Here is a 128,604-nt window from a genome sequence, read left to right as displayed (position 1 = left end):
ACAGTCTGGAGAGGCAGACCGGGTGCTGGAAGGTCTGCCTGGAGAACTCTGACTCTGAGGACCCTGCTCTTCACTTGCACGGTTCCCGCCTGACTGTCGAGTGGCATCTCTGGGGTGAAGAGGTCAGGGGCTGTGAAGTGGATTCCACAGAGAGAGGACTTGCCCGCCCTGTGGGGTCACAGGGCTTGTCCCGACGAGACCATGGGTGCCCTGCAGGTAAGCACGCCCTGCGGCCGCTGTGTGCCCCCCATGTGACCTCATGCTTGAGGGGGGTGTTCCCGGCTGGGGGCCCAGCTGGCTTGGTATCAGCCGCCCAGCTGCAGATGCCCATCATTATTCCTGGCGTGTCCCTGCCACCCAGCCTTCCCCTGCCTTTCTGTAACATGCCTAGCCAAGGAGCCTTGCTCTGGGGAAGGTTCTGAGGTTCCTGCCTCAGACATGGCCATCGGTCATGGGCAACCCCAAGGTGAAAGCGGGCGGTGCTCCTCACCCCGTGACTTCTCTCCGGAGTCCCTCAGGTGGACTTTCCACCCCACAGTTGGCCCAAGTCCTCCCACCCCTGGACATTGCCCCCCCTGCTGTAGCCTGAAGGACACGTGCCCACCGCTCTCCCTGGGCCTCTGCCCATCACCACCACCCCCCACGGGCCCCCCAGAAGCATGAGGTGCCTGGGCTCTGAGTCAGGTCAGAGTTGGCATGGCGAGGGACCAATGGGACCCCATGCTCACAAGACCCCATGATTCCAACAGAGAGGGTACCAGGGACAGAGGAGCATGAACTGGGGTGAGGTGCCATGGTGTGCCCTGAGTGGAGAGGTGCAGGGGTTAATAGTCAGCCACCTGTTGCTCTAACCCATGAGAAAAACCCCATGGGCAAAGAATAAAATACAGCAATACAGCATAACCCAAATAAAAGTACATGGGGTTGATGAGTTGGGGTCGTCATGCCCTGCTAAGCTAAGGAAAAATATATTGTGTACCTTGAAACGCTGGGTCAGCGCACGTTCACAGCGCTGCTTGTGCACACACCAAGATGTTTTCCCGAGGCATATGTGGGTCTATGACCTCCAGCTAGGTGATACCCCTTGTACAAGAAAATAACAGAGATAGTTTAAGGTAATCAATAAAATGGGAGACATGACTGGGGACACAGGAGACTGACTTCATTGGAGCACAACAGATACTGTTTGCTGAGACACTAAATAAACGTGATGTGGCTCCGAGGAACAGGGCGCTTTATCCGAGGTCTTGAGTCCCCCAGTCCCGTCTTTAAAACTTGAATTCTGTCTCTAGGTTTTTTCCCAAACTGTGTGTCGACCACTTTCCATCCCTACCTGCTGGACTTTGGTACCAGAGGAGTGTCCAAGCCCCATCCGTGTCAGCGGGGCAGTACCCTCACTGGGCCTCTCTGTCCTGTCTGGCATTGAGGCTGTGCTGAGCCCTGGCCACCCCACTTGGCTCTCTGGGCCTTTGTCCTGGTGGGCAGAGGACTGATGCTGCCTGCCTGCCCCTGGCGCCACAACCCAGCAGCGGGATTGTTTGGTTGGGGACCCTGGCCCATGACCACAGGGGTGACCCTCCAGTGATGCTGGTCTGTGCTGGGGGCTGTGAGCTCTCGGTCCAAGGAGCATGTTGGTTGTCCCCTGTCCTCTGGTGAGGGAGAAGAGGGAGGTGATGTGGCCTCCACACAGGGAGTCAGCAGCAGCTGTCCAGCGAGCTCCTTTGGCCTGTGCCCTGCATTCTGGCTGCCATCGTGGGATCTTCCGGGGGCAACCCGGTCCTAGACCAGCTCGCTGCCAAGGCCACAGGTTGCAGCACAACTTTTAAGCTGTGGGAGGCAACGGGGAAGCAGAATTCTGAGAGCAAAAAGCTCCTGGACAGAGGGTGGTTTTGTGAGCCCAGCTTCCCACCTCCAGCCTCCTCCCATGGGAGTCCCAGACACAGCGACACAGCAGGTTATTTCAAAAAAAGTCTTTTAATTGTTCAAAATAGCACAAAACGACATCGCACTATGGTAATATTGAGTCACGAGGGTTACTCTACAATAATGAATGGGCGTACTGTTTCCAGAAACAGAGATCAGAGGGCGCTCAGGAATTGGGCTGGGGGGAAGACAATGGGATCAGGCGGTGGGCTCCAAGGTGACTAAACGTGACGTTTTCCACAGCGAAATATACTATAATACAACAGAGGCCCCAGAGGGTGGGGGCTGGGGGCAGGGGTCTGCAGAGGCTGGGGTCTTCCCAGCCCCAGCTGCATCTCCAGGGCAGAAGAAGGGGCTTTGAAGACATCGGCTGTTCGGTTCAAATCCTTCGGTGCGACTTGCTTGCAAGTCTCACTCCTTGCTAAAAACCTTGGACACGGGGCACAGCTGGCACTGGACTAGCCACTCCCAGCAGAGCCCAGAGCCCAACTTCGTAGCATCGATGGTACCGCACGACTTCTCATCCCAGGCAGCCTCAGAGGCTGGGTTCCTGTCCATCGCACGCCATCCCTGCCCAGAGAAGGGTGGCCGCGGGAAGTGGCGGCTGTGTGTTGGATGGTCTAAGCGCTCATGCCAGGGAGGGAGCCTGGGGGTAGGCCACGGACCCAGGACTGGGTAGTGGGTTGTGCCCACACCTTTGCACCATCATCCTCAGGAAGTCTGACTCTGGGCTCTAGAGGACTCTCAAGCTCAAGCCTCTTAAGTGTTGCAGCCACGGCCTGTGAGGGGGGCAAGATTTGACCGCTCACCGTCCATCATCCCAGAGGCCTGGGGACAGGCAGAGGGGCATAGGGCAGGGGCCAGAAAGAAAATCGCACTGGGCAGCAGACACCAGGCCCACAGGGAAAATGCCATACTCCTTCTGCCCTGGCCGCCCCTCACTTTTTCGTCCAGAAAGATCCCTGCCAAGGCTTCGCCAAGGAGAAAAGGTATAAAAAAAAAAACAGAAAAAGATACACATTCTGTACACAACTAACAACAACAAAAAAAGGGACGAAACCCCACACGCTAAGACTAAAATTACAATAAAACTATTAACGTCATCCATTTCAACTTAAAAAAATACAACAAATGCAGCAGTTGGTGATGTGGCCCCTAACCCCAACCCCAGAGAGGCCGAAGCCGGGCTCGGTGGGAGGGCTCCTTGAAGCCCCAGGTTGGCGTCGGGAGGTTTTCACAGAACACTGCTCAGGCCACCACAGGGCTCCTTCTCCACCCCTTGCTTTTTCTTCTCTGAACGGGTAAGAGGAGGGGGAGGGAGGACGGGATGGGAGGACGAAGGCCTCTGAGAAAACATGTCAGCTTCCTATGGGACTGCCAGGCAGGGCAGGGTTGGATAAGCCAAAAGGGCAGGCGGGCGTCACGTGGCAAGAAATGCTAAGGTCACAAAAGAAAATAGAACCAGATAGATACCTGGTTCGGGGGGGGGGGCGCCTCCCAAGCCTCTGAGACTAGAGGTGGGAAAGGGGGCCAGGGGTGCTTCTACAAGCCCCCGCCCCCAACTCCTTGGGCCTTGGCTGATCCCTGGAGCCAAGGGCAACAGCGAGAGGTGTGCAGACTTTGGAGGAGGCAGGCTTTCTGTCCTCCGGTGCATTTCAGTCTCTCCCTCGAAGCTCCCTTGGAGGAAGGGGGGGCACCCGCTCCCTCGCTCGCTCTTTAGCATCTGCCTTCCGCTACCCCCCACCACCCCCCCGCAGCCATGGTAAAATGTGCTTTCTCAAGATTCTTGTAAAAACAGAGAGAGGAGGGGGAGAGGAGGGCAGCTGCTGGCTCGTGAGGGCGGAGTGTGCGCCGGGCGGGTGGGGTGGGCGGCGGTCCTGAAGCAGAGGGGAGGCTGGAGAAGAAGCCAGGCGCCGGGCAGCTGCCTCTCACTGACCGTCAGCCTTCGATTTCTTTGGCGCGGATTTCCTTGGAAGATGAGAGGCAAAGGCAAAAAAAGACAGGGTCAGCGTGGGTCTGCGTGGTGAAGTGAGCGGGACTCGGCCGGGGCTCCGGCTGCCCCCCAGGCTGGGCGGCCCCCCGCGTTTCAAGAGAAGCAGGGCCGGGCTGTCCCCACTGCTCCTTGCTCTCAGGGTCCGCCTACTCCCGGCCCCAGAAGGCTCTTGGAAAGGCACCCTCTGCTTACATTTCTGGAGACGACATGGGCCGCTTGCTGGCCGGCTTGGCGCCAGAGCTGTCTTTACTGGTTTCTGAAAGCAGAGAGAGGAGAGTGGGCGGAAAGCCCTGACGCTGCCCAGCACGGCGCGGCTGGGCAGCTAGTGTGCCACCTCCTCCCGTGGGCGTGTGCCCCAGGGTCCCGGCCATGCACATGCCACCCCCCAGGGCCATTCTGGATGCAGCTTAAAGGGTTCTGCTGTTGTCCCCCCAACTGACAGAGCAGCTCGAAACCTGGGTGCCCACCCCCTGCCTCCAGCTGCAGGTCCTGTTGGCCGTTCCCGTGCCACCCCCCTCCAACAGCCCCCCAAGAAGCTTTCTCCGTGGCACCAGGCAAGGTGAGGCATCTACCCACCCCAGAGGGTCAAGCTCACCAGGCCAGCAGCTGGCAAGAGCTCTCCCTCCCGACTGAGCCCCACACACACCCACCTTGCAACCACCTGACTTGGGTGGCTGGGCCATAGCCCTTCTCGTTGCGGGCGGCGATGCGGAAGATGATGGCGGGCTTGGTGGTGTAGTCGATGTGGGCGTTGGAGAGGCTGGAGGACTGCACGAGGCAGGAGGGGCTGGGCCCGCAGTACACCCTCATGAAGGCCAGCTGCGCCGGGGTCGAGCTCTTGGTCTCACCGCTGGCCTGCGCGCTCTGAATGGCCAGGTACACCGAGTACTCGATGATCTTGCCGGAGGTCACAGAGGGCGGCTCCCAGGTGAGGTGAGCACCGTCTGGACTCTGGAACAGAGAAAGCAGAGACTGAGGGGGCCGTCTTCGGCCTCTGTGACTTATTCCTCCCCTGCCCCTCGGAGAACAGAGGACCTAGACCGAGCTGAAGCTTCCAGAACTGGCAGCTTCTTCTTCACCCCCTTCCTAACACAACAAACCTATTTCACAACAGAGCTCAAGGAGCTACAAAGAGATGGCTTCGTCTGCCCCCACCTGGAAGACAGCCTGACACAACGGCAAAATGAACCAGGACGCCAAACACTTTCCTGGACCTATCCTATCACCTAACAAATGGCTTGTCATTTAGCCTCTTGGTGCCTCAGTCTCCCCGTCAGAAAAATGGAGAAAACCACAGGCCCAGACCTCGTCAGGGAGTTTAGGCATTAGAGGATTAGGTGAATGAGCACGTTAGTTACGGCTCATGCTGTGTCAGAGAGGGAGAGGACCAGAAGCTTCAGTCCAGACCCACTGAACTCTGCCTACATCTCAGGGGCCCCTCCCAAATCACCCCCACCCAGCCCAGCAAAGAAGAAAGTCCCACGAGCACGGACTTAGCTGAGGACAGAGGCTGATCTCACAAGACTCACTTTGCTGATTTTAATGGCACACGGGGCCCCCGGGAAGCCAGGCAGACACGTTTTAAAGGCTGAGATCTCACTGAAGGGCCCCCGGCCACAGGCATTGATCCCAGCGACGCGGAACTTATAGGCGGTGCCTGGCTGCAGCTCCTGCTTCTTTAGCTGGTTGTAGTCGGGCACGGTGCCCGAATCATCCTACAGGGAGAGATCAGGCGAACAGGAGAGATGAGAGTGACATGAATCCCACCGAGAGGGCTGCAGGAGTCAGTGGAGCACTTTTCCACCAGGAGATGGTGGGGTAGGCAAAGGGCAGCCATGGAAGCCCCATCATGACCAGGGGGGCCAGGGCGAGGGGGGCCAGGGCTGAGCTTTACCACTGCTTCAAAGGCTGCAAGGGGGATAGGGGGAGGAAGAGTCAGCTCTGAGACGGAGAGAGCATCCCTTGAGAGATTCACTAGTCCCTGCCCACCTGAGGGTGTTAGCTCCCAGGGATACGTACATCAGTTGGGACAGCGTCTTCGGGTGGCAGGAAATAGTGTGTCACCATCACATTGGTACCCTTAATGACCCCCACGTCAAACCACTGGTTCTCTTTCTTTACAGGGGCTTTGCTAGGTGGCGGTGGCAGGTCTGGCTTCTGGCAGGCAGAGAGGGAGAAGTGATCAGGACACCCTCCGAGTCTGGATCCATGAGCCCGCTCCCAACACCCCATCAGTCCAGACTCACCACACCCAGGGACTCAATGCCATTGGCCACTTCTGTCAGGGTGGCCGCGGCCTGCAGCTTCGCGGGGCTGGCCACGACGACCGGCTGGGGGGCCACGAATGTGTTGGATGGGGCCAGGCCTGGGAAGGAAAACAAGGTGTCAGCAAGAAAGTCTCCGGAGACCAGGCTTCTGCATAGGAGCCCCTCCCTCGGGCTACACGACAGGGCCTGTCTCTACCCTGAAGGACCTGGGAGCCCACTCACAAGACTTTCTTCCCGAGCCAACTGACTTCCCCAGGGGAGCAAGGCTGCAGGTCAACCCGTCCGTGGCCAGGGCCCCACGTACTCTCGGTAGCCGTGGGGGGCAGTAGGCCCACTGTGCTGGGCACGGCCCCAGCCAGCTCATTGAGGCAGTTGCTCTCAATGGTCGGGTCATTGAGGCTGTCGGCGGGAGCCAGCGCTTCCGTGGGCAGGTGGTGCTGCTGCTGCTGGGCCTGCGCCTCCTGGAGCTGCTGCTGCTGGACCAGGGCGGCCAGCTCCTGCTGTGTCAGCACGATGGGGATGGTGGTTGCCTGGCCTTCCTGGCCCTCAGCCGACAGGTGGCTCAGCTCTGCCTGCGTCACCGCTGCGGCTGCCTCTGAAGTATCCATGGGCTCCCCGGTGCCTGATTCAGGGGCAGATGACGACTCAGGAGGGACACCAGCCCCAGCTTCCCGCCACTGCCCTCTCAAAGTGATGGGCAGGATCCGTGGATGCCAGCCCTCAGAGCCTGTCCTCAAGACCTCTCCCCTACCCTCCCCCTGACGAGATCTGCCTCCTGCCTGCACACCAAAGTCAGCCCCCATCCCGGTTAGGCCATACTGTGCCATCCTGGTGGCAAACAAGCTCCCTTTGCTCAGGCCGCCTGGAGGTGCCCGAAGCGCGGTTCGTTACCCCTGAGCGGCCTGTCCCTCCCTCAGGGCTACCCCCCGGCCTCAAGCGAGGACAGCCTGCTGAGCCAGCTGGCCTATGCACGGCACCTACCCATGACAGCCTGCTGTGCGGCCTGGAGCACGGCCTGGATGGCCAGGGCCTGGGCCTCCTCCGTTGCTGCAGCCTGCGCGGCCGCTTCAGCAGCAGCAGTCACTGCTAGTTCCTCTGGGGTGAGCCCTGTCACCATGAGGGTGGTGGTGCCCGCCTGGGCCTCGGCCATCAGCTCTTGGGGAAGGGACAACTGGTCTACTTCAGACTGGGTGGGCGGCGGTGGCTGGACCACCACGGTGGCCACCACAGCCGAGCTGGCAGGCTCCTGGCCTGAAGACGGGTCCCCTGTACTGCTCAGATCCACGGCGGCCTGGAGCTCAGGGCTCTGGGAGGCTGACAGGACCTCGGCGGAGTCCCCCACTAGGGGTGCGGAGGCAGGCTGTAGGAGCTGCCGTGGTGGAAGCTGCTGGCGTGGCCCTGGCGAGGCCTGGAGCTCCTCTGGGGGCTGCAGGATGTCAACAGCAGAGAAGGGCATGTCAGAAGTTTCTGTGTTGGCTATGGTCACTGTAATCGTGGCTGGGATGGGGACTTCGGTGGTCAGAGCCCCTGGGGCAGTCTCAGTCACAGATGAGATCTTCTAGAAAGGGAGAGAAGCCCCCGTCAGAGGGGAGGAGAGGAAGACCGAAACGAGGCAGACCTTCATCTTTCCCTGTGGACCAGGATCTGCATTCTCAATGGGTTGCCACAACCCTGCCTGACAGACACGGACAGTAGGTCACCGAGTAGCAGGGGGCATGGCAAGAGAAGGTGAGACCTTTGACCCGCCAGCCCATTTTAACCCATTCCCAGAGAGACCCCTTGGTCTCATGAAAGGGGCCCACCAACTCCTGCTGTGCCACTCTATAGCCAAGTGATGAACAACAGGAACCAGCCACAGCAATAAAATCACCCACAAGACACCCACCAAGGACTGGGGCTTCCTGTGCCCTGCCCTATCAGGCGAGAAACTGCCCTTTTATGGTCTGGAAAAGGAGCCAGGAGCTGCGCGTGCCTGGAGCAACAGCGCCACCTGGTGTCCAGTTCAGGAACAACATGGGCCCAGGCGTGCCAGGTTGCAGGGATCCTCCTGGACTCTTACCGGCACCGAAGGGCCTGGGACTGGCGTGGACTGCGTCACGGTGGTCACAGCCCGCGTCAGCGCGGAGGACACTGTCGTCGTGATGGGACTGGAACTGGCGATATTCACACTGTCGCCCTGCGTGCTTTCTGCCTCTCCCTGGCTGCCGGCAGGCGGTGGGGGTTCTGGTGGGGCAAGCAGAGAGCAGGGTGACAGGCCCTCCTCCAGCAGGGCTACCACCCAGCTCTGCCGCCAGGGAACACGCTTGCCTGGAAGACCTGACCATACTGGGCAACCGGGCTCCACAGAATAACTGTGGGCCTCTCGGTGAGCCCTGGGCCCGGGAGCCCACAGGGACCCAGCTGGTTGCGTCCACCTACCTTGGTTGGAACTCATGTTGGAGGTGACAGTGGTGGCTGTGTGCGTGGTGCCTGTCTCGTGCGTCTCACAGGGTGGGTTGGAGCACACTCTTTGCGTCGGGAAAGGAGTGAGCAACGAAGCGCCAGCCTGGGGGGCAACTGCGGGCGGCACTGCCACCTCCAGGCTAGACTCCAGGGTCCTGTGGGAGGGCACGGCATCCGGGAGCAGGGAGCCCAAGCTGACAGACATGGTCGTGCCGGTGGAAGCGGTCTGGTGCGTCTCACAGGGCCGGCTGGCAGGAGGCTGCTGCCCACCCTCTGGCTGGCCTGCAGCCCCTCCAGATGTGGCCGTGGTGGGCGTGTGGGTGGTGCCCGTCTCGTGGGTCTCGCATGGGGGGTTGGAGCAGACCTGGGTCACGGTGGCCGAGGGGCACAGCAGTGCCTCGAGGGCCGCAGCAGTCACAGAGGCGCTGGCTGAGCTCTCGTACACGAGTGTGGGGGCCCCCAGCAGCTCATGGGGCTCCCCAGCACCCATGGCAGAGCAGGCCACAGTGGCCGTGTTGGTCGTGTGCGTGTGATACACCTCCAGCTGGCGCCCCACGGACACCAGCGGGCCCAGGCCGGCAAGGGACCTTTCCTCGCCACCGGGCCTGACTTGGGCACTCAGGGGCCCCAGCTGTAAGAGAGTGGCACCGCGGCCAGCGGCCTCAAGGGCCACGCTTGGTCTGAGGAGCGGGCCAGCCGAGCACGGGGCCCCGGTGGCCATCACAGTCATGGTGGTGCTGGTCGCGCTGGTCTGACGGGTTTGGCATGCGGGCTTGACAGAAACCTGGGCTCCCTCTGACGCCCCGGCAGCCACGCTGACCCGGACCATGGTGGGAATGGTGGTGGCCGCGCAGGCGAGCCGGATGTCTCGCCGCGGCCCGCCTCCAATGCCAGACATGGCAGTGGTGGCTGTGCTGGTGGTGCCGGTCTCGTGGGTCTCACACGGCGGGTTGGAGCAGACACGAACGACACTGCCATTCGGCTGGCCCACCGTGGAGGTCACAAGAGCAGCAGTGGCCTCCTGTCTGTCGCAGACGAACTGCACTTGGGTGGGCTGGGGGTGCCCCCCCAGATTAGCGACAACGGTGGTGGTGGCTGTGTTGGTGGTGCCCGTCTCGTGGGTCTCACATGGCGGGTTGGAGCACACCAGGGTCACGGTGCCGGGCTGCACATCACCCTGGCCCGAATCAGCGATGGTGACTGTGGCCGTGGGCTGTTCTGTCGTAGGAGAGGCCAGAATGGACACTGGGAGGTCGTGCACAGGCTGGGCCTCCACCCCGCTGGGGGCCGTGATCAGAGTCACCTGGGTAGGCTGGGAGACAGGCTGGGGAGAGGGCACACGGGGAGTTAGTGCTGCTGCCCATCCTCCTGTGTCTGCCCCTGCCACCGACCTGCAGAACCCCCGGGACCAGCGACTTGGCACCTAAAGCAAAAACCCTGGCAAGTCTAGGACCTGCTCACCCTCACTCCAAGACACTGACTGGCTCAGGGACCAGGGAAAAGGAACCGGGAAGTGGTGGAGGAGCAGGGCCTAGGCTGGGGCAAGCCCTTGGTCGGGCAGGGGTCGGTGGGGAAACCTGGCTGACCCCATGCTGTGCCAAGGCCAACTTCACCAGGAATTCAGCTCAAGATGCAAGAACAACCTAGTCCTCAAACGCTAAACATGGCTGAAACATATCGTCTCAACCCAACAGACTACCAGGCAGTGACTAAGAATCACGATTATGCACTTAAAGGGTAACCATCCTACAGGTGCCACGTGCGGGAGGGAAACCAAGGGCCTGGCGGCACACTGCAGCTCCGACTGCCCTACCTGCATGGTGATGGTGGGCGTGGTGAGCCCAGCGGCCGCTGTCAGCGTCGTCTGCGCCGCCGACACGGTGATGGCAGTGGGGTTGATCACCTGGCTTGAGAGGGTGGCGATGGTGCCCAACGTGGTGATGGGCGTGGCCAGCGAGGCGCTGGTGCTATGGCCCCCGGCTCCGGCCAGGCTGGTGGAGACGGTGCCTGTCACCGTGCCTAGAGTAGTGACGCCTGGAGGCGGGGAAAGGAGGGGGTGCGGGCGGGTATGGGAGGTGGTCAGCGGCTGGTGCGGCTGTTCTCCCTAGGTGAGTGGGGCCAGGGCACACCCCAACCCTGCCCCTCGCGGCTCTGCACCCCGAGGCCTCCATACCTGTGGTGCCCTTGACGACCAGTGTGGTGACGGCCGGCTTGACAGCAGAGACGGTAACGGGGGTGACCAGGCGGACACCCCCCATAGGCACAGTGCGGAGGATGGTGCCTGGCTGGCCAGGTGCGCCCTTCAGCACCACCTGGAAAACCGGAGAAAAGGGCGCCCACGTCACCTGGGGGCTGGCCAGAGCAGACCCTGTGCTGCCCCTCCCAGGGCCCGCGTGGCCTGCTGCGGTCCCAGGCTGGACCCTCGGGGAGGACAGGGCCAGGCACACCTCACCTGGGTCACTCCTTGTTGCCCATGGCCCGTAGCAATTTTGGGAACAGCCGTGATGATTTTGGCAGGGGCTCCAGTTCCAGAAGTCATCACCTTGGTGGTGATAATAGTGATGGGCGACTTGATGCCAGCACTGCTAGTCACGCCTAGAGGAGAGGGGTCATCCTGGCTTCAGGAAGGGCCAGGCAACAGTGCTGGCCTCCCACCCGGGCCCACTTCTCTCAGGCCCTCTTTTCAAACAGTTACGCCTGTTGCCCCTCAATTAGAACGAAAAAGTACGAACTGCAGCCGTACCCTCACTACCTCCTGACAAATCGTAAACAAGGGGCAAGGGCAGAGCAGATGGGAAAATCTTACACAAGAGGTAAAGACAGGGCGGAGCAGAGAGAAAAATCTTAAACAAGAGGCAAAGAGAGGGCAGTGCAGAGCGGAATGGAAACCCTCAACGGAAAAGACGTTGCAGACTGGCTACCCCCTCACCTGCTTTCTCCCCAGCACAACGGGGAAGGCCCCTACCCGTGGCGCCCGCCTGTGTGATGATGGCCGACATGGGGATGGTCTTAATGATAGTGGTGGTGCCGGGTTTGGTGGTGCTGGGGGACACACTGCTGATGCCCAAGATGGTAGGCTTAGTCCCTGCCCCGCTGGCCTGCGTGGTTGTGATGATGGTAGTGGGCTTGCCATCTGCAGACGTCACCAGCTTCAGGATGGTCCCGGCTGGCAGGGGTCCTTTGGTCTGGAAGGGGAAAATGCACGGGGGGGAGGAAGGCTGAGATGAATGGGCATCACTGCCGGGATGCAAAGTGTGGCTTTGCTGTCGTTGTTGAATTTTAATTGAAGTCTCCGAGAGCGTCAGTCAGTGATACACACACGTATGTGTCATTTTTTTAGAAGAACTGAAAGTTTAACGTTGAGTCTAGTCTGGCCAGGATTCACTGCTAGCCCAAGCAGCTTGGACTGAAGACTGCAAGTGACTGAATCAAGCAACAGGACCTTCTGAGCCACTCAAGCTCGTGGGATCTTGTCTAGGCAGGGTCCCAGTCTAGGGTTCACAAGCTCACCTGGATGATCTGAGTCACCGGGCCTGTAGATGCCTGGCCTGTGACTGCCGAAGTCTGAACTGGTTTGGTCTGGACCACTGACATCACTTTGCCCAGATTGGAAATCTAAAAACGAAACGACAGTGCACCAAAAAAAAGTGATCCAGAGACCGGTCAAGGGCACAGCCTGGGCTGGGCGCTCCCGGTGCGGCCACTCACCAGAGCACTGCCTCCCGGGACTGAGATGGGGCTCTTCACCAGGGTGATGGTCTTGGTGACCCCACCCACCACTGTGGTCACCACCTGTGCTTGCTGGGCCACTGTCACGGTCCCGGACTTGTGTACAGTGATGATGGGACGGGTAGATGTGTTGGCGGCAGAAGAGACAGAGGTCCCCACCTGGGCAGCTGCAGTCTTCAGCATGCGAGTGGCTGGGTTGCTCACCTGGAGATGGCAGAGAAGAGTGGTGGGTGGGGCAGAAAGCACCCCAGACTCAACCTAGAACTGGGCAGGGGTGGGTGGGTGGAGAGCTGCCCCCTGCGCATTTGTGTATGTCCACCAAGCTCAGTTTCATTCACCTCTCCTTTAGCGCAACAAAGGAGGTCACTGGGCCACAGGTCTGGCCACAAGGCTGCCACACCCCCATGGCTGCCAGCTTATTCCCCAGCCCCCACCAAGCACCAACCACGGACCTCCATCCTCTATGGTTGGTCCAAAGGCCAGAAGCAGTGACCACTGTCTCATGATGATGCCCAGAAGCCCCCGGCCCCAAGGCTGTGGGCTCAGAACCAGCCCCGAGGGACGCTCACCATGACTGGCGAGGAGGCCACCTTCACAGTGGCTGGCAGCGTGGTGGTGCCCGGCGTCACAGCCACAGTTTTGACGATGGTGGTGCCAGCCGGGACACTCAGGACCGTGGGTGCCGAGGAAGGAGGGATCTTCTGTGTGGCAGCAGCCGCGGCTGCCAACGCAGCCATGCCACTCATCTGCGGGCTGCTGCCAATGACCTGCAAGGGACACAAGGAGTGTGAGCCCACAGGCAGCAGCAGGCCCAAGGCGGCCCCAATCCCTGCTTCCTGGAGCAGCACCTCTTGACTTTGAGGATGGCGAGGCGCTGCTCTACTGACCCCAGACCTGGACACCCACCACCGACCAGGCCCGTGTCAAACCCCAGCTGGCCAGCTTCTCCCCTCAGAAAATACACATTTAAAATGTCCTTGAGATCAGATGGCAAGGAGACCATTCTGAGGCGTCAGCTTACTAATCCTGAAGTTAGTGATGAAAGATCGCCTCATCAGCACTTTCCAGGCCCTGGATGAAAGGCGCTAGCACAGGGTGGGAGTCAAACCCCGCCAGTGCGCCACTACCAGGAATGTCTAACCGCGCCTTGCCCTGGCTCCTTACCGTCCCCTGGGCACTCTGTGTAGGCACAACCATCCGCATGCCTGCGGGAAGGGAGGTCACGGTCACTGGGGCTTTCCCAGCCTGGCTGGCAGGTCGCATGGTGACCAATGGGGTTCCCGTGGTAGCCTGAGGACCGGTCACTTTCAGCACAGCCGGGACACCTGTTCAGAGAGGGTGCTGAAATGAGCAACTTCCGGGACCTGCTTGGGCTTCAGCTCCCGCCCTTCCAGCACTGCTCGGGGATAGTCTCTGCAGGTCAGGACCGGGCCCCGGCAGCAGCTCAGCCTCCGGTCTGCACTAACGGCCTCCAGGTGTGCAGTCTAGCAGCCCCCGCTCAGGCATGCCACCTCCGGGTGAGCCAGTTCCTGCCCTCGAGCGCCCGGCTCACCTTGAGTCCTAGCTGCGGCGGGCACGGAGATTGAGCTGCCAGGCACCGTCGGCAAGACCTGGATGGTGGTGGTGGTCGGGGGCGCGGCAGCAGCCTGGGGCAGGAGCGTGATGCCTACTTGGGTCAGCGGCTGCACGGCAGGTGCGGCTGCTGCTGGGGCAGGGCTCTTGGGAGGGTTGGCAGGCACAGACGGGACTGGATTGGGTGTGGGGGAGGTGGCAGTGGCAGCCGTGGCAGGAATGTCATATTTCTGGAGCTGCAGAAGGTAACTGTCGGCTGTCGCCACGGCCCCCCAGCTCACCTCCAGGGAGTTAGTGTTGGCTCGCACCAGCTGTACCCGGGCTGGAGGTGGCGGCTTTTCTGTAAGAGAGCATCACTGGTGAGGAGGGAGAGGCAGACACTTCGGGGGCGGGTGTGGCAGCTCTCCTCCAGTTAGCCTTACCCGTTTCCAGGTACCAGAGGTCCTTGCAGCAGACCTGGTTGTTCCAGGCCTTTCGGTAGCCGTCACGCCCACTCCAAATGTAAAGGCGGGTATTGATGGCTACTGCGCAGTGGCCGGCACGGGCCCGGGGAATATTGTCTTCCAGCGTATCCATCAGGATGGTCTCCCAAGCCATGGTATCTGGGGAGGACAGGATGTGAAGGTCAGCAGGGGACAGAGGAACCAACAACCCTCAGGGGCTCTTTGGCCTTTTGCTGTCAGGGATGGGGAATTAAAACCAGGAAGTCATCCAAGATTACTAAAGCAAGATGAAGACAAAAACAAAAAAAACACGATTCCGTATGGCAAAAAGACCGTACAAAATTAGAAACCACGAACTACAAACTGGAAAAACTACATGAAGGACACAGTCAAAGGCTCCCCTTCTTGCACATGGAGCAACACAAAAGCCTCTAGAAAGAGATGGGCAAAGAGGAACGCAAGTTACGGAAAAAGTGACAGAAGATCTCAGAAAAGAAAAATACATACCCTCACTCAAGATAAAAGAAAGGCAAACTGAACCCAGAAGGTGCCTGGCAGCTTGATGTTCCTTTTGCTGCAGCCAGGGTTGAGGGTGAGCAGGGGACGGGACCTGGGGCTGGCCCATGGGAAGTCAAGCACCTATTGGGCTTGGTGAAGAGTGTACGCTTTGCCGGCCCGGTGAGCACTGCTAGGGACATCTGCATGTCCGGTAACATCCCCCTGCCAGCAAGGCTACCTCTAGGTTGTCCCCCTTCGGAAACACCTGCACGTGGCGAGAATGGTGCGAGGATACTCACGGAGCAGCGTCGGTGCAAGTTTTGACACCACGAGCGCAATTCAAAAGAATGAGCCACTCGCCCTGCGGGGATGGGATGGTCTCCAGGACAGAGGAAACACAAGGGCCAGGCACTGTGCTGCGTAGAGCAGGCCACCGTCCTGTGTGCTCCGTTTTTAAGGAACCTATAGGCAATGCTCGCATCTATAGCGCGGTCCCTGCAGGGTGGGTGAGAAACCACCAACAGGAGACGAGAGGGAGGCACTGCGTGGTTACGCCGGTGAGGAAGAGCCTATTCAAAACATGCCAAAGAGCGTCCCTCAGGGCGCTTGGACCACTGGCTACGCCTCACAGAGTTCTAGAGGCACGGCCTAGAAGCAGCTCGGCCCCCTGCGCCCCCAACACAGCCCGCAGGCCGAGGTGGGCCGGCCTCCCGCAGCCCTCTGCAGGCCGCGCTGAGCCCGAGGAGGCCATACCCAGGTTGAGACAAGCCAGGGTGTTGGTACACTTCCACTCCTTCTCGTGTGTGGCCACTTTGACGTCATCCATGACGAGAGGCACCCAGCCACCAAACACGTACATTCTGGGACGAGGGAGGGAAGAGTAGGAGACGATTGTGGACGAGGTGCCAAGCTCGAGGCCACCTCTTCCATCCAGAACGTCCTGAACACACTGGGTCCTCTAGTTCTCCCCGGGACGCACAAAGCTCTGAACACGGCCCTCTCTGCCTTGGTGGCTCAGCCCTCACAAGAACTGTGTCACCTCTAGCGCATGGAGCTTCGGTACAGCTCACCCAAAGCTCCACTCTGCCCCCATCATCCTTATGTTCACTGTGGGACCTTGGCACTGACAAAGACACTCAGCTGCTGCTGCAGAGGATCTAGAACAATCTGTGTCCCTCTACCCTCTTTTTTTTTTTTTGGTCCCCCAGGGTCATAAGGGGAAGACAGGGCTGCTGAATGCCAGCCCAGCCAAAGAGAGGTCTCCTCAGGCCTCAGGGATTGCTGGAACGAAACTGTCAGCCCATGGGGGTTGGAGACGGGGGCTACAAGGAGAAAAAAGCCACGGCTGGCTACTCACTTGTTTCCTATGGTCGTGGCCGAGTGGAGACTTCGAGGAAGAGGTGCCACCCCGCTGAGGCTGGGCTTATTCCACGTCAAAGTCTCTGTGCGGAGCAGTGAGAAAAGAAGGTTACTCACACCGGGTCAGACACGTGCCCTCTGACCCAGAGGCTGTGTCCCAGATGTGGGGAAGGCTCTGGAAAGCAGGTGTCAACACAGCACAAGAACTGCACGCCTGGCCTCCCAACAGGCTCGAGAGCCCCCCTGATCACCAGGCTCTGGCACTTCCCAAGCAGTCTTTCCCGAGCACCTGCTATGAACCAGGGCTGGGGCTGGGGTAGGACCTGTCGCCACACCCTTCAGACTCACCATAGCACCTCCCACTCCCGTCAGCTCTGCCATCTACAGACCCAGGGCTACTAGGATTCTGTGCCCAATAAGCTCTCTTTAGAACACTGATGCAACGCTACAGGACCACCTAACCCTCTGTAGTTGTGCAGTCAGCCACCTTCTCCCCTCCGCCTTCTTCAGGTCAAAAGCCTGAACTCCTGATTAATTGTCTGTTGACCTGCCCAAATAGCCCCCAGGGTTCTCACTGCGTCTGGGCAGCCCCTCTGACTGGGATAGACCAGGGTGCCCTGCTCCCGGCACACCGTGACCACTGACGAGTTGACAGGGACTCGTGCTACCTCACCCACACAACGTCATTCTAGAAAGGCCATTCCCTCGCCCCTCACTCTACTGCAAGCTAGCAGCTCGACTCAGCCAACAGAGCCTTGCTCTTTCTTAAACACTGCAAGCTCAGGGCAAAGAGGACAGCCCCAGATAGGTCCTATCCTGACCCAGTCACAAGAAGGGTGCTAGGTGGGACACCCCCTCTGCAAGAGCCCCACCACAACACCCCACGCCAGCTGCCCAGCTGTATTCCTAGACCACAGGAGCAGCCACACCCATATCATACCAATATCCAGGGTCCAGAGGTCCCCCAGCCTGCAGCCACTCATCCCTCCATAGATCACCAGCTTGGACTTCTTGTTGTCTTTCTCAGTGTAGACCACTGCAGTGTGAGACTCTCGGGGTGGGGGCAGGACACCGTAAGTGATGGGAATGTCCCAGGCTACCACTCCAGAGCCTGGCCTCAGTTCCAGGATGTATAAATCATTCAGGTACCTGGAAAAAAAGGTCAGGTTAGGGCAGGCTGCCCGCTTTGACAGGGGAATGGCAGACTCCTGGGGAGACAAAGCGGGACTAAGGCTACACGGACTCCAAATCCTTCTACCTCTGTCCTCACCCCTAAGGATGGGTGAGAGTGGAAGGGGAGCAGCAGGATGGGGTGTGCTCAGCTGCCCTGCATGAAGCTGGACATGACATAAGGACCTCTGAGGTGAAAAGGGAGCACCAGCTCAGAACTACCTGCAGACTCTAGAAAGACCCTTGGAAAATACCCATCACGAAGCCTGCAGGCACCGAGAAGGACCAGCTCTAAACTGGGTCTGAGGAGCAGGAACCAGCACAAGGCAAGGTTGGAAGAACCAACCCTCCTCCCACGAGGCCTCCTGGGGGTTAGACACCTAAGCGCTGGAAAACTCTTTAAAGGGCGTCTAGGGCCACCCTCCTGTTTCACAAACGAAAGGGACCCGGTACAGCAAAATTGACTGCCGTGTGGGTGAGCACCCCGGCCTTCATGGGATTCCACACGAACAGGACAAAGCCTCACCTCGGAATGTTGTTCTTGGGGTCCTCACTATCATTGGCCAGACCCCCAAACAGGTAACATTTGTTGCCCACAAGGGAGAAGCTGTGCCCGAGCCGAGGACACGGAGGAGGCCCATTTTTGGGCGTCTTTGCTTTCAGTCTCTTCCATTCCCACCGACTTGCCTGCAAAATCAAGGCTCAGTGATTAACTCAAGGGTGAGCTGGGTCGTTTGTCAAATACGGAGGGTCTGCTGGGGGTGGAGGGGGCACTTGACTGGGGTAAAAAGGTCCTGGTGGCGCAGGGCCTGCCCCTGCTCTGACAAGCAAGACGCTACCTGGAGCTCGTAGAGGTCGTTGCTGTACTTCCCGTATTCCACCATCCCTCCGAACACAAGTAGCCGTGTCCCATCACACACGAAGCCATAGGCTGCACACCCAGGAGGGATGTCCCCTCTCACAGCCGGGATGAACCACTGGTTGGTCGCTGGGGGACAAAAGTTAGCAGAAGTCAGAACACCCTGGGAGCCACCAGAACCAAAACCACCACCCCTCTGCCTCCCTAAATCCACCAGCCTTCAAAATACAGTCCAAGAAAGGACAGGCTAAGACAGCGCCTCTTTTCCCAAGGATGTGGGACTTCTTCCTTTGAGCATCCAACTGCCTACCCTCTAAGCCATATTCCAAACCCTTTGGCCTCAGAGACCACCCCAGTCACCCTGATTCTCATCACGGTCATCTTAATAGGCAGGAAGTCACTGACAAGAGAATCGGTCAGCTTCTGGGGATGGGGCCACCTCCCGCCACTCTATGGGGACTTGGAAAGAAACATCTAATACCCAAGCTACCCTCCTGGAGACCCACAGCTGGCTGTACTTCTCAGTGGCTGAAAGAGCGAACAGTGCAGGCCACGGGCGGCAACCCGATTGCAGGCCGAGGAGAGCCGCGGACACACTCGAGCCCTGCCGCGGCTTCCCAGGTGACGGTCCACAGCCCCCTCCCCCAGAATTCAGGCAGAGGCGGTGGTGGGCGGCCTTCCAGCCCTGGAAGCTGCCTCCAATCTACCGCCTTGAGCCAGGGTGGAGCTCCCCAACTGCCCCTGCTCCGCTTGGCACCCCCGTCCCTCCCAGGCAACCAGTCCCTTGCTGGCTGTGCCAGGGCTTCCTGGCAAAGTCACGGGGAAAACGCTGCCCTCTTTGGAGGGACTCCTCCTGTCCTATGTTATTTGAAGGGCCATCCCCTGAAACACACATTGCATTCTCACCAGACCCCTCAAACCAGCAGCCAGCTGCAAACCTGACTCCACGCCCCTCCATCAGTTTTGGTCAAACATGGGCGAGCAAATCAGGACTGAGGAGATGGTGGGCAGGGCAGGGACCTGAGCGCCAATAGAGCCCCTCCCAGGGCGTGACAGGGGCCGGTCCCTACCACCCTTTCCACGCTGGGTAACCGGACTCCCACAGCGTCACCCTCAAGGGGGGAGAGGCCTGCCCCCGCACCCCAAAGCACATTGCACCTCCAGGCATAAAGACACTTTGGCCACTTCCCAGGTGGACACATCCTTGGAACGGGCTGCGGATCCCACCCGCAGTTCAGGGGAGTCACTGGGCCTCAGGGATGCCCCACACTCCCCTCCGTCTCCCCTGCCTGCTCTGTGCACCCTGGCCCCAGAGTCCGGAGGTCCGCCTTATCCTTCCTTGAGGCGCAAAAACAAACTGAGAAGAGCAGCAGCTTTCCAGGCTTCAGCCCTCAGTCCTATACAAACTGGGGGGAGATGGCTCATGCAGCGCCCGAAGAAGCTACATCCAAGTTCCCAGGATAAATGCCAACACAGACCTCTGAACCTCCCTCCGTGGACACAGGAAAGAAAAGAGTGAAGTCGCTCAGTTGCGTCAGACTCTTTGCGACCCCATGGACTGTAGCCTACCAGGCTCCTCTGTCCATGGGATTTTCCAGGCTAGGGTACTAGAGTAGGTTGCCATTTCCTTCTCCGGGGGAATCTTCCCAACCCAGGGATCAAACCCGGGTCTCCCTCATGGCAGACAGATGCTTGACCATCTGAGCCACCAAACTTTTTAAAACTGGACACAGGAACAAAGGGCGAAAAGGGAAATAACTGACCAGAGGTCACACGAGACGAGAACCCTGTGTCCGAGTAAAAGGGACTGCCAGGTGCCTCGAGGGCCAGGGGGAGGCTACATGGGAAAGGGACGGGCCCACAGGTGTCGGGTCACCTGTCACCCGATTCAGGGACTGGTTGAGAGGGACCGGTGACGTCCCAAGAGCTCATTCTGCAGCACCCAGGAGGGGCTGACCTCGTTCTAGAACACTCCAGGCAGGAGCAGGCTGTCAGGCAGCATGGGTTCCGGGCTGAAGCCTGGTTCTGCCCTGAGATGGCAGCTGTCCCCTAATCCTATCACCCCTCACTCATCTAGGGGGGTGGGGGAATGCATGACCCCTGCGGGTCCCTCCTCCCCCCTCAGTTCTGGCTTGTCGCTGCTCTCGGCTGGGAGGGGGGCTAGGAAGAGACGCCTGTACCCTGGAGGAGGTGGCCCAGCGCCCCCCACCCCGCTTCCTGCATGGTGGAGGCAGTGGCAGGTACTAGGAGGCATAGAGTGGGGGAGATGATTCTCAGAAGAGGTGATGCAGGAGTCAGGGCCTTGAAGACTGAACAAGACTTCCCAATAAGTGAAACCGGTGGGGCCGGGCAGGAAGTGCCTGTGAGAACGCGAAAGGCCTGGAACAGAGGGTGAACAGGTTGGAGATAAGCTCAACTTAGTAACCAATTAGCTCCAGGAAAAGCACGCCCGGGAGGTGTCCCCAAAGCGGGGGCCTGCGCCTGATAACCAAACCGAAGGCCGAGACAGCCAACAGGGTGACCCTGGACCCAGCACATCCTGCCTAAGACCCCAGGGTCTGCGTGTGCGAAAACAAGGAAGTTTCACCAGCCACTTTCCAAGGTGCCTTCCAGTGTCATCAGCTGGGCACGATGGAGAACCACTGAGGCAGACCTGCCTCGACCACTGCTTTGCCCAGCAGCCACAGCCTCCCCACACCAGGGCGCACCCCGCCGTGTCAGGGCCAGGGCCCCTGGGTGATCCACTTTGGTGTTGCCAGAAACTTCCCTGAGGTCGAGGACAGGTCTCCCAAAGGCCAGGGAAGTGTTCCACAGCCACCGGGGAGGAAGGACACACATTTCCTCATGCACCCCCTTCCAGTTCAGTGCACACCTGCCACCCCCAGCCCTGTCACCCTCAATCTCTGAGCTGCCTGAGATGGCAAAGCAGGCACGTGCCCCCTAGGGTCTTTTGTCTTAGCAACGGGGAACTCTCTCTGAACAATGAGTCTCTCTGAGCATTCCTCTTACACAAGGAAAAGCTAGAGAATATGCTCTGACCTCATTTAAGACACAAGATAAGCAGGAGGCCGGCTGTCAAGGTGGCACTAAAGATGCCCTAAGAAGGATGCTGGGCATCTGTGCCCTGGTTGGTAGGAGAGAGGCCACACCAAGCCCAGCTCTCTGAGAACAGCAGAAGTTCGAGGCTCCGTCAAACAGGAAAGATTAACACGCGGTGAGGATCAGGGAGCTGCGTCCACGAGTGGCAAGCAGTCGCTGAAGAAGTTCTTGGGGCACTTTCTGAACTGGTACCCTGGACGAATCCAGGGCTGCAGCCCTTTGAAAGGCTGGCTCCCACTACTACACAATGTACCCTTCCAGAGGGGGAACGAGCGAATGCCGAAATGGTCAACTCAGTTTAAATACACGCATGTCGACACGGAGGCCCCAGGAAGCAGTGGCCTTTGGAGCTGATGGTAATTAGGACCCTGGCCTACTTTCTAAAATTGGCGTTCCCTGCCAAGGAACCTGCTCCAGGCCTTACAAGAAGGAAGGTGGTCCAAGGGCTTGAGGAGGTTCTACTGAGTGCGCCAGCCTCTCTAAAAACAGCCCTGCCCCTCGGCCTTCCCTTACTGGGCTAATCGCTGCCGCCGCAGCTGTCCAAGCTGGCACAGAGCTCCAGCAGCCAGCCCAGCCTCCCCGGAGGCAACAGGTGCTCCGACCCAGAATGTGAAGGGTCACCGGCAACCCACCAGCCTTGGAAAGTCAACTTTGTAGGGTCAACCACTTACAAGACGCGAGCACACTGAACTCTGTGCCTCGGGGGAGGCGCGGGCGGGGAGCACTCAACTGAGAGAAAGCTCGGCTCCAACCCTCAGCGCAGAGCCCTCAGCCCACCGACTAACAGCCTCGCTCAGAGTAACCTTGGAGCTGGGGGTGGCGGCAGCGGGCGGGGGACACGGGGTGCCCAGACCCGAGGACACCGGCCTGCCAGAACCCTGGGACAGGACGGCTCAGGGGCCGTGTTTGGCAGATGAGCTGGCGTGGGGAGAAAGGGTTCGAAGCCAGCCCCTGACCGCGACTGACCCCAAAGCGACCTGGAGCTGCAGAGGAGAGCTTCCTAAAAGCACACTATGAGCTGGGAGGGGGTTTGCAGCAGCCCCACCTCCACCTCTCAGGCTCTGGAACAGAACGCAACACGCCCATGGCCCACTGCCCCCAGTGAGAACGCTCAGTACCTCTCCCCAGGCCAGCCTCCATTCAACAGGCAGCTGGGGCCCACGAAGGCACCAGGTGTACCAACTGGCCACCATGGGGGAGGGGGCCGCAGGAGGATGGGGCCAAGCTCTAGAGACAGAGCAGGGGCACCAGACAACAGGCCCAGAGCGAGTCAGCCTGGCGGCAACACCCGGAAGCAAGGGCGCACCGCGGTCTTCCACTCTGACTGCACCTCACTCCTCCCAATGAACCCAGCCTCGGGTTTAGGGGCGGCCTGGGAATGGGCAGGGTAACCTCCTCAGTCTACTGCGGGATGACGGAAACTAACCCCTCTCTGTTCCAGCCAAAGGCCCCAGATCCAGACTACGGGCTATGGGAAGGGGAACACTGCAGGAGTCGACACCGCAAGTGGGGAACGGCAGCGTCGTCGGATTTGGAGGGCCCCAGGACGACAGTTCCCCAGCGTGGCACACCGCCCGCCCACCCCGTCCCCGGGTCAGGATTGAGGCCGCTCAACTCTGCCCCTTTTCTCGAGACGGCCACCTCATCTGTCATCGAAAAGTTGTCACTGCTCCCCAAAGCGCACCAGAGATGAGGAAGAGCCTAGCAGGCATGGTGGTGGGGAAAGGGGTGGGACTCTGCGCCAAAGAGACGCATCCGCCCGCCTAGTTGGCGGGGGTAACGGTGTCTTGTCTGAAGTCACCACCGCGGGCGCCGCCCCCGCTCCCTCACCAGCCGGCCTAGAGGGTTCCTCTCCAATACTGAAAGGCACCCTCTTCGAAGGCAGGAGAAGCAGGGGTGTCAGGACGGGGATAAGGGCAAGGCAAAACAGACAAGCCATGCAGAGCAAAGGGTCTCGGAGGGGAGTCCCGTGCGGCTAGGAGAAGGAACGGGAGGAGGGGGGAAGAGGGCAGCCGGGGAAGGGAAGAGAGGAAGGAGGAAGAGAAAGGGAGGAGAGGAGGAGGAGGGAGGCGAGGGAAGGAGGGAGAGGGAGGAGATGGAGGAAGGGAAAGATCCGAGAACCCAGCGGGCTTTGCACTCACCCGTGTTGTACACGTGCAGCTCGTCCACTATCCCCTCGTTGCCGCCGCCAAACACCACGATGAGCTCCTTGATGGCCACGGCGCGGTGGCCGTGGCGGGGCCGGGGCACTGGACCCGACCAGCCCACCACTCGCTTCCAGCGGGGCTGCAAGAGCACCGCTGGCGAGTTGGCGGGTGACACGGCCGAAGCCATAGTTCCGGGAAAGGGCGCGGTGGAGAAAAGTCGTCAAGTGGGAAGGGAGCCCCCCAATTCCACTCACACACACCCCTTTTCGTCTAAGGTGGCTCTCACTGAGAAACTGTTCCTCACACAGCGGTGGACGGCTCCATGGAGGCCGCCATCTTAACTATTTTCTCCTTCCCTTCTCCTCTTCCCCTTCTTCTCGCTTACCGCGTCTCGTCAAGAGCCTCTTGAAACTGTCAAGCGCCTGGACCCGAGAAGCTGTAGGCCGTCGAGTCCCGCCGCCCTGACTACTTGCCTGGGAGCTCCCAGTTACAGGCTCGAGCGGGAGGCCCTGGGAGCCGCCATCTTGAGCCGCCTCTCTCTCCTCCCTTCCTCAGTCGTAGCCCTCCCCTGCCGGAAATGGCGGAGCCCCGGCCCGGTTCCCACACCCCCCGAGTCCCCTGCACTGGCCGGCTTCCGGGGCGGGTGGAAAGGAGCCACAAGCACAGCGGTTGTCTCAGCCCCGCCGGCGCTCAGACCACAATTGTGGGAGCCGCCATCTTGAGACCGTCCCGCTTCCCCGCCCAGCGCTTAGTGTAGAGGCCGCTCCCTTAACAGCCTCGACACTCGTAAGGAATAGAGGTGCGCCAGAGGCCGGTGAAAGGAGCTTGAGTTCTTGAGGGCTGCTCAGAGACTCGCCCCTTATGGCTCGTGAAGTCTCGAGCGTCTACCCTTAGTCCGCCTCTGCTGCTCAAGCTGCGCCTGCCGCCCTGGGAGCCGCCATCTTGAGACTAGCTCCCCCTTCCCCCCTATTCTCTTCCTCCCGGGTCAGTTCTTCCACTGCAAACCAAACGCAAGGCAGCGTCCGATCCTCGATTTCCTCTTTATGACTCCTTTCCACAGGAGCCGCTTCAAAAAGGCAGAGTTAGGCCCCGAAGTGGCAACTGTACGGCAGGAGGAGCGGTAACGGCAGGGCGCTCATGCCTCCTCCCTGGGAGCCGCCATCTTGTGTGAAGAAGTAACAACTAAACATGGCGGCAGCGGTGGTCGGGCGAGGGGCGGAGTCAGATGACGTCACTGTTTCCACCCCCCCCCACCCCGCCCTCGCAGGCTTCGCCTCCCGGCCGAGGCCCGTTAAAGGAATTCCGCTCTGCTTCGCGGCAAGGGACCGGGGCCGCTGCAAGCTCGGCCTGAGGTTAGGGTGCGCTCGGGTCAGGCGCAGGCGTGCCCAGCTCTGTTGCTGCCGAAGCGCGCCTCCACGCCTCCGTCCTGGGAGCCGCCATCTTGCCACTTCCCCTCGCCCGGCCGTCCGCGGGCGTCAATAGCGACTTTCAGCACAAAACAAAGATGGCGGCTGCGGCATCTGGGGAATGCCCGGATGAGAATGCCTCAGACGCGGTTGGCCCCGCCCCCTTGGGAACTGCCCCCCGGGTCGCCTAAGGGACACTCGCCAGAGGAATCGTTTTAACGAGCAGTGGGGACAGGGCAAAGGTTGCAGAGAGTGGCTGACGGGAGACACTAAAACCAGGCTTCGGATCGGGGAGCGGACATTTTCCCTCTCCGCACATCCAGCTGCCTCCGGGGAAGCAGCCCGAAGGCCGCCACGGGGGGAGTCGGGGGCGGGGCGAGCGTGGGCGATAACGCGGCCTGGCGCGCGACGCCGAGGGCGGAGCCCTCCCAGACTCCCAGGCCTCACGCCCCGCCCCCAAGTGGGGGCGCCGCCGATACCCCGCCGGCGCCCCAAGGAAACTAGCCGGGCTGCCGCGCGCCGGGCCGTCCCCCGCCCCTTTGCCCGCCGAGCGGGCGGCCAGGCTGGCGATGTTTGAGGCGGGCGCGAGAGAGGTCCGCGTCGCCCCGCGTCACCTCGCGTCACCCCGCCCCGCCTTCTTCCCAGAGCCCTGGGCCCCGCCCCCTGCGCAGGCGCACAACCGCCTTTCGGGTCCGCCCTTTTTCGAGATTTGAATTTCCCCCAGCAAAGCAAGAGAGGCAAAATACCCGGATGGTGATCGCTGGCCTTTTCGCGCCAATACTGTAAGTTCTCACAACAATTTTGAGAGGTGGGTACATCATCCTGATGTTCCAAATGTTGCAGGAGCCCGTCTGGTCGCCGCCCAAAGCTCACTCCCAGACGGCGCAGGCTGTAATGCGCTGCGTCCGGGATCTTGGAATGACAACAGATGGTTTTTCCAGTTTCTCTCATTTTTATTTGATCTTTACATTCATCAGCCTCTAGCCAAAATTTGGTCTTTCCCGCAACTAAAGTGTAGGTAACAAAGCACAGAGCGTTAACCTGGTGATTGTTTCACCAAGGGCAATGACATCATTTGAGATCATATAGCTTTTCTTTTAGATATTCTGAAAGTTAGCTAAACTGCAAATTATTACAGAATAACTCATTTGAAATTACTGTAGTTATTCAGCCTGCCCATAGATCCTGTAATTTAACATGTTAATAAAGAAGCACAATTATTACTATATCATACATTATCAAAAATATTTTAATAACTATCTTTAAACATATTAAGTTTGTGTTGTAATTCTCTGTTTTAGTTTATGGATTTGAAAGCATTTGTTTGAGGAGAGACCAAAGAGTCCTGTGACACAGTCAAGGGACAAAAACTCTCAACTGTGTTTCTGTGCCACCAACTGCCCTAAGTGACCTTGGCCATTCACGCCACCTCTCTGGCCAAGTCCTTCCCCTCTCAAATAAGGAAACTGAGCTGCGGATTCCCAGCAGCCTTGCCCACATGCAGGGATTCTGTTCTCAGAGTTCAAGAATTGCTATGGTAGCTCCTTGGGCATCCAGGTGGCTCAGATTGAGCTCTCCTGCTGGTGTCCCGTGGTACAGCCTTCAGACTGGCATCCCCTTACCTGCAGAAAGAGAACAGCCGTGGTCAGGGTAGTCACGGGCACAACAAGCAGTTGTTAAAAGGCATACAGGTTAAAGAAGCCACCACTGTGATAGGCAACAGTGGCTCTTGCTTAAATGCATACAGACTGAGAAAGCAGAAGAGTTTAAGGAACACATCTTAACCTCTTAGCCCAGGGATTGTCAGGTTTTGCAGGACTCCCCCCCCTCCCCCTCAGCGAGCCCAGAACCAGAGCAGGGGAAAGAGTGATGCTTGTGAGCCCTCGAACCTTCATGTGCCAAACAGGAGAAACTGGGAAGAACTTTGAGAGTCACGTCACAAGGGTCACAGCAGCTTAGGACTTAGGCCATAAGAGACCTGCCCTGGCCTTCCTAGTGGACTTGGGAAGTTGGTTTGCTAAATTGTTGCTTTCAGCTTGCGCAAGGGCTCAAGCAACCTCTGCCCAGCGGCCAGAGGAGTCCCTTTCTATGCCCTTCCTGGACCTCCTCCTCTAGCAAGTGGACAGTGTCGGACTGCCTGTCCTCAGCTTTCCTGCCTGCTTGGCTGGTAGACAGGAGGGTCAGGCTAGCGCTGGCAGCCTGGGGCCCCGGAAGCCCGGCTCTTCACACCAGGGAGTCAGACCCTGGGTGGGGTCAGGGAAGGACCTGGAGACACCACGTGAGGCCTCAACTGGTGTCCCCGCCGGACTCGGGTGCTGAGTGGGGAAGTGTTGGTGCTGGAGAGGAAGTGATAGCTGAGTTGAGGGCTTCATCAGGCCAGGCAGAGGAGGGCAGGAAGACAGACTATGCCTGGGAACTCATAGGACTGCATGAGCATGGCACTTTGGTATCTGGCCAAAAGGCTGGGGCGTGATCACGTGTGAGTGGAGAGCCAGCCACTGAAGGGTGTTAAACAGGGGCGGTCCTCAAGGGGGCTGCTGAGGGCTGCTGTGTGCAGACCACGTGAGTGGTGGCGAGCCTGGAAGTGGGAACCCTGGGGGAGGGACAGCCCCACGACTTAAAGACTCTTCCTTCACCAGAGGCTGCAATGGGGAGGTGCACGACAGCATGGACTAAGATGAGGGTCAGGACAAGGGTTTCAGTTCTTTCGTGGAAATGCTGTTCCCCTTAACAACAGGCCCCCCGGAGGCGGGAGGGGAGTGAGAGGGTCACCATGAGGCCCAGCCGGCCACTTCCTGGATCTTACAGGTGGACCCCAGGGCCAGTCAGAGCAGTGAAATGGCAAACAGGATGAGAACAGAGGAGAGGTCCTAACTTTGTGCTTGAACCGAAATTAGCAGGTCTTTGCTAAGCATGGGAGGGAAGGCCCAGGATCAGACCGGGCCCTGCCTTTTCAGGGCCTAAACTGCAGTAGGGGACAAGGGGCCTCAAAAATAAACGGTGGTCTGCATACCTAAGAACTCATGTAGGTCACACAACAACTCTGCTAGGATGTACATCCCCATTCTACAGGTATGCAAACTGAGGCCCAGAAGGGTTAAGGCCCAAGATCACAGGGTTAGTAGGTGGGGGAGCTGGGGTTTGACCACAGACAGTTCTCATCCCCACACCCGTGTGCTTGCCTGCCAGCTTGGCTTTGAGTCATCTGCAGGGCACCGAACCTCTTCTATTGTTAATATTAATACATTTCTTGGCAACGAGGCCCACGCCACAGCTGGCCCCAGAACAGCTGACAATCCATGAAAAGTCCACATTGTTTTTAAATTATCTGTCTGCTTCCGTGACTTCAGGAAATGGAAGGTTTTTGTGTGAGCCAAGGACAGAAGGTGATTTTGGAAGGTGTGGCACTTCAGGGGAGGGCGGGGGAGGGGTGACCCAGGTTGGCAGGCCTGTGGGGATGGTTCCCTCTGCTACCTGGCCTCACACCCACGAAGCAGCCGAGCCCTTCCTTCCTCTCTGTCCCCCCAACCCACCCCACCATTCCCTTGCCTTGGATTCCAGAATCTGAACCAGAGCTAACGTCTCTAATTTAACTGGGAATTTAGTTCAAAGGGCTTTGGGACTGGCTTGGAAAACTCCACATTTGTAGTACCACGGAGGTGAGAAAGCATATCCTGAGCTTTCACAACATACCTAGGAAAGATTTAAGTCTCTAAATGCAGTGGCTCTAGGGGAACGGAGACAAGGAGCAGGGTTTTTTATAATACACAGATGAAAGAAGAAGAGCATAGATGTCAGGAGATAGGGTCACAATGAAAACTTTGGTAGAGCCTGAGGCTGAGAATCGGGAAGATGGAGGCGCTTTTTGTGATGGTTTTCTTTCTACCCACACTCTTTTTGTAACCACAAAGGAAGAAGGCAGAAGGGGCCTCCACTGGTGCCAACCAATCAGCAGAACCGCTGCCTTCGTCGGGGCCGCTACCTCCACTGGGGCAGGGTCGCAGCATCTGCGTCGGAAATCACGGGGACTTCTTCCTGCTGGCTCAGCTGGGAGGCTGAGGAGTGTTTTGCAAAAAGAAAAAAAAAAAGAAACCGTTTATCTGTATTCTGAAATAACAGCCGAGGCGGCTGCCCTGTGAAGCTCTCCATCCTGGGGCCACACCTAGGGTTCCAGATGAAGCCTGAGTCGGGGCAGGCCCTCTTCCACGTGGCCCTGGCCAGCTGCCTCTGTGTGGCCACCGTCCACACTGGTATTTTTGAACATGTCTCTGTCCAAGTGGGCTATGAGCACTACGCAGAAGCCCCGGTTACCAGCCTCCCTGCCTTCCTGGCCATGCCCTTCAACTCCCTCGTTAACATGGCCTACGTGTTCCTGGGGGTGTACTGGCTGTGGAGCCAGGCCCGTGCCCCGGGAGGCTCCACAGAGAGGCGGAGGGCTCGCTATCTGAAGGACGTCTTCGCAGGCATGGCCCTGGTCTATGGCCCAGTCCAATGGCTGCGCATAGGGATGCAGACACGGCCTACTGCCGTGCTGGACCAGTGGCTCACCTTACCCATCTTCGCGTGGCCGGTGGCCTGGTGCCTCTGCCTGGACAGGGGCTGGAAGCCCTGGCTCTTCCTGGCTGTCGAGGGGCTCTCCCTTTGCAGTTACAGCCTGGCCCTGCTGCACCCCTGTGGGTTTGAGTTGGCACTGGGCCTGCACATTGCAGCTGCCGTGGGCCAGGCCCTGCGCACCCAGGGGCGCCACGGCAACACTTCCTCGGGAACATACTTGGGTCTGGGCATGCTCTCCTGCCTGGGCTTTGTGGTCCTCAAGCTATGTGACCATAAGCTCGCGCAGTGGAGTCTCTTCCAGCAGCTCACGGGCCACTTCTGGTCCAAAGTCTGTGATGTGCTTCAGTTCCACTTTGCGTTCCTGTTCCTGACTAGCTTACACACCTGCCGAAGGTGCCCGCCTGCGGAGAAGATGCGTTCAAGTGTGGGAAGAAGGGGCTCATGACCGCCAACCCTCTCCCCAGCGTCTACATGCACTGACCGATGCCGTTCTGTCATCAGTGCTCAGTGTCCTTGGTGTGATGACATAGGGTGATGACAGGAAGACTGTCCCTGCCTTCGAAGTTACAGGCTTCAGTATTGTGAATATGAGCATTCAATTTTATGAAATGTTATGCTTTCTGCAACTTACTTTCAAAGGCTTAGAGCAGATATCTAGGGGCCAGGGATGTGGGGGTCCTTGCACTAGTCTTGTAATTTTTCTGTGGTTTGAAACTTTCAAAATAAAATGTTGGGGGGAAGTGACCCCCAAGAAACCCATCACACTCACAGTTGGCCAGAGAATGGTTGTCTGCTTTGGGATGTTGGCTCCAAGCATGGGCGGGTGACTCGGGGGAAGGACAAGCTTCTGACCAGTGTGCCAGGTAAGGCACTGGGGTTACCAGTGAGTGTCCCCAGAGGTAGCTGGCTTCAGGGAGATGGAGTCATATTAAACACACACCTAGCAGACTGATGGGGAAATCCAAAGGCCAGAGCACTAGTTCACCGTGACATCTGTGACTGCCAGGCTGACATCAGGTCACATGGAAGCCACATCCCTTCAGATCCTCTGTGGAGTGAGGCTGGGTGCGTCTAGATGAAGAAACACCCACAAGAAACAGAAAAGTTGAGTTCTCAACAGAATGCTGTTTGGTGGCTCTTCCCTCAGAGCCAGGGGATGGCTTAGATGTCCTTAGCAGCTAGGGTTACTGAAGTGTCAAGTGTCTGTCACCCACGGATAAACCCGGGGCCTTTAGGAAGCATGATTCCCCTGATGGCATCTCAGGTTCCCGCGCCCTGGAGTTGGCATCTTTCAACCCTGAAGCACGCTTTTCGTGCAGATGATGATGTCTGAACCAGTGGGACCACCCAGGGGTGGGCGACCCTGACAGATGCTGAGGACTCTGCTTTGGGGTTGCCCTGTGGAGACCAACTCTCTCTGCTCTCTCTCCTGCTTGTTAATGTGTTCCTTAGACACCGGTTTCATTCCCCTGTCACCTGAAAGGCATCTGGTCTTTAAAGACACCGGTGAGGGTCTTTAAAGGAGGGTGGAGAGGAGAGGATGCCCTCTCCCTGCCAAATGGCTCCTTGGGATGGGCAGCCCATGTGCATCTGTTCAGTGTCTCCTGAGTGTCCCTAGAGCCTCAAGGGTTGGCCAGTGGACCGTTGCCATGACTACCAATGTGCTTTTGAAACCAGGTACCTGGTGCTGGATGTTCTGTCCCAGCTGGCACATCCCCAGTGGGTGGTGGGTCTCAACCAAGGCGTTACCTGAAGGATCCAGCCGAGAACCGTCATCTCTGCCCCTCTCCCCAGGAATGGGGCCTGAGGCGGGGCCTGCTGGGCAGTATTTGTCTCAAGAAGCAACTTTGTTCCGCAACGATTATCTCGAAGTCTCTGTATGTCCTAGAAGAACACAATGGCCAGGACATCTCCTTGAAGAGGCCAGAGGGGAACATGTGATTTCTCGGATGGCTTGGTTAGAGATGGAGGTGGGAGGGTGGAGGGCCGGGGGAGGACCAGGGTCTGATTGGGGCGGGGGGATGGGGGGCTCTGACTCCCCTCTGCTCTGCTATCTCTCTTGGAGTTGCTATTTCCTTCCTTGACAGTGTGAGTCCCTTGAGAATGGGGCTTTGCATAGCCTCATTCATTCCATACCTTTGAACTGCAAGTACCCATAACATATTTAGTTGGTTTTTATTTTTATTCTTTTTTTTTTTTTTTACCAATTCCCATTTAATAAATAACCCTGAGAGCCTTCTGGGTGTCGTTCCACTCCCGTGTCAAGCTGGGTCCCCACAGGAAACAGGTGGCACACTGAGACCAGGAGAACTACACACACCACTGTGTGTGGGTGGAGAGAGAGTGGGGAACTGCGGGGTCTTTTCCACTCTGGGACCTGGGGAGACCCTGGGCGGGGTGGACTCCGCCCAAAGGAGAGAATCGTGTGGAAGGGACACTTCGGGGGGCCGAAACCCCCAGAAGCCCAGAGCTACTGCCTCCTGGCAGGCCTCCCACCTAACATGGGCCGATGAAACACAGGATGACAAGTGATATCTCGGGACCACTCTGTCCCCAGTGTCGCACAGCACGTGCTTATACTAACAAAATGCTCATTGCTCAGCTCAGATCCAGGTTTAACAGGGTGTCCTGACTTCATTTGCCAAATCAGATGACCCCGCATTGAGCCAATCCAACCAAAGCCAGAGGCCTGGAACCTTCCTTCTCTGGCCCGTGTATTTGATCAGTGTTTCTCAAAGGGTGGCCAGCATCAGCCACGCAGCTTCCTGTATCCCCTCCAGCTCTGGTGAGTCCTGCCTTTCAGGGCTGGTCCCAGCCCAACCCCAGCCCTGTCTGAGATGCCGGAGGACGACAGAGAATCCAGTGGTTGGCAGATGGGCCCGCTCCCCACATTTGGCCTAACGGTTTAGAGGTTCCCTAGCTGGGTGGGATCTCAGAAAGCATCTGTGCCAACCCCCTCGTTTCGCAGAAACTGAAACTCTTAGATGTTCTACTGGGCTGCAAATTTCATCACTGAGCATCAGAAAGGCAGGTGGCCGGCCTCTGGGCCCAAAGTCTCATCCACGGGGCGGTCTCACCTCTCCCAGGAGGCAGTGACCATGGCGTGGCCACCTGGCCCCTTCCTGCCCCCGCCAAAAGTAGCGGTAATGGTTTTGCTCCGATCACGCAAGTATCCAGGCTCACGGCAGGGAAGACGAGCCACCCGAGAGCTCAGTCAGGGTTGTGGTGGCCCCAACATTGGACTCACCACCCCTCCCCCCGCACCTGTCTTTCCCAGTTGGTGCTGGGCATGGCTGGAGCCGCATCTACGCAGGCTGCCCTCACCCGACCTCCTGCATTTGTGCCCTGGAGCTTGCCTTCCTCTGAGTCAGCCTCAGGGGGCAACTCAGAGGACACCCAGGTTGCCTTTCCCACTGATACTTGTATTTCCCACGAAACACTATGTTTTTGACGGTGGTCAGAGAGGCCTCCTGGGGTCCCCAGCCACAGGCAAGGTGTCACGGGCTTTTTCATTTTGTGCCAATCTGATGGTGGCGAGGCAAGATCTTGCTGTGACTTTAACTTGTGCCCCTCTACACACACACACACATACACTTGTGCACAACTCGTGCTTGTGCTTTCTATTGAAAGTTAACTCGTGCCCCTCTACACACACACACACACACACACACACACACACTTGTGCACAACTCGTGCTTGTGCTTTCTATTGAAAGTTAGGGTTTGTTCTTCTGTAAGTTGTTTATATCCTTTCCTCAGTTTGGACTTTTTCTTTCTTCCAAAAGTTTGCAGAAGCTTGTTTTATATTAGCCATTCACCTGTCATATGGATGATACACGTTTTCTTATTCTCATTTGTCTTTTGCTTTTGTGGGCAAAAGCAAAAAGATTTCCTTTAAGATTAAAGGAAAGTGGTTGCAGGTTTTCCCTAGTCATGGATTTCTATATGTCTGTCTTTTTCCTTGTAGCTTTTGGGGTTCTTGTGCACATATCAGCTACCTTTGTCAAATCTTAACATCTCCAATAGCTACTTCAGGTATTTTGCCTTATAAACATGTATTCTAAAAGTATTCAGAATAAAAATTAAAATAGTTGAAATGTACATTCAGAAACCAAACTGTGCAGCTGTCATCACTGTTCACAGGAAGTTCACTGAACTGAACTTGACCAGAGCCATTCACAGTCACAATACATGGCCAAGAGGAAATGCCCAAACCCCGTGAAACGCATTTCATCAAAGGCTGGAGGACAAAGGAGGTTTTGTCTCTCAGCACTTAAAATTGGCCGCATCCCACAGGTAAGCATTTCCCTCTCGCCTGTAAAGGAGGCTCCATGAGGAGAAATCTTTGGGTAAATAGAAACGAGGCAATTCCTGTTCCCAAGCAAGCCCCCAGACAGCCACATAACTAGCCCCTTATCAGCAGGGCTTAGGTTCCTTGTGTTTGCAGGTCCATGTGCCCCTCGAGCCGTAGCTGCCTCTCTTCTAAGTGACCTGAACGATGGGGCCCGGGGTCCTTCTAACCATTTTCATGCATTTCTAGTATTTTCTTCCATTTCCTGCTTTTCACTTGGATCCTTGCCCTCCACTGCATTTCAGAACCGCTGACTTCTGGTTTTCCAGAAGGAAAACCTCTTCTTTCTTGGCCCTGCCCGCCTTCCACTTGGGACATCTTCCATGGGGTTTGTGCTGCCACTATCTCGGCCATCCCGTGCAGCCTCACAGATCACATCGGGGTTCTGAGCCTACCCTCCCACCCCAGAGGCAGCCACCTTTCGGAGTTCAGTGTAACCCACTCCCTGGCACAATCTGAGACCTTTCCTGGGGGCGGAGGGAGACGAGCAGCCATGCCCACCGCCCACTGTCGCATGCTCTAAACTTCTCTAGATGCACCACGTGGTCCAGAGCCATCTCCCACCGGCTGTAGGACCCGATCTGTGGACGTTTGCCCCCAGGGCTCATGGGTACCCAGCTGGGGAGTTCCTCCTTTGGTGCTGCTCTCTGGGACTCCCTGCCTACTTGTGAGCACGTCGCTAGAGGATCTGCCCGCGTGCAGCGCGCCTGCGCTCCAGCCACAGTGGTTGCTGAAATGACTGCCTGCCAGAGTCTCTGTGCGCCAAGCATCACCAGCACATGGTGCTGGGAGAAGAGTTGCTGTCTGCTACCCAGATGGCAGCCAACTAGAACTGCACTGCCTTCTCGCTTGCCTTTCCTGGCTTAAAATTGAAGTTGCCTGGTAAAATCAAACATACAATTACCATAGGATCCCGGAATCCACTTGAAGGGGATCTCCCCACTAGAAGGAAAAGCGGGGCCTTGAAGCGATACTTGTCCCACTGTGTTCACAGCAGCCTTATTCACAATAACTAAAACATTTAAAACAACCCAAGTGTCCGCCGATGCATGCCTGGATGAACAGAACATGGTCCAGCCCATAATGGAGTGTGATTCAGCCTTCAAAAGACAGCTGCTGCAACACCACTGGACCGACAAGCGTGATGGTCAGTGAGAGAAGCCAGACACAAGGACAGACACAGTATGACTCCACTTGTATGAGGCGCCTAGAGTCGTCAGACCCTAGACAGAGAGAGGAGGATGGGGAGGGGGCACGGGCTGGGGAGGGGGAGTTAGAGTCTAATGGGGACAGAGTTTCCATTGGGGAAGAAGGGCAGTTCTGGGGATGGACGCACACCCACATGAACATACTTAGTGCTTCCAACCTGGACACTTAAAAATGGTCAAGATGCTACATTTGATGTTTGTTGTTGTTTAGTTGCTAAGTCGTGTCTGAGTCTTTGTGACCCCATGGACTGTAGCTCACCAGACTCCTCTGTCCATAGGATTTCCCAGGCCAGAATACCGGAGTGGGTTGCCATTGCCTTTCTCCAGGGGAATCTTCCAAACCCAGGGATCGATCCTGGGTCTCCTGTATTGGCAGGTGGATTCCTTACTGCTGAGCCACCAGGGAAGCCCAAATTTGATGTTATCAGTACTTAATTACAGTTTCAAAATCGACATTGATGTCTGCAGTTCAGGAGCTGGGACACCTTGCATACATTTTGTCAGCCTTCTGTGCCTCAGTTTCACCTTTCATATGAGCACTGGACAAGGTCACATAAAAGCAGGTCATAGGCTTCCCAGCTAGTCCAATTGTTCAGAATCCGCCTGGCAATTCAGGGAACACGGGTTTCACCCCTGGTCAGGGAAGATCCCACATGCCACGGAGCAACTAAGCCTGTGAGCTGAAACTTCTGGAGCCCGCACACTCTAGAGCTTATACCCCACAAGAGAAGCTACAGCACCGCAATCAGAGAAAGCCCATGCAGCAACAAAGACCCGGTGCAGCCAAAAATAATAAATAAATCTTAAAAACCAACAAACCCAGCAGATCAGGAAAGTGTGTGCACAGAACCAGGTGGTGTCCTGGCCACCCTTCCCCCCGGGGCTGCATCTCAGCCGCATTGTAGATGAGGAAACACCGATCATTCCAGGGAGGATGAAGGCCTTACTGTCAAGGACAGTAAGTTTAGAGGAGGTGAATGACCTTCAGGTCCAAGGAGGTAGGAAGTGGCCAAGGTGAGGCTTTCCCTGCTCTCGGCTGCTACGTTGGTCTTTGTAACTGGAGCCCTTGCTACCATGGCTTGTGAGCCAAATTTTGTTTGGGAAATACATTGAAAAATTCAGATCTGAATGACATACCACATAATTCATGTTCTTTCGTGTTACATTTGATAACTTTTTTTTGGCCATGTGGCTTGTGGGATCCTAGTTTTGTGACCAGGGATCGAACCTGAGACCGTCCCCCCACCACGCTGCATTGGAAGTGTGGAGTCTTAACCCCAGATCACCAGAGAATGCCCCAATTCACACTGTTAATGTGTATGTTTCAGTGTTTTTAGTACATCCTCAGGGCTATGCTGGGACAGGGGCTGATTTTCTGTTGAACTGTTGGAGGACTGGACATGGCGCACCATTCCTACCACAGTGCACAAGGTTTTCGATTTCTCAACATCCTCACCACCACTTGTTACTGATTTTTTTTAATGATTTTTTTACCGTAAGCCTCCTAGTGGGCGTGATACGGGGTCTCATTGTGGTATGAATATACATGCTTAATTTCAAAGCCCTCTAATCAGCCCTCTACTGTGTCATGGGGCACCTCAGCTTCTCCGGAGAGCACCCTGACCTTGCCAGGCAGCCAACTGAAATGTTTATCATTTGCAACTCTTTGTCCTTGCCATTCAGATGGGCTTTCTTTCCAGATTGTTCTTCATAGTATACAACCCAAACAGGTGGGGGAGCTGAGAGTGTGACATCCACAATGAGCTGAGCCAGCCCCATGGCGCGGGGGGTGGTTGCTTCTGTGGTGGCCGACACAACGAACAACAGATGTCAACTCCGAGAGGACTGCAGATAGTGGGACTGTCAGAGATTACAGACATTGTCACACCGCATCCAAACCACAACTTCCAGGCATATGCTGTTTACTAGACACTCACCTAAAACATATGTCTGTGGAAAGATCACATCTGAGAGGAGAAAAACAAGATCTACTTGGCACCTAAGAACCAAGAGGGAGCTGGTGTAGTTATATTAATATCAGACAAACCTACAACATTTTAGGAATAATGTTAAAATAGTTTCAAAATATATAAAGCACAAATGGACAAAACTCCATGGAGAAATAGACACATCTAGCACCTTAGAGGGAGGTTTCCATGGGCTTTTCTTGAAGGTATTTAGGTCATGCAGACTAGTTCTGTGAAGATTCAGAAAACATAAATGAACCTGTGGTTAGGGGCATCTTCCCTGTGTCTGCAGGTGGCTCTGAAGATCATGGTAGTGTTGTCACCATAAAGCAAGAAGCAGGCAAGCTGCAAGATGTGGCGTCAGACACACACAATTGCCACACACTGCAAAGTTGAAAAAAATCATCATGAAAATTTAAAAAATACTTAGAACTACAGGGAATTCCCTGGCGTTCAGTGGTTAGGACTCTGTGCTTCCACTGCCAGGGCCTGGGTTTGATCCCTGGTCCAGGAACTAAGATTTCCCAAGATGCCTGGTGCAGCCAAAAAAAAAAAAAGACTTAGAACTACAGTAATAGAAGGAAATAATAAAACTGGTGTCTGACAGTGAAAGTGGTATTTAAAATTTACAACTTTATGAGCTTACATATCTGCATTATTTTTATTGAGCCAAAACATACTAAGTGTAACCACTGGAACTTTCCATACACACAGCAGAGGCACCATCAAACTCAGCCCCAAAGCACTCTCTCCAGATTCCTTTTGCAGTTCTAGACGTTGGTATGAAAGGAAGCTCACAGTGATATCCATACCCGTATGGGCCCATCCATTCCTTTTTAGCACTGAGCAGCAGTCTGTGTGGAGAAGGCAATGGCAAGGCACTCCAGTACTCTTGCCTAGAAAATCCCATGGATGGAGGAGCCTGGTAGGCTGCAGTCTATGGGATCGCTATGAGTCGGACATGACTGAGCAACTTCACTTTCACTTTTCACTTTCACACATTGGAGAAGGAAATGGCAACCCACTCCAGTGTTCTTCCCTAGAGAATCCCAGGGACAGGGGAGCCTGGTAGGCTGCAGTCTATGGGGTCGCATAGAGTTGGACACGACTGAAGTGACTTAGTAGCAGCAGCAGCAGTCTGTGATATGGAGGTCCCGCAGCTCTGTTGATGGGCATTTATTTAGTTTGTTTCCAGCTGGGGGATCATAGGAGAATAGCTGCCGTGGACATGCAGGTACAAGTCTTTGGATGGACGTGTGCATTCCTTGCTTTTTGCTACACACCTAGAAGGGGAATGGGCTTCCCTGGTAGCTCAGTTGGTAAAGAATCATCCTGCAATGCAGGAGAATCCGGTTCGGTTCCTGGGTCGGGAAGATCAACTGGAGAAGGGATAGGCTACCCACTCCAGTATTTGGGGGCTTCCCCTGTGGCTCAGCTGGTAAAGAATCCACCTGCAATGTGGGAGACCTGGGTTCGATCCCTAGGCTGGGAAGATTCCCTGGAGAAGGGAACGGTTACCCACTCAAGTATTCTGGCCCAGAGAATTCCATGGACTGTGTAGTCCATGGGGTGGCAAAGACGACTGAGTGACTTGCACTGCACTTAGAAGGGGAATGGCTGGCTGAGGGGGGATGGGTAGGTGAAGTTCAAGTTCGTAAGAAAAGTGGCCGGCCAAGGTTGTGCCGCGGTTGGCTCCACTCCCTTGCCGACACTTGGTATGACCAGTCTTTTTAGTGTTAGTCATCCTGGTGTGTGTGTACATAGCCATGTCCTTGCGGTCTTCTCAGGCGTTTCCCGGCGACCGACGAGGCTCAGCGGGAGGCGGGGGCGGGGCTGTGCAAGGAAGGGGGAGGGGGAGGGCGGAGGCGAGGGGGGCGGGGCCCGCAGGGAGGAGCGCTGGCCAGCTGGCCCCAACCGCAGGACCCCGCCTGGCGGCGCGGGGTGTCTTCCGCTTCTGGGCGGTGGCCTCGCCCATCTTCTCTGCCTACTTGGCTGCGGACACCTCCGACACTGACCCCAGAAGAAAGAGAGCAAAAGGGGAGAGTTGTCAAATGCATCCTTTCTGGCTTTTCAGAAACGGGTCGTGCCACTGTATTCCAGAAAGTAAAGACAAGCTTCCAAGTGCGTCTAATGAAACCGAAAGAACCTTTTTGAGAGTGGCACACAGGCCGACTCCCCGTGGTTCTCCCTCCGGACTCCATTCCAAGAGTCCAGACCGGGCGGGGTGCTCCGTGGATACTTCTGGCCTGACTGATGGTCTGACCCGGTTTCCAGACTTAACAAAGAATCCCTACCCACCCCCAGAAAACAAACACACCACAAAGAAAACTGCAGATTCTTTGCACCGAAATATTGGTGCACGGTTCAAAAATTAAAAATTAGCTAAGACAACCCAAAAGCAGATTAAGAAATGAATATACCATAAACTGGGGCTTCCCTGGTGGCTCAGCGGTGAGGAATCTGCCTGCCAATGCAGGACATGTGGGTTCGATCCCTGGGTCGGGAAGATTCCCTGGAGAAGGAAATGGCCACCCACTCCAGTATTCTTGCCTGGAGAATCCCATGGACAGAGGAGCCTGGCGGGCTACAGTCCATGGGGTTGCAAAGAGCCGGAGACGACTCAGCAACTACATAAGTACACAATGCCATAACCAAGTGGAGTTCATTCCAAGAGTGCAGAGGTGATTCAACTACAAATGATGTTACTATAATTAGGAATATTAATATATCCAAGGAGGAAAACATGACATCAGTAGATCTCAAAAGGGTATTTGAAACAATTCCACCCAAAAGAATTGAAAGTGTTGAGGATAATGTTTGCACTCTCTGACATAAATCACTGCAGGATCCTCCAAGACCCACCTCCCAGAATATTGGAAATAAATGCAAAAATAAACAGATGGGACCTAATTAAAATCAAAAGCTTCTGCACAGCAAAGGAAACTATAAGCAAGGTGAAAAGACAGCCTTCAGAATGGGAGAAAATAATAGCAAATGAAGCAACTGATAAAGGATTAATCTCCAAAATATACAAGCAGCTCCTGCAGCTCAATTCCAGAAAAATAAATGGCCCAATCAAAAAATGGGTCAAAGAACTAAACAGACATTTCTCCAAAGAAGACATAAAGATGGCTAACAAAGACATGAAAAAATGCTCAACATCCCTCATAATCAGAGAAATTCAAATCAAAACCACAATGAGATACCATTTCACACCAGTCAGAATGGCTGCTATTCAAAAGTCTACATGCAGTAAATGCTGGAGAGGGTGTGGAGAGAAGGGAACCCTCTTACACTGTTGGTGGGAATGCAAACTAGTACAGCCACTATGGAGAACAGTGTGGAGATTCCTCAAAAAACTGGAAATAGAACTGCCATATGATCCAGCAATCACACTCCTGGGCATACACACCAGGGAAACCAGAATTGAAAGAGACACATGTACTCCAATGTTCATTGCAGCACTGTTTATAATAGCCAGGACATGGAAGCAACCTAGATGTCCATCTGCAGACGAATGGATAAGAAAGCTTTGGTACATATACACAATGGAGTATTACTCAGCCATTAAAAAGAATGCATTTGAACCAGTTCTAATGAGGTGGATGAAACTAGAGCCTATTATACAGAGTGAAGTAAGCCAGAAAGAAAAACACCAATACAATATACTAACGCATATATATGGAATTTAGAAAGATGCAAATGATAACCCTGTATGCTGCTGCTGCTGCTGCTAAGTCGCTTCAGTCGTGTCCGACTCTGTGCGACCCCACAGACGGAAGCCCACCAGGCTCCCCCGTCCCTGGGATTCTCCAGGCAAGAACAGTACAAGACAGCAAAAGAGACACAAATGTATAGAACAGTCTTGGGACTCTGTGGGAGAGGGTGAGGGTGGGATGGTTTGGGAGAATGGCATTGAAACATGTATATTATCGTATGTGAAACCAATTGCCAGTTCAGGGTCGATGCATGTTACAGGATGCTCGGGGCTGGTATGCAGGGATGACCCAGAGGGAGGATAAGGGGAGGAGGGAGGTGGGAGGGGGGTTCGGGAGGGGGAACTCATGTACACCCGGGGCGGATTCATGTCAATGTATGACAAAACCAACCAATATAATATTGTAAAATAATTAGCCTCCAATAAAAACAAAAATTAAAAAAAAAAAGAATTGAAAGCGGGGATTGGGACAGGTACTTATACACCAGTGTTCACAGATGAGTGGACAGTGTGGTAGAGACACACAGTGGAGTGTCCTTCAGCCTTAAAAAGGAAAGAAATTCTGATACATATTTCGACATGGACAAACCTTGGAAACATTATGCTGAGTGAAATAACCCAAGACACAACTGGACAGTATGATTCTATGGTATGGGGTCCCTAGAGCAGCCCAGCTCACAGACACAGAAAGTAGGATACTGGGTGCTAGGGCCTGGGCAATGGGAGGGGGAATTAGTATTTAAGGGGCACAGAGTTTCAGTTGGAGAGATGGAGAGAGCTCTGGGATGGATGGTGGTGATGGCTGTATACGAGTGTGAATGATCTGAACTTAAATACCACTGACCCAGACAGTTCGAAGTGATCAAAATGGTAATTGTTAAAAAAAAAATAATCAGTTTGCTTAATAACACAGGAATTGGAATAGATGGCATTCCAGTTCACTATCCACCCCAGAACGGAGGCTTAAATTAATGCCAAAGGTCCATTTGGCTGGTGGGTCCAAATCATGGGCAGGGCTCATCTCTGTTCCATGTGGTGTCAGCTGGGGCCAGCCCACTGAGGGCTGAGAATCTATTGCCAAGATGGCACGTGAGCAAGTGGGTGCTGGATAGTCCCTCTGCACATGTGCTCCTCTGGGTCACCTCCCTCACAGTGTGGGGCCTGTGAGGGTGAGCCTCTCAAGAGTTGGACTTCCTCTTGGATGTTACTAGGTTCTTCTGCCAGACTCCATCTAGTCAAGGCAGTCATAAAGGCTCACCCAGGGCCAAGGGGACTCTACCTTCTGATGGGGGAGTGGAAATGTTCTGGAAGAGCAAATGGTGTGGGGGATATCACTCCAGCTATTGTTAGAAAGTGAAATCTGTGATAGATGCTAGCTTCAAACGCTGATATATGATATATATGCATGTGTACCAAGTCACTTCCGTCGTGTCTGACTCTGTGCGACTCTATGGACTGTACAGCCATCCAGGCTCCATGGGATTCTCCAGGCAAGAACACTGGAGTGGGTTGCCATGCCCTCCTCACGATATATATATCTCAAGCCAAACGGCTAGATGAGTTACTGTCTGGATGCTTCACTCTGGGGAATAATTTTGAGGATTAATCTGGGTTGTTTTGTTGTTGTTTAAGTCGTGTCCGGCTCTTTGCGACCCCATGGACTGCAGCATGCCAGGCTCCTCTGTCCTCCACCTCCATCCAGGAATCCATCCACTTTGCGTTTGCCTTCTTTCTCACCTCTCAGCCCTGCTGACCCCACAGCTCTTGCTGCTGGGGGTCCCTCAGTAGGACATACTTTAGGGTAGAAGTCAGCGAGAAAGCCCACCTGACACCCACCATCTCGTCACTTTCAGTCCGAGGGGGAGGTGGCTTCCCCCACACTGCAGCAGCTTTTGACCTGCTCAGGTGAGAACCACAACCGCAGTCACCCAGCCTCTTAGCTCCCAGTGCGTCTGCTATGCCAGGAAATTCTTGTCTAAGACGTAGAAGTTGTAAATAACTTTATTGTTGATTTCAGGAGCTTCCTCAAAATCCATTTATCCAAACATGACCTTCTTTACCCAGCCCTCATCAGGATGACGGCCTCCAACTGAGCATCACAGCCCTGGCTTTGCAGAGGGCCCTTTGTTCTTATAGTTACCTTCAAAGCCCTGGCTCAGCAAGGTTCACCAATCCTGAGTCAGGTTGGCTCCATTCCCATCAGATCCCATCATTAAAAGTCCAGCCTTACAGCAGACTCAAAAAAATCTAATTAAAAACATCTCACCCCTGACCTGTCCCTTCCAAGATGTCTCTAAGGCTCTGACAAGGTCGTGGTCTCTCTTAGTGCAGGCTGAAGTGATTTTGGCCTGGCTTGACCAACAATCATCTTGGTGACCTCACAGGGGAGTGAGTGGGCCTAGGGGTCTTAACTTGTGAAATCTGACACCAGCATCCTTTCCTAGTCCCATGTGACATCACACTGGGAACAAACAGACCATCCTGTCCCCAGGGCAAACAGTTCTGGGACTGGGCATCCTTTCCCACTGTGTTGTCAAACTGGGAACAGAGCAGAGTATACGAGCTTCTGGCTCCAGGACAAACTTGGTCCAGGAAGGGAACACTGTAACCCAATCCTAGGTGAAGACCCACCCCTAGGCTGTATCCACCAATCAATTCACAGTGACCATGTCATACCCTTGGCTTGCCCGCAGATTCCCACCTGGATATCACTGCGCACTTCCCTGGCTTCGAGTCTTTTTTCTAGGTTCCTCGGTCGAGGTGGTGTCTTTCCTCATCGCCTTTGCACTGAGTCCAGTAAACTCAGCTTTGCCGGATCAAAAGGTTTTGCCTGTGGTCTTTGAGGAGTCTGCCGTCAACAGCTGCAATTGGGAAAAGGTGGGAGGGGGCCCCCATGGTCACCCCGAGTGGCTGCACACGGGTTAGGTTCTCCAGTTAATTAGGCGAAGAGGCAGAATTGTGTTCAAAGTCAGATGGTGGCACCAGGTGGGGGGAGATGTGGCCCCAGCCCGCAGCAGGCCTCAGCCAGGCAGGGTCCCCCAAGTCTCATTCCTTCTTACACTCCCTTGGCTCACCCCACTGTGGGAATGCCTCTGTGAAAGGTAAGAACAGTTTGCTGAATACAAACTTTGCATATCATTCTATATCATGTGTGGTTCTTGTTGGATTTGGTTTTTCTACTTTTTGAGAATATTTTGACATATACCCGGGAATGGAATTGCTGGGTCTTATGGTAGTTCTATTTTTACTTTTTAAAGGAACCTCCATACTGTTCTCTATAGTGGCTGCACCAACTTATCCATTCCTCCAATGGTGTATGAGGGTTCCCTTTACTCCATGTCTTTGCCAACATTTGTTATTTATTTGTAGTCTTTTTGATGTTTGCCGTTCTGACAGGTGAAGATTTGTACAGTTTTGCATGGCAAGTACCAGAACAAAGTTAAAAATGCGTCTCAAATGAGGATAGAATACTTGGAACACAGATCATCCGATATGGAAAGAACTCTCTATTCCCGATATGAAAAAGCTGTAACTAGGTCGCTCACATGGAAAGAAACTCAAAAGGGCCCATGAAGAACATCCAGCGCCACTCAAACCAAAAGAAATGCGCATAAAAACAAGCTATGCTTTTTTGCCAGTGAATTGACAAAGGTGAAACTTTGGCTAATACCTGATGTCTTGGAGGCCATGTGGGCTACGTCTACGAAAATGAGCTAGCGATCCAGGTCCTGAGGGTCTCGCCTAAAAAATACCATCGCCTCAGTGTGTAAAAATACATGAGCAAGGAAGCAGGATTGTTTGTAGTGGCAAAAACACAAAGAGAAGAACTGGAAACAACCTAAGTGACTCCCCAACAGAGGACCAGATACATCACTTGACAGCGTATCCAGACAGTGACTGCTCCACAGTTCCGCAGAGGAGCAAAAGGAGGGGTCCACCTGCGAGCAGCCTTTGGGCACCCGGCTGGACGTGGGGTGGGCTGGGGGAGTGCTGTTTTGAGTAGTGGCTGGTGGACCATGGAGGTTGGCGTGGTTGCTCTCTGCTCTTGGGGAGGAGATGATTCAGGAAAGGGAATTCAGAAGGGCTTTGTCTTCCTTCATATACTATACTCCTAGGCTGTTTGGGGTTCTCCATGAGAAGCAGGTATTTTTAAAAGGCAAGGTTTGTTTCTTTGGAAAAAAAAATGGACTCTAAAAATGTTCTGGCTAGGAAAAAAACTGACCACATAGTGGCCAGGAATGGGACTACTGATCCCAGGTTGGCTTTGCTCCCAGCCTGCTCACTGGTTGCCATAGCAACAGGCTAAGAGAGGGGGAGCCAGTTATCTCGGGGAGCCATTAAGGCAGTGACTCAGCAGAAAACCTAGCCCAGGAGGGAGGTCTCCATTCACTGTTTGTGCCTGCTGACTTTCATTCTCTTCTAGAAAAACAACAGTGAGGGAGGATTTCTGATGTTACATTTGCAATCTGGTGAGAGGATTAAAAAAATGAAGGTTTTAGGATGCATCGACACTCTCTTCTAAATTGTCACTAGCAGAGTGATGTCTCTTCTGTCCCTAGAAGACCATGGGTCCCCTGCCCTCTGCCAGCCGTTCCTTTGGCTCTACTGAATCTGCAACTTCTACTTGTGGTCTGGCATCCCAGAGCCTCCTGCTGATGGCATAAATCAAGCTTTCTTTTGCAACTGGTGGCTCCTAGAGCACAAGCAATCCAAAAGCACCACCCAGCATTAGCTGGGAAGCTTAGTGTGGTTCATCCTTTCAACAGAGAGAAAAGTGAAGGGACATAGCTTTGCTTGGATTTGGTTCTGGTTTGCTGGCGCACAGATCTGTCTTGACCAACGTTATAGTTTAATGTCTGAGTTTTATGAAGAGACCTAAGTGGCAGGAAAGGAGGCAGAGGGGAGAGATATACAGTGTGGAAGAAGATAAGATATGTTGGCTAGCTGGTATTGGGAGTATGAGTGAGGGAATGGGAGGTGTCAAGAATAACTTGTAGTGACTTTTCATTCTGGTCACAATTGATAAGAGTATATCAGAACTAACTCTCCCTGGAAACACCTTGAGAAGTTGGTCAAAATGTATATTTTTCAAGAACAATTTGTAGTCACTGGAGAACAAAGCCTACTCGAGTGGCTACAGAGGAAAGAGGACAGAAGCAATATTTGAAGAGATAGTGGCCAGGAACTTTCCAGAAGTGACAAAAAGACATCAGATCCTAGGTTCAAGGAGGTTACAAACATTGAGCCACATAGATACAAAGAAAATCACAGCTAGGCACCAGGCGCCTCACACAGTCAAACTGTTGAAAACGCAAGACAGAGAACTATTTGAAGCAGCTAGAATGAAATGAAACACTGCCAGCAGAAGCATAATAATAAGACTGGTAGTGGGCTTTTCAACAGAAATAATGAAAGGTGATAGGATGATACCTGAAACAGTGCCGGAAGGGAAAAGTTGCCAACCTGGAGTTCTATACCCAGAAAAATTGCCTTTAAAGATGAAAGCGAAATAAATACATTTCACGCAAAGGTTGGGGAAACTCAATGCCAGCCTACTTATCCTATAAGAAATATTGCAGGTAGTTCTTCAGGCTGAAGGGACATGACCCTGCACATGAAAAGGTGTTTGACACCATTAGCCATTAAGGAAGTAGAAACCTGCAAACTACAATAAGCTGGCCCTTCACACCTACTAGAATGGTGCTTGTCAAAAGGACAGACAATAACTTGGGGCCCTCACACATTGCTGGTGGGGCTGTAAAATGGTGCAGCCCTTGTGGAAATAGACAGAACCTCAAAATGTTCTATATAAGTTACCATCAGTTCAGTTCAGTTCAGTCGCTCAGTCGTGTCCAACTCTTTGCGACCCCATGAATCACAGCACGCCAGGCCTCCCTGTCCATCACCAACTCCCGGAGTTCACTCAAACTCATGTCCATCGAGTTGGTGATGCCATCCATCCATCTCATTCTCTGTCGTAACCGTCTCCTCCCACCCCCAATGCCTCCCAGCATCAGAGTCTTTTCCAGTGAGTCAACTCGTCGCATGAGGTGGCCAAAGTATTGGAGTTTCAGTTTTAGTATCAGTCCTTCCAATGAACACCCAGGATTGATCTCCTTTAGAACGGACTGGTTGGATCTCCTTGCAGTCCAAGGGACTCTCAAGAGTCTTCTCCAACACCACAGTTCAAAAGCATCAATTCTTCGGCAATCAGCTTTCTTCACAGTCCAATTCTCACATCCATACATGACCACGGGAAAAACTATAGCCTTGACTAGATGGACCTTGGTTGGCAAAGTAATGTCTCTGCTTTTTAATATGCTATCTAGGTTGGTCATAACTTTCCTTCCAAGGAGTAAGCGTCTTTTAATTTCAGGGCTGCAATCAGCATCTGCAGTGATTTTGGAGCCCCCCAAAATAAAAGTCTGACACTGCTTCCACTGTTTCCCCATCTATTTCCCATGAAGTGATGGGACCAGATGCCATGATCTTCGTTTTCTGAATGTTGAGCTTCAAGCCAACCTTTTCACTCTCCTCTTTCACTTTCATCAAGAGGTTTTTTAATTCCTCTTCACTTTCTGCCATAAGGGTGGTGTCATCTGCATATCTGAGGTTATTGATATTTCTCCCAGCAATCTTGATTCCAGCTTGTGCTTCCTCCATCCCAGCGTTCCTCATGATGTACTCTGCATATAAATTAAATAAGCAGGGTGACAATATACAACCTTGACGTACTCCTTTTCCTATTTGGAACCAGTCTGTTGTTCCATGTCCAGTTCTAACTGTTGCTTCCTGACCTGCATACAGGTTTCTCAAGAGGCAGGTCAGGTGGTCTGGTATTCCCATCTCTTTCAGAATGTTCCACAGTTTATTGTGATCCACACAGTCAAAAGCTTTGGCATAGTCAATGAAGCAGAAATAGTTTTTCTGGAACTCTCTTGCTTTCTCCATGCCACCTAGCAATTCCACTCCCAGAGAAATGAAACACAGCCACAGGAAAACATACACAAATGTTCATGGTGGCACTATTCATAGGCACCCCAAAGTGGAAACAACCCACATTTCCATCTATGGAAGAATGGATTAACAAAGTGTGTTCTCTCCGTACGATGGCATATTATCCAGCCATCAACAGGAATGGAGTTCTGACACAGGCTGCAATGTGACTGAACCTGAAAGTCATGCTACTCAGGGAAAGAAGTCAGATACAACAGATCATGTGGAATGTCCAGAATAGCTAAAACCATAGAGAGAGCAAATAAGTTAATAATTGCCTTGGGTTGGGGCTTCCCAGGTGGCGCTAGTGGTAAAGAATCTGCCTGGCAATGCAGGAGACTCTGGTGTGATCCCTGGGTTGGGAAGATCCCCTGGAGGAGGACGTGGCCACACACTCCAGTATTCTTGCTTGGAAAATCCCATGGACAGAGGAACCTGGCGGGCTACAGTCCATGGGACCGTAGTCGGACATGACTGAGTAACTAAGCATGGCCTTGGGCTGGAAGGGGGACAGGGAAACACAGGCAGTGACTGCTGGTGGGCATGGCATTTCCTTTTGCAGCTTGGAACAAGTGAACACTATGGTATGTGAGTTATAGCCAAGAAAGGGTGTCACAGACCCCAGCATAGTCACCCCAGCCCTCTTGATAAATGCGTGAAGGAGCCCCACATTTCCCGTGTGCAGAGGTCCATCCAGAGAATATTTGCTATTTAAAGTGTTATTCAAAAAACACTGACGTCTAGGTCATGGGCCCCATAGAGGGGATTGGGTGATGTTTGCAGGAGTCAAGAGCAGAAAACAGCGGAGGATCATTCATACTCGTTAATGGCTCTGGTGGTGATGTTATCCTCTCATTATTTTCTTGACCCTATTTTCAGCCAAGAGATGAAGTCATTTGAGAAGTAAAGCAAGGAAGGGAAGGAGGGATCCAGGGTGGAAGACCAGAGCAGCAGGAAGGCGTGCAGAGCATTAGAAAGGGAATCTGTGTGGTCAGTGCAGCATAAGTGAAACCATGCAGACACTATGAAGCCAGGAGTGCTTGGGGTGGGGGTACATGCAGGGCTGCAGACCTGATCCGCAGGGTAACCCAAGAAGGATGACACTAGTGACATTGAAAGAACGTGAGAAAGGAAAAAGGAAGGAACACAGAGCAGATGGGACAATATGGGCATCTCAGGAGGGAGAATGGGGTGTCACTGGTTAGTGGGCACAGGGTTTATGTTGGTAATGATGAGAAAATTGGGGGGTTTCAATGGTGGTGATGGTTACACAACACTGTGAATGTATCCAGGGCCACTGAATCGGATACAAATGGCTCACATGATATATATTATGTCATTTATATTAACCACAATAAACACACACACCACCATATGGGCAATTACATTAAAATGTCAGTGGATAAACAATGATTGCGAGGCTGGATTAAATGGAAAAATAAAAACCAACAACATGTTGCTTAAAAGAATCACATTGTATTTTGAAAAAAAAAAAACAGCTATCTTGAGATAGAATTGACATAAAATCAACTGCACACAAAAAGCCTAGGACTCTAAAAGTTCTATCTATGAAACCGTCACCTCCAAAAGTTTCCCCTCCCTCTTGGTGACTCCCCTCCCTTGCACCTCCATCCCCACCCATCCCTACACCAGTCACCCACCAGCTTTTTGTCAGGAGAGATAAGTTTGCATTTCCTAGAATTGTGTGTTTTTTTCGGTCTGGGTCCTTTCACTCAGTGTAGTTACTCTGAGTCCAATAGTTCATTCCTTTCTATTGCTGAGTTTTCCTCTGTTGTATGAACATACAGTTCACTCAGTCACCTGATGGCTGTTTGGATTGTTTCCACTGTCTGGCTGTTGTGATTGGAGCAGCTGTGAACACTCACGTACAAGTCTTGGTGTGGATGGATGAAGTTGCTCCTCTCAGATGCTAGCCAGGGAAGAGTGTATCGTCATATAAGTGGATGATGACATTTTAAGACACTGCCAAACCATTTTCCAAAGTGGCTGACCCATTTGACATTCCCAGAAGCAGTGGAGGATAGCTCCAACTGCTCTACGATTTATGTGGAAATGCAAAGAGCCTAGAAAAACTGGAAGATCAATCTGGAAGAAAAACCAAATGATCTAGAACAACAAACCTGAAGGCTCAACGCTCACAGAAAGAGAGACCTGCTCCAAGGCAGCAGTAATGAAGCTGATATGGTGCTGGTAGACAGAAGGCAGAAACCCTGGTGTAATGGAACAGAGAACAGAGCTGGCCAGCAGGTTGATGACAAAGTCCCTACTGTGATCCACTGGGGAAGGACGGTCTTTTTACTTATTGGTGGAGGCTTCCCTAATAGCTCATAGTAAACAATCTGCCTGCCAAGCAGGTGACGCAGGAGACGAGGGTCTGATTCCTGGGTCAGGAAAATCCTCTGGAGAAGGAAATCCCATGGACAGAGGAGCCTGGTGGGTGACAGTCCATGGGGTCGCAAAGAATCAGATGTGACTGAGTGACTGAACATACGTGGGAGAGACAGGATGACCACGTGGGGACAAAAAGGACAGCTTGATGTCAACCTGCCACCAGAAACAAAAATCAACTTGAGGTATCACAGGAACCAAAAACAATGAAGTGCCTAGAAGTCCAAGGAGAGTATCTTTATGACCCTGGAGGAAGCCAAAATCTCTTAAGCAGAGCACAGACCAACAGAAAAGATCTCTTAACCCAAATGGAAACGATCACTATGTTGGGCTTCACTAAAATTAAGAACTGTTCATCAAAATATGTCATTCAGAGCATGAAAAGATAAAGCCCAGAGTGGCAGAAGATGCTATGGGACACTTGTCATCCAAGACAAATCCTCTGAATGGACACAGAAGCCCTGCATATCAACAAGGGCCTCATCAGGCAGTGTGCCTTTCCCAGGAGCAGACCTGCAGATGGCCAACAAGCAGATGAACGGACGCTGACCATGAGTCATCAGGGAAATGCAAACCAAAACCACAGTGAGATAGCCCTTCACAACCCTGTTGGAATGACTACAGTGAAAACACACGAACACCAAGTATCCGTGAGGATGTGGAGCAGCTGGAATGCTCATGAACTGCTTGGGGAGGGGGGTAAACTGGTACAGCCACACTGGAAAACATCTGGCAGGACTCGCTACAGCTGACCACACGCATCCCATGTGTATATGTACCTAGGCTGCTCTGGTTCTGTGTCACCCAAGCTGAACTGAAATTTCTGAATTTCCCAGAATTCCCCTCCACATGTGATCTCAGGTCAAGGTTGGCCTCAGGAGAAATTTGGGTGCCATCTGGCAGATGAGGAGGGGGTAGGAAGGCTGGTGGAGGGCAGAGTGCCTTTGTGGTCTGGAATTGAGAACTGTGGGAAGCGTGGCTGGGGTTGCTGCGCATCTGACCTTGTGCACTGGATTGTCCGCGGGCCGCTTGCACCATGGGGATACGGTGAGACAAATGCAGGCTTCACTGGGGTTTGCTTTCCCACAAATGGTTGTCTCTCCTTTCCAGAAGCCAGGCCTGCTGACCTGAGGTCCAAGAGAGGCCGAACCCTATCCGTAACCAATAGTGGTTCTGCCCCTAGGCTGAAAGCCTAGTGCATAGAACATCCAAGAGAAATGCAGGCATCCATCACCAAGACACGCACAGAAATGTTCACCGCACCTTTATTTATACCAGCCCCTGACTGAAAACAACCCAGACATCCGTGAAGGGGAGAAGGGGTGAAATGTGGTCTGCATGTGCAATGAAATGAAGAGCATGCAGGCACGAAGGCCTGTCTGCTGCTACCGCTCGCTGCATCTCTGAACAACGTGCTAAGTGAAAGCTGGACACAACAGGGCCCGTCTGCTGCTGCTGCTGCTGCGTCACTTCAGTCGTGTCCGACTCTGTGTGACCCCATAGACAGAAGCCCACCAGGCTCCCCCGTCCCTGGGATTCTCCCGGCAAGAACACTGGAGTGGGTTGCCATTTCCTTCTCCAATGTGTGAAAGTGAAAAGTGAAAGTGAAGTCGCTCCGTCGTGTCCGACCCTTAGCGACCCCAAGGACGGCAGCCTACCAGGCTCCTCCATCCATGGGATTTTCTAGGCAAGAGTACGCAGTTCCATTTCTGGGAAGTTCAAGAACACAGCAGACCCTTCTGTGTTTGAAGCCAGCAAAGTGGTCCTCTTTGTGTAAGGAAATGCCCTTGTGCTGGTTTTCAACATGTCCATGAATCCACTGACACTCCTCGCACCAAAAGCTGGACTGTAATCATTTCCCCTTTGAGGATGCAGTGGAAACCAGACCGAAACTAGTGATATGGCCTCCAGCAGGCCATCTTGAGGGGCTCGCTCTTAGAAGCAAGCCCCGATGCTGGGAATAAGCCACATGGCCACGAAGAAGCAGTATGCACAGGTAGGTGTCCCGGCCCTGGCAGGGTACTTGGCAAACCCCCAGTGTCGACCACGAGACATGTGCAGGAGCCTGAGTGGTCCCAGCAACCAGCCTTCTGGCTACTCCAGCTGACGCCAAGTTGTACCCATCAGAGGCCTGCCCACGTTGCAGGTTTGAAAAATAAATGTCATTGTTTTAGCCCGTTTTGAGGTGGTTATTTGGAACAGTAGATAACTGGTACTGACTTAGATCTCAGTGGTGGCTGTCACCTGGCTGTATACAGCCAAACAACATCAGTGGGTTGGGAATCCAATGTTCTATTTTGTCATTTAGGTTTATGGCACCTGCAAGACATCAAAGACGACATGTCTGGTAGGCATCTGGGTGAAAAGGAGTGAGTAGAGGTAGTGAAGGGGTGGCATAGAGGACACAGCAGGCAATGTCGCAGAGGTGGCACCCAGAGGCCCAGAGGATGAAGTCAGAAGGGGGTCATGAGATTCAGTAACATGGTTAGTGGTGTCTTGGACATCACTTTGGTGGAGTGGTCAGGTCAAAGCCAGATTAGAAGGGTTTGAAGAGGAAATGGGAAAAAAGTAAGAAAAGAGACAATTATTTTGAGACCTTTGTCCATAAAGAGGAATAGAAAATTGCGGTTATGATTTGGAGAGAGGTGCTGGGTCAAAAGAATGGTTCAAGCTACTAACCAACCTACTGTATAGCATGGGGAATTCTACTTGATACTTTGTGGTGACTGACCTATAATAGAAAAGAATCTAAAAAAGAACAGATATAGCTATAGTGTTTAAGTGAAAAGGATAGATATATTTATAGTGTATAAGTGAAACACTGTTGTACACCTGAAACTACATTGTTAACCTACTGCATTTCAAGAAAAATTAAGATCAAATCACATGAGACTGGAAAAAAACAGAAAGAATGGAAACTACTAGAACATATTTGATGAAAGTAGATCCAGGAGTGAGGAACAAATGGATCCCACAGGAGAAAGATGAGATCATCTTAGGACTTAAGAATTCCTCAGAAAAGAGGGGTATGTTGTGATTCCGGCCAGAATAGCCCTCTCATTGTGAACAACTAGAAAACTAGACAAAATATCTGAAACAACTAGATATTGGACAAGTGGCAGTGTCAGACTGTGATCAGAAGGAAAACAAATGTCCTGACCGCTACGAGCAGCCTGGCATTTCTGCCTGGAGGTATTTTCCATGATATGATGCAGCTCCCAAGTAGAACCAGTGGTCTCAGTTATTAGAGCTAACGAGCCAACAGGAGAGAAATAATACAATCCAAGAAACATGTGATTAATCAAAATAGACAGAAAATAAAAAGCAGTTGATAGACTGAAACCTAACCATCACATGTAAATGAACTAAACAGATCAATTAAAAAGGTAGAGACTATGAAACTGGTTAAAAAAGATAAACCAAAACAAAAAGTAACACTGAATCATATGCATCTATGCTGCTGCTGCTGCTGCTAAGTCACGTCAGTCGTGTCCGACTCTGTGTGACCCCATAGACGGAAGCCCACCAGGCTCGCCCATCCCTGGGATTCTCCAGGCAAGAACACTGGAGTGGGTTGCCATTTCCTTCTCCAATGTGTGAAAGTGAAGTCGCTCAGTCGTGTCCGACCCTTAGCGACCCCACGGACTGCAGCCTACCAGGCTCCTCCGTCCATGGGATTTTCCAGGCAAGAGTACTGGAGTGGCTTGCCATTGCCTTCTCTGATATGCATCTATAAGTGCACTTTAAAGACACAGACCTGGAAAAAAGGCTATCAGTTCAGTTCAGTTCAGTCGCTCAGTCGTGTCCGACTCTTTGCGACCCCATGAATCACAGCACGCCAGGCCTCCCTGTCCATCACCAACTCCCGGAGTTCACTCAAACTAATGTCCATCAAGTCGGTGATGCCATACAGCCATCTCATTCTATGTCGTCCCCTTCTCCTGCCTTCAATCTTTCCCAGCATCAGGGTCTTTTCCAATGAGTCAACTCTTCGCAAGAGGTGGCCAAAGTATTGGAGTTTCAGCTTTAGCATCAGTCCTTCCAATGAACACCCAGATTTGATCTCCTTTAGGACGGACTGGCTGGATCTCCTTGCAGTCCAAGGGACTCTCAAGAGTCTTGTCCAACACCACAGTTCAAAAGCATCAATTCTTCAGCGCTCAATTTTCTTCACAGTCCAACTCTCACATCCACACATGACCACTGGAAAAACCATAGCCTTGGCTAGACAGACCTTTGTTGGCAAGACAGACCTTTGTTGGCAAAGTAATGTCTCTGCTTTTTAATATGGTTCACCAGGGAACAAATTAAGCACAAGGAAGTTGGGAGTAGCCACTTTTATCCACACCAGACAAAGCAGACATCAAAAGAAAGAACATTACCAGAGATAAAGAGGGGCATTTCATGATACTGAAAGAGCCAATTTATAAAGAACACAATCCTAAACGTGTATGTACCCAATGAGAATGTCAAAATACATGCAGCAAAAGCTCAAAGAACTGAAAGGAGAAAGATGGAGTTACAGTTGGAGACTGCAATCCAGAGACTTGAACACTATCAACCATCTTGACGACACTTATAGAATACTCCACCCAACTGCTGAATATACACTCTTTCCAAATACACATGGAACATTAACCAAGCTAAACCATATGTTACATCATGAAGCAAGTCTCAATTATTTTCAAAGGAATGCAACTATACAGAGTAAATTCTCTGACCACAACAGAATTAAAAAACACATAACATACAGGTATCTGTAAAATCCTCAAATATTTGAAAACTAAATACACCTCTAAGTAAGACATTAAAGAAAATAATCACAAAGAAAAGTAGAAAACATTATGAATTGAATGACAATGAAAATAACATATCTAAATCAGCAGGATGCAGCGAACAGTGTTCTCAAAGGAAATTCATAGCCTTAAATGCTTATATTAGAAAAAGAAACTTTTAAAATCACTGATTTAGGATTATACTTTAAGAAGCTGGAAAAAAGATGAGCAAATTAAACCCCAAATAAGATTTATTACTCCAAAACAAGTAAAAGAAGGGACATGATAGTGGAACTTAATAAAAGAGAGAAAATGGACAATAGAGAAAAATCAGTGAAACCAAACTTGCTTCTTTGAAATTATCAATAAAATTGATAAGCCTCTGTTTAGGCTGATCAAAAAAAAAAAAAGGAAAAACATGGGACTTCCCTGGTGGCCCAGTGGTTGGGAGTCCACCTGCCATAGCAGGACATGACTTCAATCCACGGTCCAGAAAGATCCCTCTTGCCGCAGAGCAACTAAGCCCATGAGCCATAACTACTGAAGCCTCTGTGCACCCCAACAAATAGTAGCTTCCACTCGCCACAACTAGAGAAAGCCTGTGTGCAGCAGTGAAGACCCAGCACAGCCAAAAATAAAATAAATTCAGAAAAAGGAAACAAATTACCAGTATTGGGGATGAAAGAAGGGCTATTGCTATATATCCTACAGACATCAAAGGGTAAGGGGGCATTATTAAGTTTATGTCAACTTAGATGAAACAGGTAAATTCCTTGAAAGACACCAATTGCTAAAACTGACACATGAACAAAATCTGAAGGGCCTGATATCTAATTAAAGAAATTGGATTTATAATGAAAAACCTTCCCTCAAAGAAAACTCAAAAAAAAAAAAAAGAAAAGAAAAAAAGACTCCAGATGCAGAGGACTTCACTGGTGATTCCATCAAACATTTACAGGAGTAACACTTAAGCATATATGAGCCCTTTAACAACCTAGGAGAAGGAAATACTTTCCAACTTACTTTATGAAAGTCTGCTGCTGCTGCTGCTGCTGCTTAAGTCACTTCAGTTGTGTCCGACTCTGTGTGACCCCATAGATGGAAGTCCACCAGGCTCCCCTGTCCCTGGGATTCTCCAGGCAAGAACACTGGAGTGGGTTGCCATTTCCTTCTCCAATGTGTGAAAGTGAAAAGTGAAAGTGAAGTCGTTCAGTCGTGTCAGACCCTTAGCGACCCCACGGACTGCAGCCTACCAGGCTCCTCCGTCCATGGGATTTTCTAGGCAAGAGTACTGGAGTGGCTTGCCATTGCCTTCTCCGTATGAAAGCCTATCTGATAGCAAAACCAGGTAAAGATATTACAAGACAACTACAGATCCGTATCCCTCATGAACAGATGCAAAAATTCTCAAATGGTATTAGCAAATGGAATTTAGCAATATATAAAAGGGTAACATCATGACCAAGTGCTGTTTTTATCTAAAGAATACAAAATTGGTTTAATATTAGAAAATCAACTTATGGGGTTTACCACACTGACAAAATACACCCATGACAATTCTATTGGTAGCATCATACTTCACGGTGAAATATGACACTTAGCACCTAATACTGAGAACAAGGCAAGGATGTCCCCTTTCACCACTTCTATTCAAGACCGGACCAGAAGCCCTAGCTAGTGTAACAAGGTATGAAAAAGAACAAAGGGAATTCCCTGCTGGGTCAGTGTTTAGGATTCTGCGCTTTCACTGCCGTGGGCCTGGGTTAAATCCCTGGTCAGGAAACTAAGATCCCACAAGCTGCATGGTATAGCCAAACAAAAAAATAAAGAAAGAAATGAAAAAAAGAACAATAGCATACAGAATGGAAAGGAAGAGGTGAAACAGTCTTTATTTGCACATGAGATGGTTGTGTGCAATAAATCATCCCACAGTATGTCCAACAGCTATTAGAGCTAATATGTAAATTGAAGCAAGGTCACAGAAGGCAAAGCTAATGGTCAGAACTCAATTGTGCTTCTATACACAAGTAACAAGCAGTTAGAAAAGGAAATAAAGATGCCATTTACAATAAAAATGTGTATCACAGGGGAAAATGTAAAAGCTGTGAAAGTACTGCTGGGCAGTAGTCTTGTGTGACCTGTCATCAGCATGGCGGCTTACTGGGAGAGGAAGCAAGTACCTGCAGAGTATTTGGGGTGGGGTGGGAGACTGGTGTCTGGGTTTGGACAGTCAAAAAACCTGAGAAGAAAGGCCCTGGACAAGCTCAGGGCTTTGCCACAAAATCTGAGTACAGCCAGAGATAAAAGGGTAAGCTTTTATTACTCCAGGAGAACTTGGACTCCACCAATGCCTCGCTTACGTGGGGCCTGTAGTGTGACTCATGACTGCAGACACAGAAGCATCTGGAGCCTCTTCTACAGCCCTGGGCTGCTCTCAGAGACACTCAGTGACACGAACCCTGATTTGCTCTCAAAACTCGGAGTCCCCTTGTCTTTTTCCTTTCTCTCTGCCTGGCTCCCAACTTCCTGCCTTCTTGGGGCTTCTCACTGTCTGGGTGACACAAAAGTGTGTACCAAGCCAAACCTGGGTGAGGGGCATGACCCCTCTGCCACAAGCTGTGCCTGGTGCGGAGCCTGTGGTCTAGAGAGCCCGACCTGGCTCAGTGACCGTCCGCAGCACCGAGAGGTGTCCTGGGTGGTGGACCAACTCCTGGCCCCCCAGGGCAACCTGCAGACACTGGCCTGGCGGGAGGTGCTGTGGGACTCCCCGGGGCCTCTCGGAAACCCCACTTCCAGCTTGTGGACTGAACCACGGGCCAGCCACACCTCTGTCTTTTCCCAGTTACAAGGCTGGGAGGGGCCCCCGCCTCGACGGCTCTGTGCCCTGTAGCCCTGGGCTACAAATGCCCTGCCCAACTGGCAGTGCCCACTCCCAGCTCCTCCTTGGCCCCTCCAGAGCCAGCAGCCTTCTGCTTCCGCAGATGCTGAACCAAGGGCAGGTCATGGAGATGTCCCTGCCCTACTCAGGGCGGGGGACTCCAAGCCTGGCCTGTGCCCACACCCCAAAAGTGCCAGGGCCACCACACACCCTCCTCCAGGCGGATGGAGTCCCCCCACCCCCAATGCCCACGGGTCGCCAAGGGGTTGAGGGCCATGAGAACTTCCGACCATGAGAACTTGGACTTCCAGGTTTGGGGATTGGCCCAGGCGGGCGGTTCAGCTCCGAAACTCGTCTCTCTCTTCGGGCCCCTGCCTGTCCTGCAGGTCCTGGCCTGAGTCTGCACAGCGGGTAGGAAATGCCAGTTGGTTAGCCGACAGTGGGGCTGCCCTACCCCCTCGCTCCCAGGGTGCTCTCTGGACTTAGTGGTTTCCATTCCTAAGCAGCACTTCTTTGAATGGAACCTGCCCAGCGGGGGCTTCGTATGTTTTGGAAGCACGGGCAAGGCTGATAATCCAGGACTAAGGGGAGGGGAAGTGTTGGCAGGACAGGGAGGTGGGATAGGACAGGATCGGGCTGTGCCCAGAGCACATGATTTCTCAAAGGCCACCATTCTCGGAGGGTACCTGGGAGAGAGCTGGATGAGAGCAGCTGCAGGCTGTCTAGGACCCCGTCCTCGTACAACGCCAGCTTCTGCAGCATCTTCCGTCGTGCCGGATTGATCACGATCTGTGGGGGCCGCGAGGATGTGGAGCTGCCCAGGAGGGGTCCTGGCATGGAGAGAGGACCCTCTGAGCCTCTGGGAACTCCCTGCTGACACTCACTGCTGGCCTCGCGAGCCTTCCCCATCCCCAGCCTAGCTCCCTCCCTGCCCTCCCAAAGGACAGAGGTCCTTAGTGCTCTGTCTGTGGGCAAGGCCTGGAGCCCAATCGTGGACTAGGCCTGCCTTGCTCCTCCTGGCCTGTCCTCAGTCAGCTGGGGACATGGCCCGGTGAGACGAGATGGCCTGGATGGGATGGTCCTTCTGTGGACCTTCCTGGGGTCAGGTGAGCAGCCCAACACAAGACGGCAGCCCGCAACTTGCTAAGGACAGACGGAGCTTCACAGCGGGTCCTGGATCTCTCCTCCCAGAAGGCTGGGGTGGGGAGGATGGGGAGGATGGGGTTTGCCCGGAAAGGAGGCCTTTGGTCTCCCTGCTGGTACCTTCCACAGCTGTGGGCTGGAGACCCGGGCCGCTCCCCCAGCTCGACTCTCGGGCGGCATCCCCTTGGGTGCAGGCAGCCTGCCCGAGGGTTGCTGGCGCCCAGCCAGGGGTTCCTGGGCCCGCAGGGTATCCGGGGCTCAGATGCCAGGAGTGCAGGGCAGCGGAGAGGTCAGACATGCTCTCGTCACTCTCCACGGGCTGGTTGGCACCTTTTTGTGGCCAGTCTGTAGCCTGGGCCTGGGTCCCCGCCAGGGGCTGCCAGGGGCTGGCACAGCTTAGGGCGCTCCCGCTGGTGGACACGTAGGAGTTCTCTTGCGGGGAAGGGGGGCTGTGGCTGGCAGCCTCCAGCTCCAGACATGGCCCTGTCACTGCAACCTGCAGCTCCTCCAGTGTCTGGTACACCTGCAGGGAGAGACCGGGGCTTTCAGGGTGAGTGGCTCCGTTCAGGTCCTCATGGAGGGTGGCGGAACCGCAGGGCAGCTCCGGGTCAGGGCCAGAGAAGAGAATCATAGCCACTAAAGCTAAGGACCGAGAGTGGCTTCTCTTTGTCTTCAAGAAAGCAAACCTCGTTGCCCTGATGCCCTCAATGATGCTTCTTTCTTTTCTCAAGAGAGACAAATGAGGGATGGGATGGGGAGGGACATGGGAGGGGGGGTTCAGGATGGGAAACACATGTACACCCACGGCTGATTCATGTGAATGTACGGCAAAAACCACCACAATATTGTAAAGAAATTAGCTTCCAATTAAAATAAATAAATTTTTAAAAAAGAGAGACAAAGAGGTGGAAGGGACACAAAAAAGGCAGATGCAGTGGCACCAGGCACCCAGAAGGGGGCGCAGTAAAAAGCCAATTGCCTCCCTCTCTGTACCTGGCCGGGTTCAGTGTGGGCTCAAGCCAAACCAAAGAGCAGGTGAGCAACATGTGGAGACTGCTATCTCAAGCGCTTCCCGTACCCCCAACTCACAGGACTACCTGGGTCATCGGGGGTCTCCTCTTGGCCCGGCGGTGCAGGCAGCAGCAAGCCAGCTGGCCCAGAGCCAGGCCCAGCTCTGGTGGGCACGGCCCCGGCCTGGGGTCCACGTGCTTCTTGTAGATCTGGGTGGCGACTGGGGTGGCCCACGTGTCTGTGGCTGGCCCGCCTTGGACTGTGGTCTGGGTGCCCTTCAGGGTCACCCCGGCCTCCTCAGCCTCCTCTTCAACCAAGTCTTTCTGTGGGACATGCAACGTGAGTCTGGCCCCCGTGGGCCGTGCCTTGTGCTGCCATCCCCGGCCCTCATCTGCATATGCTCAACGCTGACCTGGGCCCCTGGGATCCAGCCATGCGCCCAGCACCTGGCCTGGCTTTCACAGAGCTGACTTCCTGAGAGGGGAGAGACGTCGACATGCCTCGAAAACCAGGGGAAACCGTGGTAGGGAGGCCCTGCTGGGGGTTTCGACGGGGAGGCCCAAACAAGTGACACTCAGGCTCTGATTGAAAGACAGCAACTAGCTAGAGAGGGCAGGGCTCAGGGGGGAGAGCCCCATGGAGATGGGGGACAGGACCAGACAGGAAGGACCAGAAGCAGACCCTGGGGTCGAGGGGCGTAGCCTTTCAGGCAGAGGAACAGGGAGCTGCCAGGTCTGGAGGACAGACAGCAAGCTGGCAACCATGTCAAGGGTCTGGGCCTTCACCCCAAGCACGGCAGGGGTAAAGGGGTTCCACCACCTCCTCATGGTTCTAAAAGAGCTTTTTGGTGGTTGCCCAGAGAAGCCATGGCGGGGACCCTGTGGGGTCTGGCATGCTGCCCCACAGCGGTGCTGATGATGGGCCCGAGTGCAAATCTATTTGGTGTCCGGTTCTGGCAGAGACCCCTCCAAGACCCGGGAATGGACAGAAACAGCCCTGAGCCTGGACAACACACCGGCTTATACACTGTGAAGGATCCTGCTGACTAAGCAGAGAGGAGCTGGATTTTGGGCTCTGGGTCAGTCCGTGGAGGAGTAGACCTGCCCCCCAAAACCCAGGGAAGGTGTCTGGGGTGAGGGGGGACATGGTCCAATTCCTAACCATTGCCTTTCCCAGGTTCCCTGATTCTGTTTTTTCCACTGTGATCGGGCTGCAGCCCCACCTCCCTGACCCCCCCCAACCCAGGTGGGGTCTGGAAGGGCCTGCGGCACCTGTTCGGGACAGACAGGTTTGTCCCTGGCCAGGCAGATGCAGCTGTCTGAGGTCCTGCCTACTCTCAACGATGAGTCAGCAGAGGCTGGGCTGGCTCCTGTGGGGCCCCGCGTTCCGGATTGTTCCTCCCTCCCTCTCTCCCTCCCCACCTGCCTTGGGAGGAGGCTCACCAAATACTTGGGCTGGGCGCCATGCATCCTCACGGCCCTCTGGCCGGCCAGGGTCTCCAGCAGCACCTGCAGAGAGAGCAGGCTGCAGGCTGGGGCCGCCGAGAACCTGCTCCCGGGACTCAAGCTTGGGGGGTCTGGAGAGTCCACATGGAGCAAAGGAATGGAGAATGACAGACATGAAGGTGCGGAGCCGCAGAGGGCACCCAAGCTGAGGAGGATGGATCCTGGGATCTGAAGCTGGTCAGGCCTGCTGGGGGATTCTCCGGGAGCCACAGCCCCGCCACCCCCGGGCCAGTCGAGGGCCCCGCAGCTCACCACGCCGAAGCTGAAGGTGTCAGTGTCCACGGCCAGCCTCCCAGTCTTCACGTACTCCTCGGGCAGGTAGGCCAGGGTGCCACGCACCGTTCGAGTCTGGGCCACGCTACTGCTCTGGCCGGGGTTGGCCCCTGCAAACCGGCTGAGACGGGCCAGGCCGAAATCCCCCAGTTTGGGCATCAGTCTCTCATCCAGAAGGACGTTGGAACTTGGGGACAGAAGGCAGTGTTGTCAGCCTGGCCCTAACCCTGTCTGAGACTCATCACCCCTGTACCTACTGCCCCCTGCCTGGTTCTGAGACAATCAGACTGGAGTCACCGCGCACCTCAGTGGCAGATCGTGGCCCGTGCTCATGGTGTTCTGGCCCCTTGGGGCTCTGAGCAAGGGGCCCCCAGAGCCTCGTCCTGCAGTTGAGGCCCTGTTCACCAGTGGGGCCCATCCTTGGCCTCCATGTCCACCCCTGGCCCACACTGAGTGCTCAGTGACCCTCAGACCCCAGCCCTGACGTCCCCTGTTCTCAGGGGAATTGCTCAGGGCCAGGCTCCTGGGGACCAGGCAGCAGGCACCCCTGGTCCTTGCTGGCAGGAGGTGTGGGAGCATCACCCCTTGCCATAGGGCTCCTGCCACCCTCAAAGGCCCCCAGGGGCTGGCAGTGTCCCCGCCTCACCTCTTGACATCTCCGTGGATGAGGCTGGGGCTATCTTGATGTAAGAACTGAATTGCCCGGGCCGTGCCCAGAAGGATGTCCAGTCGCTGAGGCCAGGAGAGAGGGGGCCAGGCCTGTGTCTGGAGGGGCACAAGGAAGAAAGGGGAGACCACGGAGCCACCGTTTCTGACACCCATCCACGCTTCCCCTGAGCACTGAAGTGTCAGGTCAGAGATGCTCCTGTCCTGGGCTCGGTCAGCCCTTGCGTCCTGCAGGTGCCTCTCTAGATGGGGTCCAGAGGCTGCCCGTTGCCTCTTGCCCTCTGGGCGATGCTGCCAAGATCCTTCCGCTACTCCGCATGCCCAGGGGAGCAGACAGGGCCCCTTTCAGAGGCCCCACGAGCTTGGCTTCTGAGCACGGAGAGGCCCTGCTCACTGAGGCCAAGGGTCCCGGCCCCGTGTCCCACTTGGACCAGGTGCCAAGCATGACACAGTGTGCCAGGCCGGGCCGGACAAGGCTTACCTGGACATGGAGGCGGTCTTCCAGGGAGCCATTGGGCAGGAAGCCATAGACAAGGCAGTAGAAGCCACTCTGAGCACAGTAGCCAGCAAAGTCCACGATGTTGGGGTGACGAAACCTACTTGAAACAGTGGGGTTTCAGCGCTCTGCTCCCAGCATCCAGCATGCCTTCCATTTGGCCATCGCGGAGTGGGGGGTGGGGTGCGGACGGTCCCTAACCAGGTTCCCTGCCTCGCCTGGGCCTGGCAGGCTGCAGACCAAGGGGGAGCCAGGTCCCCGGACATGTGGTCCTGTTGGGGCCCTGCCCCTGCCCACAGGCTCACCGCGACAGCTGCTGCACTTCGGTCTGGAAGCTCTGCTTCACTGTGGTCCACTCCAGGTCGGCCTCCTGCAGCCCTCGGGGAGAATGAGGCAGGGGGCACTGGCAGTGTGAGGCTCCTGTGGCCCAGACGTCACAGCCATCCCCCTGCCACCTGTTCTGGGCCCAGAAGGAGCACAGGGCTGGGGGCCCTGGACTGAGAAATCAGAGGGCTGAAGGAACCCTGCGGGGTTGTGAAGGGGGTGGGGGAGGACCACAAAAGCCCGAGTCTGGGAACAGCCCTTGAGGGCCCTGGTGAGGATGCACCACACACCTCCTTGAGCCTCTTCACAGCATAGACCGTGTTCCTCATCACTGCCCGGTACACACAGCCAAAGCCGCCCTCCCCGATCTTGAGCTCCTCTGAGAAGTCGTGGGTGCCCTGGCAAATCTCATGAAGGGGCCAGCAGAATGAAGAGGAGGGGACCCCCGGCAGGAGGAACACGGGGCTCTCCGGGCTGGGCTGTGGGAAGAGACCCTGTATCAGGTGAGGTCCCGTGTCCTCCCTCTGCCTCAGCCCACCCTTGCTGGGCTGCCTGGGGTGGCCCAGGGGACCAAAGGCAGCTTTGTCACTGCTTGCTGGCGTCAAACCTCTGGGTGGGGGGCAGGACCCACCTACCTTGGTAGATGAGGGGGCTGGAGATGGCAATGATGGCTGGTGGGCAGCTGGGCTTGGTCCAGGGCAGAGCTCGGGGTCAGAGTGAGTCTGGGAGCCTGGAAAAGCTTCGTAAAGACACCAGTGAGAGGCAGGCAGAGGCCAGTGGCAGGATCTATCGGGGTGGGCAGGAGCAAGGGGGTCCTTTCCTGAGGTTCATCAGGCTAACCCCCACGAACCCCCCCAGCCTGCGTTGTCTTACCTGGGGAGAGGAGGGTGGAGGCCAGAGACGGCAACTTCCGGTGGCCGGGAACTGCAGCCTTGGAGGGTGCGGAGATGCTGCTGGGTGTCGGGGAGGTGGTGTAGGGGGGCAGAAGGGGGGCGGGAGGGTGCCCTGGGAAGGAAAGGACGTTAGGCCCAGGCTGGAGGGAGAAGCTCCGGGGTAAGCCCTGGGCGGCCCCTGGCCCAGGGTCCCGGGGGTCCCTGGGGCCGCGCTCACAAGCAGTGATGATATCCCGCGCCCGCAGCAGCTGCAGGTGCGTGAGGATGCGCACGAGGTCGGCCACGCGGGCGTTGCGGTTGATCCACGGCCACAGGACGCTGGCTGTGCGCTGCCCGGAGCGCTCGCACAGCCGCAGCTCGGTCTGGTCGCGGACGATCAGGGCGGCTGCGGGGCAGGGGGCGTCAGGCCGCGGCGCCCGGGCCCCGCGCGACTCCCTGGCCCGCCCCGCCCCGCCCCTGCCGGCCTGCGGCCACCCACCGAACTGGCACCAGTCGGCGGGCTCCAGGGCGTCCATCACTTTGTAGAAGCGGCACATGACCCAGGGCGGCACCTCGTACAAGAAGTGCTGGGCGCCGGGGACCGCGGGGTCTCCCGGGCCCGGCCCCCCGGCCATGGCCACCGCCGCCGCCGCCGGGCCGGGGCCTCTGCGGGCCGCGGCGGGCGCGGGCCTCGGCCGGCCGGGTCGGCGAACACTGACTCACTTCCCCTTTAAGGTGGCCTCGTGCGACGCCCGGCGGGCCGGAAGGGGCGGCACCCGGGGCCGCCGCCAGCTAGCCCGCCGCCTCCAGCCCCGGCCACACGGGGGCGCAGCGCGCGGTCACGCCTCCCGGAGGCAGCTCCCCGAGGCAGCTCCCCGAGGCCGCCGAGGCGGACGGGTGAGCTTCCTGGAGGAGGAGGAGGGCTCCAAGGGCTGAAGGAGGGCGCTTCTCGGCCCCAGGGACGATGGGCACAGCGAAGGCCTTCCAGAAAGGGCTAGAAGTGGGGCTTCGGAGAGCTGCTGGCCGGTCCTCTTTAGGTTTCCGTTTCGTGGGGAAAGCGGTGGAGAGGGGTCAAGACATCCAGGTGGGACAGGGTTAGATGTGGGTCACACTAGGGCTCCTGGCTGACTCCCTGCAGCTGGCTTGTGAGGCTGGGGACAGGAAGAACGATCTGGAAGCTCGCAGCATCTCTTGGGCCCTGGATCCCATCTTTTCTTGGCCCTCTGGGAACCTGCTCCAGCGGTGGTTAGGTCTTTGCAGCATCTGCCCTCTTTCCTTCTTCGCTGGCTCCTTCCGCTAGCACAGAAAACGTGTTTACGTCTCTTAGAGACAGACCTTCTCTCCGGCTGCCCTCCTCCCTCTTGTCACGCTTGAGGATGGCGGGCTCTGGCGGCTCCCACCCCTTTCTCTGAAGCTCACCGAGCGCTGTACTTGGCCTGTCTGGAGTCTCCCCACAGGCCTCCGGTATGCCTCCATCATTCGCAGTAGCAGCCACCAGGAAACTGTCACCTCTCTGAACTTCTCTGGAGTTCCTCTCTTCCCTACCGGGCTCTGACCTGGATGAACTAGACGAAGATGCTTCCCTGCCTCCTCTCAGCTCAGGGGTCTTCCATAGGCACAAAGCACTCCACACCAGTTTTCCTGCTTAAGACCTTCCCAGGGTTCCTGAAGCCCTCCGAGGGATCACAGCTTTTCAGCACAGCTTCTGACGTTGTCACCGTGTGGCCCTTTCCTGCCCACCTGTCTCGCTCTTGGCACTCGCTGGTGGCCTTAACACAGCCACAACTCCTTGGGGTTCCAAGAATGTGCCAGGGCTCCCACCCCCACAGGCTTGCACTTGCAGCTCCGTCCAGCAGATACTCAGGTAGCTCGAAGCTGGCCTGGCATCCCCTAGTGCATCCTTCTTCAGCCTCAGCACTCATCTGCTTCCCCAACACCCCTCCCCGCCCCCCACCAAGCAGCCAGGGTGCCTTCCTCTTCTGTTTTTTCCAGTTGGATGCTAGCTTGAAAGGCAGGTCTTCACTAGCCACCCCCTTGTCCACTTGATCCTGACCTCTGAGGGCTGCCACCCTCCCTGCCCGCAGGCTGTCTATACAGAGACTTCAAGAGTGGTTTGCAGAAAACAGATCTGCCTGAGACGCACCTCCATGGCAGCCTCTTGCCAGAAGCTGCAGCAACTCCCCAAGAGGAGGCCGGCCACACCCTGAGCCCCAGTGGTTTCTCACAGGGACAGCGCTTACCGAGACTCCCAAGCTGAGGAGGAAACTAGTGAGCACACACACACTATGTGAACCAGGATTTGGTCCCACTTCCAATTCTGCTGGACTGCAGCTCCCGGGACAGCCCTGGCACCTCAGGGATGCTCAGGACACACACACGCCATGAATGTCAACCCTCTGTTTTACCATTTAAGGCCAGGACGCTCGAGTGCACCTCCAAGCAGCTGTGTTCACACACATGTGCCTGTGATGCTGAACTCTGAGCCATCGGAAGCCTGATGGAGGACAGCTGTAGGGGAGCCACGAGCTCCCGAGAGTGCTTCACCTCATAGGAAGCCAGGGGGTGGGGGGCAGCGCATCCTCCAGGCTGGGAGCAGGTCAGCAGAGACCTTGGCAGGGGCTCAGGCGGGAGGCACCGCAGGAGTCAGAGCTGGGGGATTTTCCAAAAGCCCCGCAGCCCATCGGGGACAGCCAGGATGCTGCCCTGGCACTCTGGGACAAGGAGCTGTGCTGCTCTGCGGAAGGCCCTTCCCGCCTGCCGGTTCAGAGCTCCCCTCTGGGCAGGCAGGCCCCAAGGCAGGCCGGTGCAGGGCGCCGGCCAGTACCCTGTCCTCCCCAGGGCGCCCAGAAAGCGGCTGGCTTCTGTGTGTTCCCAGGAAGTGCCCCACCTTGCTGTCCTGGGAGCTGTCTTGATAATGAAAGCCCAGACCTGGAGTCACTTTCACAGAGAGATTTATCGAGAATGCTAACAGCACAGGATACAGTACTTCCCAACAAAAGGTGCGAACGCGTCACTTAGAAAGGCATGCTGAGTATTCTTGGCTTTCACACGTATTAAAAAACTTACAAAAATAAAATAAAACTGCGTGCTGCCCATCTTTTCAAATAGTAAAAGAACCTTATGAAAAAATCACTTGGTTTTACAACAAAAGACACAAACGGACATTTTTATGTAAATTTATAAGGCAAACTCTTTATATAATAAATAGGTTACAGGGATTCAGTGGGGGGTGTTTTTTGAAACGTATACAGGTACATTCAGACAGGTTTACTGAAATGGTACAAATTTCCTTAATAAATTGCCTTTTGTTTTTAAATATATCAGTGCTTTCAGTCATTTGGCTATACACAAAGAACCTTTTTTTGAACACTACAAAAAAGCAATCAATATTTTTTTGTTTTTAAAACAACCTACTTAAGTTTTCTAAAGTAATTGTCCCAAAACACAAAAACTGAAGGTGAATGCAATAGAGGGCTTTTGGAGATCATCTCCAGCCAAGTCTGTCCTGGGTGTCTCCCCGCACCCCACACACATTTTTCCAGCCCTTTTCCTCCTGGGCTGGAGCCAGCTCCCTCTGCACAGGGCGACCAGGGTCCCTGCGCTCAGGAGGGGGTGGTGACCCTGCTTGGTTCTTCTCGCTCCTAAGCCCCATGCCCGAATGCTCAGCACTGTCCTCGAAGGAGGGGGGGTCCCCGGGCGCTAAGGGAGCGCGTGGCCACCCCTGTTTCGTCAGTCCTCAGCAGTGTCTGGGAGGTAATGGCTACTCTGAAGAGGATCAGGTTTTGCCATGAATCGAGAAGGGGGCGTTTCTCACATCCAAATTTTGCTGGGGATCAGATGACAGCCAAGGGTGTGCGCCACCCCCTCACCCCACCATCATCTCCTTGTCCCGGAAAGTGGGGAATCCAGAGGTTACGTTAGTGTCGTGCACTGTGGGGCAGGGTGGATTTGATGATGGTACCCTGAACGGTAATGCCCCCCTGAATAGTAACGCCCTGTCCACACACGCCTGACCTGTGGCCAGAGTGGAGGTCTCCATGGAGACACCCACCCTCTGGCGAGCCTTGCCCTGCAGGCCCACCCCGACCTTCTCCCACCGAGGTGTGGCTGGCTCCACTCACACCCCTCCTGACTCCCCTTGCAGGAACGTCAACCTTGTCTGTCCTTAAAAAAATAATCCTGATGCTACTAATCTGGGAGTGGACCAAAACCTGGTTTTGCTCTGACTTCACAAATGGCAGCTGTTCACTTTGTCAGCTCTAGGTGTCACTTCTTTGGGTGGCTTCTGGCTGATCTGGGCAGGGGGTCCTGTCTTTGGCTCTCCCCCTCCTGGGGCAAGAGGACAGCCCCTCTCCTTCTGGTTACCATCCCCTCCCTCCGAATTCTTTTGTTGGTAAAGAAAAGGTGTCTAGAAGCATTTGTCTCTGGAACAATTACTTTAAACATGGTTACAATACAGACTTCAGTTCAAACACAGAAGAGATTTACTTCGCAAAATTCCTTTCACCCACCGAAAATTACACAAATAGAAGCCTCAACACCACAGTTAAGAGGACCAGTAGAGAGAAGCTCATGTTTGGAACACAAAAGGAGAACTCAAAACCAAACCAAACCCAAACAGAAACAACCCCAGAGAGACGAGGGGAGGGTGGAGGAGGGGAGGAGCGCAAACACAGCACACGGTACAGTGTCCGGGTACAGGAGCCCCGCGCGAGGGCTCAGCACACCGAGTAACAGTCCTGGTGATATTTGGTCATATATTCAACTACTGACTCTGGAGCGGCTGTTATTGATTGAAGCAGTGACAACTCAAACGGAAGAGGCCTTGGGAGCAAGGGAAGGAGCAGGTTTTGAGTTCTGCAAGCCTTTGCCACGCCACCGTCCAGCAACCGAGGAACAGTGCACTGGGTGGGCCCTGCTGCCTGGGGCAGGCTGGGCGAGAGTCACCGGCTGAGGCTAACTCAGTGCTGCCTTCAGATCTTGGGCAGAACTGAACACGCGCCAACACCCATCTGCAAGAGGCTGGACAGCAGTGGTCGCAGCGGCTTCCTCTGCCCCACTGGCCCAGGCTGGGTGGGAGAAGAGGCAGGGACCCACCACTAATACTGAACCGAAGGTGGGGTCCAGCCCCCAGGCCCAGGCCCTCCCAGGGGGCCTGAGGGCCTCTCAGGGTTTCTTTTGGACGCAGGCCTCAGAAGTAATGATGCGGGGAGGGAAGCTTTTGGCCCTGGTGATTATAATGCTCTCTGCTTTGGAAGAACAAGTTTCTGGATTTTTTTTTTTTTTGGTGTTTTTACTTACTTAAAAAATGATCAAAAAGAACTTACGGCTAAACTCTCTAGCAGATATTGCTCAGTAAGAATTACAAAAGCAAATGCAATTACTCGTAGGATGGTGGGGGGGGAGAGGAAGGAACGTTTCTGGAGTCTTCATTACCTCCTGGAGGGGAACCGCTGGACCGCATGTGTGGTTCTGGGGTCCCTGATGTTCTACCTGGTACGGCTCACACTTTCTGAATCGAGACACGGCCTTCCATCTCCCCTGCAGCCCCCGGACTCAGCAGAGAGGGGGCCTACCAGTGGGGAGGCTTGCTGCCTGTCTGCACACCATCACTCTGACTGGGTCACTGGAGGGTGTCGGTGGGGGGGCAGGCCACCCCCATGAATGCCAGCTGCCCCACCCAGAGATCAAAGGGGATCAGGCAGTGCCAACTACATTCTGGGCTTCGCCAGAGCCAGGGAGCACGCTTGCATCCACCCACTGAAACAAACTGTCCTACCTACACCAGCGCCCTGGGGCCTCTCTCACAAGCTTGGGAGAAACAGTGCGAAACCCAGGAGCTGCCTCCTTTGCTTGGCACTGGGAAGCCCTTGAAAGAAGCAAGGAAAGACCACGGCTCTGCTTGGACATGAGTGACCAGCAGATGGATTTGTCCGTTTTTTTTTTTTTTTGTTTGTTTTCTTCATTTGTGTTTTTTTTTTCTTTTTTTGGTTTTTAAAAATTTTCCCTTGTCCTATGCTATGGTTACCAGAAATACTGTAATTAAGCAACAGGTATAATTTTAACAGGTCTTTGTGTGTGTGTGTGTGTGTGTGTAGCCACAAGCAAAATGAGTTTATAACTGTGCAATATACAGATATATATATATATATATATATAAAAATTCAACTGCTTTGTGTGTCTAGTCGGTGTATTTAAATAAAAGGGACAGGAAAGATAAAAGCAAAAGTAAAGAGCAAAACAAAAGCCCAGGAGAGAAAAGACCAAGCAGGTCTATGCATATAGTCTAGAAGATACTGGATATAATCAGGGTCACCAGGAAGAACAGCTTTGTCACTTGACACACAGACACTGTGGGGAGAGGGACTACCAGTGGGCAGGAGCCAAACCTCGTGGCCTTTTCCCCTCACTGCTGAGCAGGACTCGAGGAGATGGGTGACCAAGGGGGCGGCCGGCAGGGCCAAGGCAAGTTTCCCCAATGTTTGGAAACTCCCAGCTGGAGACCCTTCTGTGAGGGTCCTCTCCCCTGCCCTCCCTCAGCCCCAGGCCTTAAGGAGGGCAGAGCTGGGGCCTGTCCTCGGGAGCAGGCCACACCGCAGGCAGATACTGTGGAGGAGACATCAACCTTTCCTGCTTAGTGGCCTGGGCCCTAATTCGAACCAATTCTTCCTGACACCTCGACTTTTGGCGTAGGCTCGTTGGAGATGACAGAGGAGGAAGGAACAGGTGAAGTCAGGTAGCGAGGAGGTTGCGTGCCTTCACAATTCCCTGCTGAGCACCCCTCTCCCCACCCGGAGCTGGGCTCCTGTAGCTTCACGACAGGCAGGTCTCCCTGCAGGGACCGCTACCAAGAGACAGAGAAAGAGACAGAGAGACAGACTCTCCAGTGACCCAAGGGCCCCAAGGTGCAGACCCAGCAGTTTCAGGCTGGATTCCCCGTTCACCTGCAGCACTGGCTACACAGCAGGCCAGGCTCCAAGTCCTCTTAGATCAGCCTTTTTTTGGTGAAAGTTTGCTCTTATTCACTCAGAAACATCAAGATGTAGTTTCCTGCTCAAGGTTTCCTACGTCTTCCTTCTGCAATGTTGACAAGGGGCTTCAGTGTTCCCTTTTTTCCCCTTGAACATGGAACTTTAGACCCTGGGTGAAGCAGTATCCTAGCGAGCTCTAACAATTCCGCTACGTTTTCTAAAGATTGATACCGTTTCAAAAAGAGAAGGCGGCAAAAACTGAGACTCAGCAAACCCCTGCAGTAGACAGGTTCACGCACAGAGCACTGAGATGGGGCCCTTGCAGAGAGCAACTGAGAGCCGGAACACAATGCAGCGGGGCTGTCGAGCTTGAGGGGATTCCACTGTGAGCCTGGTAACACGCCTGTGCCCCTAGTCCTCCCCGGGCACTGGCCAGTACTCAGGGGGTCGGTAGGCTGATGCCCAAAGGGCTCTAGAGAGAGCTCACTTCCCCAAGGTCTGGATGGTCTGGGCCACCCACACGGGCAACTCACATCAGGAAAACAATTTGGGGCCATGACCCTGGTAGAGATGGCTGCGCCTAGCTAGATGGCGCCGAGCTAGCCATCAGATGGCTGATGCCTGTGACCTCCCTTGGTCCTGTCGGGCCTGGTAGGAACACTCTGGAGAGGGGGCACAGAGCTCAGCTGCCAGGCTCCACGAGATCCAGGCTGCCATACCTGGTGGCTTCCCTTTACACCCTCTGTCCCCTCCTGGGCTCGCGCTGCTTGTTAGAAGTTACTTCAAATCCAGAGGTCCTGTCAGCTAAGGAAACTCCTCTCCCACCAAAGATGGCAGCATGCTTGTGGCTACTAAGTACCCTCCTTCATGATGGCTGTCATGGTAATGACAGGCAGGGAGGCAGGTGACAACCTGGTGCTGTTCCGTGTCCCACCTCCACTGCTAGTGGCCTCTAGGCTGGCATACCACCGCTGAGCAAACTGCTGCTAGCACCAGCATGGGGGCTCAGGAGAGAAGTCAGGTGCTGGCTGTGGCCAGCATGCCCAGGCCACCACTGCAGCTTCCACTGCTCAGGGAGCTGAGGGGAGTGGGGGGGAGCAGGGCATTTCTGGGGGTCTCCTGTGCCTTTAGATAGGGACTACGGTGCATAAGGGACATGTACTGGACCCTGCCATGGCCCAGGGGCCCCGCCTCACTGTGGTGTCAACGCCAGCAACGACACGGGTTAGCAGAGCCAAGTGACAGGCACAGGGCGGGGAGACCCAATGTGACAGACCTAGCCCCTCGGGTATCTGAAAGCTGTCTTATCAATTCCTGCCTTCTGGACACAGTCCCTAAGGGATGCCCCCCAAATCTTCGCGGTGTTCAAGTACACACAGAATCAACATCACACTCCCCAAATGGGCTGGACATAGCTGGTGAGAATTCTGAGACTAGGCCTGCCCTCCAACCTTCTGTCCACCTGTCTCCAGGACAGAAGTGGTACAGGACCTTCGGCGCCCCTGCCCAAAGGTGACTCACTCTTAATGCCTGTATCTGGGGGAGGGGGAATGTGGATGATAAAAGGGGGAGAAAACCCTAAGGTGCAACCTGCAGCCTTGAAACTCTATGGGCGGGAGCTGGGGAGCAAGGGGCCTGCAGGTCAGGCTGGGCAAAAAGGAAACGCCACTTGAGATTCAGTGTTCTTGACCACCACCATCGGTCAGCCCCAGAATCAACTGTTATAGATCAAAGTGGGGCATGGCAGGCCCAGCTCTCCTTGGCCCAGGACCAGATGGTGCCAAGCTGTTGGGGAGGTCAGCTTTGAAGACTGGTCCCAGGAGCCACGTTTTATGGATTCAGTGTAATGAATGCCTCAAAACCTGACCCAGCAAACCAGATGGCACTTCCATGACAAACAGGCTGGACAGCAGGCTCATGTGGACAGGGGTCCTCTGAGAGTGCCAGGAGCCTTTTGTCCTCGGAGGAAGAGGGACCCCGACGGACACGCCCCCTCTCCCAACTCCCATCCCTTCCTGGGGAGGACTCAGAAGTGAAGCCCGGCGGGTCGACAGCAGAGTGGGTTTGGTTGGGGGACTTGCTTTTGCAGCATCAAGAAATGGATACAAAAATGCTAGAAAGGGCAGCTACAACTCCACAAACAGAACAGGGCAAACTCCCTTGCTTCTAACCGTTCTGGGAGAGAGAGACACAGTTTCGTTTTTTTTTTTTCTGAAGCTACTGATTGGAACTGTCAACTAGGGGTCCTGATCGCTAAAGGACTGGCAAGGAAGTGCTAGATGGTTTCTAAGATGTTTCACTCCTTCATGGTTACACTGCAGTGAGGAAAGCTGGGGGATAGTAACTGAAATACACGAGACAACACGCACTTGACAGTTCATGGCAGCAGCTCACGTGGGACGTGCTTGTGGGTGTTTCTGGAAGCATAAGACTGCTGTCTCATTTGCTACTTTGATAAGGTACTTCTCAGTTGGACAGATTTAGATATAAGAGACATCTCTGTAAACACAGAAAAGGATATACCAATATGATGAAGATATGCAGCTAGATAAGGACTTCCTGAACAGAGGGTAAAAGCACGGGGTCTCGAATTCAAACTGACAAATGAACACCCTGCAACAAGCCCAAGCCTCGACGCCCCAACACCACAGCCCTGGTGCTGATGGGGAAAAGTGTTAAGTACCAGCCCCCCCCACCTCAGCCTCCAGCAAGCAAAGGCCGCACGGGGCCCAGCAGAGAAGAACTCCTGCTCAGAGGAGTGGCAGGGGGGTATCTGTACTCGTTTTGCCTGCCGCCCGGCCCGACTACCCTGCCCTAGCCGGGTCCTGCACAGGCCAAGGTGAGGGCTTGGCCACTCTGTGACGTTGGCAGGCCACAGCGGGTCTCTGTGCTGCCCTTGGCTCTGCAATCCCAATCTGGGTCCACTTCTCCTACCCACTGCCGTTGAGTGGGAAGGCTGAGGAGACCTGGGATCCAGGGTCTGACCGAAGGAGGGGACTCCTGGGAGAGCAAGATCCTGCCTCTCCCGTGCCCCTCAGAGAGGCCGGGGTACTAGGGCTGGGTGGATTCAGCGGAGTATGGGGCTTCCTCAGGGCTCAGAAATGGGTGGGGGGGGTTGAGGTGGACGGCGGGAAGGCCAAGGGTGGGGGCAGTTCTGGGGGCCTGAGCTGACCAGTGTCGGCTCGGGGTACAGTTGGGCACTGCGGCTACCTGGAACAGAAGGGAGCAGTGAGGACGAGGGAGGAGGGGAAGAAACGAAAAGGCTGAAATGAAAGGAGACAGAAACCGAAGGAGAGGAGAGAAACCAATCAGGAAGTCCTTATAAATTGCAGCAAACACTTAGAGTTTCGGAGCTTCGTGGGAACCCTATGTGCTGAGCCCACTTGAAAACAAGCGCAGGTCTCTACAGATCCAGGCAGTTGTCAACACCGTCACGTCTAGTGGCCTGAGGGACAAAGGGTCGCCAAGTCAAGCCCGCTAACTTGCTCGCAGAGCAGGTTTGTTTTGAAGTGGGAACATGAAGACTCAATAGTGCAAATAGTTCTAAGCTGTCCCTAAAGGAGTTGAGAATTGGAAAAGTTTTGGAAGAACGTTTCCCCTGCCTTCCCCCTGGCCCCCAGCCCCGTCTACTAAGGCTCGCTCTGAGCAGCTAGGGATGCCTTCCGCCTGGCCTGTGGCACTCTGCTGGCTGCAGCCTGGGCCAGCCTGCCAGGGCCTCAGCCCGTGGCCTTGGTGGCCTCTGTCTAGCACTACCCACTGGAGGCCAGCCCTCGGCCAATGTCACCTCTGGCACAGGTCAGTCGACACCCAGGGGGGCTCAAAGGATGCCTCCCTCCTAGCTGGGCCAGAACCGGGGCCGACAGGTGCTACGTCCCCATCCTGTGAAATGGCCTGGTCGGTTTGGGATTGGGGCTGGCGGGGAGCTGTCTGTGTGCCCCCGTGGGTGGGATCACACAGGCTGGAGCCACTGGCCGCCTCCACCGTCTCGAAAGGATACAACTGTCTCTTGCCTCGGACCTCCTGGTGCCGACGGGGGTGGGCGTAAGGGAGGCGGGGGTGGTGGTGTGGAGCTCGAGGCTGGGCGGGGTGGGGGGGGAGGAGAGCTGAGACTGGGGTACCGATGGCCCCCAAACCAGGAGTGTCTTCTCAAGCGCTCTCTGTCCCTAGTGACCACGTCGGGGGGACTGGGTGGGAGGGAGGTGCAGGCACACCCTAAGAAGCCTGGGCAACAGCTTGTCTGGTCAGTAGTATCTGCAGCAAGCCTTGTTGAAGGAGCCTAGTTTAGAAAAGTGCAAAGCTACTTCTGGCCCTGGTTAGGTCTTCAACCTGACTGTGCTTGTCGATAAGAAAAAAACATCCCCAATGCTCCAACTACTCCCACCCTGAAGCCACGAAACTCTAAGTTTACTGAAAGAAAAAAAAATATTTTTTATTTCAGTTAATCGGGAAGCTTTGTCAGAGCCCTACCCATAAGGAGAAGAGACAACAGCTGCCTTTATTCTTGTTGGTTTGCTTTGCAATCCGCTCTGCGTAAAGTCAGCTAACTCTCTCGGTCACGGGCGTCCGGCTGTCCACAGGCTCCTCTCTGTTTGGCCTTGGCATGGAGGATGAGACAATGTCTTTGCGCTCTCCCTCCCCTCGGTGTTTGTACTTTTCTGTGGCCGGGGCCGCGGCGGCGAGCGCAGGCTGAGTCTTAGGAGGCTCCTTGGGGCAGCCGTCGCTCTCCAGCGAGCCTGCTCTCGGCATCTTCTCCTCCTTGCAGACACTGCTGCTCAAGTCCTGGGGCTCGGGGGGGCTGGCGGGGTCCTCGGAGCCCTGGGGCTCGGGTGGGGGTGGGGGCGGGGGTGGCAGCAGCGGCACGGGGGCCTTCGGGGGCTCCACGTGGTGGTGGTGGTGGTGGTGGTGCTCCTTCTTGGGGGGCGAAGAGGCACTGCCGCTGCGCCCCTTGGGGCTGCTCTCCTTGCTTTTCCGCCCTGGGCTCTTGCAGGTCTTCAGTCCCTTCCCGCTCTTCTCACCAAGTGTGGACACCAGCAGGGGCTTCACCACCTCCTTCACCTCAATGCTCACCGTCTCCCGGGTCTTGCGCTTCTTGATGGGGAGCACGGTCTCCTGCACGGACCGGATAGATGACTCCTTCACGGCTTTCTTTTTGGCCTCAGCAGCAGCGGCAGCAACCACACTGCCCGGCTTTCGGCCTCGTTTCTTGGGAATGGCCTGTGGGTCTGCCTCCGCTTTTCGCTTCCGGCCGGGGCGCTTGATGACCATGACCTGGGCCGAGGTGGTGGCCCCACCCCCTTCCGCCTTGCTGCCTGGCGCAGCTTGGAAAGGCATCTTGACGAGCAGCTTGCCAGGACTTTTCTCCAGAACCCTTTTCACCTGCATGCCCTCTGATGCGGTTGCCTTGGGTCTCGTGGTGCCACTCCCTTTGGGGCGTCCCCGACCTCTGCCAGTTCCTGGAGCTTTGGGAGATTTGGGCTTCTTAGGTGGTTTCTGCTCTCGCCGGGAGGGGCTCCCTCTCCCGGTTACCGTGAAGTCAAAATCATTAGGGTCCAGGGAGGTGTCGCCTACCTTTTCGAAGTACGCAATCAACTCCACTTTAGAGCGAAAGGCTTTTCCCTGGGGACTGTGGGAACAAGCGGAGACACAGAAAGAATGGTTAGAAGCTTCCAGAGCAATGCTAGAGGTGGGGCACAGGAGAAGGTGGGTGGTGAACCCTCTGACAGGAGGTGTTCTGCAACTGACATGCCCAATGATACAGCTTGCCAAGAGGGACATTTACAAGAAGCTGAGATGAGCTAAAACTAGGGAGCTGTGGTCCCACTTACACAGGAGGCAACTGGGTCACCCAATGGCCATAGGTGCCCACATGGCCTGCTGTTACCTGGATGCCCCCGGGAGTTGCACTCCTCAGCCCCCCAAAGGGGTCTGGCCCAGGGACCCTGTCTACCTGCCAGACTGAACTCTCCAGGAATCAGTTTCCTCATTCGCCAGTAGGTTGATGCTTTGCTCACCTTTATCTGAATTACTGGAATTAAATGAGACTGTCTACGAGTGACTTTTCAAAACAGCTAACCTGTCTGGAGTCATCTAAAGGGGACAAGTGAAATGAACGTAGTCACACTTGTCCTCTAAAGATCTGGCTAGGAAGTAACTTTGTTTCAACAGGTCACACCCGACCACCAGCCCACAGCTGGACAAAGGCCAGAGGGACAGTGGGAAAGGCACTCTGAGTCCATCTGGGGCTCTCTCTAGGCTGTATTGGACAGCCCCCCTTTCCCAGCACTCCTCACACAACAGTCTGAACCCTATGAATTTGTATTTTTCAGGGTTCATGAAGTACTGGCACAGAAGGACTCTCCCACAAAGAAGAGGTTCCCAGGTTCTGAGGACAGCCCCTCTGCTGGGAAATCAACAGCAGAGTATGCATGGCGGAACTCTGCGTCCCCAGTGCTATTCTTCCTCCAGACAAGGCCCTGATGGACATCTCCCTCAGGGCAGTGACCTCCCCTGGTGGTCATTCCAAGCATACCTGGTCGCACCCACCAGTAGTGAAGAACCGACCGGAAGTGGGGTTACACACACACACTTTCTTGATCCATGAGCCGCAAAGAGCTAACACTCCAAGGGGTCCCCATCAGTTTCTTAGCGGTGGTCCCTGACTCCCCACCCTCCGCCAGTAGCCTTCCCTGCTCTGGAGAGACAGGAATCACCCTCACTTACTTGATCAAGTACACATCATACTTCCCAGCGGAGCGGCCAGATTTCCTTTGCTTAAGCTTTCGGGTCCAACCTTCGGGCAGAGTGGGGTCATCGTACATGGGGCCCCGGTCGCGAATGATGGAGCGCCGCTGCTTGGGGGATGCAGAAGCTTCTGGCACGGCTGGGGCCGAGCCTGACCCTTCTGAGGTCTCTGCTTTGCCGGCCTCTGCTGGCTCGGCAGAGTGGTGGGCTGCTGGCTGCAGGGGCTCATGCTTGCCCTCTTTGTCTTCTTTCTTATCCTTCTTCACTTTTTTGAACTTCAAAGGTTTGTCCTTCAGGCCCTGGAGATCCTGCTCTTCGGATTTTTCTTCCCTGAAGTATTAAACAAGGATGTCAGTATCACAGGGAACAAATTGGTGTGCAGAAAAAAGTGGGTGCCGGCAGGTGTGGGGTGCCCCGACACGGGCAGGGCCCCAGGAGAGGGGCTGTCCTGCCAGCGTCCCCCAGATTGAAATGCCCTTCCCCTTCCCAGATGACTTGAGAGCCCGGGGCTGCTGACAATGATGGCCCGCAGCACCCTACCAACACTGTGGTCACCCCGAGGCCCATCCCTAGCAGGCTTGCCCAGATGGCTTCTCAGTGTTACGAGCTAGGGCCTCTGGGTTGGACGGATGACAAGAGGCTCTCTCACCTGCTGGAGAGGGTCCTATTCACCAAAATGGAGGGGGCTCCTCTTCCCCACGGCCTAGCGTGAATGTTACTCTAAGCTTTTGTGTTTGGGGTTTTCTCAAATGGGTGTTCAACGAAAACCGCACAGTATACCCTTGGTGAAGGGAAGAGCCCGACACTGTCTCTGGGGAGGTGGTGCCGAGTGCAGTGCTGAGGAAAAACCTGCAGAATTGGAGTAAGCCACACTGAGCCCAAATCGTTACTTTTTGCCATTTCCAAACATGGATCTGCACAAGTGATTTCACCGTCCTGTGCCTCAGTCTCCTCATTTTGACAATGGGTACCAACACCCTAGACAGAGATGAGTCACAAAGGCATTGTCTGAACAGTAGGATGGGGCAACCAGACACTGCTGCCCAGGGTTCTCACGTGAGAAGAGGAGCAGTTCCCTGCTGGGGGAGTCTTTCTCACCAGACCCTCCTGACAACGTGGGGCTTTGGCACTGGGACGTGCCTGATTCCAGGGCGGGCGCCTCCCTATTCTTGCATGCTGACAGACTAGCTCCTCCCTTGTGTGGGTCCCATCCGGTAGGGCCCCCTCCTTATCTCCTTGGACAATGGTTACTGTGGGGCTCCACACTCCGGGATCAGAGTCTGGCCATGCCACTCTCGTGGCTGGGCCAACAGGGTGAGAGCATCACCTGGGCCAGGGAGGCCGGCAACCAGAACTGTGCGCTCAGGGCCAGCCACCTGCAGAGCCCTCTCTGAGAAGCTCACCCCAGACAAGAGCCAGACTCATCTGTATTCCAGACCTCAGCCCCAGAACCGCCAGGCCCGTGAGGCTCACACCAGCCCACCCCAAGTGACTTCCCTTGCTGGCCACGCCCTGTAGACCGCCACCAAGGCACTATGGCCTGCTCTGGCCACAAGACTCGAATGACATGTCTCAGTGCCCAAAGGTGAGTTCACACCAGGAACTCACAGGTCGGGCCCGGGGAGACAGGGCGTGGAAAGGGCACACCCCACCCTCCTACCTATCCTGGCTGTCTCCAGCAGAGCTTGAGGGTGAGCCCAGGCTTAGCTCTGTGGCAGGAACCCATACAGTCCTGGGCCACAGCAAAACGTGGCCCTGATGGCCAAGTCTGGCTTCTTCAGAGCCCTCATGTGTGTTCATGGATACTGTAACTACAGTGAGCTTCGGCATGAACCACGTGCCCCAGGAATTCCCCTTAGGTACCAGCAAGGGTTTCAATGCAGTCTAGGGCCAGCCCTTCTAGAAATCTACCAAGAAGACATACCCATGGAAACGCAAAACAACATTCTGCATTTGAGCATGATGCTATTGACGATAGCATTCTTTTTACTGGCCCAAGACTGCGGCCAAGCCAGACAGCCACTGCCCGATAACTACTGGGCCAACACCGACACGGGCACACCACGGAGAGCCAGGCGGCCTGAACCGCAGGGTGGGACCCCCAGGAACCACTGTGAGGGCTCACGGTCCACAGAAGGCCACCCTCCAGGGGAGAAACGGAGGAGACTTTAGGAAGAAGAGGGCAGAAATGCATGGAACTAGTCTGGAGCGGGGTAGGCGGGACTGAGGTGAGGAATGGCACAGGGCCAGAACTCGCCAGGTGTGTGGAGCAGAATTTCATTTTCTGAATCACGTAAAAGTTTACATAACCAAAAAGAAAATGAAGACAGAAAGGAAGAGACTAGAACACACCTAGCATCCATGGAGGGGAAGCAGGCTGGATCAGGTCCTAGGGCAGCCTGTGCTGGGGAAAGTGAAGGTCCAAAAGCATGAACTGCTTAGATTTCAGCAAAGAACCCACTTGGCGATGTCAGGGGGGAAAGGAGGGAAAGACAGAAAGTGAGGGAGGGTCTCAAGGGTCTTATGGGGAAGAAGGTTCTGGGCAGCAGGGAGGCCTCAAGGGGGAGTCATGGAGCTGTGGTGGGTTTGATTCTGGGTGTGATGAGATTCCTTCAGCCACCATGTGGAGAGTGGCCTGCGGGAGACCCCAGAGGGCAGCAGGTGGCCTGGGGGACTCTGAGGCCTGCTGGACTCCATGCCACAGCAGCCCTGCAGCAGCATCACCTTGATGATCTGGGGCAGGGGATGGCAATTCCTCAGGGGGCGATGCCCAGGGCAGGGCAGATGACTCCAGGGGCTCTCGAGGCACGGTCCCGGGTGAGGGTAGTGGGGACTCAGGACATAACCAGGAGGTGGAGCAACACGGCTGGCCGGTGTGGGGACAAGTGCCACCAACTGAGGATGGGGAAACCTGGGCCAGCAGCAGGGCGGAGTGACAGCCAGCCCTTCGAGGAGGAACTGCAGGAACAGTTAACACCACATTATAAGCCGTCTCCACCTCAACACAAAGGAACAACTAAAAAGAAGCTCAAGGAGGGGAGGAAAGAATTCTTCGGCTACCAAGTGGGGAGACCCCTGTGCCCAGACTGCGACTTGGCCTAAATGAATTGTGTGGGCTTTGAAAGATTTTTGTTACAATCACGTGGACATAACGCAAAATCTGCCCTTTCACCTAAGTGATCGATAGATGAGTTTTTAATTGCACCAAAGATGGGAATAAGACAGCCTTTAACCATCTATAATGTCCTGGCTCTTTCAAATTGAAATTACTTGAAGCTGCTATGAAAATATGGTGATTTTCAGTTCTGTGGACTGATGGGCACAGAGGTGGTTTGGTACTTTGATTTTCTGACTGCTACTGAAAACAAAGGCCCACAAAGAAGCTTGGAAGCCATTCTGCTGGGCATGAAGTGGGGGTAAAAAGGGTGCTAAACAGGTAATCCAAGTGAGTTATCCCTGGCTCAGTTGCCAGATCGGTGGCAGGGTAACCTGAAGAAGGGAGGCCAGGCAAATACTCGAGGCCCCCCAGCAGGAGGGTTACAGGGTTTGTTAAAACACAGTTTCAAAGAAACCAAACAGCCCTCTCTTCATTCCCCCTTTCAGCAGACTGTGTATCTCTGTGTGCATGTGCACGCGCACACACACTGCCCCAGAGAGGACTGTGAGAACTGAGCACCTAGTTCTTAAATTCATCCATTTGAGACTTGCAGGTATCCATCTCATCAACTCTTCAGTGTTAACAGGTCAAAAGAAAAGCAGAGATATAACCAGACAAGGTCAGCTGTCTGCGGTCACGCCTGAGATGACACGTGATTGTGACGGCCCTTGCCCGAAGCCAGCCTCAGTTCTGGGCAGGGAGGCCAGGGTAGAACCAGACTCACTCTCTAGGCTTCAAGTGCTCCACGTGTGGGGGAGCGGATGAGATGAGGCAGCCAAGGGTGACCCTGTCCTCTGTCCCAGGCACAGAGGAAGGCCAGACACAGCAGGTCTTCAGCGCTGATAACAAGTGCTCCAGGCAGGGCAGACCACGTGGGCCTGGGTGACCCCAGCAACAGCTCTATCCCGCCACCACTGGGATGCCCCTCCCTGGAGGAATGAGTCAGGGTAAGCCCCGTGTGTCACCCTGACTCTTGACTTCTGAGAGGCCTTCCCTGCTCCACGCAGCACCCCAGAGCGCACACGCGTCCTCTTTCCTGTCATCCCCTCGCTCAGGAACCGTGTGCCAAGGGACAACGACACCCCCTGGCCATCAGCTTCAAGGAGGCAGCCAGGATATGCTGACTATGGGCACCTGGGCCCTGGGTTTGGCAGGAGAGGGTGCCAGAGTGGCCACCGAGGGCCCATGAAAGCCAAGAGTGACGCTTACAGTGACGGAGACTGTGTGGCCACAGAGGACGGTCATGCTGGGGGTGCAGACCCACGGACCGGCTCCCCGCAGTGAGGCAGAGAGACCTGCAGAGGCCCCTCTGGCCGAAACTACCAAAATTGCCGGACTGAACGACTTCTAGAAGGTGCTATAGAAGACAGTGCTTACAAAGGTTGACCGATACTCACAAACTGGCCAGAGACTAAGGAATACGCAGGCTAGAGAGGCCGGGAAGGGAGGGAGGGAGTCCTGTTCAGCGAGAACTCTGGCAGGCGCCCTGCGGCCGGCCAGCAGAAGAGCCAGGGATAGGGAAAAGCAGCGATAGCAGTGCCTCCTGAGGCCATGAGGAAAGGCCTGGAAACAGAGGAGCATCCCACGTAGTGGTGGGCATGGACTTCTCAGAACGGGTTGCGGCTTGGGCAGAAAAAGGGCTGGTGACTGAAGACATGGGCCACCCAGGAGCGCCATGCCAGCTTGGACTGGCTCACTCATCTGAAGGCAGCCGGGGAAGTGATACTGAAGTCCTCCAGGGCTCCAAATGCCCCAAATGGATGCTCGGAGCAGAGTCAGCTTTCAGGCCTCGGGATGGTGATGGCGTGCCTGCCTGGGGCGCAGGGGCAGCATGTCCACAGAGGCGGAGGTGACGGCAACATGACTGGAAACTGTGCTGCTCAACACCAAGATTTCAAAGCTGTTTCACCCAAGCTATCTCACAATTAAAGACGATGCCTTCACTTAACATGAATATATTAAGTGAAAAGGCTGGAAACCTTGCAGAAGTGCCTTCTTTTAGTGGCTCAAAGCACCACAACATTTTCAATAGCATTATGCTCTAGATGGTACAGCTACGAGTGTGAAAGAAAGTGTTGACATGTTTCCCTGTTTGCCCAGGACCCAGCTTTTAATATCAACAGAAAAACTAACCTGTGCAATGCAGGAAAGGAGGCACCAATCTGGAGGTCATGGCAAAAACCAGTCAGCAGATGTTGATGCCACTTGCAAATGCCAACAGAGCCTTCAGTGAGCTCTGGTGCTTCTTTAACCACAATGGTTACTGGTTTTGTGAGCTCTGATTACTATATCACACAGGTTTCTCATGGTCTACCCCAATCCAGTTTTTCACATAACAACTTCTGTTTTTCACTTGTGTGATTAGCAGAACACATGATTTGGGGAGGAAATGCACATATCACATTGAAGCAGAAGGGCTACGCAAATCTTAAACATCTACAAAGACTGAGAGAAGGCTCTTGTGTAAATAAAATCATTTGCTAATTATGCTGGTGAAACAAAAAACATTACATCAAATCCTTGCTTTGCAAAGGAAAAAAGTTGCAGGAATCTTGACTTCAGTCCAAATCACTGTATCCCAAGGGGTCTGATGGCGAGAAATGACTGTATTTTCCTAACGAAAGGAACCTCCAATAATCATGCAGGAGGCAGCCTTGGGATGCAGTACCAGGCACTCTTTGGATCCAAGGCTCCTGTGAATTCCAGAGGTGCGATCGCTGACATCTGGCACCTGCACTGATCAGACCATGGCCACTCAGGTGGGACTACTCAACCTCCAAGGATTTCAGATTAAAGACAGACCACAAACCCACGTGAAGGCTGCAGCTGAAAAGGTATTCTTCCCTTGAAGTGGAATCAGGCTCCCCTAGAGTGAGCTCTCGGAGAAGGCAATGGCAAGCCACTCCAGTACTCTTGCCTAGAAAATCCCATGGACGGAGGAGCCTGGTAGGCTGCAGTCCGTGGGGTCGCTAAGGGTCAGACACGACTGAGTGACTTCACTTTCACTTTTCACTTTCACACATTGGAAAAGGAAATGGCAGCCCACTCCAGTGTTCTTGCCTGGAGAATCCCAGGGACGGGGGAGCCTGGTGGGCTTCCGTCTATGGGGTCACACAGAGTCGGACACGACTGAAGTGACTTCGCAGCAGCAGCAGAGTGAGCTCTAGGACACTTCCAGAGACCCAGTGACATCCTGATATTTCCTAATTTCAGTCATGCTTGCGTCAGGTCCATCTCGGGAGATGTGTGTCTCAGCACCTTTCATTTCCAGTCAGCCACCCCGTGGAGTTCAGTCAGGAGCCCAAGCATCACTACGAAGCCATGAACTGGAAGGACGAGGGGGTGGCTACTTCCCCATGTCAATAGTCTGGGACCCGAGGTGAGAACAGGCCTCCCAGCAGAGGCTGCTTCTGTCCCGAAGAGTCACTCCCTGGGGCTTCCAATTCTTTCTCCCTCCAGTAAGAGCTGCAGCATCTCAGAATCCAGGAGGCTTCTCTGCATGAACCATCAAGGCAGCAGTGCTTTCAGTCGCCAGCTTTGGTCCCTCTAAAGATCTGAGAGCAATCAAACTGGCACCGCAAGATGGTCACAGGGGTCTCTGCGGAGCAGGAGGAGGGACAGGGTTCTGCTTGAAGACTTCAACAGTGGAACCTAAAATTTAGTGGCCCTGTTCTGAACTCAGTATATTTTTTAATACCCAGTTTTTAGAAGATGCAAGAAACTATGCTTTTGAAAAGCTGTACAAAACACAGTTCGTGCTGCCCAAAGATAGAACCCTCCCCAAATGAAGGCAGTCAGTGCCATACGGTAAGTCTCATTGTCACAGCACGAAACTACCACATGTGGGAAAGATAAGCAAGTTTAAAAACACACTGCCACTGTGGAGAACAGTCAGGCAGTTAGTTCCTCAAAAAGGTAAACCTGGAGTTCCCATGTGACCCAGAGATTCCACTCCAAGGTATGGACCCCAGAGAGTTGAGAACAGGGACTCAAACAAGAGTCTGTGGATGACGATGTTCCTAACGGCACACATCACAGCAGCCAGAAGGTCCCAAGAAGCACCCCAAGTGTCCATGGACAGATAAAAATGCAGAAACAAAATGTTGTCCGTCCATATGACGGAATGTCATTCAGCTTTAAAAAGAAGGAAACTCAAGAATTCCCTACTGGTCAAGTGCTTAGGACTCGGCGCTCTGACTGCCAAGAGCCAAAGTTCAATCCCTGGTTAGGAAACAAAGATTCCACAAGCCCCATGGTGGCCAAAAGGAGAAAATAAAAAGAAGGAAACTCTGACACCTGGTACAGCATGGATAGATCATGAACTGAAGACGTTAATGCTAAGTGAAGTAAGCCAGACACAAAAGGACAAACATTATGAGATTTCATTTATATGAAATATCCAGAAATAGGAAAATCCAGACTGCAAGTAGGATATTCACTGCCAGGGACCAGAGGTAGTAGGTAATAGAGAATGACTCCTAATAGATACAGGGATTTTTTTGGGGGGGTGATACAAATATTCTGGAACTAGATAGAAGCAATGGTTGCACATTTGTTGCTGTTGTTCAGTCCCTAAGTCGTGCCTGACTCTTTGTGACCCCCATGGACTACAGCATGCCAGGCTCCTTTGTCCTCCACTATCTCCTCGAGTTTACTCAAACTCATGTCCATTGAGTAGGTGATGCTGTCTAACCATCTCATCCTCTGCTACCCCCTTTTCCTTCTGCCTTCAATCTTTCCCATTAGAATGCACATTACAAATGAACTAAATGCCAATGCACCCTTTAAATGGGTGAATGTCATGGTATGTGAATTCGACCTTAATTTTTGTAAGAACCCACTAAAATGATAACTGACTTCACCAATTACCCTAAATCGTTACGGTAGGTTTTACGATGCTCTGCCAAGTAGCTCTGCTGTCCCATTCAAGAGAAAGAGGTGAGCGTGGGGACCTATGGGGACACATGGTGGACTGGACCACGCTACCCAAATGAAATCTCCGAAGCCCAGTACATGGTAACTATGACAGTCAGAAAAGAATTTAGTCTAAGAAGTTTAATAACTAGGCATGTAGCCAAGTTGAAGGTTGTTGGCTAAATATTCTGAGAGTGTTTGATCAATCTTTTTTTTTAATTGTGATAAAATCCATGATACAAAATTTACCATTAGCAGCACTTAGTACATTCACAGTGTTGTGCAAGCATCACCACTATTTAGTTTCGGAACATTTCATCACCCCCCTGGAAGAAACCTCACACCCACTAAGCAGGTACTTCCCAAGCGCCCCTTACTCCCAAGCCCCTGGCAACCACTAATCTCCTTTATGTCTCTATGGATCTGCTTGGATCTTTCATATAAATGGAATCATACAATATATGAGTTTCTGTGACAGGCTCCTTTCACTCGGCATAATGTGTTCAAGGTTCTTCCATGTTGTGGCATGTATTAGAACTTCTTCCCTTTTATGCTGAATAACATTCCACTGTATAGACACACCACACTGTGTTCATCCATTCATCTGTTGATAGACATCTGGGTTGCTTCTACCTTTTAGCTGCTGTGGATATTTGTGTACAAGCTTTTGCACAGGTGTGTATTTTCAATTCTCTTGGGTCTATACCTAGAGTGGAATTTCTGGGTCACACGGGCATTCATTCCACGTGTAACCTTTTGAGGAAACATCAGGCTGTCTTCCACGTGGCTTCCTCTAGGGGTGATAAAAATGTTCTAGAACTCCATAGGAATAAAGTGGGGTGGCAGAAACGGCTTCTACTCTGGAATGCCCAGCAGGGAGGGGCAAACTTTGAACACAGTTGTCACAACCAGGACACTGGGAGTGGGGAGGAGTGTTTCACGTCACCCCCTCATTCACTCCATAGCGGACACTCCAGCAACAAGACATGCTTTCTACCTGCATCCGTTTCTTCTCTTTCTCCCGGTACAAACCATCTTATAAAGCAAAGAGTCAATAACGAAATCAGAGTGCTTTTGATGAGTGTTGTCAGAGAGGAGATACCAGGAGCCAGCGGGGAGCTCTGGAAGGTGGTGGAGATTGCTTGGGGTGGGAAGGATCGGGTCCCATGTGAGAAGCTGGTAAACTTGTGGACCATGACTAAAGCCAAGCTGGGTGGCTTCACCACCCACCACTGCCATGTAGGTGACTGCAGAGAGGCTGGATAAACACGCTAAGAATGAGAGGAAACCCAGAACTCAAGTCTTATGACTGACATTTCTGTTAGTTCGTCTCTTCCCAGCCTCCATATCTAGCTACTTCTCTCCCACCATGTTTCTTGGCCCCTGTGCATGTCTGTGCTGCAGACTACTCATGTCAAGCCCTCCCACAGACAGACGGACACTCCTCAGGGCAAAGCTGGCCTCTGGGGCCCCCTCGCCAAGTATCCAGCTCCAGGTGCCCGTGGCCTGTGTGCACAGACACTCAGGCGGCCATGCCTGCCTCTCTGGGTCTCAGCAACAGACTCCCACAGCTCTCGCCTGCTGCAGTGTTTCTCTCAATACCGTTTGTTTTCTTCTCACTAGTGGAGGCCACCCCGCAGCTGCAGGTCTGACAGCCTTGCTTCCTGATGACAACACAGGAGCCGCTGAAGAAAAGGAGCAACAAAATACAAAAAGAAGGGGTGAAACCCATGGCTGAGGCACCATGAGTGACTCCAAGGAGGGATCTGCCGGAGGGGTGGTCTGTGATAGGACCCCCACCCCCATCAGCAGAAAATCTTCAAGGTCACAATGGGGGGACCTGGAGCCAGGCTGGCTGAAAAGCACGGTCTGCCCGTGGCAGATGGAAGGGCTGAGAAGCCTGCAGGGCAAGGGCGCCAGCAGGCTGCGGGGTTTCTGTGGGTCACCGGCAGGGACTGAATCTCACTCCCCAAAACAACTCTGGGGATCGGAGAAAAAGTGAGAAGATACACATCAGTAAGTCAGTGGCGGCCCTGTGTACAAGCACTAACGGGGTAGAAAATACAATGGAAGACTGATTTCCAGCCCGCCGGTGGAGAGTCACCTGGGATCCGCACCTGGGAAGAGGTGAAGACAACAGAGGGTGGCGGGGCTGGGACATGCTTCCGGGGACCCTGCGTCAAGCAGCCACATGACAGGATCAAGTCACCGCAGATGAGAGCATCCGGTCCAAATGGCGGCTTCCAACCTCCCACGGACCTGCTCTCTCCCAATCCCGGAGAAGATGGGGAAACATACAGACAGCAAGGGGTGGGAAGGGCAGACTTCATTCCGCGAAGGCAAGGGATGTAACGTTGCATGCAGCACATGCCACAACCTGGCAGCTGAGGTAAGGGCTCCAGAGAACAAAGCAGCCGCAGGGCTGCTCCACCCCTGGAAGCCATGTCGGGGAGCTCACGAGAGCCCCGAGACCTCTCCTCCACTAAGCTGGAATGGAGGAACTGGGAAGGCATCTCTCACTCTTGAAAATTCCTTTTGAATTGGAATATAATTGCTTTATAGGGGTGTGCTGGTCTCTGCAGGGTGACAGTGTGAACCAGGCACAAACACACGTATGTCCCAGGTCTAGTAGCCAGCAGGCCAGGCCAGCTCTGCAGGAGCCGCCTGTGCTTGGGGCCACCCAGCTCAGGGAACCAGCAGGAGCCTGGGGTTCCTCCTTCCAGGAATGGCACGCATGTCCTTCAGGGGTCTAGAGTGAGCCATGACATAAAACACTGAACACTGTTCCTAAGCTAGTGACTCCAGATGTGGCCGAAGAGTCCCCCTGCCTGCAGTTCCCCGGGTTGTGCAAACTTGGTTCTGACCATAAGAGACAAGCTCACCACAGCCCAGAGGGGAAAGCACTGAGACGGGCATGCCAGTGGACCAGGAGGAGACAGCCAGAAATCCCCTCTGCAGCAAAGCCAACAAAAAACTGGACAGAGCCATCGAAGCCTGAGCCAAGTTGACAAAAAAACACATGGTACTTCTAGAAACATTTTATGGCCAAAAGCTTAAAAAAAAAAAATAGAGGAGAGAGACAGGGAGGGAGATGGCTCAGCAAAGGCAAACTTTCACCAAGGAGCGAATACACAAAAGGAAGAGAAGGAAATTCCTCACAATTTTATAAGAACATGTTCTCAGTAAGAGTTCAAAGATGAGAAGATACAACAGTTAAGATGAAAGGGCAAATTCCCAACCTAGGGAAACAAATGGCAGACGCACCATTACGCGCCATTATGGAACTAATAAATACATTTAAAAACAGCCAGAAACAGAATATGCATAGCTGAAAATCCAATCAGACAAACACTGTATGCAGATGAAAGAGAGAAAAGCAAAAGCAATTAGAGTGACGCTAACAGCATTCGAAGATAATCCTACATAAGGATAATTCGTGTCACTGCAGTAGGGAACCCCAAATGGCACTTAGATGCCATCAAAGATATATAAGAGAACTAACCTGAGACAAAGGTGAGCTGCATCTGCAGGCTGAAAGAACACACCAAGTGATTAAAAAAAAAAAAACTCATCAGTGAGAGGGATGGTGGTCAATGTCCTGAACATAAAGGATAAAGAATTCTTCAGGTGCCTCAAGTGATCATGGTAAAGAGGGGTCCAGGCTTAACGACTAGGAAGAGCCAAGGCCCCAACTCCAGGAACAATCTGGCATATTCCAGGAAACGCAAGAATGATGGGCTGGAGCCAAGTGAGCAAGGTGGAGAAAAGGAGCTCAACATGAGGCAGGCCTGGCTACCTTGTTTGCAGGACCTGGTATCAAATGAGAATGCAGGACTTCTTCAAAAATGGAGACTTTGGAGCTGGTCACAGTGGAGCATTAAACCAAGCATGGCTCTTCTAAGCCCTGGGCATGATATAGGCTGCATGTCCAGGAATAGATGAGATTTTATTCTGTGAGGGATGAGAAGCCCTCAGAGGGTTTTTCTGAGGAGTGACGTGATCAGATGAACAGTCTGAAGAGGCTCATCGTTCATGGAAGACAGAGTGTGAGGCAGAATGAGTGGGCAGGGAGACACGAGGTGCTGTAGGTACACTCACAGTGTGGGGCGCTACACGTTTCTTAGGGACTGACACCCATGCACAGAAGGAAGAGCAAGCAGACCGGGGCGGGGGAAAAATATGAAGTGCAATGCAGGCTCCAGAGATTTCTGGAGCCTTGGGCAGTGATGGCAGGGCAGGGGTTTGGTACCCACTCCCTCCTTCACCCACCCACGGCCCTGGGATCAGCCTGACTGGGTGAGGAAGCTCTCACAGCTGAAACCAAGGCCAAGGCCAAGCCCAAAGGGGCCGGCAGCTGGGGGTGGCCTGCAGACTGCACTCCTTCTGCGGATCCGCACAGTCACCCCCTTGACTGCCATAGGGGCTACAGCAGAGTCTAAGCAGGGGACACTGTGGTTGGCCTAGGTGCCATCAGGGGAGGGCATGTGTGTGCCAGTGGGGCGCTGGAGATTCAGGATTCTGACTTCTGTATTTTACGTTTTCCATGTTGAGGCAATTCGCCTTTGAGGGCTCGAGGCTAGAGACAGAGATCTGGTAGTCCTCAGCACGGAGGTCTGAAGATATGAGTGTGGACAATTTCCCTCCCATTATCTGGCCCTGTGATAAGGAGAGAGAGTCAGCAAAGGAGACAAAGAGGAGCGAGGCAGGAGAAAGACAATCAGGTGGATCTGTCTAGATCATTGGTGGTAAGCAACAGAGACCAACTCAAGCTGATTTATGCAGAACAGGACTGGATTAAACAGCTCCTGGAAGATGGAAGGTGGTAATGTTTGTACAGTATGAATATACTTAATACCATGGAACTGTGCACTTAAAGGGGGCTTCCATGGTGGCTCAGGTGGTAAAGCATCTGTCTGCAATGCAGGAGACCAGGGTTCGATCCCTGGGTTGGGAAGATCCCCTGGAGAAGGAAATGACCAGCCACTCCAGTACTCTTGCCTGAAAAATTCCATGGACAGAGGAGCCTGGTGGGCTACAGTCCATGGGGTCGCAAAGAGTCGGGAATGACTGAGTGACTTCTCTTTCTTTCTTTACACTTCAACGGTAATTTTTTTTCAAGTGTATTTTACCCCAGTAACAAAAATTGTGGGGGATGAAAGCCTATTAGGTGGGCCAGAGGGCTGGAGAAACAGGTTTGAATCTAGTTCCGTTCCGTTGCTCAGTCGTGTCCGACTCTATGCAACCCCGTGGACTGTAGCCTACCAGGCTTCTCCGTCCATGGGATTCTCCAGGCAAGAATACTGGAGTGGGTTACCGTTTCCTTCTCCAGGGGATCTTCCCGACCCAGGGATCGAACCCGGGTCTCCCACATTGGAGGCAGACGCTTTAACCTCTGAGCCACCAGGGAAGCCCTTGAATCTAGTTCAGTTCAGTTCAGTCGCTCAGTCGTGTCCGACTCTCCGCGACCCCATGAATCATAGCACGCCAGGCCTCCCTGTCCATCACCAACTCCCAGATGTCCACAGAGTCGGTGATGCCATCCAGCCATCTCATTCTCTGTCGTCCCCTTCTCCTCCCGCCCCCAACCTTTCCCAGCATCAGAGTCTTTTCCAGTGAGTCAACTCTTGTCGCATGAGGTCTAGTTAGCCAGGAACAATATTCCAAATTCCGCTGCCAAGGTGGCGCAGGGCAGCTAGCACTGCGTCTGCCACCCTGCAGGGGGCAGCACTGGCCACAGCACAGCAGCCACTGTGGCCGGGGAGATGGCCCTGCTCCCTTGGGGAGGGGGAGTCTGATGAGCCAGCCAGTGACACATGGCCATACCTCCATGCAGGGCTTAGGGCATTTTTCTCTGCCAAGGGCCACATAGCAAGCATTGTCTGCTTTACAGGAGGCACTCAACTTGCCAGTGAAATGGGAGAATAGCCTCAGACAATGCATACGGGAAGGAGGAGGGCTGGGCTGCAAGAAAATTTTCTTTACATAAACAAGCAGTGGGCCAGATTTGACCTTCAGATGTAGTGTACCGACCGCGGTTCAAGCTGAAAGGGCAACTATGAAAAAGAAGCATAGAGCATTTTCAGTGACTCCAGTCAGAGTCTCTCATCAAACTCCTAAGATGGGGTGGCTCAGATGTGAAGTAAGAAAACCAAACAAAGCCAGTGACTCTGCACCAGGAGAGGGTGCCGGTGGGACCCCTGAAGAAACGCAGGAAGGGGATTCCAGGAGAGAACAAGCCAGTTGGGAGAAATCCCCACTGGTCTGGGTAAGACAAACATCCACTAGGGACAGACAAAAACTGGGAGGTGGGAAAGGGGAATATTCAGTAGACAAGTCGTGAAAAGCTTAGGCAAAGAGGGAACAGAGAACTGGGCAAGAGCTAAGGCAGGAGTGCTCGGTGAAGCTGGGAAATTGGAAAACACATTTGTACAGCGACGGGCAGGATTCATGAAAGGAGGGAAAACTGACAGATTCCAGGAAGTCTTTGTCACCAGGGGAGCTGTGTGCTAGCGCTCCAAGGGTGGGGCAGTCTCCAGGGACATGACAAAGTGCAGGATGTGACCTTGGTAGTGGGTGGCTGAGGTCACTGGAACCAAGATGATTAAAAGTTGAGAGCCAAGCACCAGGAGGGCCCTCGTTACTGTTAGTCACTCAGTTGTGTCCAATTCTTTGCGGTCCCGTGGACTGTAGCCCACCAGGCTCCTCTGTCCATGGAATTCTTCAGGCCAGAATACTGGAGTGGGTTGCCATGCCCTCCTCCAGGGGATCTTCCCGACCCAGGGATCGAACCCAGGTCTCCTGCACTGCAAGCAGCTTCTTTACCGTCTGAGCCATCAGGGAAGCCCACTACGTGCCTGCTTAAGTTACCTGTGGGATGAGATGGTCGGGAACAGCCAGACAAAGTCTGTGAGCCTGGCACCAAGTTCTCGATAGAGGGGGGTGTCCGGGGGGCAGGCAGGCTCACCATGGGGACTTGAGGAGTTCGAGCATCACAGCCCATGTTCCTCATAGACTGACTCATGACCATGGGGGATACACTTCTGCTCCTCCTCCAGCCAGGGGTGTGCAGGGTGGCACAGTCAACACTGTCCTCTGGTAGGGAGGGACCTGCAGGAAGCTGTAGCTTGAAAGGAGAGATCTGACCCCAAGGGGGCAGGTCTTCACACCTTCAAGCACCTGGCAGAGAAGGCAGCGCAGCAGGGGAGCTGGGACACAGGCCAAGGGGCTGAGCGTGGCTCTTCCTGGCTGGAAGGCGGCAGCCAGCTGAGGGGCTGTGATGCCAGCGGAGGACAGGGCCCCACGCTGCGGGTCCAGCAGCGGACTGAGGTCTGACACTAGATCCCGCGGGGCCGGGAGAGACATGAGGGAGAGCTGGAAGGCTTGAACCAGGCTGGGGTGGCCAGGAGGCAAGGGCAGAGAGGTGGGAGAGAGAAAGGGTGGAGCAGAGCTGGCGAGACCCGTTCCCAGACAGCGGGACCAGGGCTGCCTTCTGCCACAACAGAGACCAGACGAACCGGGGTCTCAACTGCCCACCTTCCAGTCGATCCACCTTCTTTCTGGGGTAGGGGGGCGGGAGGATAGGCAGTGGGCTGAGGAGAAGGGAAGGGAGGAAAAAAGGGCCAGGACCCTAAGTGCCTTGCGTGGTCAAACCTGCTAAACACACACACACACACACACCCCCTGTGAACCTTACACACACACATGCACACACCCTGCAAGCACGCACACACAGTAAAATCTGATGAATACACACACACACACCGTGAGCCTTATACAGACACACACACACCCTGTGAGCCTTACACACACACATACCCTGTGAGCCTTTCTTTCACACACACACCCACACACCTTGTGAGCCTTTCTCTCTCTCTCTTACACACACACACACCCCCACCCCGTGGACCCTTCTCTCACACAAGGAAAAACAAATTCAATTCCGTTCATACTCATTTTCAGTACTCTTTCTCACCACTAAATGGGATGTCAGCTGAAACCCTAAGGTTCACCTGTGGACCGAGCTGCAGGTGACCTGAGGCTCCCGAGGTGACTGCCACTGAGGCAGGAAGGGATGGAACAGCACTCGGGTGCCGGAGAACTTGCTCAGCCAACTTTAGATCTCTGAAAATGCCTCTAGGGTTCGTGGGACCCCCTGCTGGAAGATGAGAGCTTCCTGGAGCTAACAGAGACAGGTGTGTGTTGATAACACCCAATTCCACTTCAGATCCTTTCCCAGAGACCTGCTCAGACTTGGCTACACTCACAGAGACTACTCTGCTCAAATACACAGCTCCCCACGACCAAGTTGGTGTGGCTGAGAGAACCACACCTCTGAAATGGGTCTTTGGTGGGACAAGAACTCCAGGGCACTTGAGCCTACCTGAGCTAGTTCCAGTTCCAGTGTTTCACGTGCACCTGAAGGCTGAGGTAGACTGACTCTGCATATGTGGGAATGCAGAAAAATCTTCTACTGAAAAGTCTCAGCTCGAGGGCTAAAACAAAGAGTTATATCCCTTGCTGCTAACTGCCTTCTTCCCAAAGCTCTGACGACCTATGAAGGTCACTCACAGACAAGAGGAACACGTACCGCCCCAAGGACACCAGGGGAGGCTGTGGTGGGCGAGAAGACGCAGCCCCTGCCCTCAGTGGCTTCACCTTATAGGAGACACACGCAGCAACCTAGGATACTGGGAGAGAAGGCCGCAGAGCCCAGGGAAGCAGGAGGGGATGAAGAGATGAGAGCCGAAGGGCACGACCTGGTTGAACTCCCCTTTCTGCCAGCGAAGAGCTGCCAGAAGGAAATGCAAATTTTCACAGGCCACGGAGAGGCTACTAAGATACATGCTGAGCCTGGTACAGTTCTCACCTGCAGAGCTCAGGTTAAGGACCAGCCCAGCGTGGGCTGCTGCAGATTCCAGGAGTGGATCCTGGTCAGGCAAGCGGACAGCAGCTGGTCTGGAACCACCTCCCTCACCCCCACCCCAGTTTGTGTGTGTGTGGGGGGAGAGTGAAAGGCCTGAGTACAAATATGATCCCAGGAGCTGACCAAGGGGGACGTGAAGCTTACGAACAGAAACTACTCTTGTGGAAAGCCTCACATGGAGAAGCAGCAAAGTGTCCAGAGGTACGGGGCAGGGAGCTGAGAAAGAAGATTCGCTATATTTGTGATGGAATCTAAGTGAGTATGCAAGGGATGTTCCCTGTTTTTCTTAACAAGAGTGTCTCAGCTCAGGCTGCCATGTGAAATACCACAGACTGAGTGGCTTGAACAACAGAAATTTATTGCTCACAGTTCTGGATGCAGAAGTCCAAGATCGAGGTTCTGGGAGATTCCTTGCTGAGGGCCCTTTTCCTAGCTTGCAGATGGCTGCTTTCTCACTGTGTCTGCCTCATGGCAAATGGCAGAGAGTGGGCTCTGTGGTGTCTCATCTTATAAAGGTACTGATCCCAATGGGTCCCAGCCTCATGACCTCATCTAATCCTTGTCACCTCCCAAAGGTCCCACTCCTCCCATTGAGGGTTAGGGCATCAACATACGAATTTGGGGGGACACACACACACTTTAGTTCATAACAATGGAGATGCTTATGTTCTATTGTTAAATGGTAAATGAAAAAGCAGAGTATGGCACTACGTACACTGCATGACACCAAGTAAAACTCATTTCAAGAGATGGTGGTACAGCGGTTTAAAAATGGGTAAGATGGTAAATTTTATGTTATGTGTATCTTAAGATGATTAAAAAAAAAACTTAATCCAGTGGAAGGCAAGAAAGGAGGGAAAAAAACAGGAAATGTGGGAAAAACAGAATGCACAAAATAAAATGGTATAGACAAATCTAAATGCATTAGTAATTAAACAGATGTTAATGGATATAACAGACAGAATGAATTTTTTAAATCCAGCTATTTGCCATTTTCATGAGCTACATCTAATCCATAAAGACACAGAAAGGAGGAAAATTCAAAGTGGCTGTGCTGACCGAAAACACAGGTGGCATAGCTCCATTACTATCAGTTGAAGCAACAGTCACGGCAAAAGCACTACTAATTACCAAGAGGTTCACTTTGTAATACCAAAGAGCTCGATTTACCAGAAAGTCAAAACAGTTTCTAAAACTGAAAATTTGGTCTTAAATAATAAAGGTAAAATAAGCAAACTGGACTGACACACGCTCCCCAGTAGTGAACGGAAGCAGAACAACAGTAAGAAGAGAGGACACTTTCATAATGGACAAGATGAAAGAGACGAGCTTCCTCTGGCTTCTGTTCCCCACCAACAGCCCATGCTCATCCGGTCCTGCACTTCTCCACAAGCCATGAGGTGGATGCCCCAGAGATCACAGTCTTGGAGCATGGTGCCATTTAGTTGAAACTGGATTTTTTAAAATAGCAACTAGGAAAAACCCCACAAAGCCATGTACTTGGAAATTAAAAAAAAAAAAAACACACACATTTCTAAATGATTTGTGGGTCAAAGAGAAATCCTAAGAGGAAATTTTTGAAAAAACCCTTCAATCTGACTTTCAGTGGAGATGTGATACACTGAAATTGGCTCAATGCAGCTGAAATTGAGGATCAGCTTTAAATGCTTACATTCGAAAAGCTGAAAACCAATGAGCTAAGTTTAGACTTAAGAAGTGAGAAAAAGAAAACCAGAGACTGTACTGCAAGAAAGTAGAAGATATAATAAAGTTTTACACCACTCAATGGACTGGAAAGCAGATATACAAGTCAAACAGGACAGCAAAGCCCACGAGTTCACTTTTTCAAAGACCAGTAAAACCCACAGAAGGTTACTAAGGAAAAAGAGAAGGAACACAACAACAGTAGAAGGAAAAAGGAGACAAATATGGATGTTGCAGAGCTTGATGAAAAGCTAAGCACAGCTTCTTGCTAGGGAACTTTGGAATGTAGACAAAATGGGCAAAACTACACCTTAGCTGGAGAAGCAATGGCACCCCACTTCAGTACTCTTGCCTGGAAAATCCCATGGATGGAGGAGCCTGGCAGGCTGCAGTCCATGGGGTCGCAAAGAGACAGACACGACTGAGGTGACTTAGTAGCAGTAGTAACACCTTAGCTACGATGACCTGAGCAGGTGCAGGGAAATCAACGTAGGTTTAAGTACATGTCTGTGTACAGAATACCTCAAAGGACACAAAGAAGTCCCTGGTGACAGCCATTCCATGCAGAGGGGCCCAGGCGGTGGCAGGAACACTCAGAGACCAAGCATCACCAGAGAGCTCCCACTTCCTGAGTTGTGAACCATGTGCGTAGGCTGCCTGCTCGATAGTGGATCCAAATACATCCAGAGGCAAGGCATGCACCTGACTGCATGTACAGGCCAACCCAGGCTGACAGCAACAGAGTGGAGCTAAGCCCAACATTCACTGGCACTAGGCCTTTTCTTTCTACCCAGCCTTTGAATCTTTACTAATCTGTTAAGTAAAAATGGCAGCGTGCTTGTTTCCATGCGTGTCTCTGATTATCGTCAAGGCAGAACTTCTCCTATCTTCATTGGCCACCTGTGTCTCTTCTGTAAGAGTTTCCTGTTCACAATTTTTGCTTGAGTGGACTGGTACTAAGTTAGCAATAAGAACCATCACACTCAAGTCTAGAATGAGAAGGAAATTTAACAGTTGGTCCCGGGGCACTCACGATGATCACTGCCCAGTGGGAGGCATTAACCCTAGGATGATTCACTGGACGGTGAGCCGAGGCTTAACTGTTTTCTTCAAAGACTTTCAACTCACCAGGATCCCAAGAAATTGCACTGCACCATCCCTCCGTTCAGAAAGCAGCCTCTGGTTGTCAAGTGCTACTGTGCTTTGCCAGAGGCCAGGGTCTGCCAAGAGCCCTGCTAACAGTGGGCCACAGGGCTTCCAGTCCTTTCTCACTCCCTGCCCAGAGGGGCCCATTCATAGTACTATTCATAGAGCTATTCATAGTGCTCCTGGGTTGTTAACCCACTGCCCAAATGATACACAGTCCATCAAAAAGCTCAGGCCAGGATACGTTCCCAGTCACTGCTTTACATCCAATATCAGTGAAGGCTCAGCTGTCGTCACAAAAGCAGCATTTAAATAAAGGTAACGCTGAGGCTCGAGGAGGAAAATGGGAACTGAAAGCTAGTAGGTGAGTGAGCCAGGATTTAATCCTAAAGTGACATGGCTCCAAAAGCCCCTGTCTATCCAGCCTACTCAAGATAAAACTGTGAAAGCACCAAGGTCCTGGTTGCAAGCAACAGAAACCACCTCTAGCTATCTCCAGTCTCCAATGAGTTCTGTGGCAGAAGCTGGAAATGCAGAGAAGACTAGAAAACTCAGCCCCCCTCGGCAGCTGCCTAACTGAAAACACGGCCCAGGTGTTATTGTGGGGACCACCTGGTCTGGACCTCCACCCTGGGCAGCACCACAACTCCATCATCAGACATCAGTCACTGCCTTCCTGCTGCATGGACCATTACCATGACTTCTTTCTCACTGTCTTTCAAGAGTCTGAGTCCCTTTGAAGACAAGAGGCCACGTTGGTGAGGTCCTTGGTGGTCCAGGGCTTAGGACTCCAGGCTTTCACTGATGAAGGCCCAGGTTCAATCCCTGTCAGGGAACTAAGATTCAAAAGTCAGAGTCCTGGAGGGCAGAATGGGTTTGGCCAAGGTTGGGTCTCAGGGCCACCCGCGAGCTTCGGAAGACCAAGGGAAAGGAATTATCTGTCCCTCGTGGCAGGCACTGCCAGCTGGCCCCCAACACCAGGTCCTCTGTCTGCCCTCCTCACAGGACCCTGTGCTCTGCTAAGGAAAGCTATCTCCCCACTTCTTGCAGAGCTGGGACTGCGTCCTGGTAGAGAAGAGAACATAGCAGAACATGCTGCCTGTTTGAATCTCCTGCTCTTGCCCAGTGGACTGTGGGCAGAGCACACCTCCCTGCCGATGGGCTCTGTACGTGCTCACACACACCTGGCATCACCAATGGGATTCAGGAGGCAGAGACTTCATTATTCTTTGTTACCTGGAAGCAAATCGCAAGGTTGTGTTGGTTTCTGCCATACGACAGCCAGCTGTGGTAATACATATCCCGCTCTCCTGAGCCTCCTTCTTCTCCACCCATCCCACCCACCCCTCGAGGTCATCTCAGAGTGACAGGCAGGGCTCCCTGTGTAATACAGCAACTTCTCACCAGCTATCTATTTTACACATGGAGAAGGAAATGGCAACCCACTCCAGTGTTCTTGCCTGGAGAATCTCAGGGACGGGAGAGCCTGGTGGGCTGCCATCTATGGGGTCACACAGAGTCGGACATGACTGAAGTGACTTAGCAGCAGCAGCAGCAGTGCATATATGGTGACACTTTCTCCGTTGGTCCCACTCTCTCCTTCTCCCACTGTGTTCACAAGTCTGTTTTCTACGTCTGCGTCTCCATTCCTCCCCTGCAGATACTTCATTAGCACCATTTTTCTAGACTCCATATATATGCGTTAATATACCAACTCTTTCTGACATACTTCAGGCTCTAGGTTCATCGACTTCATCAGACGGAACTGATTCAAATGCATTATATTTCATGACTGAGTAATATTCCACTGTATATATGTACCACAGCTTCTTTATCCACTCATCTGTCGTTGAACATCTAGGTTGCTTCCATGTCCTGGCTATTGTAAATAGTGCTGTGACAAACACTGGGGTACATGTGTCTTTTTCAATTACAGTTTTCTCAGGGTATATGCCCAGTGGTGGGATTGCTGGGTGTTCATTGGAAGGACTGATGCTAAAGCTGAAACTGCAATACTCTGGCCACCTCATGCGACGAGTTGACTCACTGGAAAAGACTCTGATGCTGGGAAGGATTGGGGGCGGGAGGAGAAGGGGACGACAGAGAAGGAGATGGCTGGATGGCATCACCGACTCGATAGTCAGGAGTTTGAGTGAACTCCAGGAGTTGGTGATGGACAGGGAGGCCTGGTGTGCTGTGATTCATGGGGTCGCAAAGAGTCAGACACGACTGAGCGACTGAACTGAACTGATGGTAGTTTTATTCCTAGTTTTTTTTTTAAGGACTCTCCGTACTGTTCTCCATAGTGGCTCTATCGATTTACATTCCCACCAAAAGTGCAAGAGGGTTCCCCTTTCTCCACTTCCTCTCCTGCATTTATTGTTTGTACACATTTCTGGATGATGACCATTCTGACTGGTGTGAGGTGATATCTCATTGTAGTTTCAATCTGCATTTCTCTATTAGTGATGCTGACCATCTTTTCATGTGTTTACTGGCCACCTGTATGTCTTCTTTGGAGAAATGTCTGTTTAGGTCTTCTGCCCATTTAAACAAAATTTATTTATTTGTCTGCACTGGGTCTTAGTTGTGGCATATGGGTTCTAGTTCCCTGAATTTGCCTACAGTGCAGGAGACCTGGGTTCAATTCCTGGGTTGGGACGATCCCCTGGAGAAGGAAATGGCAACCCTCTCTAGAATTCTTGCCTGGAGAATCCCATGGACAGAGCAGTCTGGTGGGCTCTAGTCCATGGGGTCGCAAGGAGTCAGACATGACTGAGTGACTAACACTTTCACACTTTTTCCTAACTAGGTACTGAACCCAGACCCCCTGCATTGGAGCATGGAGTCTTAGCCACTAGGTCACAAGGGAAGTCCTCCTTCTGCCCATATTTTGATTGGCTTGTTTTTCTGATATTGAGCTGTATGAACTGCCTATATATTTTGGACATTAATCCTTTGTCAGCTGTTTCATTTGCTATTATTTTCTCACATTCTAAGGGTTGTCTTTTTACCCTGCTTACAGTTTTGTTGTGCAAGAGGTTTTAAGTTTAATTAGGTCCCATTTATTTATTTTTGTTTTTATTTCCATTACTCTAGGAGGTGGGTCAAAGAGGATCTTGCTGTATTTCTGTCAGTGAGTGTACTGCCTATGTTTTCCTCTAAGAGCTTTATAGTTTCTCCCCTTACATTTAAGTTTTTAATCCATCTTTGAGTTTATTTTTGTGAAAGGTTATTAGGAAGCTGGTTCCAGTTTCATTCTTTTACATGTGGCTGTCCAATTTTCCCAGCATCACTTATTGAAGAGGCTGTCTTTTCTCCATTGTATATCCTTACCTCCTTTGTCAAAGGTAAGGTGTTCATAGGTGTGTGGGTGTATCTCTGGGCTTTCTATCTTGTTCCACTGGGTCTATATTTCTCTTTTTGTGCCAGTACAATACTGTCTCCATGAATGTAGCCTTGTAGTATAGTATGAAGTTAGGAAGGTTGATTCCTCTAGCTCCATTCTTTCTCAAGTTTGTTTTGGCTATTCGGGGTGTTTTGTGTTTCATATGAATTGTGATTTTTTTTTTCTGTTCTAGCTCTGTGAAAAATACCACTGGTAGTTTGCTGGGATTGCATTAAATTTGTAGACTGCTTTGGGTAATATAGTCATTTTCACAATATTGATTAGTAAGAGACTGTAAAAGGCCATTGTGTGTCCATTCATTCTTCCTGGGCTCCTGACATCAGCTTAAGAAGAGACCATCCCTGGCAGTTGCTTCTCCCTCTTGGGCTGTGGAACAACAGGCTTGAGAACAGATCTGAATCCCACCCAAACCCATGAGTGAGAAAGAAATGACTGCTATTGAGTCTTTCTCAGGAAAAAAAAAAAGAGGGACACAGAAATGGAAATGGAAACTACTGAATGGGGCTGGAGGGTGTGCCAGCAATTTCCCTTTCCCCCATGCCTTCCGAATCTTCCTTCCCTGAAAAGCAAGATGCAATGGCTAGAGCTGCAACTGCCATCTTGTGACCACAGGCAAACTTGAGGGTGAAAGTCACCTGCACAGGGTGATGGAGGAAAAAGACTGAGGGGCCCTGGATCCCAAATACTTACGAAGCCAGAACAGTAGCCATGAACAGCCTCCCTCTAGACTTCAGGGCACACAAGAGGACACCACAAGCCTCCAACTCAACCTTTAGGCTTTCTTAAATAGAAGCTAGGATTCACCTGCTTCAAACCCAAGATCCAAAGAGTAGGAGATTCTTTCAACACAGAAAGGTATCGAGTACTTAGAAGTAAACAAAAAAATGTATTCATGATAAACTATGTGTGAAGTTTACTTGCTACACAGCTTTTTCACCAAGTTATCACAATCACTATGACTCAAGCTACTGAAAAACGCAATTAATTCTGAGCTTCTTTCTTCCTATTTCTGTAGGCTAAAAAGGCAGTCTTTGAATTGAGTATAAGTGAATTAATTCAAGAGACAAAAATAAATCCAGATAATTCAGAATGTACCAAGGATAACACATACGCCTTCTATGTGATAAGTTCTCGGAATTATTTATTCAAAGCACTCACTGCAAAATAAAAAAAAAAAGCTTAAAAATCAAACAATTAATGACACCACATACCTCCCACAATACCAGATTCCTTTTCTTTTCTTTGTAGTAGTGGGTGTCGTAATCCATCCAGGACAAAAACAAAACAAGCGTTTGAATTGCTGAGACTCAAAGATCAATTAGCCAGAGCATCCTGCCCTCCCAAAACAGAGCCACTGGGCAGGTAAAGGAGCAGCCCAAGCCCGCAGAGTGAGCTGGGGACACCAGGTCCAGGGAGTGGGCACGCACACACGTGTGCCCCAAAGCTGCATGGTGAGCCAGAAAGCCTGTCCCTTACGGCTCCCAAGAGACCCAGGGAGGGTGCCATCGGTCACTCATGCTAGGCCCTGGACTCTGCAGGGGAAAGCCCCGAGGAGTCACATGGGGTCCCTGCTCCAGAAGTTCATGACCCGCTGGGAAAAGCAACATGCCAGACACAGTTGTCCCTTCTGGCTACAGAGCCTGCACCAGATGTCTGTAGGGGTTGCTCAGGGCCCAAGGGAGGGGCAGTCAGGCCCCCAGGCCCAAAAGCTCAGGGGTGGCGGGGGGAAGGATCTACCTCTTCAAAGGCCATTCTCCTGAGTACTTTAAGCTGCACATCTGTTGGCAAAACACAAATACTGTTAACCAAATATGAAGCCACAGATGGCAAAGGCACCTGACAGTCTTTAAAATTCCTTTCTCCTGTTTGGCAAAGCTGCCCTGGGAAATCGTGCTGTTAAATTACATACTCGTAAAGGATGTACAGACATACCTCAGAGAGACTGCGAGTTTAGTTCCAAACCACCACAAAAAACGCAAGTATTACAATCAAGCGAGTCACACAAGTTTTTGTCATTTCCCAGTGCATATAAAAGTTATGTTTACACTATACTGCAGTCTATCAAGTTGTAAGCGAGCATTACGTCCAAAAAATGTGCAGATTTTACTTAAAAACACTTTATTACTAAAAAATGTTAATCATCATCTGAGCCATGTAATAGTAACATCAAAGATGACTGATCAGAAGTCAGCATAACAGATACAGTAATAATGAAAAAGCCTGAAATGCTGCGAGAATTGCCATAATGTAACACAGAGACACAAAGTCAGCTTTGCCTGAAATGCTGCAAGAATTGCCATAATGTAACACAGAGACACAAAGTCAGCAAAAGCTGCTGAGAAAAGAATGGCTGCACAAGTCTTCAGTTTGTAAAAAACGTTAAGATCTGGGAAACACTATTAATAAAGTAAAGCACGATGAAACAAGTCATGCCTTTCTGTTCAAAAAATGGAGGACTTGGGAATTCCCTGGCAATCTGGACTCCACACCTTCACTGCCACGGGCCCGGGTTCACTCCGAGGTCAGTGAACTGAGATCCTGGAAGTCATGTGCCATGGCCCGAAAAACAAACCAAAAAAAGTGGGGGACTAGTGTGGGTGCCATTTAGATTTTCACGAATGTATACCGTGTTTTGGGCTAATTGCAAATCCTCCAAGTGTCTTAAACTCTAACTCCAAGGACTTCTCCGGTGGGCCAGTGGCTAAGAATTTGCCTTGGAAGGCAGGGGATGATGCAGGTTTGATCCCTGGTCGCTGACCTAAGATCCCACAGGCCTTGGGGCGACTAAGCCCACACACCACAAGTACTGAGCTCTCATGCCCCAACTAGAAGAAAGTCCATGTGCTGCAGCGAGAGATCCTGGGTGCTGCAACTAAAACCCGAGGTAGCCAAATCAGTTTAAAAAAAGAACAACCCCCGCAAAAAAACCCTCCAACTCCACACATCTGCCCTTTGTGTACACTTGCTGCTCCAGATTGCAGATGTGACTAAACCGTAAAGAATATCGTCGCACTTGGACACAGACAAGCTACTGAGTCAGCAGCAGAGCAGGTTGTATTCTAGGCTGCCCTCTGAGTATAAGACAAAATCTTAGGGCAAGGTCCCACTGCAGACTTCATCCACCCATCCACCCAGTATGTGTGCATGATTCCAGGCCTTGGAGATACCCCAGGGGTGAGGCAGGGAGAAACCAAGTCAAACAGCATACAGGAGATAGTGAGAAGGGAAGGGTGAGGCAGGGGAAAGTGGCTGGGTGGAAGCAGGCGTCCAGCTTCAGGGAGGGCAGCGCTGGGAAGGAGCCAATTGAGCCAACCTGAAGGAGACCCAAAAGGGAGCCGTGGAATTCCTGGGGGAAGAATGTTCCTGACAGAGGGAGGAGCCAGACTGGGACCCTCAAGCAGGGTGGGACCTGGAAGGGCCAGGGGGGCTGCAGTGGATGGGAGGCCAGAGGAGGATGGCAGGAGTGGAGCTGGGGAGTGAGCAGCTCAGGGCTCTAGTACTGGCTTTCTGAGCTGACCACCAGGAAGACGGAGTTGCTATTTACTGGGAAGGGGAGGCCAGGCCTGAGGGACCGGGAGCTCAGGAGCTCAGGCTTGAACAGGTTTAGCTGGAGAAGCCCGCTGAAAGCCGAGCAGAGATGGCAAGTCAGTGCTGGATGCGCAAGTCTGGGGTTCAGGGGCCCCGGTCAGCCTGGAGATGTGGAGGAGACAGCTGGTGGCTTGCAGGTGGGGGTGAGGGTGGAGAGAAGTCTGAGTCCCAGGCCCCCAACAGCATGCAGGGAGACCCGGCACACACTCAGCCAGGACCTCTCAGGACCCAGGGACACCACACACCATTCCCTGGTAGCTCAGTTGGTCAAGAAACCACCTGCAGTGCAGGAGACTCTGGTTCGATTCCTGGGTCAGGAAGATCTGCTAGAGAAGGGATAGGCTACCCACTCCAGTATTCTTGGGTTTCCCCTGTGGCTCAGCTGGTAAAGAATCTGCCTGCAATGCAGGAGACCCCAGTTCAATTCCTGGGTTGGGAAGATCCCCTGTAGAAGGGATAGTCTACCTACTCCAGTATTCTTGGGCTTCTCTGGTGGCTCAGACGGTAAAGAATCCACCTGCAATGTGGGAGACCTCAGTCTGATCCCTGGTTCAGAAGATCTGCTAGAGAAGGGAACAGCTACCCCCTTCAGTATTCTGGCCTGGAAAATTCCAGTCCATGGAGTCACAGAGTCGGACACGACAGAGCAACTTTGGGCTTCCCAGGTGGCGCCAGTGGTAAAGAACCCACCTGACAACGCAGGAGACATTGGTTGTATCCCTGGGTTGGGAAGATCCCCTGGAGAAGGAAATGGTGACCCACTCCAGTATTCTTGCCTGGAGGATGTCATGGACAGAGGAGCCTGGTGGGCTACAGTCCATAGGGTCGCATAAAGTCAGACACAACTGGGCACTCAAAGTAACCATAAGTAAGCCACCTCAGTGAACACAGCAAATAACCCCACCCTGGACAGTTCTGCTCCAGCAGGAATGACAGACGGTTCCATAAACATTCTATCAGAAAAAGACGAAAGCTACAGTTTGGAAAAAACAGGGCATTCAGGGAAGGCCCAAGTCAGCAGGTGCACAGCCTCAAGGAAGGGGAGGGACTGACTCACATGGATACTGGGGTCACTGACAGTGGAAACAGTGACAGAGTTTTATTTTCTCGGGCTCCAAAATCACTGCAGATGGTGACTTCAGTCATGAAATTAAAAGACGCTTGCACCTTGGAAGAAAAGCGATGACCAACCTAGACAGCATGGTAAAAAGCAGACATTACTTTGCCAAAAAAGGTCCATCTAGTCAAAGTTATGGTTTTTCCAGGAGTCATGTATGGATGTGAGAGTTGGAATATAAAGAAAGCTGAGCACCAAAGAATTGATGCTTTTGAACTGTGGTGCTGGAGAAGACTCTTGAGAGTCCCTTGGACTGCAAGGAGATCCAACCAGTCCATTCTAAAGGAGATCAGTCCTGGGTGTTCATTGGAAGGACTGATGTTGAAGCTGAAGCTCCAATACTTTGGCCACCTGATTGGAAGAACTGACTCATTGGAAAAGACTGGGAAAGACTGATACTGGGAAAGATTGAAGGCAGGAGGAGAAAGGGATGACAGAGGATGAGATGGTTGGATGGCATCACCGACTCGATGGACGTGAGTTTGAGCAAGCTCTGGGAGTTTGTGATGGACAGGGAAGCCTGGTGTGCTGAAATCCACGGGGTTGCAAAGAGTCGGACACAACTAAGTGAATGAATAACAACAATTAGCTGCCAGAAGAGGCACGAGAGAATCCTCTGGTAGTCTCCAGAGGGAGCGGAACCACGCAACAGCTTGATTTCAGACCTCTGGCCTCTGGCACTGTGCCAGAATGTCCTGCTGTTGGTGGAAGCTACCCACTTTGGGGTCCTTTGATGCAGCTATCACGTAAATTCATCAGCTTCTATTTGAACTCTACTTCTCACTAGACTCCTGAGCTTTTATAAAGGATCTATGCACCTTCTGCCCTCCCCGTCTTTTTCAAAGAGGAAGCGCTTATCTGGAGCCTGCCCTTCCGTGACCTCTCATCAAGCAAGGACTCTGCTTGTCCAGGATGCCATCTCCTCCATCTCCACCTTCTCATGCAAACATGCTCTCAGATCCTACCTGAAAAAGACCCTCTGCAACCTCACAACTGACACTGACCCCGTCCTCCCCTATTTCTCTGGTCCTCATCACAACAAAACTTCTCAGAAAGAATTGTGTATACCCAGCCTCCACTTCCTCACTTCCCACCCATCCATTCTAATCTGGCTTCTGTCCTCACTGCCTCTGATAGAGCTCCCCACATTACAGCCAGCTCGTTGCTTAAATCCTTCACTAGAGGATGACCAACTGTGTATACGGCACGTGCTCTTAGACCTCCAAATCTCAAAGAAACATCGTTCAGATGTATAAAGAGGAAGAATCCTCCAATAGACGACAGAAACGATAGCAGAAGGAGACTTCTGAACAGATGAGAAATGCTTTACAAATTTCCAGATGCTGGAAACAGTGTGTGGACTAACAGAGTGAATGTTAGTCAAGGAAGCTACAAAGGAGAGGGGAGCCCCTGTTAAAACCCCCAAAATGCTCAAATCAGAGCAGACCAGACTTGTGGCAAGCAGTGGCCCTCAAACTCTCCCGGACAGACAAGTAACCTGGGGGGTTGTTGACCATCAGATTCTGATCCAGAAGGTTTGGGCACAGGGCATTTTCAGCCAGCTCCCAAGTGAGGGTGATGGCATTGGGGTTGGTGAGTGTTGCACACATGGAGTGCAAGGTGCCACTTCCTCCCACAGGCCAGAAACCAGACAGTTTTTTCTAAGTCTGCGGCTGGAACCTTCCTGTCCTCCCTGCAAGGCTCCTGGTGGGGCTGACAGTAGCCCAAGTGAAGCCCACCTCCGTCCACGGCATCTGTCTGCTTCCCACCAGAGCCAAGTCTGCAGGCTGGCCTGCCCTGCTTGGCCCTCTGCTCCCATAAAACTGCTACGCCCACCCTCCCCAGGGGAAGGGACCCTGCAGGACAGCGGTGACTCCACCAGTGAGCAGGGGCAGGGGGCCAGCCACCCAGGCCTCCTGTCCCCAACATGAACAGCTCTCCAGGGTTCGGGGAAGAGACCCAGCAATATGGAAGAGATATCAATTCTGTCCCTAGAGGACACAGAGAATATTCTCATGTTTTCGAAGATAATTTAGCCATAAAACCAGAACAAAAACATCTAGAAACAAGAAAGAAACAGACGACGGGAGTTCAGAGGTTTAAAAATGCGTTAGTCACAAATACAAAACAACAGAGCGTCACTGTTAAAGACTGAAAAGTACCCAAATGTCCATCCACAGAGAGCTGCTTGACTAAAGCATGGTTCATCCGCACAACAGAGTCTGTGCAGCAGGAACAAAAGGAATGCGGAAGGGAGAGCTCCATACCACTATAAGCAAGGAAGGTATCAACGCTGGTAGGGAGTGATCTCCAGGACAGAGGAAGTGAAAACAAACAGAACAAGAGTCAGAACAGTATATCAAACATGTTTTTTGTATAAGAAGGATAAATAAGAATATATGTACATATTGGTTTATCTTTTTGCAAGAGGAAGGAGTAGAAGGATAAGCAAGAAATAACTTCTGAGCATTATATGGGCTTACCTTCTTCATATTAAATTTTTTTTTGCCTTTTAAAAAATTATATATTTCAGGTATACAGCATTTGACTTCTGTTATACAATACAAGGTGGTCACCACCACAAGTCTAGTTATCATCTGAGGCTTGGCTTTTTTTTTGTCAATTCAAGCCTATTATACTAGATTCAACAGATACCAAATTTCATTTCAATACATGTGATCAGAATAAGTATAACAAAACAGAATTATAAAACCCAACATTTTGTTTACATGTACATAAAGTGTGCATAAAGGCTATTAATATAAAGAGTCATGTAGGAGGAAACGGTAACCCACTCTAGAATTTCTGCCTGGAGAACCCCATGGTGGGCTACAGTCCATAGGGTCGCAAAGAGTCAGACATGACTGAAGCGACTTAGCACACACGTAGAGTCATTATGACAATCGTAACTCTGTTATTCCACAATCATAACTGAAGAAATTTGCTAAAGGAGCAATTCCCCAATTAAATTAGGCTTGACTGTATTCTACAAATAAAGAGAAAAAAGTAAACCACAACACTGAAAACAAAGTTAACTACATCAAATCAGTAACACAACCACACAAAAAAGAATTATTCCAAGTGACTTTTTCCCAACACATTATGAAGAAAAATTTGAAACATACAGAAAAATTGAACAAACTGTACAAAGAACACCCACATATATATCACCCAGATTCTACCATTATTGACATGATTCATTCACACATCAATCCATCTTATTTTTGATGCATTTCAAAGTTCACCAGTACACTCCATCTCCAAACAAGTTAGCATGTATATCATTAACTAGAGGTGAAAACTTGTTTTCATTTTTGTAAAATTTACATCCAGTGAAATGACAAATTTTAAGTGTACCATCTGATGAGTTCTGTCAAGTGTATGCACCTGTATAAGCCAAACCCTATCAAGATAAAAGATGTTACCATGGTCACAGAAAGTTCCCTGGCACCAGTTTCCAGTCAGTCCCACCCCATATCCTCAGCAAAATTTGGTGTTGTCAGTTTTCAGTTTTGGCCCTTCCAGTGGGTGTGTAGTGGTATTTTATTGTGGCTTTAATTTGCATTTCTCTGATGACTAATGTTAGCACTTTTTCACGCGAAAACTGGTCATCACTCAGATGCCTTCCTTTATGAAGTACTTACTAAAATCTTTTCATGTTTCAAAATAGACTGTCTTTTTTATTATTGAGTTGTAAGAGTTCTTTATATATTCTGGATATAAGTCATTTGTCAGATATACAACTTTCCTATTTATAACGTGCCAACTATTTCTCAGTGACTTCTGTCTTTTCATTTTCTTAATCTTACCTTTGGAAAAGAAAAGTTTTAAGTTTTAATGAAGTCCAATGTATCCATTTTCTCCTTTAATAATTACTGCTTTCTGTATGCTGAGAAACCTTTATCTCAAGATTGTGAAGACATTCTCCTGTTTTTTCCTAAAAGCTTTGTATCTAGATCCATAATTAATCTTGAATTAAATTTCATGTATGGCATGTTCAGTTCAGTTGCTAAGTCGTGTACAACTCTTTGCAATCCCATGGACTGCAGCACGCCAGGCTTCCCTGTCCATCAAAAACTCCCAAAGCTTGCTAAAACTCATGTCCATCGAGTCGGTGATGCCATCCAACCATCTCATCCTCTGTCGTCCCCTTCTCCTCCTGCCTTCAATCTTTCCCAGCATCAGGGTGTTTTCCAATGAGTCAGTTATTCGCATCAAGAAGCCAAAGTATTGGAACTTCAGCTACAGCATCAGTCCTTGCAATGAATATTCAGGACTGATTTCCATTAGGATGGTCTGGTTGGATCTCCTTGCAGTCCAAGGGACTCTCAGGAGTCTTCTCCAACACCACAGTTCAAAAGCATCAATTCTTCAGTGCTCAGCTTTCTTTATGGTCCAGCTCTCACAACTATACATGACTGGGATGTGAGAGTCACGATCATTCCCAGAGTCATACTGGGAAAACCATAGCTTTGACTAGATGGACCTTTGTCGGCAAAGTAATATCTCTGCTTTTTAATATGCTGTCTTGGTTGCTCATAGCTTTTCCTTCAAGGTGCAATCATCTTTTAACTTCATGGCTGCAGTCACCATTTGCAGTGATTTTGGAGCCAAAGAAAAGAAAGTCTGTCACTGTTTCCATTGTTTCCCCATCTATTTGCCAAGAAATGATGGGACCAGATGCCATGACCTTCATTTTTTTAATGTTCAGTTTTAAGCCAGCTTTTTCACTCTCCTCTTTCATCAACTTTCATTTTCTTTAGTTCCTCTTCATTTTCTGTCATAAGGGTGGTGTCATCTGCATATCTGAAGTTACTGATGTTTCTCCTGGCAATCTTGATTCCAGTTTGTGCTTCATCCAGCCTGGCATTTCTCATGATGTACTCTGCATATAAGTTAAATAAGCAGGATGACAATATACAGCCTCTTTCCCCAGTTTGGAACCAGTCCATTGTTCCATGTCCAGTTCTAACTGTTGCTTCTTGACCTGCATACAGATTTCTCAGGAGGCAGGTCAGGCGGTCTGATATTCCCAACTCTTTAAGAATTTTCCACAGTCTGTTGTGATCCACACAGTGAAAAGCTTTAGTGAAGTCAATGAAGCAGAAGTACATGTTCTTGAATTCTCTTGCCTTTTCTATGATCCAATGGATGTTCACAATTTGATCTCTGTTTCCTCTGCCTTTTCTAAATCCAGCTTGAACATCTTGAAGTTCTCAGTTCACATACTGTTGAGGCCTAGCTTGGAAAATTTTGAGCATTACTTTGCTAGCATGTGAGATGAGTTCAACTGTGCAGTAGTCTGAACATTCCTTGGCATTGCCTTTCTCTGGGATTGGAATGAAAACTGACCTTTCCCAGCCCCAAGGCCACTGTTGAGTGTTCCAAATTTGCTGGCATATTGAGTGTAGCACTTTCACAACATCATCTTTTAGGATTTGAAATACCTCAGCTGGAATTCCATCACCTCCACCAGCTTAGTTCTTATTGATGCTTCCTAAGGCCCACTTGACTTCAGACTCCAGGATGTCTGGCTCCAGGTGAGTGACCACACCATCGTGGTTATCTGGGTCATGAATATCTTTTTTGTGTAGTTCTTCTGTGTATTCTTGCCACCTCTTCTTAATATCTTCTGCTTCTGTTCAGTCCATACTGTTTCTTTTATTCTGTCTTTTATTGTGCCCATCTTTGCATGAAATGTTCCCTTGGTAGCTCTAATTTTCTTGAAGAGATCTTCAGTCTTCCCTGTGGTGAGCAGCAGTTGAAATCTCTATTCATTCCTTCTGCCTTATCTGGAATTTAGTAGAGTTCGTATGAAGAATTTGCCTACCTTCCCCACTGCCTGTGGCTAATCTGCTTTCCAGAATTTCTGCCTTCATTCCTCTTATTCCTTAACCCTCATGTCTACGTCTCTATCAAAGTCTGTTTCCCTGCAGCAGCACTGAGGAGGGCTGCCTGTGGGTAAATAGCTGTTTTTCATCTAATCGCAGTTTCCTTCTTCCAAGTATCGACTTCCCTCTAGCTTCTGCCTATTTTCATTCTCTTTCTAGTGCCTTAAAACAACTGGTTTTTTATTTTTGTCTTGAGTTGTCAGCTGTTATCTGCAAGGAGGTGGGAGGTAGTCTAAAATGAGCTACCTCACTACTACTAGAAGCAGATCCTCCAGGTGGTTTTTGAACACAATAATCTTGATTTTACGTCCCTGGTGAGATATATCCTAAGGAGAAGAAGTCTGAAACTTCATAATTATTATTTTCATAGTACTAATGATATTATAATTTGATAATTATTTTATGTAATTACAAAATAAAGTAACCTTTAATGTTAATTAGGAATGAACTTTTTCTGTGTAAGAAAAAGATATATAAGGGTAAAATAAAGTTGAAGACAAACCCGCTAATGTTAATTTAATGACAAACCCTCTAATGTTAATTTCCATTGTAGATATTGTTATGTATTTGTGAGGTAAGAAAGCGTTTCAGTATGTTTTCTAGCTTTGTCCACTGAAAGATCATAGATACAATGGCACCCCAGTAAGAGTGTGCACATCTAACACCGAAATCTTGGATTCTAAATACCATTTCCCACTAAAAGGGTCCAGAACTCTTGGAACCAGTTCTGGGTTAGGAAAAGCACACATTGGGATGGAATGTCTTATCCCAGAAAGCAAAGAATCACTCAAAGACTAATTAATAAGGGTATGCCAAGATGACACAGGTGCCAGCATAAAGGGAATCTCATTGGCCACATTCGGAATAATTTGATCAAGAAAGAATAGTGACTTTGGCTGCATAGTAAAACATTTAATAAGTAAAATTCCATGAGTCTATACTGACATGAAAGAGAACAGAAAATACAACAATAAGTATTTTGCCACTATTTCAGGCGATCATTACACCAGTTCCTTACTCTGGAATTTAGCAAACATTTAGCATTTACACTGATCTAGGGTTATTATATCCCCTTCCATAGAGGGGAAGTGTTTTATGGACTAAAGGTGATGGAACAGGAACCACTGTTGTGAATAAGAATGCTAACAAGGGGGGTGATGTAAGCTGTCTTCTTTCATAACTCCCCAACATTGTCAAATCAAGAAAAATGCATAAACATACAATTTAGTTTCGACAGTAACCAAAGAAACTCAAAGAAGACACCATGAATAGCTGGCATTGCATCTCTGGGTCATGGAACAGGAAAGGAGAGGGCTAGACTGTTGTTTTCACCATAACCTCGACGTTATGCTGTTATCAAGTGGCCATAGTATTTCAATTATAAAATCAAAATCCAAACAACCTAACCCTTCGATAGCTTCCTACTATTATGACACTAACATCAAATATCCTGCACCCACCTTGTCAGCCTCTCAGCCTGCATCTCAGCCCCCAACCCCTGCTCTGCCGCAGCATGCCTAAGTATCTCAGTTGATGAATCTCTAGTCAGACTCGGGGCTTTCACAGGTACTCTTCTCCACCTGTAAAGCCCTCCTCCACTCTGGGCTTTGCCTCCTTGGTCCCTCACTTCAGCACTGCCTCCTTAGGGCGGGCCTCCATATCCCTCCCAAGCCTGGGTTATTCCTCCACTACACATGATCACAGTGAACCCTCTTCCAACTCCTCCTTTAGAACACTGAACCCACTGTAATTACATAATCACTCGGGAATTATTTAAAGTCTGTCTCTCCAGTCACACTTGAGCTCCATGCAAAATAGATGCCACTCTGTGTTGGTCACCCTACAGCCTACCTACCACACTGCCCCAGGTACCGTAGACACCTAACTCCATCGTGGGATGAATGGCTGGATGACAGCCTGATGAACTGCAGACCCTTCAACACAGAGCAGCAAGGGACCCAGTACTTGTATGTGGAAAAATTTAATCACTTAGAAGTAAGCATCACTGTAAAAAAAAAACAATAGGCCTATGAAGGATGTAGCTGTTTCCAAGTGTGGGTGAGAAAGCTGTTCAATATGTGACCTGAAGTCTTGTGGTGGAGACTGAGGTTTTAGTGCAGGTGGTGAGAAGTGGTCGGTTCTGGGGCACATTTTGAATGTGGAGGCCCACAGTACTTGCTGGTGGATTAGAGGAAGGGGAGAACCTAGGGCATCTCCTAGAATTTCAGACTGGTAACTGGGTGGATGCTGATGATATTCAATGAAACAGAAACTAGGAAGAGAAGCAGATCCATTGTTGTTGGTGTTCAGTCACTCAGTCAAGTCCGAAGCAGAACTGAAGGAGGGGAAAAAAGCAAGAGTTCTGTTTGGGACTTGTTAAGTTTGAGACAACTAGAAGCAACTCCAGGGGAAAGACTGAAGAGGCCATCCAATGCGAGGCTCAAGAGGTTAGAGATGCCAAAAACCATCACAATATTTTTCCTCCAATTAAAATAAAGCAATTAAGAAAAGAAAAGCAAAAAAAAGAGGCTAGAGATGCAAGCTAGAGACACAGGCATAGAGCAGAATGGTCAGCACACAGCCACACACAGAAATGAAAGCACAGAAATAATGGAAACAGCCCTAATTAAATCAAAGTAGAGCCATCAGTAAAATGTCAGGTGATCATTAAAAATGATGGCATAAAAACATTATCTATGTGTAGATGGCAGTTTTATGGACAATCCTTCCATTTCCTCTTCCCATATTTTCTAAAAAACATTTTTTCCCACAAAACAGTTATTACTTTATAATTAGAAAACACAAGTTATTTACATTTTAGAGAAAAGTGATGATACGTATTTTTACTGACATGGAAAGATATCTACAGCATTATCAGTGTGGAAAGAAGGCAAGTTACAACAGTACATACTATATGATCCCATTCATCCCAATCAACATGTAGGAATTTCTCTGGTGGTCCAGTGGCTAAGACTCCATGCTCCCAAAGCAAGGGGCCCGAGTTCGATCCTTGGTCAGGACACTAGATCCTGCATGCTACTACAAGGACTGACCATCCCATGTGCTGCAAATGAAACCCAGTGCAGCCAAAAAACAAATAAATATTCAATAAGTAAAACATAGACACATATATACAGGTGTGTAAAGAAGACTCTAGAAGGATATTTCAAATGCCAATAGCAAAGGCAACCTTTAGGTTATTATTTGCCAGTTGTAGTTGCAGTACACTTTGCACAGGATCTGGAAAATATTAATGTGTTCATAAAAAATATTTGATATAGTAATTTAAACTCATTTTTCATGTCATTCTGTCTCTCTTTATCGCACCTGTGTTTTAGTGCTTTCCTGACCTCTTTCCCCGGCACAGCAACCACTCAAATGTTGGCTGTTCTTATATCTGGAGTTGCATGGCATAGTGGACTTTGGCCCTCTGAACCATTCCTCAGAAGGACGTTTTCAAATGCATAAAATAAAATACGTAGAAATTGATTAACAACTTACTTCAAGAATTGGTATTAAGAGTAATATGTGCCTCTTTAGTAAACCACTCAACAGCCAGATCTGGAGGTGAGTCTGACAACTAAGTTTGAGTTGTGATGAACACAAGCAATATTTCAAAATCTCTGTAACTGCATGGAATACAATATGAAAGCATTTTGATCTCTATTGGTGACAAAAGCACAGGTACTCCTAACACTACCATGGTCTGCTGCCTATTATCTGTTCTTAAATTTTTAGTGAGAGATTAGTAAAAATAAAGGCCAAGTGTTTCTCCCATCCAAGGTTACAGAACCCCTGACTTCTCAAACTTGAGCCAGAACCCTCAGTCTAGAAAGATACACACCAAACCGTAACAGCAGTTTTCTCTGCATGCTGGAATTTCCAGAGTAATTTCCACATGCATTTTCTGAATTTCCTAGAATGATGCTTTACTTATGTAATTAAAAATAAAGAGCATAATGAACACTATTTTGTCTGGCTGTTCATTTCCTTCTGGCTTAAACAATCTGAAGAGTGGTTAAGAAATTTTACACAGTTGCTCACAGGCTATATCAACAGTTTCTTACAGGGTCATACCACTGAAAAAAAAAGACTTTCAATTTTGCCTAGCTACTTATTACAGTGACTCAAATCATTCCTGTGTTCTTACAAGCCTAGAAAAAAAAAACCACTAGAATTATTTATTCTGGAGTTAAAAGGAACAAAAAGACAAACTGTCACAACTGCAGACATTTGTCTCTTTTTTTTTTGCCAAGTGTAATTCCAAAAACAGCTGAAAATATTAGAGCAAATTAGTACTTAATATGGACTAATACCTTCTGCTGTTTACAAAAACAGAAAACCTAGAAACATGGAAATTTGTATTTTAAAAACAAATTACTAAAAATGTATACACAGATTTAAAATACTTTTCAAAGAAATGTCAAAACTTAAGTACCAGTAGAAACCCCAGAAAAACCCAGGTGCTTACATTTTTCAAAAATAATCTACATGGAGACAGTCAGCTCATGCTGAAAAGCTCTCAAGTTGGTGTCTTAGCAGCAAAACGTGAAAAGGAGATGGGAATGAGGGAAAATGTGCCTATCTCAGAAGCCTGCTTTGATTTCTTTCAAAACTAAAAATAAAACCTTCGGACTGCTCTATTAATAAGTCTAGAAAATGGATGCCTTTTTTTTGTGGAAAGTTTTCACAAACACCGAAATAAAAATATCTTCTCAGTTAATAGAGCTGAAGGATGTAAACATAAACCAGATGTCAATCCTTGTTTCTCGACAATTCCATTCTCCCTCAGGGCTCTGGTGGGACTTCGGTTGTAAAGATGTTTCCACAGCACAAGGAGACAAGTTAAATGAATGAAGGGCTGCACACAGCAACACGGCCCAGGCTCAAAGGCCAAGGAACGCGTAAAAAGCCCTGCGGTAGGGCACCGTCCTGGGAATTCGCAAAGTACTCTCGAAGGTTATAAAGTGGCCCGTGGAACAACAGCACAGAGGCTGGCTGGGGAGTAAGCCCATCGCCTTTGGGGGATGGGCAACCTCTCAGTCTCCAGGATCAGGGAGGAAAGGAAGGTTCAAGGAAGAGACGTGGAACAGGAGCCCCTGGGGTCTGATGGTCAGATGGCCTCCAGAGCCCAGGGGTTGGGGGGACAGGCCTGGTGGCCGGAGTGCCTGCCACCACCTCCTGGAGCTCGGGAACCTCTGAATGAGGCTACTGGAAGGAAGACCGAGCCTATTTGGCACAGCCGGGGCAGCTGGGTCTGCTCTGCCACCAGCATCCCTGCCAGCGCAACTGCTCTGAGACCCTGCCGCCCCATCCTCCCACCCTGAACTCTCCGAGTTCTCTCCCGTCCGAGCCTCAGGACGCGCGGCCCTCTCCTCTGCATGTGCCTCCTCCTGGACTCTAATGGTGCCTTATCATTCAGGTCCTGGGGGGGGGTCACTTTTCAAAGAACTCTCTTCCCTGACGCTACCCGGGAGTCCAGGTGGGATCTGTCTATTGTTTCCATGCACTCTAAGTGGCCACTGTCACCTTTAGCCCCTTGTAAAATAAAGGCATATTGGCCTGTTGTCTTTTAGACCAGAAAATCACTGAGTGTATGAACAATCCCTAGCATCTAGGGCAGGAACTGACAAATAATAGATGTTCAATTAGTCCAGGGTAAGTGAAAAAAGGACTGCAACAGAAAGAGTACCACAGTCAACGAGAAACAAGGCGACAGCAATATGGTCCTGAATACTTTCAGGGTATACCTTATGATGTCACAACACAAACGAAGAGAGAACGTTCAGCAGCTGTGGGCGCTCTTCAACCCTGAGTCTCAAGGAGCCACTGCAAGTTAGAACGGTACCAAAATAAAAACACTCCATTTTCATCAAGATCCACAAATGAGAAAAGGCTGACTGATGTTCTCCTTGCCAAATAAAGCGTCCCGTCTCAGCTCCTCTGTTCACACTAGGTCGTGAAATGGAAGCTTCTGAAGTTTTGCTTTCTCATGCTAACTGCTGACAATGATTTCTTCCTACCCGAATAAACAGCTCTCTAATCGCTACAAATTTGTGCTTATCTACTCAAATGTAAAACCACGCAATTGGAAGGCCATCCTTGATTTAGCAATATCTATCAAAGTTTAAAATGCATATATCCTTTGACCCAGCAAGTTCCAGCTCTACGAATTTCTCCTACAGATAAACTTGGATGTGAAAAATGGTATTATATAAAAAATTATTCACTACAACATTAATGAAATAAAAAAAACACTGGAAACATAAATATCCATCAAGAGAAAATCAGTTAAGAAATTATGGTGTATCCATAATGGACTACTACCCCAACCCTTAAAATGAGTGACATGTCTCTACGGAAATTGATACCACACTAGCATCAAAATATATTAACTAAAAAGAGCAAACTGTGCAAATGTGCACAGTGTTTTACTATTTGGTAAAAAACCACACGCATAAAATATATACATAAACACATATATAAAAATATATAATAATATGAGGTATCTAGAATAGTCCATTTCATAGGAGACAAAGTACATGAGCAATTGCCAGGGGCTGGTGTGGGGAAGAGTGGGGAGTTCTCATTTAATGGGTATCATTTGTTTTGCAAGATAAAAGGGCTCTGGAGATACATGGTGGTGATGGCTGCACAGCAAAGAGAATGTACTCAATGTCACTAAACTGCACACTGAATAGTTAAAACAGAAAATTTTGTTATGAACATTTCACAGTTTCAAAATTACACACGCATATTCACAGATTAATAAGAAACTGATTATGATGGTTGCCTTCAGGGAGAAATGGATGTCTGGGGACAGGGTGGCAAGGAGATCTTATACCATGTAACCTTTTATACCACCTTTTTAATGCTGTACTGTTATATACATATTTAAAATAATCATTAAAAAACTTCAGCCTTACACAAGAAGCCTTTTCCTTAATCACGTCACTTATGTCATTTCTTTAAGTCAAAAAGAAATTAGGATTCCACTTCAGTTTTAAGGGTACTTATTAGATTTAAATGATGCCAGCCGCAAAAAATTACACTTGTTCCCCAAAGATCTCGTTCACCAAAACCCTGTCTTTATTTTTATCAGCTATTACAGAGAGCTTCAAAATCATCATAGAAGAAAATTACCATTTTTATCAGTGCGCAACTTTTATTCCATCACGACCAAGGCAGTTGAATATAAAACTATCTTAACAGCAAAAAGTCCTCATCATAAATCAAGACACAAATCGGCCTGCAATCATCTAAGTCAGAAAACAAACTGTGCTTATGTTGCAGTCTACCCTGTGTTGCAGCTCAGACTTCCGTGTCAGGATTTAAAACACACACGTGCACATATACACCCTCTGGAGTCCTCCTAGTTTATCTAAAACCTACTTTTCTGAAGATCCGCTATTTTCTTGAGTCTTCCAGAATGGGCACTGGAGTCATGCAGCTGGCAGAACTCTGTCGCATTCCCCAGCACCCCATGGCCAGTGAAGAAGGCAGCACCAGTGAAGAAGTGCAGGGCCCAGTACCACCCCTGGCTCAAAGCAGGAGCGAAAATATTTGTTGGATGAATACATAAACCATTATCTGCAGATGGGCTTGCCCTCAAGAGCCTCACAAAGAAAAAACTTAAGAAAGAAAGAAGTAAAAGATGCTCTGTTCACTTGAAGTTGGCATACGATAAAGGTGAAGATCAGATGGTTCAACAAATGGCTATGACATACTGGCTAGCTGGACTCAAGACCTCATCCCATCCCAAAGTTAAATACAAAAACAAGTATTCCAAATACCATACAAAAAACATAAGACAACTTACCTATATGAATCTTTTGCATGTATCAAATATGTATGTATGAATATAGCACATCATCAAGTTTTTTAGGAAGAAAGAAAATCTAGATGAGTATCATCATGTCACGTAACAAAGAAAAATCTCTGCATGATGACAGAGAATTAATATCCTTAATATACTAAGAGTCCTTATAAACTGACTTAAAAAGAAATACCCTGATGGAAGAATAAACACAGGACAAGAACAGGCAATTCACAAAAATCAAATACAAATGGCCAGTGACCACTGACGCTCAGCCCTAATAATAACCCAAGAAACACACATTTAAAAAGGACATCCAATTCTGGGAGGGTATGGGAAATATGGGAAGTGGCACTTGCTAAGATTGTCATGGGAAATGGGATAGACATTTTGGAAGGCGACGTAATTACCCACCGGCAACTTCAAGTCCAGGCAGCCATTCTTCAATAGGACTGGCACCTGAGGACATTCAATCTAATAGCATCTTTAATAGTGAACCATCAAGAAAACCAAAAGGGGAACACTGCATGACGGCAAATTGGCACCAAACCAGGCTTCTATTTAACAGAAATGAGGCAGAGAAACGTACCACATGGATAGATGTAGAATACATACCATGCGATCCTTATTTTGTCAAAAATACAAATGGAACATATTTGAAGAGCCTGAGAAGAATCAGAAGGATCTACATTACGCTATTAACGGCAGTTACTTTGGGTAGTGGGTGCGAAGAGTACTGGGAGCATTTGCTTTTTTACTGATATACTTTAAAATAGTTTGACTTTTCTTAAAAAAAAAAAAAAGCCTGTATTATTTTTTATAATTTCTTAAAAAGGAAAAGAAAAGTAGTAAAAGATCAAGTACTTATCTATTAAAGACAGGTTCTGTCCTTTGGGAATTCCCTTCGAAGCTCCCTGAGAGCTCAAGTTGGTAAAGAATCTGCCTGCAATGCAGGAGACCCTGGTTCAATTCCTGGGGTGGGAAGATCCGCAGAAGGGATAGGCTACCCATTCCAGTATTCTGGCCTGGAGAATTCCATGGACTGTATGCTCCATGGGGTCACAAAGAGTTGGACACGACTGAGCGCCTTTCACACTCAAACTCACTTCAAAGTCCCTTGAAGCTCATATGGCTGTGTCTCTCCCATTCATAAGTGATGAGATATTTTTAAAAACATCTCTTCCTTTCTACATTGTTTAGAAGAAACTGTACAGACTTGCCACTGTCTGTTTTATGAAATCCATTTGCAATCGGAGAAAAAGACTATTAAAAACATCAATCACCCCTTCAGGCCTAATATCTATCAGAAGAAACCCATTCACTGCCTATATTACATTTCGTCCACACAGTTTCTGAGACAATACACAAAGCGGCAGCCACACGACTCCCACCAGCATAAGTATGTGGCGTACAAAGAACGTCCTGTCAGCAGGGCCCGGAGCACACCCCGCAGTGGTAAATGGGAATGACAATTTAAGTCATAGGATCAGAAGCAGAACCAAATTTGCGACTTGGAGGCAGCGTGATGCTCTTCACTTCCATCTACACCTTTTCTGCTGCTCCACCCAAACTCTCTGCTCCTCACCCAGCCCCAAAATGGGCCAAGACGGATGTCCACACAGCTTCAGACTGAAGCATCAGAAGCCGTTAGAGAGATACAACTAAGTGCACAACTTGAGGGGGTCAGCTGGAATCCCGAGGACCGCATGTGTGTAAAGTCACGTGTTTTACTTCGGAGAAGAAATGGAGAAATCAAATTAAAGCGTTCAGTCTTACCATACGGGATGTTTGCAATCCGGATGTCAAAACATCAAATGTGGATGTGACCTCCAAAAAAGCTTAAGATATTGAGCCTGTCAGTTTAGAAATGAAGGAACCGTTCAATCTGACCAAATTCAAAGGCCAGGCGGTGGTGCCCAAGCACCCGACACGTGGGTGACAGGACCCCTGCACGGCAGACTCAGTGGGCCTATCTTCCCAGCTTCTCAAAAGGCCTTCCTCCTGCTCTAAAGTCTCAAGAGCCCAAAGGCCTCAGGGTGCTCTCTGCGGCCCCTGTGGGAAGTGTGCGGCGTGCACACGCTTGATTCCCTAGTGGCTCAGACGGTAAAGCGTCTGCCCACAATGCGGGAGACCTGGGTTCGATCCCTGGGCCAGAAAGATCCCCTGGAGAAGGCCATGGCCACCCACTCCAGTCCTCTTGCCTAGAAAATTCCATGGATGGAGGAGCCTGGTGAGCTACAGTCCATGGGGTCACAAAGAGTCGGACATGACTGATTGACTTCACTTTCTTTTCTTTCTTTCTGTCTGGCCACAGCTTGCAGAAGGTTGTCCTTCTAGGGGACCACGCGCCGGTTCCCATGTCTGCAAATGCATCACCGCCACTTGCTAATGTTGACCAGGAAGTCATTTACCCAAGACCAGAGCAAACAGAGCACCACGCTGAAGGCTGCTAGGTGAGAGCCGGAGCAGCCAGTGAAGAGCTCCCAGTGCTCTCCGCTCAGCTGACCTGCTTGAAGGTGAACTGAAGGGGCAGGTCACCAGTTCCAGCTCTAATCTGACACCCGCCCCCGGATCATACCATGGCTACCAAGGAGCCTTAACCCAACTGACCTTTCAGGGCTCAGGGAAGTGACTTTTTTTTATTATATGGCACAGTTTGGCACCGTTATGTTTTTAGTCTTTGGGGTACTTTGATAACGGTTCAAGAGTAGTAGATCTTGTTTGATTCCTTTTTTTTTTTTAAAAACAGATGGCCAAACCAGGACATATACTAAAAAAAAAAAAAGGAAGGTTACTTACCTGAGCCCTAACATTCCAGCTACCATGGAATCTTGTTGGAGCTGGTCTACAGAAGCAAGATGTATTCTGGGGAGTCACATGTCACATCAAAGCAGGAACTGGTGAGTCTGTATTTTTATGGAGCCTAAAACAAAGAAAATCGTAAGTTGAAAGCCCCCATTGTGCTGCACGACCTTTTTCCCAGGGCTATTTGGGACATTTTGAAGATAAACATACAGACAAAGTTATTATCTATTTCCCAGCTTACCAAGGTAGAAACAAAGGATACACTGAAATTTACTGCCAGATAACACACAGTGCTAAAGGAAAGATTCATGAGTGTTAGAACTGACAGTATCACAGGTCTTGTCACTTCTGAGGGACATTTTGACACTAAAATGTACAGTTAGGAAGAGATCTCCAGTAAGTATTTCGTGCAACTCGTCATACAGAAATACCCAGAGACAGAAGATATGTTCCAGAGAACACGCAACATCAAAATGTCATCCCAAGAACACATGAAATGCAGAGGCAAAGTATCCTGTCATTTGCAAGCAGCTGAAGTTGCAACAAGCTGCTGTGACATCACGTAAAGAGGTTTTAGCCAGGAAAGGAAAAAAACAGGCAGAACCAACAGAAACCAAGTACCCTGGGAGATCCTAAGCCATCCTCAGACATACACAAGACTGTTTTTGAGCACTCACTTTTAGGCCTCTCAGATCAGTAAAATGTTCAACAAACAGTTAACAGTGTGATACTTTCTCTTTTGCCTTTGAACACATGTTCAAAGAAGGTCTTCTGCCACTATACTTTTCATCAAGACAACCATCACTTCCTTGTTAAAACCTCAACTGCCCCATATTAGCTAATTTCTGATACCTTGCTGGCCCAAGAGTTGCACTTTTATCTTTAGACTAAAAAAAAGCCTAGCATGTACAACTTTAAAAGACTGTTCACAGAATTACTCATGTAATCAAACTCAGAAGTGCAACACCAACCAAGCCTTTTACTGCTGGTCTGGAACTACCAGGATGGTATCTGGAATTATCTATTGAGGTGCAGTGAGGCCTCAGAATTCCCTTAAACAGTCGAGTCATAGAACACTCTAAAATCCCAGAAGTCAAAGTCACAGTATTACTCAGTTGTGCTGGGCTTAGATGCTCTGTCATGTCCGACTCTTTGCAACCCCATGGACTGTAGCCTCCTGGGCTCTTCTGTCCATGGAGATTCTCCAGTAAAGAACACTGGAGTGGGTTGCCACGCCCTCCTCAAGGGAATCTTCCTAACACAGGGATCGAACCCAGGTGTCCCACATTGTGGGCTGATTCTTTACCATCTGAGCCACCAGGGAAGCCCGTGAATACTGGAGTGGGTAGCCTATCCCTTCTCCAGGCGATCTTCCTGACCCAGGGATCGAACCAGGGTCTCCCACATTGCAGGTGGATTCTTTACCAGCTGAGCTATTACTCATTTAGCTATGTAATAAAAATCAAACTGGCATCCTGGCTGGGAGGCCCTAGAAGAGCCACAACTTCTCACAGTTGCTTTTTTCTTTTTGGTAAATTGCATTTTTATTTGTAAACTGAGGGACCTAGACTAAGGTTCCTTTGAGCTCTGAAAGTTTAAGATCTCTGATAACTCAAGATTTCGTGGAGAAAAAGAAAAAAAAAAAGAGCCAGCAAATGAGAGCACTTAGGTAAAGACCCAATAAAGCAGTGAATTGCAGGTCTATATATATGTATATAAAGTGCCCCCAGCTCTTATGCATGGAAGTCTTTCTAAGGCTTGATCCCAAGAGTCCAGACTTCTGCAGTATAACAAAACAGCTATGCTCAAGACATTCATACACCAGCAGAACCAACATAAGTGTGCCTTGAAGAAGTGAAAAAGACCAAGGCTTTACTCTGTAACAGAATGGTCACAACTCCCCTTAAATATGGGAGTGGCCATGCCCTGCCAGCCCCCGAATTCCCATTCTCACTCAGTTCCCCCCCCCCACACCATACCTACAAGCAAAGGAGTAGAACCAAGTATTTCAGCAATGGCGTACAAAGCAAGCTTTCGATAGGAAGGGGCTCTGTGCCAAAGAAAAGCAGAAGAGACCAGGTAAATGCAGAAGAGCACAACTTTTGTGTCAGTGAGCCCAAGGAAAAGAGACTTATTTGCATCCATCCTACCCAAATTGAGGTAAAGGCACAGTGGTGACAATGACAGTTTGACTGGAAGGCACTGGTACAGAAGCACTGAGAACAAGGTCCTCCCAGTGGAGCAGTAATAATGCTCTACCCAAGAAAAAAAGGTCGTGTTGTCCAGTCACATGAGTCTGGTCTGCGTGCGTATCACCAGCAAAGGGTGGGGAAAACAAACAGGTGTCTGCCACGCTCCCTGGAACCACCAGTCTGGGACTATGCTTTACCCCCTCTGTGTGTGAGACACTAGTTACTGCAAAAGTCTAACCCTTTCTATAATATTCTTCTCACAGATAACTCAGGCAGGCTGGCCACAAACTGCTCTTAACCAGTTAAAAGATTTTCACTGATAGTCACCTTTACAAAAGATCACGGGTTCCAGGAGACATCATTTATCATGTAAATAATCCCGGGCAGGTGTATTAACAGTGGAAACCGCCCTCCAGGAAGGAACTAACACTTTTCTATTGGCTCTTCTTTATTCTAGGTTTGAGGAAGCGAGGTTCTCATTCCATCTCCACATAGGGGAAGGGGTATTCAGGAGGGGGACATCATCATATTGGACTCCTCTAGCCAATTCTTCTGTCAAATTCCACAGCGTGCTCCCCCATCCCACTAGATTCAGCCACAAAGAGGCAGGGCCAGCCGGGAAACAAGGGCTGTGGCTGGAAATTGCAAATAAAATGCAAAACTGTACCCAAACCCTCCTGCAACATAAGCAGCGCAAAAGTTGGAGTATGGTTGGACTGCATCGTGCTCTGTCAGGTGAAACAAAGACCTGGGATTCTAGCTTGCAAGCATTCCAGGCAAATTTGTAACAACAAAAAAAGAGCATGGTATGTACTGGCAAGAAAGTCATAGAGGGTTTCCTCAAGCTGTTAGAACACCATGACTTCAGATGCCACCAGGAACTTTGCAGACAAAGTATATCCTGGAGGCTGTGCAGGTTAAAGGGATAGGGATATGATGGAACGGCTCACTGGAGGGGCACCCAAGGCGGCTAATGCACTGCCAATGATGGGAAACAAAATAGAGCCCTTGCCGGTCACATCTGAGGCTCAGATGTATAAATCTTGGAATCTTCGTTAAGTGAGGCTTGTGTATCTGTCAGTGCAGACAGGAATGCACCTCAGTGATCAGCCCCCTCGCTGACATGCCACGAATGGGTGTTCTGTGGCAACTTATTCAATCAACTCTACACCTCTGAGACTGACTGTGCCCTTTAAGGTTCTGATACGTCCAGGTAAAAAATGAGAGCAAAATTTTCCTAGGTTCCAGGACTAGGACTTAGAAGTCCTTCAAAGCCCATAAATAAATCTATTTCCCTAAATCCCTAGTGGAAATTCCCAAAAGACCTAAAACTAAAAACCAGATTAAAAAAAATAAAGATTCAGCATATTTCAAAGGACCCAAGAGGTTAACGGCATTCTGAGTTGAAATCGTTCAGATGCAGATGAAAATTCTGACGGTGGAACCCAACTTCTCCTGGATAGCAACTGCCTGTTAATAATGATTTTTGCTACCAAGGCCCAAATATGCTTATTTTCGTAATGTAACAAAATGCCTAAAACTTGTCAGGGTCCTCAACTCTTAAGCCACTCAGCCTCACAGGCCAATAGGTTCGTTTCCGTGATCACCAACCACCAACAGAATTCTATGCTACCATCTCACAATTTGGGGCACTGATCGGCACAACAGAGACACAACTCTGAATGGCTCTGCAGACTGTTCCTGGAAAAACGAGAAGCACACATCTGCCTGACCATGAGTCAGGAATATCAATTTTGTGGTGGGGCCCATTTCGGCTGTGACCAATGCACACCAAACACACTCACAGTAGAAGCCACGGCCACAGAGGTGTATTCCACAGCCAGTTTTCCCCCCTTGGAATCCACACTCAGCAAGGCCATGAACGATCTCCTCTGTGAAAGCAATCTTTTAAACTCTTCACCGTGACCTTAAGTCTTCAGTGGAAAACCACAAAAAACATTGCCACACCACTGATCAGTCACCTGAGTTTCAGTGTGGGTGACTCAGAAGCAAACCAGAAAGAAAATAAACTTTCAGGGACCAAGTGATGGGCACCCCGGCGATGCGGTGAACTTGCCCCATCTGGTACTGGTGATCTTGAGCCGGGCGCGCTCCGGGACTATGGAAGCCCGTCACAGACTGAGTCCCACTCCACTTATGTAACTGGAAGATCGCCGGCGAAGGGGGGCGGGCGGGGTGGAAGGATGAGAGGGCGGTCGTATTCTGAGGCCACGGCCCCCCCCCAACGCCCTGGGGGCGCGCTCCCATCGAAGCGCTTCGGGTGCTGCCGGACACCCCGTCTCCTCCCCACGGCTCCTGATGGCAACTATCACCGCCTCTTTCTGATGAGCTCTGGGGCCAAGAACACAATGTCTAGTGCCTTTTGTGGGTGGACAATAATTCCCACCTACTTGTTCCTGCTAGATGCGAAAGAAACTCGCTCGCGGCGGGGGCGAGGGGGCAGAAAGTCATGGAATGGGCGAGAAGGAGGGGGAGGCAAAGCCTGGAGATGGGGGCGACAGCCCAGGAGCCCTTGTGGCGCACTCTCCCGACGGGAGGCGAACTGCGCACGCGCGCCAGTGGGGGGGCCGAGTAACGGGAGAGGGGGCGCGCGAGGGAGGGAGATGGGAAAGCGCGAGCCAGGGAGAGGCCGGGGGCGCGGGCGCGCGACGGCGCCGCGGGCCCGAAGCCCCGCGAAGGGCACGACGCGCGCGCAGCCCCGACAGGCGAAGCCCCGGCAACAGGGGCGCCCGCGGGGCCGGGGGCCGGGATGCGCGCCGAAGGCGGGAGGGCAGGGGGAAGCAGGCAAAGGCAGCCTGAGGAGGCCGCGCCGAAGACGGTCACCCTCAAGTGCGGGTAACGGGCCGCGGGAGGGGGGGGTGCCGTCACCAGCGGGAGGGGGAGGGTAGAGAGGAGGGACGCCATCCGCCAGCCGTGTCGCCCGACCCCGCGGGCCCCTCCCGCGCCACGTCCCGCCCCTACCCCCCGCCCCCCAGCAAGGGTCCCCGCCCGCGGCCGCGGCGGTCCCACTCACAGTCTCTCCTCCTCGCCTCCTCCTCCTCCTCCGCTCGGCGCGGCAGCGGCGGCGGCGGCCATTTTCCGGACGGCTTTTACCACAGCCCTCTCTCCGAGAGGAGGGAGCGCGCGCGCCGCCGACGCCGAGACCCCGCACGGACGACGTCGCGCCCCGCCCTCCCGGCCGGCTTGCGCGCAGCTGCACCTGCGCGCCTGCGCCCCGCCCCAGGTGCCTGAGCGAGCCGGCGCGCCATTGGATGCGGCAGCCGGGGTGGGGCGGAGCCTCGGTGGCGACGCCCCCAATTGGCGGGACTCGGTGTCCGTTCCGGCGAGGGAGAAGGGGGCGGACGCCCCGTCTAGCTGCCGATTGGCTGCCAACGGCCGTCATTTGGGGAAAAGAGGCGGCTTGGGCGCCGAGGGGATGGTTTAGTGGGCGGAATTTGAATATTAAGGATTAATAGGCCTTTGCGGATGCTGGGGCAAGGGAAGGCCTAGGTTCCAGACGCCTGTTTACGTGACCATCCCGGGCCCTTGACCTGCTGTCCGCAAACACACAAAGTACATTGCTATAAGCCTCCCGCAACAGCCGCATTTTCTCAGTATCACCACCTTCAGTACAAGCAGCAAAGTTGCCTGACATTGTTCCAGACAAGGGACCTTGGTTGACAAGGCCTACCTAAGGCATTCTTTCATTTGAGCCTACCGTGTGCCACACTCTCAGAGGGGCAGGGAATAAACTGAACAACGAATTGTAGCCTTCACCTTGTTGCAACTCTGGTGGGGCAAGAGGGTGCATGCCAAGGCTTGCACGAAACCTGTCATGGTTGGATGAGATGGTTTTGGGTGAGTGGGCAGAGGGGGCAGTGGGAACAGAAATCAATGCTCGGCCCGGAAGAGGTGATTTAGGACTTAAGATCCCATAACGCTGGTACAGAAAAATATTTGAGTATGAAAAATGTTTTAGCTAATGGGGGCTTCCCTTGTGGCTCAGTTGGTTAATATCCACCTGCAATGCGGGAGACCTAGGTTCCATCCTGGGGTTGAAAAGATCCCCTGAAGAAGGGAAAGAATACTCCACTCCAAGTATTCTGGCCTGGATGGGGTCGCAAAGAGTCAGACACGACTGAGCAACTTTCACTTCACTTCACTTTAGCTAATGGAGT

The 128,604-nt window shown here is 51.9% G+C and overlaps 4 protein-coding genes across 14 annotated transcripts; 1 reads left to right on the top strand and 3 right to left on the bottom strand.

The window, feature by feature from the left end:
* Nucleotides 1-1,955: 1,955 nt before the first annotated feature.
* Nucleotides 1,956-24,958, bottom strand: HCFC1 (host cell factor C1). Of its 6 annotated transcripts, none has more exons than XM_055438458.2 (26): nucleotides 23,496-24,958; nucleotides 18,236-18,384; nucleotides 17,923-18,083; nucleotides 17,167-17,375; nucleotides 16,225-16,309; nucleotides 15,621-15,727; nucleotides 14,349-14,528; nucleotides 13,907-14,266; nucleotides 13,519-13,679; nucleotides 12,924-13,121; nucleotides 12,334-12,558; nucleotides 12,136-12,240; nucleotides 11,555-11,810; nucleotides 11,078-11,220; nucleotides 10,799-10,937; nucleotides 10,439-10,659; nucleotides 8,602-9,949; nucleotides 8,243-8,406; nucleotides 7,165-7,738; nucleotides 6,488-6,805; nucleotides 6,163-6,281; nucleotides 5,936-6,073; nucleotides 5,446-5,631; nucleotides 4,567-4,867; nucleotides 4,109-4,172; nucleotides 1,956-3,891 (listed from the first exon to the last, which is right to left on the bottom strand). In XM_055438458.2, the coding sequence occupies exons 1-26, from the start codon at nucleotides 23,686-23,688 to the stop codon at nucleotides 3,852-3,854; spliced, it is 6,144 nt and encodes a 2,047-aa protein (XP_055294433.1). In that variant the 5' UTR covers nucleotides 23,689-24,958; the 3' UTR covers nucleotides 1,956-3,851. The 6 variants fall into 6 exon arrangements, with proteins under 6 accessions (XP_055294433.1, XP_055294432.1, XP_055294435.1 ...); XM_055438457.2 differs by having other exon boundaries at nucleotides 7,165-7,741; nucleotides 23,496-24,957; XM_055438460.2 differs by having other exon boundaries at nucleotides 7,165-7,609; nucleotides 23,496-24,957.
* Nucleotides 24,959-25,572: 614 nt separating this feature from the next.
* On the top strand, nucleotides 25,573-30,287 carry TMEM187 (transmembrane protein 187). 4 transcript variants are annotated; one of them, XM_055393662.2, is made up of 2 exons: nucleotides 25,573-25,689; nucleotides 28,819-30,287. In XM_055393662.2, the coding sequence occupies exon 2, from the start codon at nucleotides 29,082-29,084 to the stop codon at nucleotides 29,904-29,906; it is 825 nt and encodes a 274-aa protein (XP_055249637.1). In that variant the 5' UTR covers nucleotides 25,573-25,689; nucleotides 28,819-29,081; the 3' UTR covers nucleotides 29,907-30,287. The 4 variants fall into 4 exon arrangements, with proteins under 4 accessions (XP_055249637.1, XP_055249638.1, XP_055249639.1 ...); XM_055393663.2 differs by having other exon boundaries at nucleotides 25,588-25,715; XM_055393664.2 differs by having other exon boundaries at nucleotides 25,590-25,715; nucleotides 28,823-30,287.
* Nucleotides 30,288-56,747: 26,460 nt separating this feature from the next.
* IRAK1 (interleukin 1 receptor associated kinase 1) lies at nucleotides 56,748-64,781 on the bottom strand. Of its 3 annotated transcripts, none has more exons than XM_088833536.1 (14): nucleotides 64,552-64,781; nucleotides 64,291-64,458; nucleotides 64,054-64,185; nucleotides 63,816-63,919; nucleotides 63,471-63,659; nucleotides 63,162-63,226; nucleotides 62,842-62,956; nucleotides 62,341-62,459; nucleotides 61,674-61,881; nucleotides 61,359-61,424; nucleotides 60,003-60,239; nucleotides 59,026-59,428; nucleotides 58,449-58,551; nucleotides 56,748-58,162 (listed from the first exon to the last, which is right to left on the bottom strand). In XM_088833536.1, exons 1-14 carry the CDS (start codon nucleotides 64,685-64,687, stop codon nucleotides 57,904-57,906), a joined length of 2,304 nt encoding a protein of 767 aa, XP_088689662.1. In that variant the 5' UTR covers nucleotides 64,688-64,781; the 3' UTR covers nucleotides 56,748-57,903. The 3 variants fall into 3 exon arrangements, with proteins under 3 accessions (XP_088689662.1, XP_055294740.2, XP_055294739.2); XM_055438765.2 differs by having other exon boundaries at nucleotides 57,963-58,162; nucleotides 58,449-58,592; nucleotides 64,552-64,778; XM_055438764.2 differs by having other exon boundaries at nucleotides 57,963-58,162; nucleotides 58,449-58,592; nucleotides 64,291-64,780.
* Nucleotides 64,782-67,216: 2,435 nt separating this feature from the next.
* On the bottom strand, nucleotides 67,217-127,613 carry MECP2 (methyl-CpG binding protein 2). The gene is made up of 3 exons (XM_055437876.2): nucleotides 127,461-127,613; nucleotides 77,744-78,094; nucleotides 67,217-76,646 (listed from the first exon to the last, which is right to left on the bottom strand). Exons 1-3 carry the CDS (start codon nucleotides 127,520-127,522, stop codon nucleotides 75,560-75,562), a joined length of 1,500 nt encoding a protein of 499 aa, XP_055293851.1. The 5' UTR covers nucleotides 127,523-127,613; the 3' UTR covers nucleotides 67,217-75,559.
* Between the last annotated feature and the right edge of the window lie 991 nt (nucleotides 127,614-128,604).

The sequence above is a fragment of the Moschus berezovskii genome, chromosome X (genome assembly GCF_049115385.1).
Source record: "Moschus berezovskii isolate FMDL1 chromosome X, NW_MosBer_1.0, whole genome shotgun sequence".
Taxonomy (NCBI): domain Eukaryota; kingdom Metazoa; phylum Chordata; class Mammalia; order Artiodactyla; family Moschidae; genus Moschus; species Moschus berezovskii.
This window is presented reverse-complemented; position numbering and strand designations above follow the sequence as displayed.

Bases quoted from the DNA above. Each gene is read 5' to 3' on its own strand.
- MECP2 (XM_055437876.2), bottom strand. From the start codon at position 127,522: ATGGCCGCCGCCGCCGCTGCCGCGCCGAGCGGAGGAGGAGGAGGAGGC. The intron at 78,095-127,460 runs GTGAGTGGGACC...TTAATACTTCAG, and splicing joins GGAGGCGAGGAGGAGAGACT to GGAAGAAAAATCCGAAGAGC. The intron at 76,647-77,743 runs GTAAGTGAGGGT...TTGTTCCCACAG, and splicing joins TATGATGTGTACTTGATCAA to TCCCCAGGGAAAAGCCTTTC.
- IRAK1 (XM_088833536.1), bottom strand. From the start codon at position 64,687: ATGGCCGGGGGGCCGGGCCCGGGAGACCCCGCGGTCCCCGGCGCCCAG. The intron at 62,460-62,841 runs GTAAGCCTTGTC...GTGCCCCTCCAG, and splicing joins AAGACCGCCTCCATGTCCAG to ACACAGGCCTGGCCCCCTCT. The intron at 61,425-61,673 runs GTGAGCTGCGGG...CTCTCTCTGCAG, and splicing joins ACACCTTCAGCTTCGGCGTG to GTGCTGCTGGAGACCCTGGC.
- HCFC1 (XM_055438457.2), bottom strand. From the start codon at position 23,688: ATGGCTTCGGCCGTGTCACCCGCCAACTCGCCAGCGGTGCTCTTGCAG. The intron at 16,310-17,166 runs GTATGATATGGG...TGCTCCGCACAG, and splicing joins CCTCTGGACCCTGGATATTG to AGACTTTGACGTGGAATAAG. The intron at 6,282-6,487 runs GTACGTGGGGCC...TTTCCTTCCCAG, and splicing joins GCCCCCCACGGCTACCGAGA to GCCTGGCCCCATCCAACACA.
- TMEM187 (XM_055393662.2), top strand. From the start codon at position 29,082: ATGAAGCCTGAGTCGGGGCAGGCCCTCTTCCACGTGGCCCTGGCCAGC.